General features: G+C 41.3%; 2 protein-coding genes across 2 annotated transcripts; one reads left to right on the top strand and one right to left on the bottom strand.

Moving 5' to 3' along the window:
- Nucleotides 1–3,838: 3,838 nt before the first annotated feature.
- On the top strand, nt 3,839–5,529 carry LOC135709479 (fatty acyl-CoA reductase wat-like). Its single transcript, XM_065231843.1, has 3 exons — nt 3,839–3,974; nt 4,031–4,629; nt 4,688–5,529. The coding sequence occupies exons 1-3, from the start codon at nt 3,850–3,852 to the stop codon at nt 5,497–5,499; spliced, it is 1,536 nt and encodes a 511-aa protein (XP_065087915.1). The 5' UTR covers nt 3,839–3,849; the 3' UTR covers nt 5,500–5,529.
- Nucleotides 5,530–27,319: 21,790 nt separating this feature from the next.
- ana (anachronism) lies at nt 27,320–64,494 on the bottom strand. Its single transcript, XM_065231858.1, has 6 exons — nt 63,915–64,494; nt 39,943–40,170; nt 39,742–39,869; nt 39,459–39,683; nt 29,737–29,815; nt 27,320–29,672 (listed from the first exon to the last, which is right to left on the bottom strand). Exons 1-6 carry the CDS (start codon nt 64,229–64,231, stop codon nt 29,273–29,275), a joined length of 1,377 nt encoding a protein of 458 aa, XP_065087930.1. The 5' UTR covers nt 64,232–64,494; the 3' UTR covers nt 27,320–29,272.
- Between the last annotated feature and the right edge of the window lie 60,104 nt (nt 64,495–124,598).

Below are 124,598 nucleotides of genomic sequence, written 5' to 3'. Positions count from 1 at the left end.
GATCAGATTCAAATTCGACGCTGACGCTGACGCTGACGCAATATTGTGGGTACCGCTTAATTGTGCTGGAAACCGACACGTAACAGATGTTTCGTGATCAAATCATGAGCAAATTTTCAATACGTCGAATGTAACAAAGGTAAACAAAGTCGAGCTATCAGTGTCTATCGATGCTCCTGCTATTACACTATATACTGTCCGAATATAGGATCACATCCCATTTTTAAATTTATTTACCAGTCGAATTGCTTTTTGACGTAATCACCTTCCGATCAAAATAGTTTTCGATGTTACTTAAGTCATCCGATTTCTATGGAGATGCCGTTTGCCTTAAGTAACAGCACTGAGAAACCCGTAAAAAGTGTACTTTCGTCGTTTCGCTTTCTCATTATTAAAGTGAATAAATCGAACTGTTTGTTGCTAAGATGATTTCGGTGGTCCTAAAATGATGAATGGGCTGCACGTAAGGAGACGTAATTGATAATTCTCCCGAATATCCTGGTAAATACACTTTGACTTAAGTAACAATAGGGGCCACCAAACGACGTATAATAACTTTTGACTCAAAAACCAGTATTTCTTAGCATGAAAGCTAGCGATTTGCCTTTGTATGATTAAAACCCGGCTGAATATCTTAAACATTGCTATCACTATGAGATTATATGTGTTTAATTGGAAATAGGAATAACTTTTCGGTCATCAAAACAAAACTTTATTTTTCTCGGATCGCTGCGAATGTTACTTACGACATAATGAAAATTTGCTCTTGAAATGAGAGAATACAAGAATAGAAAAAGTTTCGTCGAGAGACTGCCTAGTATATCAGTCCAAGGTGACTACACACTTAGAAAAAGTTATGTAAATTTAGGCTGTGTTCCATTTGGTGAATTTTCACTTATATTTGACACTTCGAAAATAAATTAAGATGTTCGAAAATCCCTCTGTTGTTGATCTTCCTATTTTCGAGAAGGTGTTTGACAAAATTGATTCCTGGTCTGTCAGAAATAAATCTGGTATAATAGCAGGTTTATTTGAAAGTTTTCCATCTGTCAAATTTAAGTGAAAATTCACTTAGGCTGTGAACCATTTGCCGAGTTAAATTTAACTCGTGGTTAAAAGTGACATTTCGAAAGTTATTTCTTATGTTCGAAAATCCCCGTGCTATCGATCGACCGGGTTTCGAGTCACGGTCGTCCAAATTTAACTTCTTGTCTGTCAGAAGTAACCACGCTCGGATAGCAGGGTTAATCGATAACTTTTCATCTGTCAAATTTTAACCAAAAGTTAAAATAATCCACCAAATGGTTCAGAGCCTTAATGGAATGGAACACAGCCTTAGGTGCTCTGAGACTGACATATACGAGCGTAAATTTTGACATAAATTTGATTCATAACAGACGCGAAACATAGCTTAATAAAACGTACTTTTCGTTGAGCAACGAACTTTTCAGTCTCGGAGCACTTAATATTACATGAAATGTTTGTTTACGTCTCATCTTTTATGTCAAAGATGGATTCCGTCACGTGTAAAATTAGTTATTTCAAAGTGTGTAGGGTTCGGAGGTAGATCTTATAGAGTTTTTGATCTAATTTCCGTCCTACTAAGCTCAACCCGCGCTTTTTCTCTCTTTTCTGAACGAGTTTAAACAAAAAATTGAACATTTCTGTCAAAGATGACTTGCAAATTTATTCAACTTGCCATACGTACCGTTGGATTTGATAAAGAGTCACAAATTGTTGAGATATTGTCTAAAATCTAACACTGCTTCTTGATTCTAAATTCGTTCTACGAGTTTCAATTCCGTCCTAACGCATTGAAACATCATTAGATTTTCTTCGTCCTACGGATAAACGTAGAAAAAGGGGATTCGCTAGGAGCGCCTTTTTTTTGTTTTGAGAACAATGAGCGTAAATATTCATACAATGCGCTCTAACAGGATTTATGTTGTAGCTAATGAACTAACGCATCGGAACAAACCTATTATTGATTTGTGCACGGTGAAATCATTGATATTATTGATCTTTTCTGATCGATAGAACGGAAATGGGCGATTACGACGAAGTAGCGCTCTACCCTACCAGTACCGCATCAGGAAAAGGTGATCTACCAGCGTTACTGATTATGGGCACTTTTTTGAGAAACTACAAAATGAAAAGAATAGATAAAGGGGAAATTACTCTAATGTTGGCCTATGGATCTAAGATTGGGTATGGGCCCATCATTATCATTATCAATTTTATCTAGATGAACGCGTCATTGAGACGGTACTAATGGATACCTTTGGTGGCTATTAAAAATTTAGTCGATTGCTGAATTTATGTATTAGGGGCATTTAGGCCGACATCACATCCATGTCCCCTATATCTTACAAAGAATAAAATCTGAACTTCACTGGTGATGTAAACATAAAACTGAGTAAACTGAACTCGAATTTCAGTCAAATTCTGTGGCCGTGCACCATTTCGCCAGTATACTTTGTAACTAGTATAGTATACTTAAAGGAGGATACACGTTTAACACCACGGTGACACAAATGCTCACGCAACACCGAGCACAACACGTGTATCATGTAAAATCACGCTTGTAAAATTCTACAGCCAGAACGAGTAGAGTTCAAATGCTATGGTTAATTTTCACTTAAATTTGACAAATGGAAATTTTTCAAATAAACCTCCTATTCCAGCAGAATTATTTTTGACAGACAAGGAATCAATTTTGACAGAGGGATTTACGAACATCTTAATTCATTTTATAAGTGTCAAATCTAATTGAAAATTTTCCAAGTGGACCACAGCCTAACTCATGCAAATTTTTGTCGGTCCTATTTGCGGAATTGAATGAGGCAGTTTAAAAGTTATTATCTATGTTCGAAAATCCCAGTGCTGTCGATTGACCGATTTTCAAAGATCCGGTTGTCAAACCTAACTTTGTGTCTGTCAAAAATAACTACGTTCTGATAGCCGGTAGCCACCAATCGGTTCCTATGCATTAAATTTAATCCGGAAATTGGTTAACAGCCTTAGTCAAAAGCAATGCAAAACTGTTCGACGTATTTTACCAACGTGCAACATGGTTATGTAGTGCGACATGGAATGGAACTATGTATTTCCAAGTGCTATTTTCCATTGCACACCAGGCCAGCCGTAAATTTTAAATTATATTATATATTCTAGGTTTGGCTTTTGCATCTACACCCTACAGCTTAGTAACTCTATTTTAAGATCCTCAACAATTGTCTTATGCAGCTTGCTATAGCACCCTATATAGGAATATCTATAAAATAAGTAATTTTTATTCATTGCAATTAGCTTTCCCCAGCGGCGCCGGTGGTGTAGTGGTAAGCGTGATTATCTCTCACCCCAGCAGGCCTGGGTTCAATCCCAGTCGGCGCCGCCGGGATGTTCTGAGGCATAACATTTGTGATCAGCCGTTGGTCCCCGGTTCATGAGTTTATGGGTCGATAGGTACGGTCCAGGTGTGGGTAGCATTGGTGCTCTGCACGGAAAACGAGATCGACGAAAAACAAATCAAGGGAAAAAATAGCTTTCCTACAGATTTTCTAAGTAAATTTAAACCCAACAACAACAACAGCTCGCTTCCGAAAATCGACATACCAATGGCGAACAAAATTGACCAACCACTGTGTGCAGTCGCGGAAGCCGATTTGAAATGCAGTGCCCTAGCCGAAAAGTGAATTAATGTGCCGAAAATGCAAATCGGTCGCTCGAGTTGCACCGCGATGCGATTCGGTAGACTTTGTCTTGCCGTGTGACCGAGAGGCCTCAGCAGTCTTCCTGCAGTCCGTCTCAGTACAACGTCAGCGGTTGGTCTGTTGCATTCAGCAAAATATGATGGATTTGAAAGAGTTCGAAGCGTACCGGTCTCCACTGAAGGACTTTTATCGAGACAAGATTGTCTTCCTGACGGGTGGTACCGGGTTTTTGGGGAAGCTCTACATCGAGAAGCTCATACGGTAGGATGGAATGGTTTGAGATTTAGGTGAGCAATATAAGAGGTGTTGCATTTTAGGTGTGGCGTGTCGGAGATCTTACTGCTTTCGAGGGCAAAGCAGGGCAAGACTCCACTGGAGAGGCTGGCGACCATTCTTGGCTCCGAACCGGTCTTCACAAGGTATCAGGATGAACCGGAACTGTACCATCAGAAGCTCAAGATCATCGACGGGGATGTGAGCAAGCACCAGTTGGCGATCAGTAACGATGACATGTCCTACATCATCAACAGGGCGAATATCTTTCTGCATGCAGCAGCGGACGTAAGGTTCGATGAATCACTGAAGGAATCGGTTGAGACGAACGTTCGTGGAACTAGTGAGGTTTTGAAGATTGCGGAGCAAGCAAAGGCCCTGAATTTGTTCATCTACGTATCGACGGCTTTCTCCCACTGCTATCGGGAGAAGATTGAGGAAAAGTTCTACCCTGCGATGTACGATCCCTATAAGATGATTGAGTTGGTAGAGCAGGAGATGGACGGCGAGGGTTTCGAGGTGATTGCTCGGAAAATCATTGGAGAGTGGCCTAATACGTATGCGTTTACAAAGTCCCTGGCGGAGGAAATTGTTCGGCGATATGTCGATATGATGCCGATTGCGGTGATTCGACCTTCGATTGGTAAGTGTTTGATGATTGTTAATTGTTCCAACAGATTTAAAAGTTGGTAATTTTCCAGTGACTACAACAAACAGCGATCCAATCCCTGGCTGGACGGACAACCTCTACGGATTCAATGGGGTTGTCGTCGGCGCTGCCACGGGAGCTCTTCGGATCTTTCACATCAATAACGACTACCGAGCGGACATCATTCCAGCGGACATCGTCATCAACGGAACTTTGGCGGCTGGTTGGTACGCAACCAACCACCGCTCTGAAACCAACATCGTTAACTGCACCGTTGCGGACAATCCGCTTTCGTGGGGAATAATTCGACGCGAGCAGTTGAAGTGGGCGGACAAGATTCCCTTCAAGGGTGGCTTGTGGATTCCGACGTACAACACTACCAAGTACTATCTGGTTTCCGAGTTTCTGAAAATCTTCTACCACATCATTCCGGCAATCTTTTTCGATTTGGCGCTCAAGCTGAACAGCCAGAAGCCACGGGTTCTAAAGCTGTACAAGAAAGTACACAAGTTCTCGGAAGTGTTGCGCTTCTTCACCAACAACGAGTGGGACTTTCGGAACGAGCAGTTTCACAAGGTGATCAGCCACATGACCGATGACGATAGGAAGTTTTTCCCTTGCGAAGTTGACCAGATCGACTGGAAGGAGTTTCTGGCACAGAACGTCAAGGGACTGCGGATGTACGTCATGAAGGAGAAGTGGGACAACCTGGAGCAGGCCAAGAAGCTGTACCAGAGACGACGGCTGGCCCATATGGTGATTCTGGTTGGCTACTATCTGACGGTGGGCTATGTGGTGTACAAACTGTTGCAATTCACTGGTTTGATGGACGTCATTGAAGGATGGTTGACTGGACACCAATGACGGGCTGGAGGTACCGAGTGTTTCCTTTACTGAAATGTTTTTAATAAATTTTAAATAATTTTTCTTGATTATGGCGTTCACTAGAAAAAAAAGTATAGCCTAATGTCGTATAGTGTCCCATGTTATTTAAAATCGAACTCGTATTTCGTCTACTACTTGCAAACTTCATCAGTGCCAAGTACTCTACACCACTGAAGAATCCATCTTTTATCTACGAGTTATATACTAATCAATAGGTACTAAAAATCAGCAGGTATCCACTACCATGTTGCAATTTACCTATTTAGGCATGTTACACTGTGTTACACTCAAAGCTCTTCATAAAGGGATTCCGTTAAGTGGTTCGACAAATTTAAAGGATTGTTAAATTAATCAAAATTTTATTTTGAATTAGAATAAGCCATGGCTTTACACTACTACCGTGGGATTCTCCCCAGAAGAAATTAATTCTCTTCAGAATTCTTGTGAAAATATTCCTAAAATTGAAAGCCCAATATCTTGAAAATTCCTCCAAGTTGATAAGTTAAGCTATTGAAACCTCTGAAACTTCCCAGAACTTCCACGACCATTTCCAAACTCGTTCGGACAATACTGAATTCCTCCGAAGCTCCTTCAAAATGAATCATGAACAGTTCGGAAGATCGTTAATCGTCTCTAAAGCACACTCAGGATCATTAAACTTCGCTGAACCTCTCTGTAGTTCACCAAACCTACTAACAGTTCTCGGAGCTTCACTGTTTCTTCTATTCAGCACCTTTTTGGTGATCGTTGGGGTACTTCAAAGAAGTTTAGTAAACGTCATAGAAGTTTCCAGAATTTTTAAGAGGATCATCGAATCCTTGAGAGATTCAGAACAATTCAGTGAAGTTCAGCGAACTTCATTGTAGTCTAGGATAAGATGGGAAGCTCAGAAAGTCTATGGAACTTCAGTAGAACTTAAGAAAAACTTTAGAGCAACACAGAAAACTTCAATACAGACAGACAGACAGACAGACAGACAGACAGACAGACAGACAGACAGACAGACAGGGCTACAAATGGTGAATTGACAACCTGGGAAGAGCGTTTTTCCTATCTCTGGTCCTCACAAGTTCCTACCTCACACCTCCCCGTGGTGTAGCCTGGGCAATGTTGTCCTTCTGACAATAGCAAAGTGAGGGGGTGCGACGCGAACACTGGCGCGGTAACCATAACACGGCGATCGAGGAAATGCTTCGTCAACCCGCAGGAGTGCCAACCGGCACATTAGGATCGACGCCAGTAAGATCCTTATTATGGCATACTGGATACGGCATGGAACTATGGACACGACACGGTACAATGGATTGGATACCACGCTACAGGGCTGACAGTCGTGCTATTCTGCTCCCTAAGTAAAGAAGGGTGACACCTTCTTGAAATGGCGAGTGGGCTAATAGTGCGGCTGCCCCCGTCCCGGTAAAACCTTGGCAGGCCTCCGGATACGTTCAAAACTCGTCACCAATTGGTGATTGGTGAGTAGTAGGCTCAGATGTAACATTCCTGACTTACGCCGATCTGGCTCTGAACACGGCCCCCATGAAGGACCGTGTCAACCCTAGCATGGCCTCCCTGCTTGCATAGATAACCATGGGATCACGATAGGTGACTACATACAACGAGTGGAGATAGCGGCCCGGAGGGGGGACCCAACAGAATGGAGAAAAACGGAGAAAAAAACAAAAAAGAAGAAAATGAGAAAACCCAAAAAAATATGAAGGACGACGGCAAGACGCCAGAAATTGAAAACGGAGGAGCGAACGTGTTCGCAAGGAGCGGGATATTGCAGAGATCACCAGTGTTGAACCTGGAGGCAACAGCGAGTTCCAACAGCAGCAGTAAGCCCCAAGGTGAGCAGCAAGGACACCAAGGAGAGCTAGGTCTTATGCTAAGCCAGGTGTTCACACCGAAATCCAGCAGTAGCACACCCCAAGAAGGATTGCAGCTTGGGAAGACCAAATTGATGGAGGTCAGGAGGAGGATCAATGAACTCCATGACTTCATCAAGGATAAGAGCAACGTCCACAAGGCAATAAAGGAAATGGTGACGGGCATCAAATCCGCCATTATTGCTGCTGAACGTGAACAGGATGCGCTGAGGACGAGGTCCGTAACTGCCGAAAGGGCACTGATCGAGGCCAAGGAGAAAGCAGCAGCTGAAATACAGGAGACGCCAAAGGGACCTCGAAATCCACGCTCGGAGAAGAGGAAAAGGGAAACTCCAGGAGAGGAAGAGGAGTTGAAAAAAGTCAAGAACGACAAAGAAGACAACAAGGAGGAAGGCTGGCGTACCGTCGAGAAGCCAAAGGAGAAGTGGAAAAAACGGAAGGAAAAAGACATGAAGAAGAAAGCTGAACAGAAGAAGGTGATACCCAGGACTCGTCGGGAGCGAAGTAAGGGCGATGCTCTGATCGTCGAAGCTAAGGACAAAACGTCGTATGCAGCACTCCTCCGGAAGGTACGAGACGATCCGGAGTTGAAGCAACTAGGAGAGAACGTGGTGAAAACCAGGCGAACCCAGAAAGGCGAGATCCTCTTTGAGCTGAAGAAGGATCCTGCTATCAAGAGCTCAGCCTTCAAGGAGCTCGTCGAAAAGTCTCTTGGCGAAGGGGCGAGCGTAAGAGCTCTATCCCAGGAGACAGTGGTCGAGTGCAGGGACCTGGACGAGATCACCACAGAAGAGGAGCTAAGAAGTGCGTTGAGAGTGCACTGCGATCTGGGAGATGTCCCGATGTCAATCCGCATGAGGAAGGCGTACGGCGGCATGCAAACGGCGGTTATACGGCTTTCGACAGCTGCAGCGAATAAGCTGTTGGAGACGGGCAAGGTCAAGGTTGGCTGGTCATTGTGCTCGCTGAAAGCCACTCCTCGGGTTACCAAGCAATTGGAGCGATGCTTCAAGTGCATGGGATTCGGTCACCAGGCGAGGAACTGCAATGGCCCTGACAGATCTGATCTGTGCAGGAAATGCGGAGAGAAAGGCCATATTGCAAGAGGCTGCACGAAGCATCCGAGGTGTATGCTCTGCAAAAAAGAGGACGGTAACGATCATACGACGGGAGGCTTCAAATGCCTAGCATACAAAAAGGCGATGGCAGGCCAACAGTAATGGAGGTAACCCAAATAAACCTCAATCATTGCGACATTGCTCAGCAACTGTTGTGGCAGTCGACAACAGAAACAAAGTGCGACGTTGCAATCATTGCGGAACCGTATCGAGTCCCTCCCGATAACGGTAACTGGGTTGCGGATAGAGCTGGGATGGCAGCTATACAAGTTATGGGCAGATACCCCATTCAAGAAGTGGTTGCGAGCTCATACGAAGGCTTCGTCATCGCCAAAATCAACGGAATCTTCATGTGTAGTTGTTACGCACCCCCCAGATGGACGATTGAGAAGTTCTACGAGATGCTTGATGGACTTACCGAAGAGCTGGTCGGACGACGACCGGTAGTCATCGGAGGGGACTTCAATGCTTGGGCAGTGGAGTGGGGAAGCAGGTGTTCCAATGCAAGAGGGCACAGTCTGCTGGAAGCTCTGGCAAAACTGGAAGTTATGCTGGCCAATAAAGGCACCAGCAGCACTTTTCGCAGAGATGGCCGAGAATCCATTATCGACGTTACTTTCTGCAGTCCGTCGCTGATGGCAAACATGGATTGGAGAGTGTGCGAAGGATATACCCATAGCGACCATCAGGCGATACGATATGGCATCGGTCAACGGAATACTGTGGCAGTACGGAGGACGAGAACTTGTGACCGAAAGTGGAAGACGAAAGCTTTCGACAAGGATTTGTTCGTTGAGGCACTTCGTGTGGACGGGAGTCCCGTAGATCTAAATGCGGACGAGCTGACAGAAACGTTAGTGAGAGCATGTGACACGACCATGCCGAGGAAACTGGAGCCAAATAACAGACGGCGTCCAGTCTACTGGTGGAACGAGGCACTTAGTACTCTCCGCGCTAGATGTCTCAGAGCCAGAAGACGTGTTCAGAGAGCAAGAACGGAAGCAGACAGAGAGGAACGAAGAGAAGTGTTTCGAGCGGCCAGGGCCGCTTTTAAACGAGTGATTAAGCAGAGCAAGTCGAACTGTTTTAAGGAGCTGTGTCAAGACGCTGATGCCAACCCCTGGGGCGACGCATACCGAGTCGTGATGGCGAAGATCAGAGGTCCAACGATGCCCGCTGAAATGTGCCCAGAGAAGCTGAAAGTCATCGTGGAAGGACTTTTCCCGAAGCACGACCCAACAACCTGGCCACCTACACCGTACGGAGAAAGAGAGGGAGATAACGTCGAAATCACCAACGAGGAGCTCGTAGTAGTGGCGAAAGGATTGAAGGTGAAGAAAGCTCCCGGTCCGGATGGAATCCCCAACGTAGCGTTGAAAGCGGCGATCCAGTCATCCCCGGACATGTTCAGGATGGTGCTGCAGAAATGCCTGAACGAGGGTCACTTCCCTGACAGGTGGAAGATACAGAAGCTAGTGTTGCTGCCGAAACCAGGAAAACCACCGGGGGATCCAGCATCATACAGGCCTATATGCCTGCTGGATACACTCGGAAAACTCTTGGAGAGGATCATCCTAAACAGGCTGACGAAATACACGGAGACTGAGCACGGATTGTCGGAGAGGCAGTTCGGATTCCGGAAAGGGAGATCGACGGTGGATGCAATTCGGACAGTGGTCGAGAGAGCTGAAAAGGCGTCCAAACAGAAGCGGAGAGGAGATCGATATTGCGCCGTCATAACGATCGACGTCAAGAATGCGTTCAACAGCGCCAGCTGGGAGGCCATCGCCGAAGCACTGCATAGAATGAGGGTCCCTGACTACCTGTGCAGGGTCCTGAGAAGTTATTTCCAGAACCGGGTTCTGGTCTACGAGACAGACATGGGACAGAGATCGATTAGGATCACAGCGGGAGTTCCACAAGGCTCCATCCTTGGTCCAACGCTCTGGAACGGGATGTACAACGGCGTGCTAACGCTGAAACTGCCCAAAGGAGTTGAGATCGTTGGCTTTGCGGACGACGTCGTCTTGACGGTAACAGGCGAGACGCTGGAAGAGGTGGAAGTGTTGTCAACCGAGGCAATCGACATGATTGGTAACTGGATGAAAGGAGCGAAGCTGCAAATAGCCCACCACAAAACGGAAGTGTTATTGGTCAGTAACTGTAAAGCGGTACAGCGGGCGGAAATCACCGTCGGGGAGCACACCATAGCCTCGAAGCGTGTGTTAAAATACCTGGGAGTGATGATCGATGACCGGCTAAACTTCAACAGCCACGTCGAATATGCCTGTGAGAAGGCTTCGAAGGCCATCAACGCGATAGCTAGAATCATGCCGAACAACGCTGGTCCCAGCAGTAGCAAGAGGCGTCTTCTGGCCAGCGTGTCATCATCGATACTGAGATATGGAGGTCCAGCCTGGGTTCCAGCGCTGGAAACGAAGCAGAACCAAAGGAAACTGAGCAGTACGTTCCGGCTCATGGCCATGCGAGTCGTGAGTGCGTACAGAACCATCTCGTCGGAAGCAGTATGCGTTATCGCCGGTATGATCCCTATCGGCATCACCCTGGCGGAGGACAGTGAGTGCTACAGGCAGAGAGAAGCCGGAAGAGTACGGAAAGTTGTGAGAGTGGAGTCATTGGCTAAGTGGCAACAGGAGTGGAACACGACGGAGAACGGTAGATGGACACATAGACTAATACCGATTCTTTCGACCTGGGTGAACAGAAAACACGGAGAAGTCAATTTCCACCTAACGCAGTTCCTGTCGGGCCACGGCTGCTTCAGGAAATACCTGCATCGGTTCGGACACGCAGCGTCACCCCTCTGTCCGGAGTGTGGCAACGTCGATGAAACGCCGGAGCATGTGGTCTTTGACTGTCCAAGGTTCGAGGCAGTGCGAACGGAGATGCCCGTCCTTAACGTGGAGAATGTCGTCGATGAAATGTGTCGAGAGGAGGACTCTTGGAATGCCGTCAGCAGGGCAGTCACACAGATTATGTCAGAGCTGCAGCGTAAATGGAGAGAAGAGCAGCGATCTAGCAACGCCAGCTAGCGCTGAGAGTACGACAAGTACATGAGCACAGCCACCCCCCGAAGTAGTCGCTTCACAGTGGTCCCGGGGGGATCCAGGCAGAGGAGAGAGTAAGGAATGGGTTTTAGTGGAGCTGCACTAGGCAACTAGTGGATACCACACCGTGCCACCTTCACTACAGGCCAGGCTTCTTGAAGCTTTCCTAAACCTTACTATAAAAAAAAAAAAAAAAAAAAAACAGACAGACAGACAGACAGACAGACAGACAGACAGACAGACAGACAGACAGACAGACAGACAGACAGACAGACAGACAGACAGACAGACAGACAGACAGACAGACAGACAGGGCTACAAATGGTGAATTGACAACCTGGGAAGAGCGTTTTTCCTATCTCTGGTCCTCACAAGTTCCTACCTCACACCTCCCCGTGGTGTAGCCTGGGCAATGTTGTCCTTCTGACAATAGCAAAGTGAGGGGGTGCGACGCGAACACTGGCGCGGTAACCATAACACGGCGATAGAGGAAATGCTTCGTCAACCCGCAGGAGTGCCAACCGGCACATTAGGATCGACGCCAGTAAGATCCTTATTACGGCATACTGGACACGGCATGGAACTATGGACACGACACGGTACAATGGATTGGATACCACGCTACAGGGCTGACAGTCGTGCTATTCTGCTCCCTAAGTAAAGAAGGGTGACACCTTCTTGAAATGGCGAGTGGGCTAATAGTGCGGCTGCCCCCGTCCCGGTAAAACCTTGGCAGGCCTCCGGATACGTTCAAAACTCGTCACCAATTGGTGATTGGTGAGTAGTAGACTCAGATGTAACATTCCTGACTTACGCCGATCTGGCTCTGAACACGGCCCCCATGAAGGACCGTGTCAACCCTAGCATGGCCTCCCTGCTTGCATAGATAACCATGGGATCACGATAGGCGACTACATACAACGAGTGGAGATAGCGGCCCGGAGGGGGGACCCAACAGAATGGAGAAAAACGGAGAAAAAAACAAAAAAGAAGAAAATGAGAAAACCCAAAAAAATATGAAGGACGACGGCAAGACGCCAGAAATTGAAACCGGAGGAGCGAACGTGTTCGCAAGGAGCGGGATATTGCAGAGATCACCAGTGTTGAACCTGGAGGCAACAGCGAGTTCCAACAGCAGCAGTAAGCCCCAAGGTGAGCAGCAAGGACACCAAGGAGAGCTAGGTCTTATGCTAAGCCAGGTGTTCACACCGAAATCCAGCAGTAGCACACCCCAAGAAGGATTGCAGCTTGGGAAGACCAAATTGATGGAGGTCAGGAGGAGGATCAATGAACTCCATGACTTCATCAAGGATAAGAGCAACGTCCACAAGGCAATAAAGGAAATGGTGACGGGCATCAAATCCGCCATTATTGCTGCCGAACGTGAACAGGATGCGCTGAGGACGAGGTCCGTAACTGCCGAAAGGGCACTGATCGAGGCCAAGGAGAAAGCAGCAGCTGAAATACAGGAGACGCCAAAGGGACCTCGAAATCCACGCTCGGAGAAGAGGAAAAGGGAAACTCCAGGAGAGGAAGAGGAGTTGAAAAAAGTCAAGAACGACAAAGAAGACAACAAGGAGGAAGGCTGGCGTACCGTCGAGAAGCCAAAGGAGAAGTGGAAAAAACGGAAGGAAAAAGACATGAAGAAGAAAGCTGAACAGAAGAAGGTGATACCCAGGACTCGTCGGGAGCGAAGTAAGGGCGATGCTCTGATCGTCGAAGCTAAGGACAAAACGTCGTATGCAGCACTCCTCCGGAAGGTACGAGAGGATCCGGAGTTGAAGCAACTAGGAGAGAATGTGGTGAAAACCAGGCGAACCCAGAAAGGCGAGATCCTCTTTGAGCTGAAGAAGGATCCTGCTATCAAGAGCTCAGCCTACAAGGAGCTCGTCGAAAAGTCTCTTGGCGAAGGAGCGAGCGTAAGAGCTCTATCCCAGGAGACAGTGGTCGAGTGCAGGGACCTGGACGAGATCACCACAGAAGAGGAGCTAAGAAGTGCGTTGAGAGTGCACTGCGATCTGGGAGATGTCCCGATGTCAATCCGCATGAGGAAGGCGTACGGCGGCATGCAAACGGCGGTTATACGGCTTTCGACAGCTGCAGCGAATAAGCTGTTGGAGACGGGCAAGGTCAAGGTTGGCTGGTCATTGTGCTCGCTGAAAGCCACTCCTCGGGTTACCAAGCAATTGGAGCGATGCTTCAAGTGCATGGGATTCGGTCACCAGGCGAGGAACTGCAATGGCCCTGACAGATCTGATCTGTGCAGGAAATGCGGAGAGAAAGGCCATATTGCAAGAGGCTGCACGAAGCATCCGAGGTGTATGCTCTGCAAAAAAGAGGACGGTAACGATCATACGACGGGAGGCTTCAAATGCCTAGCATACAAAAAGGCGATGGCAGGCCAACAGTAATGGAGGTAACCCAAATAAACCTCAATCATTGCGACATTGCTCAGCAACTGTTGTGGCAGTCGACAACAGAAACAAAGTGCGACGTTGCAATCATTGCGGAACCGTATCGAGTCCCTCCCGATAACGGTAACTGGGTTGCGGATAGAGCTGGGATGGCAGCTATACAAGTTATGGGCAGATACCCCATTCAAGAAGTGGTTGCGAGCTCATACGAAGGCTTCGTCATCGCCAAAATCAACGGAATCTTCATGTGTAGTTGTTACGCACCCCCCAGATGGACGATGGAGAAGTTCCACGAGATGCTTGATGGACTTACCGAAGAGCTGGTCGGACGACGACCGGTAGTCATCGGAGGAGACTTCAATGCTTGGGCAGTGGAGTGGGGAAGCAGGTGTTCCAATGCAAGAGGGCACAGTCTGCTGGAAGCTCTGGCAAAACTGGAAGTTATGCTGGCCAATAAAGGCACCAGCAGCACTTTTCGCAGAGATGGCCGAGAATCCATTATCGACGTTACTTTCTGCAGTCCGTCGCTGATGGCAAACATGGATTGGAGAGTGTGCGAAGGATATACCCATAGCGACCATCAGGCGATACGATATGGCATCGGTCAACGGAATACTGTGGCAGTACGGAGGACGAGAACTTGTGACCGAAAGTGGAAGACGAAAGCTTTCGACAAGGATTTGTTCGTTGAGGCACTTCGTGTGGACGGGAGTCCCGTAGATCTAAATGCGGACGAGCTGACAGAAACGTTAGTGAGAGCATGTGACACGACCATGCCGAGGAAACTGGAGCCAAATAACAGACGGCGTCCAGTCTACTGGTGGAACGAGGCACTTAGTACTCTCCGCGCTAGTTGTCTCAGAGCCAGAAGACGTGTTCAGAGAGCAAGGACGGAAGCAGACAGAGAGGAACGAAGAGAAGTGTTTCGAGCGGCCAGGGCCGCTTTTAAACGAGTGATTAAGCAGAGCAAGTCGAACTGTTTTAAGGAGCTGTGTCAAGACGCTGATGCCAACCCCTGGGGCGACGCATACCGAGTCGTGATGGCGAAGATCAGAGGTCCAACGATGCCCGCTGAAATGTGCCCAGAGAAGCTGAAAGTCATCGTGGAAGGACTTTTCCCGAAGCACGACCCAACAACCTGGCCACCTACACCGTACGGAGAAAGAGAGGGAGATAACGTCGAAATCACCAACGAGGAGCTCGTAGTAGTGGCGAAAGGATTGAAGGTGAAGAAAGCTCCCGGTCCGGATGGAATCCCCAACGTAGCGTTGAAAGCGGCGATCCAGTCATCCCCGGACATGTTCAGGATGGTGCTGCAGAAATGCCTGAACGAGGGTCACTTCCCTGACAGGTGGAAGATACAGAAGCTAGTGTTGCTGCCGAAACCAGGAAAACCGCCGGGGGATCCAGCATCATACAGGCCTATATGCCTGCTGGATACACTCGGAAAACTCTTGGAGAGGATCATCCTAAACAGGCTGACGAAATACACGGAGAGTGAGCACGGATTGTCGGAGAGGCAGTTCGGATTCCGGAAAGGGAGATCGACGGTGGATGCAATTCGGACAGTGGTCGAGAGAGCTGAAAAGGCGTCCAAACAGAAGCGGAGAGGAGATCGATATTGCGCCGTCATAACGATCGACGTCAAGAATGCGTTCAACAGCGCCAGCTGGGAGGCCATCGCCGAAGCACTGCATAGAATGAGGGTCCCTGACTACCTGTGCAGGATCCTGAGGAGTTATTTCCAGAACCGGGTTCTGGTCTACGAGACAGACATGGGACAGAGATCGATTAGGATCACAGCGGGAGTTCCACAAGGCTCCATCCTTGGTCCAACGCTCTGGAACGGGATGTACAACGGCGTGCTAACGCTGAAACTGCCCAAAGGAGTTGAGATCGTTGGCTTTGCGGACGACGTCGTCTTGACGGTAACAGGCGAGACGCTGGAAGAGGTGGAAGTGTTGTCAACCGAGGCAATCGACATGATTGGTAACTGGATGAAAGGAGCGAAGCTGCAAATAGCCCACCACAAAACGGAAGTGTTATTGGTCAGTAACTGTAAAGCGGTACAGCGGGCGGAAATCACCGTCGGGGAGCACACCATAGCCTCGAAGCGTGTGTTAAAATACCTGGGAGTGATGATCGATGACCGGCTAAACTTCAACAGCCACGTCGAATATGCCTGTGAGAAGGCTTCGAAGGCCATCAACGCGATAGCTAGAATCATGCCGAACAACGCTGGTCCCAGCAGTAGCAAGAGGCGTCTTCTGGCCAGCGTGTCATCATCGATACTGAGATATGGAGGTCCAGCCTGGGTTCCAGCGCTGGAAACGAAGCAGAACCAAAGGAAACTGAGCAGTACGTTCCGGCTCATGGCCATGCGAGTCGTGAGTGCGTACAGAACCATCTCGTCGGAAGCAGTATGCGTTATCGCCGGTATGATCCCTATCGGCATCACCCTGGCGGAGGACAGTGAGTGCTACAGGCAGAGAGAAGCCGGAAGAGTACGGAAAGTTGTGAGAGTGGAGTCATTGGCTAAGTGGCAACAGGAGTGGAACACGACGGAGAACGGTAGATGGACACATAGACTAATACCGATTCTTTCGACCTGGGTGAACAGAAAACACGGAGAAGTCAATTTCCACCTAACGCAGTTCCTGTCTGGCCACGGCTGCTTCAGGAAATACCTGCATCGGTTCGGACACGCAGCGTCACCCCTCTGTCCGGAGTGTGGCAACGTCGATGAAACGCCGGAGCATGTGGTCTTTGACTGTCCAAGGTTCGAGGCAGTGCGAACGGAGATGCCCGTCCTTAACGTGGAGAATGTCGTTGATGAAATGTGTCGAGAGGAGGACTCTTGGAATGTCGTCAGCAGGGCAGTCACACAGATTATGTCAGAGCTTCAGCGTAAATGGAGAGAAGAGCAGCGATCTAGCAACGCCAGCTAGCGCTGAGAGTACGACAAGTGCATGAGCACAGCCACCCCCCGAAGTAGTCGCTTCACAGTGGTCCCGGGGGGATCCAGGCAGAGGAGAGAGTAAGGAATGGGTTTTAGTGGAGCTGCACTAGGCAACTAGTGGATACCACACCGTGCCACCTTCACTACAGGCCAGGCTTCTTGAAGCTTTCCTAAACCTTACTATAAAAAAAAAAAAAAAAAAAAAAAAAAAAAACAGACAGACAGACAGACAGACAGACAGACAGACAGACAGACAGACAGACAGACAGACAGACAGACAGACAGACAGACAGACAGACAGACAGACAGACAGACAGACAGACAGACAGACAGACAGACAGACAGACAGACAGACAGACAGACAGACAGACAGACAGACAGACAGACAGACAGACAGACAGACAGACAGACAGACAGACAGACAGACAGACAGACAGACAGACAGACAGACAGACAGACAGACAGACAGACAGACAGACAGACAGACAGACAGACAGACAGACAGACAGACAGACAGACAGACAGACAGACAGACAGACAGACAGACAGACAGACAGACAGACAGACAGACAGACAGACAGACAGACAGACAGACAGACAGACAGACAGACAGACAGACAGACAGACAGACAGACAGACAGACAGACAGACAGACAGACAGACAGACAGACAGACAGACAGACAGACAGACAGACAGACAGACAGACAGACAGACAGACAGACAGACAGACAGACAGACAGACAGACAGACAGACAGACAGACAGACAGACAGACAGACAGACAGACAGACAGACAGACAGACAGACAGACAGACAGACAGACAGACAGACAGACAGACAGACAGACAGACAGACAGACAGACAGACAGACAGACAGACAGACAGACAGACAGACAGACAGACAGACAGACAGACAGACAGACAGACAGACAGACAGACAGACAGACAGACAGACAGACAGACAGACAGACAGACAGACAGACAGACAGACAGACAGACAGACAGACAGACAGACAGACAGACAGACAGACAGACAGACAGACAGACAGACAGACAGACAGACAGACAGACAGACAGACAGACAGACAGACAGACAGACAGACAGACAGACAGACAGACAGACAGACAGACAGACAGACAGACAGACAGACAGACAGACAGACAGACAGACAGACAGACAGACAGACAGACAGACAGACAGACAGACAGACAGACAGACAGACAGACAGACAGACAGACAGACAGACAGACAGACAGACAGACAGACAGACAGACAGACAGACAGACAGACAGACAGACAGACAGACAGACAGACAGACAGACAGACAGACAGACAGACAGACAGACAGACAGACAGACAGACAGACAGACAGACAGACAGACAGACAGACAGACAGACAGACAGACAGACAGACAGACAGACAGACAGACAGACAGACAGACAGACAGACAGACAGACAGACAGACAGACAGACAGACAGACAGACAGACAGACAGACAGACAGACAGACAGACAGACAGACAGACAGACAGACAGACAGACAGACAGACAGACAGACAGACAGACAGACAGACAGACAGACAGACAGACAGACAGACAGACAGACAGACAGACAGACAGACAGACAGACAGACAGACAGACAGACAGACAGACAGACAGACAGACAGACAGACAGACAGACAGACAGACAGACAGACAGACAGACAGACAGACAGACAGACAGACAGACAGACAGACAGACAGACAGACAGACAGACAGACAGACAGACAGACAGACAGACAGACAGACAGACAGACAGACAGACAGACAGACAGACAGACAGACAGACAGACAGACAGACAGACAGACAGACAGACAGACAGACAGACAGACAGACAGACAGACAGACAGACAGACAGACAGACAGACAGACAGACAGACAGACAGACAGACAGACAGACAGACAGACAGACAGACAGACAGACAGACAGACAGACAGACAGACAGACAGACAGACAGACAGACAGACAGACAGACAGACAGACAGACAGACAGACAGACAGACAGACAGACAGACAGACAGACAGACAGACAGACAGACAGACAGACAGACAGACAGACAGACAGACAGACAGACAGACAGACAGACAGACAGACAGACAGACAGACAGACAGACAGACAGACAGACAGACAGACAGACAGACAGACAGACAGACAGACAGACAGACAGACAGACAGACAGACAGACAGACAGACAGACAGACAGACAGACAGACAGACAGACAGACAGACAGACAGACAGACAGACAGACAGACAGACAGACAGACAGACAGACAGACAGACAGACAGACAGACAGACAGACAGACAGACAGACAGACAGACAGACAGACAGACAGACAGACAGACAGACAGACAGACAGACAGACAGACAGACAGACAGACAGACAGACAGACAGACAGACAGACAGACAGACAGACAGACAGACAGACAGACAGACAGACAGACAGACAGACAGACAGACAGACAGACAGACAGACAGACAGACAGACAGACAGACAGACAGACAGACAGACAGACAGACAGACAGACAGACAGACAGACAGACAGACAGACAGACAGACAGACAGACAGACAGACAGACAGACAGACAGACAGACAGACAGACAGACAGACAGACAGACAGACAGACAGACAGACAGACAGACAGACAGACAGACAGACAGACAGACAGACAGACAGACAGACAGACAGACAGACAGACAGACAGACAGACAGACAGACAGACAGACAGACAGACAGACAGACAGACAGACAGACAGACAGACAGACAGACAGACAGACAGACAGACAGACAGACAGACAGACAGACAGACAGACAGACAGACAGACAGACAGACAGACAGACAGACAGACAGACAGACAGACAGACAGACAGACAGACAGACAGACAGACAGACAGACAGACAGACAGACAGACAGACAGACAGACAGACAGACAGACAGACAGACAGACAGTTTGCATAGCAGTGGTTATGAAAAGAGAAAGTCGATGAAGAGAATCGATCAAAGCAGATAGGACCATTTGAAATGTTCACCAAATGTGCAGCATTTTCTTTTTCGTTTCTAGTTTAATTCTAGCCATAGACTTCTCTGCCGTTTGTGAAATGCACAAGTATTAGTGAAGAACTCGGGGTAAATTATAAGTATTAGTGCAAGAGAAGTCTGTAGCGCGATCATTTAAAACAAAAGGAAATGATTGCACTACCACTTTTGACATGTAAACAAACATTTTCCAGCATGCACACTAAAAAATAATATATGAATAAACCTGCCTTTGAAGTTGCTAATAACTTTTAGATACAATTCTTACTGCGGTTTGATGCTTCTTATCGCCAGCATAATCCAACGGATCGCGAATGTGATATGTCAGTATTTTGGGCTGATCGATAAATCGCTGGGTCTCGTTAAAGAGTAGGCAGCAAAGGCGCCACTTGACAATGCAACACTGTTTCATTATTAGGGTGCTGTCCATAAACTACGTAGACATGTTATAAGGGGGAGGGGGGTAATTATCCAAGGCCCATACAAATTAAAAAAAAAATGTACAATTGTTTACGCAGGGGGGGGGGGGTCAAGAATCAAAAAAAAACTGTCTACGTAGTTAATGGCCGGACCATGATAATCCTGACATTTACCATCATTTTCAGAGAATCTCTATCTTATTAATCGAACAGGCTTGCATTATCGGGTGGCGCATCTCTTGCGTACTCTTCAACGAATACAAGCGATTTGCCAACCATTCCACACTCACCCTTCAGTCACTAACAAGTCCTCACCCTTAGTCAATCAGTAACAATCCGACGAGAAGTTCGAGAACTTTGACAAAAAGTTCAAAGAACTTCCGTGAAGTTCCGATGAGAAGTTTAGAGAAATGCTGAAAAGAAGTTCAGAGACAACTAGTTCAGAGAACTTTTGATGAGAAGTTCATAGATCTTCCAGCGAGAAGTTCAGGGAATTTACGACGAGAAGCTCAGAGAACTTTCTCGAATTTCCTATGAAAAGTTGGAAGAACTTTCGACGAGAGGTTCAGAGAACTTCCGATTAGAAGTTCACAGAACTTTTGGGAAAAAATTCCCAGAACTTCATAGAACTTTAGACGAAAATCCGACGAGAAATTCAGAGTATTTCCGTCGAGAAGTTTTAGGAAAATCAAGAGTTCAGTGAATTTCTAGCGAGTTGTTCATTGAACTTCTGACGAAAAGTTTACAGCACTTTTGACGTGAAGTTCAGAGAACTTCATATTCACGGTGCCGGTGTTGTAGTGGTAAGCGTGATTGCCTTTCACTCCAAAGGGACTGGGTTCAATCCAAGTCGGTGCCGTCGGGATTTACTGAGGCATAAAATCTCTGATCTCTGGGAAGTAAAGCCGTTGGTCCCCAGTCCATGAGTTGATGGGTTGATAGGTAGGGTCCAGGTGTGGGAGCTGCCTCCCTGGCGTCGGTAGCATTGGTACTCACTACGAAAAACAAGGTTGACGGAAAACAAAAAAAAAGAGAACTACCTACAAAAATTTCACAGAACTTCCGACAAAAAGTTCACAGAACTTAATTAAATTCCCCTAAAGTTCACAGAACAGCATTAAAGTTCTCTGAAGTTAGAACTAGAAGTACAGCGAATTTTATCGATCAATTTAGAGAACTTCCAACAAGAGGTTCACAGAACTTCCAACGAGAAGTTCAAAGTACTTCTGGCAAAAAGTTCAGAGTACTTTCGACAAGAAGTTCGCAGAACTTCCTGGAAGTTCCATCGAAAAGTTTAGAGAACTTCCCAAGAGAGGTTCAGAGATCTTTTAAAGAGAAGCTCCCAGAAGTTCACAGAACTTCTGATAAGAAGTACCGTAACACGGGGTAACATTGATAGTTTTTTTAAAAGTATATTCGAAATAATTTGTACAGCAATGAATGTTTTTCAAATTTTATATTATTTAAACATGTACTGAGGATCCAAGAGTCAATTCGTTAGTAATATGTTTAACGAAAATTAAAGCATTTGCACTATTTTTTTTAGTTTTGTGATAATACTCGATGAATGTAAAAAAACTCAAACAATTTAGTCCTTTAAATATGAAACTTTGAATGAATATATAATCAGAAAACATCATAAGCAATAAGAATACAATATTGATTTTATGATGGCTATCTCGGAATCGCATTTCAAAAGTGATGGTTGAAGTGCTTTTTCAAACAGACGAAAAACACGAAAATTGTTTTTAAATATGTTCGTAAAATATGTACACATATTATATAAAAACTATATACGATTTCAACGGAAATACCCTAAACTACAATATGGAACCAATGTTTCTAATTTGGAAAAAGAACAGCGAGTAAATTTAATCTTTTGACTTTATACTGTCAAAGTTACCCGCATTATCAAAGATACCCCGTTTTACGGTACACAGAACTCTTGACGAAAATTTCTTAGAAAATCCGACGAAAAATTTTGAGATCTTCCGATTAGAACTTCACAAAATTTCCTACGAGAAGTTCAAAGATCTTCCGAGAATTTCCGATAAATCCGTGAACTACTGACGATAAATTCCGAGAACTTCCGAAGAGAAGTTCATCCAAAAGAGCAGCATAATCAGAAACATAATCCATCCCGAAAAGGCAATACGTTTCCTGGAACATGCAATAGGGGTAATATGATGTTGCAGAAAAATCCATTGTGGGATTTCATATTCTTGTAGATACACACTTAGAAATAACTACTTTTACACGAGACGTAATCCATATTGGACGTAAATCATAGAACGTAAACAAACATTTCATGTAAAATTAAGTGTTCCTTAACCGAAACATCAGCTAGTCGACGAAGAGAACGTTTGATTGAATTGATTTTCACGTTTCTTTCAACTGATTCTTATGTCAAAACGCCCGCTTACATGTGTCGGTCTCAGGGAACCGAAATTTACATGACTTTTTAGTAGTGTGTAGTTTTAATCACTTGCTGCTTCCTCCCGAATATGATGCGTATAACTTTTCCGAGCTTATTTGCTGCAGCCAGAGCTGGCAAATGTCAATTTCAATGAAAGATCTCACGCGATATTTACAGAGATACTTCTGTCACTATCATCGGATAAGAAAACGATGATAGAGATTTTCTACAAAATCTCATCGAATTTTTGTCATGACAGAACGTGACAGTGTTGTAATCATCGTAATTACTAGTTCAGTTTTTGCTATTAAAGTTACTTGTACCGAGAAAATCTTAATAATATATTCACTCTACCGATTACATATGGTTGCTAGCTTAAATTCATTTGAATTAGTTATAAATGTTGATGTCAAAACCGCATAAGAATTATTCTCATCAGAGCTTGATCATTGGACAATGACAAGAAAGCTAATGATAGGTAGTTTTGTCTCATGATAGTGAGAGGACCTGTTTTCTTATTGTCACATGACGGCCGTGATATTTACCACCTCTGGCTGCAGCCGATTGGATTGTTCAGGAAGATGATGAAGATGATGAAAAATAATGCGACCCGCGGAAGAACGTTCCGATTATGACCAAGCCGTATCAAACTTACGTAAGGTAGCTGTGGTCGGAACAGCTACAGTGATCAGCGAATCGGATTCTGCAAACATAAACAGAAACACGATATTCGATGCTCGTGCATATGTTTGTGGGGAGCGGTGAGAGCAGATTTTGTTTTGGCTTAATTTTTTTAAAAACTTGAGATTTTCTCTAATTAGCCTTTTTAATGTACCACGAACGTAGAGGGCACCACGCAAGTTCGAGAGGAAACGTCAACCAAACAGTTTGTTTACACCAGAAGAAGGATTTTTCACAACACAAATTAAAGCATTTTTCATTGAACATCTTGCTAATTTCCATCAGTAATTGTCTTATTTTACGATTTTCCACACATCTGAACTGATTTGCACCTAAATTATTCACACACAAGAAATCCGGAAGATCATAACCACTAAGGCACTATTGGAATTTTGCATTTTTCTCAACAAAAATATTCCTGAACACTAGCAGAATCCTTGCAAATATGATACAGAATTAATTTTTTTTAACTATGGATCAAGTTTTCGAGCATCTCAGATGAATCAATTTATTAGGAAAAGTGAAAAAGTTTTCCGCTTCCAATGTATCACGGCAGAAATTTCTGCTCACAACACTCTTTTTGACGTTCTCATATTCACCACCAGAGGTTGAATCGATCGCTTAGTTTCTATTAAAAAAGCGTATACGCTGAACTCGGCATGGTGCTTAGCAAAATCCTCGATTGAGCTCAAGAGAGATAATTAATCATGTTTTTTTGTTTTTGACATCATCCACATCCAGAGGGCCAGTCATTTTCGGATGTATGGGAATGGTAGGAAACCATTTGGAAATGCATGAAAATTTTATGGGCAGTTTTAGATGCACAAAAATTGCACGAGTACTTTACTATGGTGATAAGGTAAACACTCGTTTATTTTTTTCCTTCTATGAAAGCATGTTTAGTCACAAATCGTGGATTTTCTGATATTCTCCATACTGCCAAAATGATTTTCCTACCACTGAAGGGGCGACATCTCTCGGATCTTCAGTATAGCTACTACTCAAATCATATGATTAATTCCCGGATACAATACACCGATACGCGCGCTTTTCTTCTCATTTCTACGCCATCTTCCAGCAAACTTCAGAAGCATGATCGTTAATTGAAGCTTTCGATCTGAACTCATCTACCTTTTTTTTCTTTATTTTTTTTCCGTCGATCTTGTTTTCCGTGCTGAGCACCAATGCTACCGACACCAGGAAGGCAGCTCCCACACCTGGACCCTACCTATCGATCCAACAACTCATGAACCGGGGACCAACGGCTTTACTTCCCTCGTCATCAGAGATGTTATGCCTCAGAACATCCCGGCGGCGCCGACTGGGATTGAACCCAGGCCTTCTGGGGTAAGAGGTAATCATGCTTTCCACTACACCTCCGGCGCCACTAACTCATCTACCGTTGAATTGCGGCACATTTGTCAACAATGGTGCATACTAGAAAATGTGACGCATCACCTTTCTTCGGTAGCTCTGCGCGCAGTGGCAAAATGAATTGTGCGAGATGCCAGAAATCATTCCATCTTAAATGCGCTGGATTGACCACCAACCAATTCAAATTCGTTCGGGATTGTCCTGGTGCTGTTTGGATGTACCTGATTTGCCGTATTACTACCGATTCCTGCTGTTGGGCCGCATCCGCCTATTTCAACTAATGATGTTCGTAGAGCAAGCCTTCGTTTGAAAAATTCTTTCAGCACTGGCCCTGACGGAATCCCTTCCGCGGTTATTAAGAACTGTATTGGAATGCTGGCCGCATCTTTAGCATCCATCTTCAACCTCTCTTTGGATTCTGGGATCTTCCCCGACTGCTGGAAGGATTCTTTTGTTTTCTCTTCAAAAAAGGCAAAAAAACAGTCGGTGTCCAACTACCGTGGTATCGCTGCTTTATGTGCAGTCTCAAAAGTTTTTGAACTATTGGTGCTAGATTATTTAAAACACACATGCTCTAGTTACATCGCGACTGAACAACACGGATTTATACCGAAGAGGTCGACCACTACAAATCTCGTTCAATACACATCATCAATCATACGCGACATTGAAAGAGGTCATCAAGTGGATGCTATCTACACCGATCTTTCTGATGCTTTTGAATCAATCACGAGATTGCAGTGGCCAAACTAGAGCGACTTGGTTTTCACGGTTCCCTTCTTGATTGGCTTCGCTCATACCTCACCGGTCGACATATGTCAGTGAAGATAGGAGATCAATTTTCTCAACCGTTCGCTGTTTCTTCTGGTGTACCTCAAGGCAGTCATCTGGGACCGTTCATACTTTTATTGTACCTGAATGACGTTCACTTTTCGATCCGTTGCCTGAAGCTGTCTTATGCTGACAATTTCAAACTATACTTTGTCATCAAAGATCGAAGTGATGCATTGTTTCTACAGCAGCAGCTGGACGTTTTTACTGTTTGGTGTGACAAGAACAGGATGGTATTAAATGCTTCTAAATGTGCCATTTTAACGTTTTCCAGGAAATAATCACCTATCTGTTATGCTTACAGCCTGCAGGAGCAAATATTAAGCCGTGAATCTACTATTCAAGACTTAGGCGTCCTACTTGATTCACAACTCACCTTCAAGGACCATGTGGCTTATGTTTCCGCTAAGGCGTCTTCTCAAACTTGGTTTCATTTTTCATTTCGCCAAAGACTTCAGGGACATTTTCTATTTAAAAACACTCTATTGTTCGCTAGTCCGCTCCACGTTAGAGTACTGTTCCGTAGTATGGGCTCCTTTTTACAGCAACAGGGTGAATCGTATTGAGGCCACTTAGCGAAGATTTGTACGTTTCTCTCTTCGTTGGCTACCCTGGAGTGATCCTTTCAATCTTCCTAGTTATGAAAGTCGCTGTAATTTGATGTCCCTACAATTACACACTTAGAAATACTTAAATTTACACGTGACGGAATCCATCTTTGACATAAAGGATGAGACGTAAACAAACATGTCATGTAAAATTATGTGCTCCGAGACTGAAAAGTTCGAAAGTACGTTTGATTGAGCTGAATTTTGCGTCTATTATGACTCAATTTTATGTCAAAATTGACGTCGTATATGTCAGTCTCAGAGCACCTAAATTTAGATTAATTTTTCTGAGTGTGTACTTAGTGTTTGCAGAGTTGTCTCTAAGGCTACCTTCATCGCTGATGTCCTACGATCGGACATTAATTGCGGTTCACTTCTGCAGGAGTTGAATGTCAATATCAGACGAGTAAATTAACGTTCTTATTATTTTTTCAATATCCCGGCTTCTCGCACAAACTACGGCGCTAATGAGCCTTTTAACTAGAATGCGCAAGATTTTCAACAAGTGTTATAACTGCTTTGATTTTAATATCTCCCGTGTTAGGCTTAAGAATCTGTTTTATAATGTACTTTTAACTTCCTGGCGGTTTCTGTTTTTTGTATTTAAATTAAGTTAAATAAAAATTAATAGATACGGTTAGATCCACACACTAAGATATACCTAATTTTACACGTGACGGAATCCATCTTTGACATAAAGGATGAGTGGTAAACAAACATGTCATGTAAAATAAAGTGCTCCGAGACTGAAAAGTTCGAAAGTACGTTTGATTGAGCTGAATCTCGCGTCTATTATGACTCAATTTTATGTCAAAATTGACGCTCGTATATGTCAGTCTCAGAGCACCTTTATTCACATGAATTTTTTTTAAGTGTGCAATTAGGAGAGTACTTAATTAAAAAAAGGGATTTTCGGATGTCAATTTTAAAGCAAAACTTATTTTCAATAAAAGTTTTATTTTCGACATGCTTACAACCCAAACAGACAGACACAACGTCGCGGTGTACGCTGGCAGAATAGTTCACATCTTACTTTTGTAATTGCCACACCTTAACATGGTGTTCCTACGTTTATCTTAAGCATTTCCCAACTGCTAGAATTCAGCTCAGGATTGAACATTAGAAGAACCTCTTAAACATCGAATATTTACAAATCATTGTCCTCACTAGGAAATAAATAAGTTACGGTACTTAGACTACAGACCTAGGCATATGTATATGTGTGCGTGCGTACATTTCCATATATTTTTTTCCTCTATATACAAATCGAAACAGTATGTGCTCTTTTTCTGTCCGTATGGAACTTAACCACTAAGAATCATTTAAAGCTCGTACTGTGCGCATCATATTTATAATCTTACCACATCGCTAAAGCTTAATCAAGTATTTCATAAATAAATGCTACCGCCTAAACAAGTGCAGGACTGGTCGAAATTTGCACAGTAATTCAACACTTACACTTATTCTTCCTACAGCTGAGAGCGAACATCTAAGCGTGTTTGTTTTCGACTCCTCTTTTCCCGTTTTCGTCTGCGACAATCATCGCCGAAAGATTTTCACTTAAGTACATAATACACATTATTTAGATTTCTACGCAGCTATCTCAGGAACTCTTAACCTATTTTTTTCCGTTACCCGAAACACACGGACACACGAACACACACACACAACCACTCACAGTTCGGAAGCATTACTTCTGAAACGATTTCACTGGTTTGTCGTTCTCTCTGGGGGGGATCAATACTTTTAATGTTATAGAAAACTCACAACTTATACTCGTTTATGCACCGTCATGGAAGAAGCTCACCTAAAGTTAGTAAGGAAAACGAAAACGCATACATTCAATTGAAGATTTGTTGGGTTTTCTGATTTTTACTGAAATTTACTCACGATGACTTTTTGTATTAAACTTTAAAATAGATTCGTGGAAAAAAGTGATTTTCGGCACCGTCGAGCTCGCATTATGAGCAGATTATTAAAAAAATGAAAAAGGATCGAGAATTCAAAACTGTATTTTATTAGCAGCGCCATCTCTGTAGAAAATGACCTGACGATATGATTCATTTACGCAAAGTTTTATACAAATCGGAGAAGGTCGATTTAAAAATTCGTTTTTTTTTCTCGATTTTGCCTGGAACTGCTCAATTTCTTTCAAATGATCCGGAATATTAATTTGATTTAATTCTACACGGCTAATGAGAACGACCCGATTTTTAGTTTAGTTCACTCATAAATCACATAAAGTGTAGAAACAGCGATGAGCATTTTTCCAGGCAAAATTTTCCGAATATGAGAAAAGTAAAGATTGGATTGACTCAGTCTTTTGAAACTACTCCTAGACTGAGTAAAATTTCCGTAAATTTTCTTCATTTTCCGGTAGCTTTTTGAGGTTTTGCACAGGAAACCATGAGGCAAATTTACTCATCGCTGAGTTCCTGTACTTTTGGCGATTATGAGTGAACTAAACTCAAATTTGGGTCGTTCTCATTCGCCGTGCAGATACTGCTTCATAATTTGCCTTGTTTTCCACTGAAAAAGTTTGCAATTATGTTTTCATAAATTTTCATAAACATTGAAATCATTGAAATCCTTAAATCATCACAATGATTTTACTCAAATCATTATATTATTCAATTTTCCAATGAATCACATCCATAAGTCACTTTTAATACACAAATCTCCTAAATATACTCAGTACGCTTTCACTCATTTCACTCCCACAAGCATTCATTTATCTTCCAATAAAATAAAAATCAACAAAAAATGTAATACTACAAACGTGTACCGCGTCGCCCATGGCATTGATCGTAAATTGAAACACACATACACACACTCACTCAACTCACGTGCTCCTCCGGATTTAAACCGCCCAAACCATCGCCATCCGGAATCAGAGTTTCCGCTCCTCGAGCGACGCCGAAGAGGACGACGCCGCCGAAAAATCCTCCTCGCTTTCCGCCGAATTGACGAGCCTCGAGTGATGCTGATGCTGGTGCTGCTGGTTCAGATGGCGCTTCTTGTGCGGCTTGGCCTGCGAGTGGTGCGCGTGGACCGACGGCTGATGCTGCTTGATTTCGACCGTTTCGTCCATTTCGTACGAGTTGCCGAATGCGGACGAAGCGGAACCGGCCGCGGACGACGAGGAGGCATTCTCCAACCGGTACCGGACGCTGCCTCCGTAGTGGTGCTTCTGCTGCTGGCGGAACATGCGATGATGGTGGTGCTGGGCGGTGAAGTAGTGCGGATGCTGCGGGATCGTCTTGTGCATCATGATGTCTATGCGGGGGACGCTGCAAGTGGGCAATCGGTTAGTGACCATTGTGTTAGTGACCTTGACCGTCTGGGGGAACTTACTGTGGCACATCGTCCATTTCATCAGAGGACCATGAGAGTGAGTTTCGGAAAAAGTTCCATGGAAGTACGGTTGCTGTTGCTGGAAATGAGACGCAAAGATGCAAGGTTAGTGAGGATCGCAATTCGGATGCCGACGGGATTACACATTAATGGGCACAACAAACGAGCAGTAAAACAATCATTTTAGCAGCGGCGGCGGTGGTGGTGACTCTCACCGGTAAGCAATTTGTTGCGGGAAGCATATTTGCGCAGATGTGCATATTGCAACAGCAGTAAGTGGAAAATAAATGGTCAATAAAATAAATTGCGAAAAACAAAAACAAAAATCAATCCGAAAGCAAACGCAAAATCTTCGTGCAGCCGAGAGTTGGTTCAAATTAATGGTGAATGGTAAATAAATCAACAACACAGCAATCAGTTTGGTTGAGTTAGTGGCATTGGTTGGTATGCAGCAAATAAATACATCGAAATTGCAACTGAAAATGGAAATTTGATTCGCTGTTTGGCGGTTCGATTTACCTCCGATCCTTGGGGACGCGCTTGGGGTGGAGATGGATATTTGGTTTTTACGGTTCGATCGATCTAGGTTGGGAAATTCCCAGTGGGGTTACGTCAAAGATGTAGAAAGAGCATTCCACGTGGCTCCACTTCTACCATTGCGTGGAGCATCCAAGTAAATTTTTAAAAATGTGCTTTATTTGCCATATCCTCCCCCCCCTCTAAACAGTCCATGTGGTATATGGACAGCCCCTAAGTCTATTGGTCCTATGATTGAACCAATTTATGCATGCATTTTCCGGGTCAATGGCGTTGAACATTATCTTGTTTGATTCTAAGTTCAACGGTAGGCTCAGCATACTTTGTAGCACTTGCTTAACAGATCTCTTAAACAGGGGTTTCTCGACCGGCCCATGAATCAATTCAGCTCTACAAAGCCGAATTGACGCCAATTTAGCAGATTTTTCCGTTTGAGGTTGAAGTGGATGTTGTTAAATACGGTTGAAGATCATACAAGAAGTCTCAGAAGACCAACCCTGGGGCAACTTGACAGCTCCCATATATTTTCTGTGTAACCCGAAAATTTGGTGCTGGTGGTTCTGTGAAACTCACAAATTTCATAAGTGTTATCTGAATAAGGCGAATGCGGAAATGATGTACAGAAATACAATTTTGGTTTAGGATTTGGTTTTGGATTTCCGGACAAACTGACGCGATTGGTCAAGGCGACGATGGATCGAGTGATGTGCGTTGTTCGAGTATCGGGGACACTCTCGAGTCCCTTTGAATCTCGAAGGGGGTTACGGTAAGGTGATGGACTTTCCTGTCTGCTGTTCAACATCGCGTTAGAAGGTGTGATCAGAAGAGCTGGGATAGACACGAGTGGCACGATATTCAGGAAGTCCATCCAGCTCCTTGGCTTCGCCGATGACATTAGCATTATGGCACAGAACTTTGAGATGATGGCGGAAACGTACATCAGACTGAAGGCTGAAGCTAGACGGATTGGACTTGCCATCAACGCATCAAAGACAAAATACATGAAAGGAAGGGATTCTAGGGAAGACAATGTTAGCCTCCCACCCCGAGTTCAGATTGACGGTGACGAAATCGAGATGGTCGATGAGTTCGTGTATTTGGGCTCACTGGTGACCGCCGAAAATGATACCACACACTTAGAAAAAATCATGAAAATTTCGGTGCTCTGAGAGTGACATATACGAGTGTCAATTTTTTCATAAATTTGAGCCATAACAGACGCGAAATATAGCTCAATCAAACGTACTTTTCGTCTAGCAACGAACTTTTCAGTCTCCGAGCACTTAATATTACATGACGTGTTTGTTTACGTCTCATCTTTTATGTCAAAGACGGATTCCGTCAGGTGTAAAATTAGTTATTAGTGCACCAGAGAAATTCAAAGCACATTATGGCAGGGAATCGTGCCTACTTTGGACTCCGGAGGACGCTCCGGTCGAATAAAATTCGCCACCGCACGAAGTTAACTGTTTACAAGACGCTGATTAGACCGGTGGTCCTCTACGGTTACGAGACCTGGACTTTGCTCGTGGAGGACCAACGCGCCCTTGGTGTTTTCGAACGGAAGGTGTTGCGTACCATCTACGGTGGAGTGCAGATGGAACGTGGAGGAGGCGAATGAACCACGAATTGCACCAGCTGCTGGGAGAACCATCCATCGTCCACATTGCAAAAATTGGGCGACTACGGTGGGCTGGGTACGTCGTAAGAATGCCGCACGACGACCCAGTGAAAATGGTTCTAGAAAGCAACCCAACAGTAACAAAAAGAAGAGGCGCGCAGCGGGCAAGGTGGATCGACCAAGTAGAAGGTGACCTGCGGACCCTTCGCAGACTACGAGGCTGGCGAACTGTGGCCATGGATCGAGTAGAGTGGACACGACTTCTTCGGCCAGCAAAGGACAACAAGGCCTTAGCCTGATTGGCAAGGTAAGTACCGTAGATCCGTAGTAAATCTAAAAATCCTTAGATCTACGGATAAACCCGTAAAACTAACCACACTGCTGATGGTGGAAACGATTTGGCAGACCCTGTTGTGGACGAACATTTTGGCTCTATTCTTGCCTAATCAGTTTTTATCGACCTGCCATCAGATCGACCGTTTTGCCAGAAAGCGCTGTGGAAGGCAAATTTTCGCACGAACTGGATAGTGATGTCCGTGCAAGAGAATACCCAAGTAACATTGGAAGTTTTATTGGGCTGTAAACCAGAACGCATTGCCTGTTGCATTAGGGGAGACCTCGAACCACTCGATCCAGTCGCGCTAGCTGTTTCCCGCCATCAAGGTCGTTCTATTTGCTGCCATCAGCGTCGTTCTGGACCTGCGGTCGAGTTCGATGGTGAGGTCTCCCAACCATCGTCTTCAGGCAAGTATGCATACATTAGTTGCAGTAATTTTCCTGATCAGCTTCCGTGTTCCAGTGCAACGCCCCAAGCATCTGCCGGCTGTTTCCAGTTGAGAAGCACTTCTGATACTGCTCATTCACAACATCCGCTTTACTGTTCGAACAATCCTAATTCATCTCCGGGACGCACAATAGACCGCTCTTTGGAAGCTCCTGGTTCCTCCAGCCCAGTCGTGCCGATTCCTGCCAGCGTTCAGCATAGTCGTCCTGGCCCTGTGGCTGGATATGAAGCAGGAGTCTTCCACCTTGCCTCTACAGGCAAGTACAATGAATATATTGATTGCCTGATGCCGATCAATTTTTCAGCAATTTGGACTATGTTGGTCATTGTGATGATGCCTTTGTAACTCCCAATCCTGGGAACCCGGAACGCGCCGTAGAAAGCTCCCAATCCCTTCGTCTCAGTCCTGCCATCAGCAGCCTTCGTTCATCATAGTCGTTCCGGACCAGCTGTCGGATGTGGAGAGGGGCTTGGAAAAAAATCCGTTCCCGAAAATGGGAACGGACCGTGAACTAAAAATCACGGCCAGCTATCCAGAACAAAATTTTCTCAAATATACACCGTGAACTATGGTTCACGGCTGTGGTTCACGAATATGGGAACTCTTTTTTTCCCGTGGGGGCTTCCAACCCACTCACTATGGCGAGTATCCACTCAGGCTTGATGATGGTCAGTTATTGCCTGATGTATCTGTGATTTCCAGGGAGAGCAGTCGTTCGATTCCTTGCCGCAAGCAGGACGTCGTAATCTTCTATGAATGAATTCTGATGTTGAAGAGTACCGTCTAGCTGTATCGGATTGTTGCTACGATGTAATTGTCCTGTGCGAAACGTGGCTCGATAATCGAACGCTTTCCAGTCAAGTCTTCGGTCCTGACTACGAGGTATTTCGTTGCGATCGGAATCCTAACAACAGCCGTAAATCTACTGGTAGAGGTGTCCTTGTAGCTGTCCGTGGCGGGTTGGACGCAAAGGCCATCGAGAACGATTCATGGTACTATGTGGAGCAGGTATGGATAGACATCAATCTGGGTGATCGCACACTTTTTCTATGCGCTCTGTACATTCTACCTGATCGATTCCGGGACAATGAACTCATCGATACTCACTGTCGGTCAGTTTTCACAGTTATCGAAAGTGCCACTCCAGTTGATGAGATATTCATTTTTGGTGACTTCAATCTGTCAGGCGTTACGTGGAGTCCACCTCATAGCAGATTCCTGTATCCAGATCCCGATAGCCCTTTATTTCACGCAGGAGCTATTAGCCTTCTCGACAACTACAGTGCAGCAACGTTTTCTCAAATTAACCATGTAGTTAACGAAAATGATCGTAGTTTGGACCTCTGCTTCGTGAGAACACAGGACAGGGTTCCATTTCCTCGGTTCCTATTGCACTAACTACGCTAGTTCGTGATTTCGACAATTATCCTGCTACGGTTTCTTATGACTTCCGTGAAGCTGACCACCGTAGCATCATAGATGCATTGTCTAGCATGGTATGGGAGAACATCCTTGATCCAGATGACGTTGAGGCTGCAGCGCAAACGTTTTCACATGTCTTGGCATATGCCATTGACAGACACGTCCCGAAAAGAACTCATCACAAAGTGTCTCACCCTCCCTGGCAGACGAGAGAGTTCCGTAGGTTGAAGTCAATCAAGAGAGCAGTATTGAGAAGATTTACGAAGTATCGCACGCTTCCTCTGAAACTACATTATGTGCTTTTCAAGTTTCCAACGAGGAATCCAGCGCAAACTTAAGTTACACCCGAAATCCTTTTGGAACTACGCGAACGAGCAACGCAGGGTATCTGGCCTCCCATCGTCTATGGAATTCAACGGAGAAGTTGCTGCCACCGTTCAGGATATATGCCGCCTCTTTTTCGACAACTTTGCTGGTGTATTCTCTAATGAGATACTAACTGACGACCATAATAACCTGGCAGCCAGGAACGCTCCAGTAAATAATCAAACGCTGGGTGCAATTGATGTTAATACTGAGATGATTTCTAAGGCCGCGACTCTGCTCAAGTCATCCTTCAATCCTGGACCTGATGGAGTTCCATCTGTATTTTTGAAAAGACATATTTCTAACTTGTTGATTCCACTTCATCACCTGTTCCGAATGGCTCTCTCCAGTGGCATATTTCCATCTTCCATAACTATAGAGGAATTACATCGTTAAGTGCCGTTTCTAAGCTATCCGAGCCAGTGGGAACCGTTGCTGTCCCATTGCAAGCAGTATTTGAGTGCTGATCAACATGGGTTTACTGTCGGCTGCTCTACAACCACCAATTTACTATGTCTCACATCGTATATAACCGAAAGCATGTCGGATCGGGTTCAAACGGACGTTATTTATTCAGACCTATCCGCAGCATTCGACAAGTTGAACCATGCTATTGCGATTGCTAAACTTGGCAGGCTCGGTGTATGCGGTAATCTTCTGAGTTGGTTTCGATCATATCTTACAGGTTGCCAACTAAAGGTTGCCATAGGAGCTTGCAGATCAGCTAGCTTTTTCGCCACATCAGGTATACCTCAGGGAAGCCACATGGGACCGTTGATTTTTATACTGTACTTCAACAACGTGCATCTGGTCATCGAAGCTCCTCGGTTATCATATGCAGATGAACTCAAAATCTTCCTAGGAATCTGCTCCATTGCTGACTGTCACTTTCTTCAACGTCAGCTGAATGTATTCGCTAGTTTGTGCAGTTTAAACAGAATGGTAGTGAACCCAGCCAAATGCTCCGCTGTTAAGTTCTCACGAAAACAACAACCGATAATATTAAGCTATGACCTGCTTGGTTCGACAATCGAACGCGTGAATCAGGTGAAAGACTTGAGTGTGATCTTGGATTCGCAGCTTTCATTCAAGCAACACATTGCATATGTTGTCGATAAGGCGTCAAGAACTTTAGGGTTCATTTTTAGGATAGCTAAAAACTTCACTGATATCTACTGTCTAAGTAGAGTCTTGAGTATTGTTCAGCGGTTTGAAACCCAAACTACAACAACGGTGCCGAGAGAATTGAATCTGTTCAACCAACGTCGCTTTCTTCGTTTTGCGTTGCGTAGATTGCCTTGGAATGATCCGTTTCGATTATCCAGTTACGAAAGCCGTTGTCAACTTATAGACCTAGAACTTCTCCGGACTAGAAGGGACACAAGCAGAGCCCTAACCGTGGCCGATATCCTTCAAGGAAGGACAGATTGTGAGGCTATCCTGAGGGTAAGACTGCCTATACGTCGCACAAATTATGGAGCATACTGTGCGATTTCCGGACTGCAGAGAATATTCAACAGAGTTATAGTTATAGATAGATATAGATAGATTCGTTCGTGAAATATTCCTATTTTGTTGGTTGAATTTGTTACTTGTTTAATTATTTTCCCAATTTTTACTAAACACCAAAAAAATTGCTGAATAAATTCTCCGTCGAATGACATATTTTACGACATATTTCCCTTTATTGGTTTTGATAAATATGTGTTTGAAAACTGCCCTCATTTTTGTTACATGCCTCATTTTCGATTTCATAATGTGCCCCAGTATAGTAAAGAAATACGTCAAAAGCGGCCGGGATTTGAGTAGGATCTATTCATATCGGTAAAAAGTGAAACTACTCATCTAAAAATAGTAAACTAAGTTGGGATTGAGAAATTAGGTTTACAAATGTTGTCTTTTTTTCAATTTATCACTCCTAACTTAGTTTAATCTATTGCGGATAAACTCCACGATAGTGGGCTTTCACCAATTATGAACAACTATTTGAGCAACTTGTTGTCTGAGAAATATATGAGCTTTACTCGCGGGTGTTCTCCCACTGCCAGATCGTTTCGCTGAGCTGTCTTTCCGGTTTCTCATCCGTTGTGAAGTAATGAATCCTTTGGTAATAGAACACTTTGAGAAGCTGCTCGACCGAAATCCTCAAACAAGATTCATGAGTTTGTACTATGAGTACATGACGCTGGAGGTTGGTACTTCTCCATTAATCTCCAATCGTGATTGTTTTCAAGCCTTCTATAGTTCCTCTGTAAATTTTGATCTGACCATGATGCAAGAAATCCATGGAATACCAGATCACCATCGGTCGATCAACCATAAATGCTTCCACTGGATTTGGTGTATTTAATAAATTTTAAAGCGCCTCCTATAAACTGCAGAAACCATGCTCCGTATACGTTGCGGAACTCGCAGCCATATTTTACGCGGTAGAGCGAATTGCCTCACTATCTTCTGACCATTATTTCATTTTTACGGATAGTCTTAGCTCATTGGAGGCTATTCGTTCAATGAGGCCGATGAAGCACTCCTCGCATTTCCTGCCTGAAATAAGATCTAAACTGAGTGCTTTATCTAACTGCTCCTATACTATCACCTTAGCTTGGGTCCCATCTCATTGCTCAATTCCGGGTAATGAGAAAGCGGACTCATTGGCTAAGCTGGGCGCTATGAAAAGCGATATTTTTGAGCGACAAATCGCCTTCAACTAATTTTTCTCCATTGCTCGTCAGCAAGTCCTCTTCAGTTGGCAACAAAAATGGAATGATGGTGAATTGGGAAGATGGTTACATTCTATTCTCCCACAGGTGTCGAACAAACCATGGTTCAAAGGGTTGGACATGAGCCGCGACTTTATACGCGTTATATCAAGTCTTATGTCCAATCACTGCTCGTTAGACTCGCACTTCTATCGAATTGGGCTCTCAGGCAGCAATTTATGTCCGTGTGGCAGTGGTTATCACGATATCGAGCATGTTGTTTGGTCATGTGCCTTACACCGTGTTGCCAGATCTGAGTTATCTACATCCCTCAGGGCCCGAGGAAAACAACCTGCGATACCCGTTAGAGATGTCTTGGCGAGCCGAGACCTCGACTATTTGAATTTAATTTATGTGTTTTTAAAACGGATAGATTTGAGGATTTAGTAGTTAGTGACCTCTTGTGTTTTCCCAAGTTGTTAGCTGCCCATCGATGTACCCCTATGTTTGTCTTTTTCATCAGAGTGTCGCCTAGTTCCAGATCAAGAGCACATTGCTCTCCAAACCTTGTGTTCACAATTCCTACCCTGCCATGCATTTGTTACAATTTGTTACCCCTAACCTCGAGATAGCCGCGAGTAGTCGGCCCCCGCTTTACTAACGCTAGTTTTAAGTAATTTTGTTATCTAAACAATGAATATCGGCTCCGTAAAGCTACAGCAAATGAGCCTGGAAAAATAAACGAATTAAAAAAAAAACTTAGTTTATTCTTTTTTGAGCAGCTGCACTTTGGCCGATATGACTGGATTCTACTTAAATTTGGGTAGTTTAGAAATAGGCGCTGCCCGATTAATTCTGGTTTTGACACGTTGGTTTGGCTCATAAACAACCAGTCCGCATAACTCTCTTATTCTATGCCTTCAATAGGCTAAACGTAATCAGCTAGGAAGAGGTTAAGAAAGCGCAAATTGAACAAGCAATTTATAAATGTTGACATCATGTCTAAATTCAGTTTCCCATTGTTACCTTCTCATTCTTCAATAAGCGCACCGAGGAGCTAGTCATAACTATTATTTTTTAAGCTGCTCGGACTATGAGTAACAACAGCAGTAACTAAGAACTTACTGCTTAACTTAATAGATAATTTAATGCTGAAACACTAATAATGTCTTATGTTGAGCATGAAAGTGCTATCGTTTCAAAATGATCTCAAAATCTACTTGAAAATTTTGTTGAATTAACCTCCTTTGTCGCTGCCAAAATATTCCGGTCCGGAATGTCCGGTTCTACCCGGTGTTCAATGATCGCATATCGAACCAAATCTCCTTACCCAAACTCACAGAAGAGAGAAGGAGAGAGAGAGAGATAGAAAAAAAATCATTCACCTGTCTTCCGTTCGGCTGGGGTCAGCAGTTTTCAGCTGCAGTCAAAACCAAGGGCCTGCTCAATTTCTAACAGCCCCAAGTGAATGAAAATTCCACATCGGTAGCGTAAACAAAGCCGAAAATATCGTTTCCCGCATGGGTGTGCATAAAGTTGGTCGCAACCGCGGCGGAGGAAGAAGACACTCAAGATTTGGAGAAAAAGTCGCTCGAAACTGCACCGCACAGCACTCAGTCACGTCAGTGCACCCTGTGGTGATTTTTCGGCAACAACGGGGAAAAAAATAAACCAAGCGGTTGTTGATTGTTGCCGTTGGGGAGACGTTTGGTCTACGGTTCGACCGGGTCGGAAAAGTGATACAAACATTTCCACTGTTTGATCATCATCGTGACGATCGTTTAGAAAAACTGTCGGTGCTAAAGGTACAATACCTATCGGTAGCAACCGAGTGGAAATTTTCACCGAAATGTACAAATTGTTAAAATTAGCTGTCACATCGGATATTCAATATCCCCCTCTCGCTGCGCTGCCGGTTGGATGTTCCAGGTATGGAACGCCAGCTCCGTTGCGCGATAAACAAACGTGGGAACGACGACGCTCAGGAATGTGTTTTTGCGTGGTCACCCCGTAGTCGTCGGTGTCCGTTAGCAGCCGAGGATGCACTGAAGGCCGACTTCGCGCTACCTGAACCCCTCAGTCTCTCTCTCTCTACCCGCTACGATTTCCGTGACACCTGAACGTTATCGTTTTGCGGAAGCATCTCCCCTAGCACAATCCGATCCACCCGGACGTCCCAGTCTGGTCACGTGGATTCTCGTTGCTTGGATCCCAAAGTCCCGTACCCGTATGTATCTTTGCCGTATTCGGAGTTAGAGTTAATAATAAAAAGCACAGAACGCACACACTTACCGTTTGCTTTACTTGCCTCGGAGCAATCGGTCGGCTGGAAGAACCGAGCCGCCGGCAATGCATTGTCATCCTGATCCTGAACGTCGATGGCAATGCCGAAGTTGCGGTTCGGTTTGTCCCACAGTTTAACGGCCAGCAGCGTGTCCAACGTGATCCAACCGCGAAAGTTGCGGGTGATGGTGATGCTGCTACAGATGCGCTTCTTACGCTCCGTCGAGAGGTTATCTACATACACACGAAAGGATGAAAATTCAATTCCCTACGATCGTCATTCCACACTTACCCTTGCTCTTCTTGCGCCAGTACACGGAAACGGTAACGCGAATCATCTGCTCGGCCGGGTTCTTGCAGTTATCGGAGTCGCGGCGATTCCACGAATCGGTCGAATTATCGGCGCCGTTCATGTACAACCTTAATGCGGGCGATACAAGTGCCACTCGCGTTAAATAACATTCTACGCCGTCTCAATTGGTTTGGAACTTACCTCAACATCGCTGTGCTAACCGAAGTGTAAGGCTTACTATGGGGAAGACGAAAGTATAGATTCCAGGTGTAATCGTCATCCCAGAAGCTCTGGTTGGTGTGCTTCGGCAGGTCGCACACCGCGGAAAAGGCCATCTCGTGGGTGGCGCCAACGTTGCCCAGACTATCGTTCCGCATCAGGTTCGATTCGATGTTGTGCTTGATGTTGCCGATGATGTGCTTCTCGATGCTGCAAAGGAGAAAGGAAGGGAATAGGTAACTGAGGTGTACTGATTTACGAACATTTGTCAATATGCTGGCTTGACATCATACAATCATATGGAATTTGGAGAAGCGTTTCCACCTCCAAGGGAAACCACACACCCACCACCGGCTATTTTGGGATATAGAAATTCCTCGCAGTCTCCGACAACGGAATTCACATTCATTGATTGAGTTATGACCCGCTTCGTGACGTCAACATTCCTCCTACAACACTTCCACACCTGGCGCAAGAACGTGAGAGCAGCTGACTAATGCTCGTTCTCTTGGTAACAGTACCGATCATCCCTCGTTCGATTTCCGATCCGAGTATATGGATCTGGATTAATCTTTCAAAAGGGCAACGGATTAACTCCAAGCTGATTAATAACGGTGTATGATTCACAATTTTTCAAATAATGCGCCACGATACAACTCATCGATCGGCATGTCGTCGGGAAAAGAAGGGACGGTATTAGATATGACAAACTGTTGACAAAACACGACTTTCGGCAGCTAATTTATGATCGTACCGCGTGCACTGCCGACAGTCGCGTTCCGCACGCTTACTCACAGCTGATACCGACGAGAGATGACGATGCTGAGCTGGTTCTGCTCATCATAGCAACGTGGCACCGTAGTCCCACCCACCCACTATTTTCTGGTTTATGTATGCGTCGTGTCCAAACTTTGGTCAACATTTGCCGAGTAGGTGAGCGTCCAAGTGTCTGGGGGAGAGGTAATTTAGAAAGCTGCTTGCTTGCCGGTTTAAGCGCTCGTGTTGCTACTAATTTGGCGAACCGGATTGGGGTGGATTTTTCCATGACTGTATTTCGTAATTTTCATCGCATGTCTCCCATTTGTGCGCTCCCCCTTGATGCCGCAAAACTGAAGAAGCCATGTAGCATATAAGAGGGAATTGAGTTGACTGGTGCGGATGAGAATCTCAGTTTGCAACAATGTGATCACAAGGTTTTATTGAGCTATCGTCAATCGGTAGACACGTATTTGTTTGATAGCCGGAAGTTGAAAGGAGAAAAATGTTGCAGTTCCAAAATGTAGCTGAGAAATGGACCCTGCAGCTGAATTACGGCACGCAATTTTTTTCGAAGAGAAGAAAATCATCACGTTGAACCCCAATGAACCAAATCTGTTCTCTTCGAAGAAACGGTGTGCCGGGATTCAGCTACTGAGGACATAAGCGGTAAATTAAATTTGAGCAATACTGGGTCTTTTGTCCAGAGCACCAATTCCAAGGTGTCTGCATCGATCTTCATATGGTGATAGGATTAATGCATCTTGCTATGGGAGGTGACTGCCGTACCCAAGTAACATTGCAAGCTTTATAGAGGTTCTATAGCATTATACACTTCCTATTATCGCATATCAGTCCCATATGGATTTTCATCAATTTTGAAATAGTTGATAGCAACTATCAATCTTTTAATTTTGTCGGAATCCCTTTTTTGAAGAGCGTAACACACTCAAAAAGCTCTTCAGCAACTATCTACTATCATATTATGTGATAAACTACGGACTTTGAAAACAACATGAAGTCAGTTTGTCCCATCAAGCAAAGTAATCGCATATCAGTCCCATCCTTGAATTCAATCGCCCAGAGGGGAAATTACAGTTCTGCTTTTCGAAATGCCATATTTTTCACTGATATAACATAACATGCAAGTTAATGCAACTGATTTTAACTTGAAAAATATCAATAAATTTACTACGATTTTTCAAATATTTACATGGGAATCGCATTTTGTAACTTCGACTGCCATTTTCTCAATCAGGTTGCCTTCCATTCATTTGGACATAATACCAGCAAATTTTGCTACATGAGAGTCGCAATAAGCAATTTGGTCATTTATCTCACCCACTCTTCGCTTTTCACTCTTCGCGAAGAGGCGATCAGAAAATCGCTTATTGTGACTCTGTCAAACACAAACTTTACAATCTTTTCTTGTTAATTAGACATACAAAATATCATTATAATATCTTATTATTCCATAATTTCATAAAACATTTTTTTAGTCAAAATGAATGGAAGGCACCCTGTTCTCAATGCCTACTTTTGACGTAGACTACTGGTACTGGGGGTAAAGCGAAAATCTAAAATTGCGACCGTCACGAAAAGGTGTAAGGTTTTGAACGCTTATAACTTTGTCATTTATAGATGAAATTAAAATCCAAATACACCAAACGATAGGAAATAATTATCAAAATCTGCTACAATAAATATTTTTCCAATTTTCTATAAAAAAAATGTGGAAAATGTACAAATAAAAAATGATAATTTTATCACTGTTTTCATGAAATCAACGTTCTCCCCAAACCCAGTACCATTTGGTTTCACATCGTGCTGCTTGAATCTGAAAAGTTATAAAAATGCGTTGCTTTTGTGCCTCAACTCATTTTCGCTTCGGACGCAGGTAGGACTTCTTCAGAATGCTATAAAAAAAAATGCAAAATGTTGGTATTTATCGTGCATATCTCGCGATCAGAACATTTAGCTTGAAATTTCGTGCGTTTTGTGAACGTACATCCATTATTTTGCATAAGAAAACGGGGTGTTTCTGTGGTGGGAAAAAGGATTTCCCTGCACAGATTACGGATTTGTGTACCAAGCACTGAAGTTATCAGATGGGACCTCAATTTATACTTTTAGAGTACCTGTGTAAGTCCATCCTACTTGGAAAATTATACTACAGAACGGTTTATAAAAAAAGGGCCTTCTTGCAATGATCGGTTCTCTTCATCGATTTTCTCATTACATTGCTACAGCTTAGTAAACAATTCAAGCTGAACATAGCATTAGCTCCTGAGTAACATTGACAGATTCTCTTCGTCAACTTTCTCCTTGTATCCCCTCGGCCATGTAAAGACATTCACACGTATTTTCAGCACGCAGATCGATACTTTTACCTAGCATCTAATACGACAAATACAACAAGAAACGGCTATGTACCCAAGTTATTATCGAAAGAGAAAGGTGGCGGCCAGGGTAGACGCGACACGCAACGCAACGCGATGTGACTCACGCAAGAAATAATAATAAATGTCGACGAAGTGAATCAATGTTAAACTTAGGACCTAATGCAATGTTCAGCTTAAAAAATTATCTGAAATTTGTTCAATTTAGTGCTGTGACCTGTAACAAGTTGTATTGGCTATCAAAAGCAACAGCAAACGCAACGAGATATGTTAATCCAAGTGAGTTATTAAAAAAAGAGGGAATCGATCATTGCGGTTAAGGCCTAGACGCAATGTAGGCGGAAGCGGAACGGAAACGGCAGGTTTGACAGTTGTCACAAATGATAACAAGATGCCTAATCGAAGTCGATTTGGTTTTAATGGGCTTACAAGTGGGCTTACTCAGATCGGGCTTTTCCACTGCCGCTGCCGACTAACTACGAAATTTGCATAACATTGGTGCAAAACACAAGGAGTTTCAATTTCATGAATGATGTCACAACCATCCATGATTTGTGCCCTAGAAATCTTGAAGTGATAGGTAATATCAGCCATCATGACAATCATCGTTGGACGCTTCAATGAATCACCTGAAGTAAGCCTTACTCATATCTGATTGTAATTTAGGAACCAAATGTAATAGAATATGTATTCGCATTTTTATGAGGTCCTGAATTTAAACAAATTTAATTAAATAGGAAATCCAAAATATGTACATAGGACCGAAAGCATAGGTTACTTCCACTGTATTTTAAATCAATATCTACAAAATTCACGAGAATTTCACTTTACAGCTAAACGTAGTCTACGTAGTCTGAGTTTGATGAGATGGTCGAAGGGAAGGACAGCTCCTTCGACGCATGCTGCTAAACCTGCTGTGATTCGGATTGCTCTTTGATATACAGGAGTGAGTTTCTCGATGAGGGTTGTTCTGGACATACAGGTTAGTTCAATCCCGTGGGTGAGTCGTGTGTCGATGACGGCTTTGGAAATCCGGATCCGGAGGTGACGATTGCTGTCTGGGTGGCGTCTGGCGATCGAGCGAATGAGGTTTAACCTCGACCCGGTTGAGTCGACCGACATTTAGATCTCACTTCATCGAAATGAGCCACTTTTACTCATTCGTATTTAGGACTGTCTAAAAGCGTAGTTCATTCATGCGCTGAGAGTGACCTACGCTTTCAGGAATTTATGCATACGAATGAGTAAAAGTGACTCACAACTGTGTAAAAGTTACTCTCTCTCTGAGTTGGATTCATTTTCCTTGTACAAGGCGACGAAAGGCCAAACGAAATGTGGGCGTTACCACAAATTACATCAAGATGCCTAACCGAATTCGATTTGGTTCTAACTAGTTTTCAATCTAAAAAGTAGGCTTACTCAGATCGGGCTTTTCCGCTACCGCATTGCGCTTGGGCCTGAACACTCCTTCATAGCACTCGGCAGTCAAACGATGACTGCAGTCACATTTTCTACGTTTCCCTTACTTAAGCATTTAGATTAGCATACTAAGCCCCACCTTTTTTTTGTATTTTGCTGATGTACGTCAATGAATAGAAAAAAGCAAAAGAATTGAAATTGAGTATTGAGTGGCACCGATTAGTCTCTCCGTTCTTTCGAGCGAGCACGTGATCGGTTTTCAATAGTTAACCGTTGATAAGCAGCCATCATATTTAAACCAAACAAATCTTACATTCAATCTGAATAAAATGGTGTAATTAAAATTGAATTTCATTCAGAAATGACCATGTTATATGCGTTCAAAACTTGACACTATTTCGTCACACTGTTTTTTTATTTGCTCCCAGTATAGTCCACAAAGACGTAGTCCTACGTCAAAAACTGTTTTTAGAGGCACCCTAAGTCAATTAAGGAAAATTGATCTAAATCTGCCAAATCAAAAGATACTTGTTTGTTTACGTATAATTGGGTAAAATTTACAGTTAATTTGTTTTACAAAACATGCGCTTCACAAGTTTCTGCAAATCGACTTGCATTTTTTAAATAAAATAGTAGATTTCAAAGGGCCACCCTAAAGACAAATATAAATAGAATGTGCTAGTAGTTTTGTTTTAGTATTTATATGTTTGGTGCCTTGAGTGAAGTTTTTGTATTTGAAAAGTAACGTCTTTTCTTAACGTTTTTTGTATGTTCCGATAGCTTCAGAACAGGCCGACAGTTTGCCTAAAAATTTCAAGAACTTCAGTTTACTTAAATAGTTTCAGGGCACTTCCATCAACTTCACGAAAATTGCAGGACTTTACTGAAGTTGTCAAAACTTTAGTTGAGTATAAACATCATAAGGGAAGTTATGTAGCTTCGGGAAGTTCTGAGAACTCAAAGCAGTTTCATGGTAATCAGGAAAATTGCGAGATCCCTCATGCAGATTCCTGAATTAATAATAGTCTAGAGATCATCAGGGAAATTTAAAAAAAACTTTAGGAAAATGTCGGAAGCATCACAAATGTTCCGAGAAATTCTCGGAACTGTAGAAACAGTCGGGAAGATTAGAGATCTTTACGACAGTTTTATAAATTCAGGGCAATTCTTGGAACATCATTAGAAAACTAGCAAGAACTTCAGGAAGGATTATAGAACTTCAGAGCGATCCTCAAATATTGTAAGAACTTCAAAAATGTAAGAACTTCTATAAAGTTTCCAAAATTTTGTACTAATTCTCTACACTTGAAATTTATAAAAGATCCTGAAATTTCCCTGAATCTGGTGGAATCACCTTGAAGTTTCTTAAAAACAGTCTGTAGAGCACTTCAGGGAAGCTTTAAGAACTTCACGGTGGTTTCACCAGCTTCAGAGACACTTTTATAAATTTCTAACCCAGAGAACTTGTGGAAAATTTTGGAAACTTTTTAGAAGTTCTAAGTACTTCAGGAAGGCTAGGTCTACCGATATTCAAAGAAGCTCAGACATCTTAAAGCAGTCCTAATAACTTGAGGAACGTCTAGGCTTTCGGGAAACTTTAAGGATCTGTGAGGGTTGGTTTACATAAATTTAGGACAGCACTATGAACGTCATCAACATTTTGAGAAGCCTAGACCAACAATTGAAATAGGCGGAACATCTAAACGCAAACAATTGCTTTCAGTGTACATTTCTCGAGAATCAAAACACATTCAAGCAATCTAACACCAGCATCTTTTAGAGCAAACTTCCTTTATCGAATGGCATTGTTAGTTTGTGTGGGTATGATTTGATTTTCAAGAAATTTGCATTTAATGCCATTGTTTACGTTTGGTATGTTGGCGTATTTCAATTGTCGGTCTAGTAACTTAACGAAGTTCTAGGAATTTCAGAGAAGTTCAGAAAACTTATGAACAGAAAAAAACAAAAAAAAAACATACATCTGATATTAAAGGACATTTCAATTAATTTCAGGGCAGTACCAAGAACTTCATTAGAATTACGAGAACTTCAGAGAGCATCGAGAACATCAGGAAAGGTCAGTTTAATTGACTTTAAGGAAATCGCATGATCTTTACAGAAGTTACAAGAAACTCAGGGAGTTTCCGAAAGCTTTTGCAAAGTTTCGAAATCTTCAGGGAAGTCCAGTTTACCCGTTTTAATAAGAGGGAACTCAAATGTGTATATATTCCGAAATTAAAATTATGGGCACTCCTTTGAAGGAGTATGCGCCCCCTTCAAGGAGTGCCCATAATTTTAATTATTATGATTTATGAACAATCTTTAATTATGAAAAATCAGTGATTAACTAGCTCTACTGGGCCTGGGCCCAGCCTGTACCATTTATGTATTAGTATAATTCTGTGGCAAGTATAATCACACTCTAAATCCATTGAAGTTGAGACGTTGTTCAAACTGAAACTGAAGGTAAATTAGTTGTATGATCACTGAATGATCAGGATCCCACGCAAATTTTGAGAACCAATCCGAGCGTTCTGATTCTGCAGAATTTGAGAAAGATTTCATCAATTCAATTCCTTCCCCACAGCTCCCGTTTGCTCCAGTTTCCCATTATAGTCCTCAATCATCAGCAATAATTTTCTGCAGCTCTCCAAGAGCTTACTGTGCATACTGCACATAGTATCCAGTCTGCGAATTTAAATCGCTCAATCTGTGTCTGAACACTTGTCGCAGCCGCACCCGTTGCACCACTCGACTGAATTCCTGTTCGGTTCGAGAATCCACTTGAGATACCGCAACCCAGCAGCGTTGCATAACATCATCGTCTGATCCTTCCTTGATTCTCCGCATTCCCCGCTAACCCCATGCTGAGATGTTATTGCTGCTGCTGTCTGTTATCGCCTGGGGCTGCCTACCGGCCTGACTGCCTGCGAGGAAGTGTGATTTATTTTCAATTTGACGCTGCTCCTCTGCAGTCCTGAACGGTTTCGCCAACCGCGTCCGTCAAAACGTGTACAATGCAGCGAAACCTGCCGCGCAGTATGTGAGTCAATATGCAACAATCGGCCCCGCTACTGGCAGAGAATGCAAGAACGAGAGAGAGAGAGAGAGACTGCTAGAGACGCACGCGGGATGAGGAGCATACGTGTAGGTACGAAAACCCCCCTGAGCCAGACGGCGGCTAGACAGCGTGATTCTGATTAACATACTTAGTGGTCTTCCCCGCATTGCCCCACCCCCTGTTTACACATGCCACTTCTTCGTCGTTGTTGTTTCGGAAGTTTGGGGTGCATGCAAATATGTTTCGTTTGCTCTGTTTGCCTGAGCCTTTCAGCAGATCCGTCGTCGTCGTCGTCGTCGTCGTATTCGGGAACAGCATCCTCGTCTGCGTTTTTGCACGAACGAGGACCAAGCGGTTTCGGCGGCTCGTTGAAATGCAGTTCCAATGTCAAGGTCGCTCAAGTGGTGTTTAGAGAAGAAGTGGGAAACGAAAACAGGAAGACCCGTTCTGGGATGTATCCTTTGTCCGACGGCTACCGCACGGCTTGTTCGGGATCAAAGAGTTGCATAATCCTTTGAAAACTATCGTAGTGGCACTAATTTAATCAAAGTTCCAGACACGGCATTCTCCTCCACAGCAGAGACCAGACCAGCCCACGACAGACGAGACGATCCTCATGGTTCCACTACTTGTGTATGCAGTATTCACACTTCTTTTGCTCCCGTGAGCATAAATGCAATCCTAATAAGTGCCCGGTTTCACGTTAGAGACACACGTCCACATTTGCTGGTGTAACATTGTTGTTCATTGTGGCAGTTGCTTGCTGAGCATTTTTCCAACGTCCAATTACCATGTTCCGTCGAATGTGGGCTACAGCCCTGGGATAACCGCTTCGTCTGAGCCTGATGGTAAACTAACAGCAGATTAGACGTACCACACTTCCAGACGATGATAGTTTGCAACACTTAAGCATGCAGAACTAGCAGCTCCAGTGCAGCAGCCGACGACGGACGGAAGGTTGTTCATAGGCCGCCCGCCGCTGCCTCCGCCGCCGCCACCATCGTTCAGAATGGGTAACTATTTATAGCCACCGCGATGTTGTTTTCTTTTTTGTCTTCAATCTTGCCTGCCTGGTGGGAGGCTGAGGCCGGCCGAGGGGCCGTCGTTGGTTTACCGCGTAGTCGTCTAGCCACTGTCTGGGAGCAACATGAATGGAATTGACGTGTGTAAGAGCTGCCGCTGCTATTTAAATGTGACGAATTCGAATCCGTCTAGCGGAGGCAAGGTGAGGTGAGGCTTCCGGAGGAGGACAAGTGTCTCTGTCGGCGGGGTAGGCAAGGAATGTAGATATGTGAGAAAATCGGCTCAAACGAACGGATGGCTGTCGGCGGCTGGCTGCATTCCTGATGTTGTTTTCAGGGAGTATATTACCGATTGTGTGGTTCATAAAAGTATCCTTTCGGAACGTTCAGGGCAGCGTTGATCAATGCAAAACAGGGGACGTTTATCTTGGACCAGCTTTTATTACTACAAAAATAATAAAATTGATCCATTCGGCGGGTAGGTAACTAGGCCTAATGATCTGGCTAATGGAAATGTCTGTAAATGGGTTTTGAGCACTTTGAACATTTTCAACTCTCGAATATTTATTTTATTATCATGGTCAAGTCCCCGGGTGAAGCCGGGAAGAACCTGACTTGAGCCAAATCTCGTCATGGGGCATATCGAATAAACTGAGCATACACTCAATGCTGTTCTACCGAGATTCTGATTTTTCTATTTGGCCCATCTGTAGGATGGGAACAAAATTTTAAATATCACCATATTCTACTTATTTTTTTTTATTTTTTGATACAAGGTGCATTGAATTTAGTTGCATTTTGAGATTACATGGTCAAAAATAGAGGTGAAAAAATAGCGGAATAACAGAATTGAGTGGACACAAATTGGAACGAGTTGCTAGAAGCACATTTCAGTGGAGAATTTCAAGGTGATTTTGGAAAGAATTCTAAGGGCTATGCGAGGAGAACTTCAGGAAAATTCGTTGGAGTGTTCCAAGGGTTACAATCAGTGAAAGTACGTGGTAAATATGAGGACAATTCAATTGGGTAGTAAGGAGAAGCCCAGGAGCATTCCACAGGAAATTCTGGTAATTTTTTTTTTGAAAAAAAACTCTGTGGACAATTTAAATAATAATTCCAAAGGATTTCTGAACACAATTTAAAGAAAGTTCTGACAGGAGCTCCTGAGAACTCCTCACATGGATTTCAATAAAATTCCAAGGAAATCTGTATCTGAAAATAATTGCAAAGGAACTCATTATTTGTGGACAACATACCAAAAGGAGATTAATTATGGAATGCTGAGGAGAAATCTTAAGGAATATTCCTGAAATTCTTCGAATATTTCATGATTCTTGAAACTTCTTGAAACTTCTTGGAATTAACTAATGGATGCCTTCAAGATCTCTGATATACTCGGAATATCCCTGTCAATTATTAAACTGCTTAAAAATCTTTAAACTTCTTTGAAGTTCTGTGGACTTCCGTGGAAATCTCAGAACTATTCTGAAGCTCTGAAAATTCCCTAAGTTTCTTCGAACTTCTGTAAGCTTCCTGCAATCTCCTTGAAGTTAAATGAACTGCCATAAGGTTGTATGATCTTTTCTGATGTTCTTAAAGCTGCCCTAACGTTCTCTCAATCCTCCAAAAGTTCTTGGTACTACTCTCAAATTAATGGAACTATTTTTAAATTTGTAAACTTCCTCTGGAAATCTATAAAGTTCCCTAAAGATATCTATAAATAAAAAAAAAATCGGTGGATCTACGGACTTGCATAAAATTTCTGGAACTTCTTAAAGAAGATAAGAAGATTGAAGTTTAAAAAAAAATCATATTGTTCTTTGAACTTCTCTAAAGATTTATTGACTTTCCTAAAGTTCTTTGTTATGCTCCCTTATGTTCCTAGAACCGTTGCTCTGAAATTAATAAAACTTCATGTAAGGGAACATGCATAAATGACCTACCATTTCAGAGGAGAGGGGGCGGTGTTTCAGAAGTTTTGACCGACCCTGTATTAGGCATGACAAGACACGCTACGAGGGGGGAAGAGGGGTCTTAAATTGGTCAAAAATATGCTACGTCATTTAGGGATGGTCTCTAAGATGTCTAACCTTCCTACGTTGTCTGCAGTTTATTAAATTTCTCGGAACTCCTGTGATGTTTCGGAAATTTTTCTTAAGTTTTCTAAACTTCCCTGATGTTCTCAAGACAATTTCTAAATTTTAGAACGTCTTGAAGGTTCTCGCTATTGTTCTGAATTTAATGGAACTGCACTCGAAATTTAACTGATGTACTCGGAAATTCCCTTAAGATCTCTCACATTTCCTAATCATAGACCTGCACTGAGTTCACAGAACTGCAATAATTTACGTAGCTTCCCTTAAGATCTTTACACTCAACTAAAGTTTTGGCATCTTCAGTAAAGTTCTGGATGTTCTTAAAGGTTTTGGAACTACCCTGAAGTTTTTGGAAAAACCTTTCAATTCTTGGAATTTCCATGAAATTATCAATTTTAATTTTTTTTTATATGTTTTGACGCTCATGACTTCGTTTGTGTTTTTCGGGCTGTCTTCTTGGAACATCTGTAGGGGAACCACTCCTATAGTTGCGGTACGTTAGAAGCGTTAGGTTCCTATAACTTTGCATGGAGACTCAATAAACAGAAGTTTTCGGAATTTCCCTAAAGAGTGCAGAATTTTCCGGAAATTCACTTGTCGTAATTATCCTTCTCGGCAAATTTCGACTTGTACTGGATAAAGCTTCTTTTTGCAATTTGGTACATAAATTGCTATTCTATTAAATTTTATGATTGAAAATCAAACAAAATTTTTAAATTAAACAACCCTACAAATCGAACCTACCAAAACATGAGCCCGGACCAAAGGCTTTACCTTCCGTAGAAAGTACTCATCCACCGGCAACGTCAAATCCAGGCCCTTTATTGAGAGCGTAGTTTAAAGGCTTAGGCTTAAGTCGTGACTTCCTTCGCGTGATTAGTAGACTTTATGTCCAACCACTACCCGCTAGATGCGCATCTCCATTAAGATGGGTCAGCATGATCATTTTTTCAGAATAATTTTTATTTGGTTCCATTTAGGGTCAAAAATAACTGTTCAAAATTTGGTGATGGTTGGTTATAACCCTGCATTTTGCATTGTCTTTGAAATTTGTACGGAGATTAGTATGGGAAAACCTACTTTTTTGCATTTTCATTCCAATACCACAGTATAGTTCAGGAGGTGCCTAATAGCTTTGCTCAAAGATGTACGGTGCTAGAATAATTTTTTTAGAGACATTTTAGCACCGTAATTCCTTCGGCAAAGTTGCTAGGCATTTCTTGCATTACACTTATATATGGCTAGTTATATGATGCAAGCAAAATTGTGGTCTCTACACAGCAAAAAATTAATTTTAACATCACATCAAAGTGGCTGCACTTCAATCGTGTCGAAAATATGGTGTAATATTACCTCCCAAAAAGGACAAAATTATCATTGATACAGTGCATGAATTGACATTACGCTGCTTTTACTGCATTTTTTTATTGTTGTGGCCATAAAAATTACATGAGGTTTTCGACATGATTGAAGTGCATCCTCTTGGATGTAAAATTAAAGTTTATTTTTTGCTGTCTAGGGATGCAAATGCACAAAAGTAGATTTTCCCATGCTGATTTCTATACAAATTTCAAATGGAATGCCGGGTTACAACCAATCGTCGCCAAATTTTGCATAGGTGTTTAGTACGATTTACGGTATAGGGACTTTGCAGTCAATTTAATTGTTTATGAGAAAGTTTGAACATACTGAGAAGTAAGCACATATCATCGATAAGAGACGCGTGTGTGAGAAAATTTGCCAAAACATCTAAGAACCTGCGGGATTCAAACTTACAATTCCCATTCAGTACACGGGTGGATTGCCAATTATAAAACGGTGGACCTATATGGTCTACGGATGTATTTGGTTAGTGACATTTGACTTTCGAATCCGTTTTCCACCATAGTTTTTTAGTACACTAAGTGGAACCAAAAAAGGGTTGTTCTAGTTTGATTGGGTCAAGATTGCGATTTTCCATATAACGGTAACCAACCCTAATCTCCATAGAATAAATCTCGTGGACAGCAACATCTATCGGTGCGGAAACGATTACGATGACATCTATCACGCTGTTTGGCAATGTACGGATAATGAGCGACTATTGGATACCCTCGAGGCCCAAGGAAGACAACCCTATATCCCTATCAGGAACGTGTTTGGAACCTTTGATATCTATATGCTGTCGATTTATGTATTTCTGCAAATGTCTAGTGTAAGAATTTAATTCCTTTGACTTTTGTCTCTCTTCTATAGTATTTGTTTGTCTTGTCCCCCCGTCTCGGTGAGTCTCATCGTCAACCACTGGATACCATAGCCGGTCAAACTGCAGACGAATCCGTTCATACTGGCGACAACGCTCTGATGAGAAAACGAAACCCCACCCTCAAGCTTCTCCCCTGATCCTACCCTTCGACAATGTACCCCTCTAACCTCGGGTGAGCCGCGAGTATTCAGCCCAACTCCTACTAGACATAGAATTAAGTGAATTTTGTTTCAAACAAAGAACAATGAATTATCGACTCCGTAATGATACCGCGATTGAGATTTCCTAATAAACGAACTAGATAAAATAAAACTTCACTGTAGCTTGAAAGTATTCCTAACCAGTCTGCTTACTAATCAATAGGAATAACTTTGCTTGGGTCGCAATAAATGAACGTCTTGTCGTTTGATATAGGCGAAATACCTTTACCTATTATAGTGGAACTAGAGGTATTATAAACACCCAGGTAGCTTGGACACCCCCTATATTTTCCAAAATATCAACAGTTTTTTTTTTCAATTTAGATGCAACGGTCATTTCCTTCCTCTTCTGAAAGAGTAATTGAAAGAGTGAATTAATTTCAATATGTTTCTAATCCCCGTGAATTCTTGAAAATACACACGTATCGCCAAATAAGGTGTAGTGAGCAGAACATTCAATTGTTTTTGTTGTTCCCACTAAAGAGGCTGAATTTATAAAGAGACGAAATGTCAAAATTGGAACAATCGATTGTCTGTCAAAGTCATAGGAAAAGTCATTCCAATCGAGCAGAAGACCTGTCAAATGAAAAAGATGTCGCCTCTTTATAAATCCATGCTCTTTAGTTCCCACATATATCGTTTATTAATTTTCGGTAGGTACCAGTGTCTGTTTTTATCATTTACCATCACACGTAAAGAGTATCGCTTCAACCCAGTGTAGATTAATTGCATTTATTTTGAAAATCTTCGCTGTTACACCTCACCATCCCTCTCCAACGAGGGAGTTTGGTAAAGAGAGATAATCAACACGATTTGTACCTTCTTCAAAGATGTCCTTGCTCGCTTCCCGAGCAAAGTCGGTTAACAAAATGAAAGCAAATCGATATTAAAGATTGCAGTTCCTATCATAATGAATACTCATTTTGATTTCAATTGTCACGACATTAGTCTGATATCATATTGTGCTTTCATTATGCAGTCAAGACATTTTAAATGAAAGCAACTTAACTTGAAGTTCTGCTGTTAACGTCTTGTTTAAGATTTAAGTTAAGCTTACCTGTCGTTGAACTAACGATTATTGTTTAATTGTTTCGTTTAACACATTTTAGGTCATTCGCAACCAACCCGAGGTGACATTTGAGCTCAAGTCTTTCAGCGTGAGAAGCTTGGATGCTAACCATTTACACCAGGCCCGTATTCAGTCAAACATTATGAATGCAAAATCAGTAATCAAATTGATTTCATTGAAAGCAGGATTAGTTTTCCGTTTGCTTCAACAGTGTAAAATTTTGCTCTCATTTTTGATGTGTTAACCGTTAAGTCAACCAAAATGAGATCAAATGGAGTATTCAAAGTAAGTTACATCATAACAGCAAATTCTGGTTTCAATTTGATCTCTAACTTTGCTCGGGTTTCTACTCTCTATACACAATTTTCACACTGCCTTACTCTAACGGAACTATCAACTCTATACTTTCATCTCCTCATCTATCGTAACGTTCACGCAGAAGTAAGACAAACAAATAGTTAAAATGATTATTATTATTGATTTTTCACTGTTTTTTAACTTTTACCGAATGGTTATTTAGTTTGTATGTTGTTATATTTAAATTTTCATGGGTTGAACGTAATTTTTGAGTTATGATCGGGATGGACGATGAAAATAAAATTTAGCGAATCATTGTATAGCATTCAAATCCGTTTTACCGTAATGGCATTTGTGGGTTAAAATTCCACCGGTTGCCATAGATATTTTTCGCAAATTTTCACCCACGGACGTTTCTTGACGATCATGTGTGCTTTGCCCTTCAGTATCTTTTAATTTTTCCAATAAAACAGTTAATTTGAATTGGCTCATTGAAGTTTATATGGGAATTACTATAGGAAAAGTGAAAGTTATGTTATCGTCGTCGGCGAGAACGCCCTTTGTCGTAATGATCTACGGAAAAGGTTGCTATTTATGGAATGCGATCTCCAAAAGGAATTTTTCAAGGGATTCATACACAGCAAAAAAATAATTTTGATATCACGTCAAAGTGGATGCACTACAATCATGTCGAAAATATGGTGTAATATTACTTGCTAAAAAGGACAAAATTATCATTAATACAATGCATGAACTGACATTACGCTGCTTTTACTGCATTTGTTTATTTATGTGGTCATAAAAATTACATGAAATTTTCGACATGATTGTAGTGCATCCACTTTGATGTGATATCAAAATTATTTTTTTGCTGTGTAGGAATAATATCAATGTATTTTTAATAGAGCATTCCAATGGATTTTTGAAAGTAATACTTGGTAAATGCTGAAGAAAATTCCCAAGATTTTGACGTAGGACTACGTCTTTGTTTGCTATATGGGGGTACACTTTGAGAGTACGAAAAATGAGCATGTGACTAAAGGGTCAGGTTTTGAACGCATATATCTCCAAAGCATTAGTGTGAAATATGTCATGCAATATGCCATTCGACGGGGGCCTACTCCAGCAATTTTGTGGCATATAGTACAAATAGTGCACATAGTTAAACAACTAAGAAATTTAACTAAAATTTGTAGTATCAAAATTTCCCATACATTTGCTTATACCATAAGGTGTATTTCCTAACAAAGACATCACATAGTTGGTCCTAAACGAATCAGACGTGTTCAAAAGTAGCTTGCTGCTAAGGCTGCCTGCAAGAGCACTCTAGATCCCACGATATTGTGCTCAGTATGACCTTCATATCACTTTAATTCATTACAACCACTACACACATCTTGATCGCGTTCTTATCTGGAATCGACGACGACGACTATTACGCAAAATTAACACCAGCCAATTAGGACAAGTAATAAATCGGCAGCAATGTAGGCATTCACATAGAGTGAACTTCCTCGCAAATATTGAACCATGGTTTCCAATTCCTTTGCATCACAAATATCGCTTATTTTTTAAGCCCTCACCAAACTCAATTCCATTTCAAAGATGTTTTTTCCACAAGTCTTCGAGCTGCTGCGACGATGCTTCAATGATGAAATGAGACAGTTCACTATATATAGGGGAAATGGTTCTTATGTTGGCCTATGGATCTAAGATTGGGCCCATAGCTTAAAATCTGATATTTATACATTATATCTAGATGAACGCGACGGAACATGGGACGGTACTAATGGATATTTTTGGTCGCTATTGAAAATTTAGTCGATTGCTGAATTTATGTATGGGCCCAAATTAGAGGCCTTTAGGCCGACATTATATCCATTTCCCCTATCACAACCCATTGCACAAGTTGGGCAACATATCGCCACCAACCAAAATTATCAAAAACCGTTCTTCCGCGAAAAAGACAAGCGCACGCCCAAAATGAGCCCTATGGGTGAAGCTCTCAAGAAGGCCAATCCAAAGGAAGAATATCTCCCCGTACTGCGCTCTAATAATCTAAAACCCCACCATCCTATCCTTTGGATTTGGAATAGATTTTTTTTTAATTTTCAACGAAATCCATGCCCTTTTTCAGCGGTCTTATTGCACCAAAGTATACCTTTATCATTCTTCTTGAAGATGAATGAGGCAGACTTGGAACTATGATAATGTGAAATTATTGAAAGATTAAAGTCTGATGGGTGGATGGGGCTGAAAAAATTGGGTAATTACTGAATAGGTTTACAATAGAGAGGGTCTAGTATAAGAGAGGAGCGGACTGGCTGGTTTTGAGCCAAACGAACTGTCAAAGTCAGAGCCAATTGATCAGCGCCTATCTTGATTGCATTGGAAGTGTTGCTAGTAATCACCTAGGCATAGGTTGCCAAGACCATGCTTGGCATACACAGTTTTGGTCCCGAACTGCTCGTTTGTTAATAACTTTGCACACAGTAGACGAAACATAGTTCTTTTTGAAGCAGTAGATAGAATAGATTTTATGCTTGTTATTGATACATAAAAAAGGAGATTTTAATTCTAGTAATAAACTGTATTTATTTTTGCGTTGTAAAAATTAAGTGAGAAATGCTCGCTGCACATCTCGGACTTAAGTATAAAAATTCATTGGTGTTGATTCAAGTGTTAAGATTTACCTAATCTTTGCATATCTATAGTAAACTATGATCCTAATCTATCAATTACTTTAAAGATGAACAAATTTTAACAACTGAGTGAAAAGTTATTAACAAATGAGCAATTGGCGTGTACAACTGTGCATGCCAAGCATAGCCAAGGCAGTTTGTTTTAAATCCGCTCCTCTCTTATACTCGACCCTCTCTAGATTAGGAGAATTTTTGAGGTCATGCTTTCTTAACAATATTTCAAGGTTTTAAATTCTTTTTCCCAAATTACGTTGTTGTTGATTCTTTATTAAGGAAACGGCCCAAATTACTTTTCATTAATTTGATTTATAGGATATATCTTCAGGGATCACAACGATTGGCCGCCTTCTTTAGAAGAAATTAATTCATTGCGTTTTTCCATTGATAACGCACACACTTAGAAATACCTAATCTTACACGTGACGGAATCCATCTTTGACATAAAGGATGAGACGTAAATGAACATTACATGTAAAATTTAGTGCTCCGAGACTGAAAAGTTCGAAAGTACGCTTGATTTAGTTGAATGTTGCGTCTATTATGACTCAATTTTATGTCAAAATTGATGCTCGTATATGTCAGTCTCAAAGCACCTCAATTTACATTAATTTTGTGCAGGGCTACAAATAAAAAAAAAATAACCTTTAAACTTATCTGTTGTAGGTTTTTAGTCTAGTCGAGTACACCACAATTTTGGGAATTTTCGAACAATTTCAAATGAGATTTCATACATTTGAAATTGTTCGAAAACTCCCAAAATTTAAAGTTATTGTTAAAATACCAATTTGGGTTAAGTGATCGCATACTATCATGAGTAACTCAAACATCTTTCGATCAATTTTTGAAATATACACATACTTATGGTGATTTTACTGTAATTCGTTGAAATATATTTAATTAAATTTGATTTTTACAATATATAAAATCGCATTTTTCAAACTTCAAATGCCGTAAGGTGAATTTACATCTTAATGCTTTTATAAAAAGTCATTACTTCAATTAAATGCTCTTAAAGGGTGATACGGTCAAAATTTGGTCAATATCAACTTGACGTATTTCTTTCAATTTTGCATTTAAAAAACCTGAACACCCCTCATTTTGAAGGTGTGTGTGTGTAGAATGTTGCTCCTATTTTGATTTTGGAATTAACTCTTCAGTTGTCAAAATGCCGTCCAAGCAAGAAGAGCAGCGTATCAAAATTTTGCTCGCGCATCGCGAAAATCCGAGGTACTCGCACGCAAAGTTGGCAAAATCGCTAAAAGTTGCCAAATCAACCGTTACAAATGTAATTAAAGTGTTTGGGGAACGTTTGTCGACAGCCAGGAAGTCTGGATCGGGGGGAAATCGAAAACCGGAAGCCGCTGAGACGACAAAGAGAGTTGCCGGTAGTTTCAAGCGAAACCCTAACCTCTCTCTCCGAGATGCCGCAAATAAGCTGGGTGTATCGTCTACAACCGTGCACCGAGCCAAAAAACGAGCCGGACTATCGACTTCACTTCACCAGGTAGTGACTCCAAATCGCGATGATAAACAAAATACGACGGCCAAAGCGCGATCCCGGAGGCTGTACACGACGATGCTGACGAAGTTTGACTGCGTGGTAATGGACGACGAAACCTACGTCAAAACCGACTACAAGCAGCTTCCGGGACAGGGGAAAGGTAGCAGATGTTTTCAAGCACATGAAACTGTCAAAGTTCGCAAAGAAATATCTGGTTTGGCAAGCCATCTGTACCTGTGGCTTGAAAAGCAGCATTTTCATAGCTTCCGGGACTGTCAACCAAGAAATTTACGTGAAAGTGTGTATGAATAAACGTCTGCTGCCTTTTCTGAAGAAACACGGTTGTTCCGTACTGTTTTGGCCGGATTTGGCATCTTGCCATTACGGTAAAAAGGCCATGGAGTGGTACGCCGCCAACAACGTGCAGGTGGTTCCCAAGGACAAGAACCCTCCCAACACGCCAGAGCTCCGCCCAATTGAGAAATACTGGGCTATTGTCAAGCGGAACCTAAAGAAGACCAAAAAAACTGCTAAGGGCGAGCAGCAGTTCAAGGCAAACTGGCTTTCTGCGGCGAAGAAGGTGGACAAGGTGGCTGTACAAAATCTGATGGCAGGGGTCAAGCGTAAGGCCCGGCAATTCGGATTTGGAAAAGCGGAAGCCTAACTGAATATTTTTCCTGAATTTTATACTAATTGAACTTGAAAAAGAAATTTAATTTGATTTTTTAAATAAACGATTTCACCGATTTACACGCGTTTTCCCTTGACCAAATTTTGACCGTATCACCCTTTAACTTTTCAGGATTATGACGGATCGTCTTCCAGTCTTGGAACAAGTTGTTGAGCATATAATTGTTCATAAAGTTATTGAGATTGGTGATGTTTGGGACGTTTTCAATGCCTCCTAGCGACAATACTATGAACATGATGTTTTTTAAGATGTCTCCCTTAGCTCAGTCGGTAAAGGCGTAGCTACAAAGCAAGACCATGCTGGAGGTGGCTGGATTCGATTCCCGGTCCGGTCTAGGAATTTTTCGGTTTGAACAACGTCTCAACTTCCATGGCTTTATAGTATGATTGTACGTGCCACAGAATTATACTAATGCGAAAATGGTACAGGCGTCGAAAGCTCTCAATTAATAACTGTGGAAGTGCATCTAGAATACTAAGTTGAGAGCACGCAATAAGCTAACATGAAGCGATAAGCTTGAAATGCGACGAAGAAAAAGAAGATGAATGGTGATTTTTCATAAATTTTAATCTTCAACTCGAAATAGCTTCAGATTGGTAAATGTTGACCGCTTTGGCTCAAATTTTGAGCAAATCCACAAAATTGAAAAAAAAAACCAAGAGGAGTTAAGGATAGAGGGTCATGTAGTTATAGCAAGTTTATTTCAAAAGGTTTCCATCTGTCAAATTTAAGTAAAAATTCACCAAATGGAACAAAGCCGTTAGAAAAATCCGTTTTGTATGTATAAAAATCATATTCAATTAGAGACATCTCAACGAATTTCATTAAAATCGCCAATGTAAATATTTTGAAAGCTCTTATTTTTCACTTCCCAAAACAGTTTAAGAATCAAAAAAATGGTTGAGAAATGATTGAGCTACTCAGGATAGCATGCGGTCACTTACCCAGAATTGGTTTATAAACAATAACTTTAAATTTTGGGGGTGTTGGAACAATTTCAAATGTAATTTCATTGTGCACTCGATTAGACTGACAACCTACTATAGGTCACTTGAATAGTATTTTTCGTCGTGTAACACCGTGTGTTGCATCACAGATTTTTTTTAAATTATGTTTTAGTAAAAAATATATCTGCATTCATCATTGTTCATGATCATTTTTCAACTGTTCATTCAACATGGTACATTTAGGATACTTTTCAGTTCTCAAACTTAGACAAGATAACAACAGCCACCAGATTTTATTTAAGTACATTTTGCGCCTGAAAAACAATTCTGATTTCTAAAAAATTCAAGCAAATCTTCAAATCTCCGGTAAAATGTGTAGCAGTATACTTGCAATTGCTCAGCCGTTTTGTTTTAACTAGTTCGTTTATTTGGAAGACTCAATCACGTTAGCTTTACGGAGCCAATAATTCACTGTTCTTTGTTTGTAGCAAAATTCACTTAATTCTATGTCTAGTAGGAGTTGGGCCGAATACTCGCGGTTTACCTGAGGTTATAGGGGTACATTGTCGAAAGATAGGATCAGGGGAGGAGCTTGGGGGTGAGGTTTCGTTGTCTCATCAGAGCGTTGTCGTCAGTATGAACGGATTCGTCTGGAATTCGACCGGTTATGGTGACCAGTGGGCAACGATGAGACTCATCGAGACTAAGCTCAGCCAATTATTGACGAATTTCAAATCTTTTGGCGTCATTTGAAACTACGTGTTTTAAAGATCTGTTCAGTATCGATAGATTTAAAATCATTAAACATTGCCAATTTTCCGTTACACATTTTACCGGAGACATCGTATTCGGAGTGCTAGGAAGCTTTATTTTTATGTGATCCTGAAGATGGAGATGCTAAATGTCAAATATCAGACTTAAAGTGGTCATTTTATGCGATTATGAAAGTATAGAGTTGATAGTTTGGCACAAGATTGCGTAACAGAGACCGACGTTAAATAAATGAAATAAGAAGAAGAAGAAGAAGAAGAAGAAAAAGAAGAAGAAGAAGAAGAAGAAGAATAGTTGATAGTTACTTTAGAGTACGACAATATGAAAATTGTATATCGAGAGTAAAAAGCGAGCAAAGGTCAATTTTGAGGAAGATACGAATCGGGTTAAGATTTTATGATCCGTGACTTTTCAAGAACTCTAATATCATAGTTTTTTACATCCCAGGCATGAATAAGTTTAACTGATCTCATGCATAAAATAATTAGATATTTAAGATGCAGAGCTGCTGAGGTTAAATATTTTAATCTTGGTCTTGTTAGCCATTCGACATGTAGACTGTAACTGTTTCTATTGAAGTTTTGTTTCATGCCATTTTTCGAATGGATAGGGGTCCAACAACTTTCCTATGCTTAGAAAGATTTCCTAGCAACATCAATACCAATTGATACCGAATATGATTGCAAGTTAACGGCGCCGGTGGTGTAGTGGTAAGCGTGATTACCTCTCACCCCAGCAGGCCTGGGTTCAATCCCAGTCGGCGCCGCCGGGATGTTCTGAGGCATAACATCTCTGATCACGCCTTCCTTCGGATGGAAAGTAAAGCCGTTGGTCCCCGGTTCATGAGTTGATGGGTCGATAGGTAGGGTCCAGGTGTGGGAGCTGCCTTCCTGGCACGTCGGTAGCATTGGTGCTCAGCACGGAAAACAAGGTCGATGGAAAAAAACAAACCAAAGGATGATTGCAAGTTGTGGTTTCGGGCTCAAAAGACTATCACTGTGAATTTGAGTTATATGAGGGGCTCGGTGACCTAGAAGTGTTCATTTATGCTTACTGAGCAGAAGACCGTGGGGTCTATACTTAGCTCTTTTTTATATTATCTAATCTACTTTTGTTACTCCGTGCTTGAATTTGACGATTGCAAAATTTATGGAAATGCTTCACTAGTATTAAAAATAGACAGAGCATGAAATGGATCCAATTCTGTCCTCTTCATCATGCTTGGCATACACAGTTGTACACACCAACTGCTCATTTGTTGAAATCTTTTCACTCAGTTGTTGAAATTTGTTTTTCTTTAAAGTAATTGATAGATTAGGAAAATAGTTTACTATAGATATGCAAATAGTAGGTAAATCTTAACATTTGAATCAACACCAATGATTTTTTACACTTAAAGTCCGAGATGTGCAGCGAGCATTTCTCACTTCATTTTTACAACGCAAAAACAAATAAAGTTTATTACTAGAGTTAAAATGTACTTTTTTTTACATATATATAACAAGCTTAGACTCTATTCTATCTACTGCTTCAAAAAGAACTATGTTACGTCAACTGTGTGCAAAGTTATTAGCAAATGAGCAGTTCGTGACCAAAACTGTGTTTATGCCAAGCATAACCATCTTTTCCGGGATAAGAAGCACTGCCTGGAAGAGCATGCTCTTCATAACTTTCTTTAGGTGAGAAATTTCGCACTAACCTTCATGATGAAATAGGTTAAGCATTTTTCTCTAACATCATAACTGAATTGATAGCGTCACACCACGCTTTAAAAAATCGTAACGATTTCCAAAATGAATCCAGATCTAATTTACCTTTCCACCTAACGCAAACGTCCTTCTCGTGACAGCCGTGGATATGCAAAGGTGAATTCGGTATCTACTAAAAATGAACTTCGAACAAACAATCCTTCTCTTTCCCGTGACCGGAAGCATGTGGCCAGTGTCGTTTGCTACCATATACATTAATGAATGTATCCGTTACTATCCGCTGCGAAATAACCATTCAATGCAACTGTTTACTCCTAGCTTCGTAAAAATTATCGCCAACATGCGTTTGTCTTAATTATTTGCAAAAGATTAAAACATCTTAAGATCATTTATCAAAGATTCTTCCCCGGAGTTAAAAAAAACTAGTTGAGGCTGGAAAATCACCGTTGGCCGCAGGTCTGTGAAGGTGTGTTCTACCGACGGCACGACACGTTTCATAGTTTCAGAAGCACTGCCCTGAGATCATACAAAAACGCAGCTGTTAATAAACAAAATAACGTTTTCAAACAACCATCAGATTGCAGACAAGTATACAAAAAAACCCCAACCGTTCGGATTTCTCTCAACTGCAGCGAAAATCGGAAAACTCGACTGCCCCCGAAGAACGCGTGCGACCCGGTTTTGCCGCCGGGTGCACTTACCTTGAAAGTAGCGCATCGGATTTTACTCGCTTCCCGTTTGTAATTCGAATATTTCATCTTTTTCTTGCGGGGAAAATTCCTCCACACAGACACTATGAGGCAAATATACTTCTTCGGTTTCCACAAAAGTGCCTCGGCAGTAGCCGGCACATTTATACAGTGTCACCACAGCAATTTATACCCTCCAATTTATCACACTTTTTTTTCTTTATTTCCCTCGCATTGCATTTTTATATCACGTAGGTACGATCGCAGCTGTTCTAAAAATACCGGAACAACTCGTACCTAGAGAATGAAATTTTCCATCCCAATGAACCACGAAAATTCTGCTGGAAAATCGCGTGTAATATATTTTTTATAATACTCACTTCTTCCGGTTCTGCACGTGGCTCGAGATGTTCGGCTCGCTGGCGCTTTGCTTGATGGCCATCGGTGCCCCACCGCGTTGCATGTTCTTCTGGGCGGCCGCCGCCCTCAGTCGCTCCTGCTGAACCTTGACCGCCGTTATGTTGATCTTATTGCGGAGCAGGTCGACCCGCTCACTTTCGGTCAGGTTATCGAAATCAAGCACCTTCGATTCGGGAACTACCATTTCTTCCATCGTCGCATCGTACGCGTATGGGGCACCTTGGACCACCATTCCGTTCCATGAACACGATATCACAAACAGTAGCAGAAACATCATTTTCACGTATTTTTGCGTATGATCAATTGTCACTTAGTCCACAATTTATTAATTTGATTCACAAATATTCACTTCCAATCAAAAGCATTCACTTCACTCCGAGATTCAACAAACTGTAACAACTCGATGCTGCGATCCCCTCAGAGAGATCCTTAAAATCTTTGCACAAATCTTGGAAAACAGTTTTCCCTTCTTCAGTGGAAGAAATGGTCTGAGAGAAAGAGAGTTCTCGCTGTTGACTACTGGACACTTGCGTTGTCAAGAGCCGTGTACGAAATGATTTCTGGTAAAGGAGATATTATATTTATACGGGACCCGGAGCAGAGCCGACCAACACATACTCCCATCGCATTTGGTGCTGCTGCCGCCACCGCCACCGCCACCACTGCCAGGCCACGTCGTCCGTCGGTCGGTTGGCAGCGCAAATATAGCCGCCTTATGAATATCGTAAGACGTGAGATACAAAGGTGTGTTTCGGAATTGAAAAAAAAAATGTATGAAAAACAGTGTGTACACCGAGCTTTTCGCGCCACCAAACCGGAGCAGGAGAGAAAATGCTAAGCGGGAGAGGTGTTGAGAATTTCCAACTACCGTCAGCGGTTCCGATTCAGGCAGGTTGTGGTTTGCATATGAACGATTGTACATTTTAAAGGTCACGAAGTCTGATGGATACCAAATCAGACTATAAATGACCTTAGGAGTACAAAAATGATCTGAACAAACTAAAACGCTAAGCCGGTGAAATTGTATTAAAACACAAACAAAAAAAGAAGTTAAGGGTTGTGCCCCAAGCAGGACCGCATTATTGATGTAGGACTATGAGATTGATTTGATGTAGGACTACGTCTGTGATTTCTATATGGGGGTACACTTTGTGAAAACCTAGAATGGAACATGTGACGAAATTATGAAAGATTTTAAACGTTAATAACTCAGCTGCCCCTGGACCAATTTCAATAATTTTTTTCATCAATTGTTCAGAAATATTTGCTTCTTACCGTTGATTTTTTAACAAGAAACTATTGAAAAAATCCAATTATCCACCAATTACGTACCATCAGTGCTGTGGTTGTGGGTAGTCGCGGGTAGTCGACGACTTCTTAGCTGCAAACCGAAAAAAATGTTTACAAAATAGGTAAAATACAGCAATCCAATTAGAGCTAAATCTGATCGCAAATGTAAAATATTAAAAATACACTACACAGTCGAACACTTGCGCCCCCAATTAACAAGTTCGACGAAAACTTAAAAAAATATTAAATAACAAAAAATCTAGCGTCTGATATACATGTTAAGGTAAGTTTAAAAACCAGTAAATTTGAAATGGCAAGCGTGCCTAGTAGACAAGTTCAGAGAAAAATTATTTAAATCGTAAAATTTGAAATGCGTTGCGGCCCTGATAAACACGTTCTGAAAAACATGTAAAAAGAAAATATTTGAAATGACTTGCGCCCCTGGTAAGCATGTTTAAAATCATTAAAACCGTTCAATTTAAAGAGGATAGCGCCCCTAATATACATGTTGATGGAAAAATTTAAAGAAAATGTTAAATCTGGAAAATCTTAACAAAAAATATAAAATTTGAAATAGCTAGCGCCCCTGGTAGATAAGTTGCAGTAAAAGTTTAAAAAAAATGTTAAATTTTAAATGGCTCGCGCCCCTTGGAAATATGATCAAGAAAAAATGAAAGAAAAATGTATCATGTTAGCGCCCCTGGTAGACATGTGCAGGGGAAAAAATATTCTTAAAAAGTGATAAGAAACTGTAAATTTGTAGTTGGCGGGTTCAGGGGAAAATTAACAAAATATTAAATTTGAAATGGCTTGCGCCCCTGTTACGGAAACAATCAATCAAAAATAATGATCGGGGATTTTTTTTATAAATAATACCGGTGCTAACGGTGCAAATAATGATTGGCGGACAAAAGTTGGCGTTACTTAGTGGCGTAAGATAGAAATTTTGACATGATGGTACTTTCAAAATTCTTGCACGGTGAGGTATGGGAGAGTAGTTTGGAATCATATAAAAATATCGACATCTCTTCGGAATGTATTGAATTATTTCAGAAAGCTCTGAAGCACTGCGGAAAGTGTTGAGCCACTTTAAAGTCGGAATCTCTTCGCATAATTTGAATAACTACAGAAAATTTCGGATTCACATTGGAAAGTACTGAATCATTCCAGAAAGTTTGTAATCATTTCCGCAAGAACAGAATCACTTCGAAAATAATTTAAATAGTTAGGAATGCACATAATCACTTCAGGAACGTTCGGAACCACTTCGGAAATACTGAATCGCCCCAGAACGTCCATAATCACTTCGGAAAGCACTGAATCATTCAAATAAGTACTGAATCACTTCAGAAATGTTTGGAATCACTCCGTAAAGTACTGAATGATTCCAGATAGTTTGTTATCACTTCAAAAAGTACTGAATCACTTCAGAAAGAATTGAATCACTTTTGAATAGTTTGAAATCAATTCTGAAAGTAATGAATCACTTCAGAAAAGCTTTGAAATTATTCGGATAGCATTGAATAACTCCCTTTGGAAAATACTTAATCTTTCCAGAAAGTTTGTAATCGCTTTCGTAAAAACTAAAAAAAAACCCGGAAAGAACCGAACAACTTCACAAAACTTCGGAAAGTACTGCATCAATTCTCTCAAGCTTATCCAAATCGAAATCACTTTAGGGAGCACATAAAGACTGGACTCGGAAAAAAATGCAACACTTTGTTTTGGGTGTAACTTTTTATCGCGTGGGTAAAAATTAATGAAAAAAGAGTGTTATGTATATGTGTGCAAAATTTTATCGCGATCTGTCAAGTAGTTTTCAAGATGCATTCGAAAAAAGAAGAGCTACGCCAGCAAATCTTGGGCGCGTTGATCGATAATCCTGGTCAGTCGCACAGATGGATCGGCAAAAGGCTTGGAATCCATCATTCCACCTTGTCCCGCGTTGTGAAGATGTTCCAGGAAACGAAGACCATCCAGAAGAATACCCAGAGAAGGCGCGAAAGATAAGGCAGTACTTTAAGAATAACCCGAACTTTTCCACCCGAGACGTTGCCAAAAAGGTCAATTCGTCGAAGTGGTTCGTCCAGCAGACCATGAAGCGGGCTGGGCTACGTGTTTTTAAGGTCAGGAAGGCGCCAAACTGGATTGACAAGCAAAACACGGTTGCCAAATTGCGTGCGCGGAAGCTGTACCGTAAGTGGCTGGTCAAGCCAGGCTGTCTCGTCATGGACGACGAGACATACATCAAGGCTCGAGTTTTTTGTCGGTACGTCCCGCATGGAGGTTCCGGAAAAATTCCGGAAGAGAAAGATGGACAAATTTGCCGAGAAGTACCTGTTGTGGCAGGCGATCTGCAAGTGCGGACGGTACAGCAAGCCGTTCGTTACAACCGGCACCATAAATGGGCAGATTTATCGAGAGGAATGCTCACAGAAGCGCTTGCTGCCCTTCCTCCGCTCTCACCGTGGTCCCACGCTGTTCTGGCCGGATCTCGCTTCGTGCCATTACTTAAGTCTGTAATGGATTGGTACGAAGCGAAGGGCGTTAATGTGGTCCCGAAGGAGGCGAACCCGCCAAATACACCAGAACTTCGTCCGATCGAAAAGTTTTGGGCGATAATGTAGAAGAAGTTGAAGAAAAGCGGAAAAATATTCAAAACCGATGAAGCTTTGAAGAAAAACTGGGAGAAATTGTGTAAGGAAGATGGGCAAAGCTTCGCCCAAGATCTCATGAGCAGTCTTAAGAGAAATGTACGAGTATTCAGCTAGGGTCCTGCAATAAATAAATTATGCCAAAACATAGCTAATATATAGTTATTTAATCCCTGAAAATTTGAGAAGTATCCGATTTAAAATGAATTTTTGATGATCATTTTTGTGTGTCTCATTTTTTCCGAGTCCAGTCTTTAATCATTTAAAAAAGTCCAAATCTCTTCTGAAAGTTCTGAAACACTTTAGAAAATCTCGGAATCAGTTTGAAAAGTACTGAATTACTGCAGAAAAACTGCATCACTTCAGATAGTACAGACATAATTGAGCATGAGAATGATTAACCGCTCGCGGTTGCTACTCCGTTATTACTAGCTCACCTGGCAGAGAAGCAACAAACAATACGTTGGACTAGCATGCATCTGCAATGTGTAAAACTGGTGATCTCATACTTTACGATAGGCAATAACAGCGCTGGCCGCTTCCAAATGTAGGTCAATTAAACCGTCAAAAACCGAGAGATCCTCCTCGCTTCCACGAATTTTTCAATAGTTTTTCAACAGGATTCACATAAAGGAGTATTGATTATTATCGCTGAGCCACTCAATTGTGACATATCGAAAAAGATCTCGATTTTGGCAACATAGATGAAGTACAGTCAACTGTCCACAACTCGATGAAACACAGAAAACCAAATCGATCACGTTCTAATCGATGGGAAATTCTTCTCCGACATTATCAACGTCCGCACGTACCGCAGTACGAACATAGATTCGGACCACTACCTAGTTGCAGTATGCATGCGCTCAAAACTCTCGACGGTTCATAACACCCGTCGAAGTCGAACGCCGCGACCCAACATTGAGCAACTACGGGACGTCGGAGTTGCCCAGGACTACGCGCAGCAGCTGAAAGTTACACTACCCACGGAAGAGCAGCTTGGCGTAGCTTCTTTTGAACATGGCTCGAGGGAAATCCGTTCCGCAATAGGTAGTACTGCTGCAGCGGCACTAGGTACTGAAATCCCGGACCGAAGAAATGACTGGTTTGACGGCGAATGCAAACTGTTAGAAGAGGAGAAGAATGCAGCACGGGCGAGAATGCTGCAACACCGCACGAGATTGAATGTGAAGCAGCAGAAAATGAAGGGGGCTCGGCAACATACCTTGGAGCACGCGCAGAAGACGACAGGCTACCGACCCCTGATTTTCAAGAAGTTGAGTAGGAGATCGGTCTGCTGAAGAACAACAAAGCAACTGGTGTAGATCAACTACCAAGTGAGCTATTAAAATACGGTGGTGAAGCACTGGCTACACCGCTGCACTGGGTAATTGCCAGGATTTGGGAGGAGGAGATATTACCGGAGGAGTGGATGGAAGGTGTCGTATGCCCAATCTACAAAAAGGGCGACAACTTGGATTGCTACAACTATCACGCGATCACACTGCTAAGCGCGGCCTACAAGGTACTCATTCAAATTCTATACCGCCGCCTGTCACCATTTGCAAGAGAGTTTGTGAGGCAATACCAGGCGGGATTCATGGGTGCCCGCGCTACCACAGACCAAATTTTCGCGATTTGGCAGGTTCTGCGGAAATGCCGCGAATACAACGTGCCCACACATCATTTGTTCACCGATTTCAAATCCGCATACGACACAATCGATCGAGATCAGCTATGGCAGATTATGTAGTTCCTTTGAATGGGGTTACGGCAAGGTGATGGTGATTTCGTGTCTGCTATTCAACATCGCGTTAGAAGATGTGATCAGAAGAGGTGGGATAGACATGAGTGGCACGATCTTCAGGAAGTCCATCGAGTTGACGGTGAAGAAATCGAGGTGGTCGATGAGTTCGTGTGTTTGAGCTCATTGGTGACCGCCGAAAATGATACAAGCAGAGAAATTCAAAGACGCATTATGGCAGGGAATCGTGCCTACTTTGGACTTCAGAGGACGCTCCGGTCGAATAAAATTCGCCGTCGCAAGAACTTGACTATCTACAAGACGCTGATTAGACCGGTTATCCTCTACGGCCACGAGACCTATACTATGCTCGTGGAGGACCAAAGCGTAATTGGTGTTTTTGAACGAAAGGTGTTGTGTACCATCTACGGTGGAGTGCACACTTAAAAATAACTATTTTTACACGAGACGTAATCCATCTTTGACGTAAATTATGGAACGTAAACAAACATGTCATGTAAAATTAAGTGTTCCCAAACCGAAACATACGCAACTCGACGAAAAGTACGATTAATTGAATTTATTTTCTCGTTTCTTTCAACTGATTCTTGTGTCACTTGGGCCGCTTGCATGTGTCGGTCTCAGGGCACCGAAATTTACATGACTTTTTGGAAGTGTGTGCATATGGATGACGGAACGTGGAGGAAGCGAATGAACCACGAATTTCACCAGCTGCTGGGAGAATCATCCATCGTCCACATTGCAAAAATTGGGCGACTGCGGCATTCTAGCGACGGTGGGCTGGGCACGTCGTAAGAATGCCGCACGACGACCCAGTGAAAATGGTTCTCGAAAGCGACCCAACAGGAGCAAGAAGAAGAGGCATGCAGCGGGCAAGTAGAAGACGACCTGTGGCCTCTTCGCAGACTACGAGGCTGGCGAAGTGTGGCCACGGATCGAATAGAGTGGAGACGACTTCTTCGGACAGCAGAGGACAACAAGGCCTTAGCCTGATTGAACTCTACGTTGGCTGACGAAATAAATAAAAAATAAATAAATAAATAAGGTAAGTTTCAACGATCTTGAAGTGTGCGCGTTTGTTCGTGGTCATTTTTCCTAGTTCCTAGTCCAATCGTCTACAAGGGAAGGGCTATCGGAGCTCTTACTGCCAAACGTCAGAGAAGCTTGGATGTCCTGTCTGAGTATTTCAACAACTGGAAGATTCGTACCAACACGGTGAAGACTCAGGTCATCATACACAGCAAAAAAAATAATTTTGATATCACATCAAAGTGGATGCACTACAATCATGTCGAAAATTTCATGTAATTTTTATGACCACATAAATAAACAAATGCAGTAAAAGCAGCGTAATGTCAGTTCATGCATTGTATTAATGATAATTTTGTCCTTTTTAGCAAGTAATATTACACCATATTTTCGACATGATTGTAGTGTATCCACTTTGACGTGATATCAAAATTATTTTTTTGCTGTGTACTTAGTTCCACATTCCCAATCACCAATACTTGTTCTGTCTGAGAATAACAAGATCTGCTTACACGGCTCAGTGGTGGAATGGTCCAAAGAGGTTAAGTACCTCGGCCTAACACGAGACAGCAAGCTTCTTTTCAGGGAGCTCATTGACAAAACTAACACAAAGTGCAACATCTTGATAAGATCATCCGCTTTTCAACCCTAGTAGCACGCTTGTCACAAATCAATTGTAGAAACTTATAAACGACTTATTTTAGTAATAAACAAGTTGCTGTAACTTATTGTGATGAAAGTGTGCTACTTGGGAATAGGAAGTCTACCTTATCACTGAAAAATAAGCTTGCTGTCTATAGACAACTAATCCTACAGCATGGTATGCCAATTCGGGAGAGTTGTTCCAAATGCCATCACCTTGCAGTGTTCTCTCTTTTCACCACTGCACACTGGGCCAGAAATGCAATCTAGCGGAGCAAAATTAATAACTCTGAAACGAAGCATTTCCGCGACTTGGTGTCTTCGGTAAAGTTTCTCATCATAATAAGGACAAATAGTTCAATACTCTTCCGCAAAGATGGCGCCACATTCCAACTTCTTTTGTTGGCGTTTTGGAGACTTGATGTCTTGGGCAAAGTTGTTTGCGTTAACAAAAGAAACAACTCTTTTATAGAGGTAAAATTTCCACAGCCTACTGGTTTCGAGTTAAATGGAGTTAAAGAAAAATGTCGAAAATATGGTTTTTTCTTTCTGTTTCAGGTTTTTTGCTGACAACCATGTAATGATATATTTTTCTCTTATGCAAATGCTTTAAATAAATAACTTTTGAGAAGAAACATATTGGTTCAAGCTTCAAATTTTAAAGATATTGTTGAAAAAACGAAAAAACTTCAATTTTTGAACTTTAATATCTCCTAAAGCGCAAAATAATCGTAACCTGACATTTTCAGCAAAAAATAAGCAATATTCGATAAACAAAATATCAAAATTTGAGAGAGGTATATTTTGGTGTTTTTGAGATTTCATCATTTTAGTGGAGCATATAACTTTTTTAATGCATTGAAATGGTGTTTTGAAGACTTGTCTTCTTCAGCAAAGTTGTTTATCTTGATCAAATAAACAACTCTTCTGAAGAAGTCAAAACTCCACAGTCTACTATTTTCGTTTCCTGTTTACTGTTTCCACCTCCAAACTCCAATAATTTGATAGTAGGTACTCTGTACATTTTTTTCCGCAATATATGTCCCATAAAAATTGGCCTCCCTCCCGCACTCGCAACGGTACGGCCGATGACGATTGTACGATCCAACATTGCGAGAGCGGAGAATACATTCGCCTCTAACGATTCGTACGAATCGCCCAATCACTGCTGGCGGCTTTTTCGCATTCGTATGTGGCCGTGCCGTGTCTCTCTAGGCTATGTAGATCGGGATGAGCATATGCCGGGTTTTCCTCGCGCCTTCGCTTACATGCACATGTGAGATTTTCCTGCGGCAATAGAAACACGTGACAGCATAATCTCCATCCGTCGTCGTCATCGTCGTCGTCGTCGTGGCCGCACAACTCAAGGTGCTGCTGTTGGTTCCGATGCGTTGGTGATCTCGCACGGTGTTGAGTGGTCCAACGATGCGTCGGTCAATAGTGAATACATTGTCTTCCAGTTCACATGCAGCTGGCTTTCGGACTAGCAGACTCACGCGCAGATCCAACTCTCCGGCCATACAACCGATTAGCATAATTGAAGTCCAGGCAACAAAATAGCCAAATTGTTGTACGCTTTAGTCTAGCAGTCTAGACCGGGAGCATTAAGTAATCTACTATGGCTAGACTGTCATCAGTCTAGCAATAACAGGAAGCAGCAAATATTTCATCGTTAGACCGGGCAATTGGAGCAATTCTTGGGTGCAAAAATAAAATGTCCTCCCCCAGCGATCGGGAGCTGTTCTGTTTGCTTATCTTTCCAGAAATATTGCGACACTCGACTCATTCCTAGAAGTTAGCTAGACATTTCTCACACCATTTGCCTAGCTATATTGTAGTGGATCAAAAAGTCCATTAAAAATCGCCGCCGCCATTGTGTCTAAGCAGGAAGCGCTAGTTAACGCACAAATTTGGTTCAATTTTTGGCACGCACTTATCGTGTCTTGACCTCGTCCGACATGCGTGGACACAACATTTGATTCTTCCAATTGAGTCAACTGGTGATTGTCGTCGAATTCCCGTTTCTGTATTGAAGTTCATCAAGCAAAGTTGCTCTATTGAATCAAATGATAATCAATTTAACCTATCCAAATGAATTTGTTTTCGACAAGCGCCAATTCCTGACTGGTTAGAGAATTTCTTTGATAGCTTTGTTATCGCCAATTCTCTAGCGTTCGTTCGTCTAGTCGCTCAATTATGCTGCTCAATTCGGTGAATCCCAGTCAAAATAAAACTCTGACTCAGCGTGCGTAGAAAACTATCTAGGTACCTACTCCAAACAGTATGTATTATAATTTTTCGTCTAGCACATATCAAACGACTCACTCTTCCTAGACAAACGCCTACCGATTTGCGACCGACGACCGACGACCGACCGTTGCGCTAATGGCCCTGCGCGGTCAATCTAATCATCTCCAGCTCGCCGCCGCCGGCACGATGATGATCCGCTTGACCAGCACTTTCATAACAACACAAATTTGCCTAGACTCGCGCGCAGACATTCGACTTCCGTTCAAGGTCCCCGGCGTGAGTGTCTAGCTTAGCCGCGACTACAGCCATTTCACATTCTAGGGTTTCTTGTTATACATATCTATTTTTTTTGGTTTTTGGATATGCAGCTAAATTGCCGTCGTCGCCTGTTTGGTTCATTGGATCAAGTGTGAAAAAGTGGTCTGGCATATTTTCCTATTAAGCCTCCGGGTCGGTCGGAGAGTGTTCTAGGGTTCAAGAGCAAGGGTGACTTTTGTTTTTTTGGGCAAAAACTCAATGTTATACCAGGGCTCAATCAATTGCTGTTCGGGTCATGATTGTTCTTCGGAAAATCTGGTTATAATTTGAAGCTTTTTTTATGTGTGAGTATGTTTAATATATCCATAACTCGTTAATGAAGGGACCATCGAGTTATAGAACTATCTACTTAAAGTATTAAATTTATTTTTGGCTTAAATTGTAAGACTAATACCGGATTAATCTATCTACTGTAATACTTGGCCTTATTAATCTATATAAATTCAAAATAGTTCATAAATCCTTTAAAGGCAGTTCTGAGTAGTAAATTACAAATACCTTATTACGATGATTTTACTTTTTATTCTGATATTAAAGGGTTAGTTAAATTGCATCACTTTAAAAAGTATCAGGGTCTGTGCCTGAGGGCCCGAACGGAAGCTTGGCGTAGGGCAGTTAGTGGACGGAACAAATATGTTGAGCCTTTAGTTCTTTTAATTGATCGATAATCTATTATCTTAACTCTTTCCATTTTTGAATTGGTGGCCCTGAAAAGGGCTGGTTGATTTTCGAATGGTGGCTTTTTTTCTGGTATCCTTTTGATCGTTTGGGACGGCTACAGTGTAGATGATGAAATCGAAAAACAAAGGTATCTTAAATCGCCTTGACGCAGTGTGTGACACCACTGATAATCTCTAGACATAAGTAGATTAGATGTGCTCTTTAGCGCATTAATCACAGCCTGCTTAAACCCGCTACCTCAGTATTGGTAATACCGTGTCTTAGATGACTAGACTATGTGAGGCCCCATATCACTATCAACAAGGTGTAAAACATATTGTAGGATATTATAAGATATTGTCTTGCCCTGTAGCGCCTGGTAGATTACATTTTCGTGGTGCGTTACTGGCTTTAAGATCTACCACCGAAGTCTAGTCCGAACTACTTCAAACTAGAGGAACAGAATTGTTTTATAATCAAAGAAACACATCTTAGTCTGTTTCACTTTTTATGCCTTGTTGATAGTGACAAGACTCGGCTTTGTCCACCGAAGATGATCTTGAAATAAGAAAAAAAAAAAAAAAAGGTAGTTATTTTTCATCAACGTGATTCCTATTCATATTCGCTGTTCTTTAGTTTGAAGTTTTTTTTTATCTTTTTTAGAAAGATTTTTAGACTTTGGGCTATTTTGAAGTGGTTAAGACTACGATTCTAATGCATGGTCATTATCTGTATTACTGCTTGAGTTAGTTGCGAAGGAATCCGTTTTTGACTGACAAAGAGGCTCATCTTTGGAGGGTTTTCCAGCACTCCGAAGGGTATAAAGAAAGTTTGACAGATAAAATTAGGGGTTCGTGGATTTTCCTATGTTTCGAGGGGTGCATCGATTAGCTTGGGACCGAAGAGAGAGCTGAGCCAAAAAGTTGAGCACGTTTCTTCGGGACCTTCTGATCTTAGAGTTATCTCTATGGTAACACGACATGCTCGAAACTAACAAATAGCTGGTCGCAGATGATTTGTGTCCTGAACTGAGGAGAAAAAAACTGATATTGTCATTTTCTTCGGAAACAAATCTAATATAAAATTCTATAAATATTCTTTCGCAAAATTTTAATTATTTTTGACGTCGTTAATTATTTTTGTCTACGTCTTTGATTTCTATATGGGGGTACACTTTGTGAAAACCAAAAATGGAACATGTAACAAATTAAGAAAGATTATGAGCGTTAATAACTCACCTGCCCCTGGTCCAATTTCAATAATTTAACACCAATCGATCAGAAATATGGCTACGCATCGATAGCAATGCTTCCGAATGTTGATTTTCAACAAGAAACTATTGAAAAACTGGTAAATGTCCAGCACTGTCAAAAGCGTCGAATTAACTAACAAATCCACCAATTACCTACATGCATATGCTGCTTCCCCAGCACAGTCGTCAGAGAGTAGTAAGTAGACGAAACAAGTCGAAGTGGCATTCACCTCCGATCCTCGGGCGCGGGCGATTAGGGGGGATGGAATTGCGTAATATTTTGCACACTCATCGCCATATTCAGAACCAAACGCAAATTCTTCGATATAACCACCATCCGTCGTCTGGCTCGCCGTGGCGGTGTCTGACGTATCTCCGGTCTGATTTACGAGGTGTGCTGAAGGTGTTCCTGAAAAATGAGATCCGTGATGCTGTCACCTACACTAAACACGCCAAGCGTAAGCGGCCATGGATGTCATCTACGTTTTGAAGTGACAGAGACGCACTCTGTTTGGTCTCGGAGGTTAAATCATCACCAACTTTGGCAGCAAAACGGCTCTGAGTTCAGATTTCGTCTTTGTTGCATATAGACGTGCGCGTGTTTCACTCCCGGTTGAAAATTGGGTTTCCTTCGAATGTTCAGACGCGTGTGTGATTTTGGTGCTTTGAATGCATGCAAAATTATTGGCCTTGCATCATTACAAGCATGCTTGGCTATTTTGCAAAGATTATAATTATGTTTCAATAAATTGCATGGCATGGTGATCAAACACAGCAAGCTAGTGAAAATAGCGAGTGAAAGAGTGCTGATTGTGTTAGTGAGGGTTTACGTATAGCAAGCTTGCAACATGCAGTTGGAAATATCTCGAGTTTTAGATTGTTGTGTGTGTGCCTTATTCTGCTGCGTAGAAAGAGCTAGGCCTAGACCCGGTTACTACGCTGTGCACAATATTCTTATTGGAAGCGGGATGAGAAAAGATTTGAGTAATTTTTGATGAGGTGATAATATTTTTTTTTTTTTTTTTGCCAATGTGGATGGCAAAACGCGATGAGTGCGTAGTGCTTTAGCCAACGACGGTTGCTTCTCGGTAGCGTTCTATGCATCAGTGACATTCGCAAATAGTGAAATAACAGTGAAAATGTTGAGAAACAGAATGGAAAAAAGAGAAGGAAAAGAAACCGAAGCGCGGTGCTATGTGTGTGCGTCGTATTATTAAAGCTGAGATGTCTTCGTGTGTATGTGAGGTTGATAGTCTGCTTGGTTTGGATTAGCTAGACACGCAGCAGCTCAGGGTACACGGCAGAAAATTTGGTGAGATTGTTCCTTTACCTTTTTATCAAATTTATAACTTTTGCATGCACTTTCGTTATATTTAATTGGTTTTGTGGCGTCAGAAGTCTTTTTTTTTCTCAGCTTAATATATTTCTATTTGAATGGCATTTATTGTTTGTACATTTCAATCGCGTATTTATTACTGATTAGGTTGTGAAATTTTCTTTAGGTGCACAGCAGTTGGAGGCGTTGAAGCGGACTGACTTATTTTTTTTTAGGGTTGTTTCTGGAAACGTTGTGCTACAGAATGGGTTTGTTCGAATCTTCGAAACTACAGCAATATTTTGATGGGTGGTTGTTGGAATCTTTTCTTTTTGCCTCTCGGTGTTTTGATTCCTCTTTCCAAACATATCGACAGTGAGCATGCATAGGGGCGTAGGCGCGATGATCGATTCGCTGCGTCGGCATCAAAATGATTCCTTATTCTCCACAGTTATTCATACATTATTCAAGTTTATTTAAATTCGTCCATTAAACGTTCGTTGATTCCGATTCGGGTTTGAGTTCCATTTGCTCGGATTCGCTAAGGACCTATTGACTGAGTTTTCTTAGGTTTTCCTCAGGGGTCTGCTCAGGTATGAGGAGAGTCGGGGGATTTTAAAAACAGTCCTTGAATATACTGAGTGGGATTCTTTTTTCGTCGTGCGGATGTTTGAATGGCATGGGTTTTTTGCAAGGTTGAGTGAGCGCGGTTCGGATTTGAGTCGAATGCAACGGCTGTGTGCATTTGAAAGATTTTTTCCAGCGTTTGATTTATATGAAAATATATAACCACAAGATGAGAAAATTATTATATGGAATGTTTTATATTTTACAACATTTTTATTTATTCTTAGCTATACAATTTTATTCTTCTTTTATTTAACTGTACCTTTAATCCCGTTCGTGCATATTAAAGCGGTTAAATTTTAATTAGTATTCTAGTAACCCTACGACCTTTAGAAAGCGATATGCTGGTAACCTTATTTGCTGTTTTGTTTTGATTCTGTGTTCCATTTTGCATCGTTTCATTTTGCTTTTCTCCGTTCCACGTGCTAAAACTTTTTTATGTAATTTTTCACAGTTACTTCCCTTGAGTACCCAATGGATGCAGGGAATGCTTTTCCAAAGATGAATTTTGTTTTGTAATGCATCCTATAATATGATTTTATATTAATTGATATTACCTACTTATTTTATATTATTAATGTTGATTAGTTCGCAATTATATTATTATATTATTTTATATCCACCGAGATCTTGGATGTAAATTATACAGTCTTCATGTAATGTATTGTCTAGGAATGATATTTTACCACAGACAAACAGACATAACACTCGCAAGTTGTTCGTCGAACAAGCATTTTACGGATAATTTAAAAGTATCGTAGTTGGTAGTACCGCTACCTGTGGCGCGCATCAAGGTTGCAAATACTCATTTCAGCTAAAATAATGTTTTTCGGAATAATAAAACCAAAAGATGGTATGGTGACATGTTTTACTTGGGACTTACAGGAGGAGGTTGCGGGGTGTGCGTTTGAGGCATGTAACCTGTAAATTTTGCTTTCTGTGAGTCACAATCAGTGATTTGCTGATCGCTGAGTGAGTGAGGGAGTGAGTGTGAGAAAAATCGCTGATTGTGACTCTCATGAAGTGGAGTAGACAGGTTTGATGTGTCGGGCACATTCTTTGCAACCTCCTCTTGTATCTTACCAATTCAGAATATGATCATAGCATCTAATTATTTCATAATTAAACAAAACATTGTTTTGGCTGAGATGAGTTTTTGCAACCTTGGCGCGCATAGTCAATTCCCTTGCGTTTGACGTACAAACTACTGTGTAGTGCCCACCACAGTGGACTCAATGTAAATGGTAATGTTTAAAATTGCAGATTTATTTATTTATTTATTTGTCTGCATCAACAGGCTGTGTAAAGCCCCAATGATGATTTAAGTAACTTATATAGGTAAAAATCAAATCAAAAAATAAAAACTAAGAATAAAATACATAAATAAAACACACAATCATTCACGGTTAACTGTGCCAGAAAAGAACGATGAGAAGTATCTTCGTAGCAGCTGTCGAGGCATATGGAAATCGAAGATGCCCGAGACTCGATTGAACACTCGTTGCAGCCCACCTATTGCACCGTTCATGCCATAGTTTGTGCGCTGAAGTGGCAATCTCAGCATAACGTTGTTACGTAGCGCACGGGGTTGGACGTTAATGTTGACTTGCCCCAAGATTGCACTGCAATCAATTCTACCTTGTAAAGTGTCCGCAATGAACAGGGCCCTAGAGGTGTCTCTTCTAGTTCGGAGAGGCTCCAGATCAATCAGCTGGCAACGACTTTCATAGCTGGGCAGATGAAATGGGTCTCTCCAAGGCAGCTTCCGCAGAGCGAATCGAAGAAAACGGCGTTGAACGGACTCAACTCTCTCAGCACCATTGTTGTAGTTTGGACTCCAGACCACAGAACAATATTCCAGAATGGATCGCACTAAGGAACAGTACAGTGACTTCAAACAGTAGATATCGGAGAAATTCTTTGCTATCCTGAAGATAAATCCCAACGTCCTAGACGCCTTGTCGACAACGTACGAGATGTGCTGCTTGTACGTAAGTTGAGAATCTAGAATAACACCCAGATCTTTCACATGGTTCACACGGTCGATTACAGTGCCGATAAGTTTGTATTCAAATGTGATTGGTTCTTTCTTCCGAGTAAAAGTGATCACTGAACACTTAGTGGGGTTAACCACCATTCGGTTCAAATTACACCAGCTGGCAAAGGCTTCGAACTGACGTTGAAGGAAGTGACAGTCATCAATCGAGTGGATTCGTAGGTAGATTTTAAGATCGTCTGCATACGATAGTCGTGGACCTTCGATGACCAAGTTCACGTCATTGAAGTAGAGTAAGAAAATCAAAGGTCCCAGGTGACTTCCTTGAGGTATTCCTGACGTAGCTAGATATATATTGGACCGGTTGTCACCAATGGCAACCATCAGTTGCCGAACAGTGAGATATGAACGAAACCATCGCAAGAGGTTGCCGCTGACCCCAAGTCTATGCAACTTGGCAATCGCGATGGCATGGTTTAGCTTATCGAAGGCAGCTGACAAGTCGGTGTATATGACGTCTGTTTGAGTCCTCTCTGCCATGCTTTCCGTAAGATACGATGTCAAACACAGCAGATTTGTGGAAGTAGAACGACCGGAAGTGAAGCCGTGTTGATCACCACTTAGATACTGCTTACAATGAGAGAGTAGAGGCTCCATGATGACTAACTCGAATAACTTCGAAACTGCGCTCAACGACGTGATTCCACGATAATTGTCCACATCCCGTTTGCTGCCCTTTTTGTGGATAGGAAACATATGTGCGAATTTCCAACAAGATGGAAATGTACCACTCGATATGGACAATCGAAATAGGTGAAGCATGGGCATCAGCAAGCTGGCGATATGCTTTTTCAGGAATACGGATGGAACGCCATCGGGTCCTGGATTGAAGGACGACTTGAGTTGTGATGCGGCAGTGGAAATCATCTCGACGTTGACATCCATCGCACCCAGTGTTTGACCGTACAGTGGAACATTACTAGCTGCTAGGGTAACGTGTTCGTCAGTTAATCCCTCATTCGTGAAAACACTGGCGAACTTCTCAAAAAACAAGCGACAGATCTGCTGAGAAGTGGATGCAACTGCTCCATTCAACACCATTGAAGAAGGTAGGCCGGATTCCTTGCGCTGCTCATTTACGTAATTCCAGAATGACTTTGGGTGCGACTTGAGTTTCCTCTGAATCCCTCGTTGATATCGCGAATAGCATCGACGGCTAACTCGCTTGAACTCATAATTGAGCCTAACGTAGTGACGTTTCAGCGAAAGCGTACGATACTTAGTGAATTTTCTTAATGCGGCTCTCTTGGTCGACTTCAACCTACGCAGTTCACTCGTCTGCCAGGGAGGATGAGAAATTTTACGGTGAACTCTTTTCGGAACGTGCCTGTCAATGACATAAGCCAAGACATGTGAAAATGTTTGCGCAGCGGTTTCAACATTATCAGGATCGAGGATGCTTTCCCAATCTAAACTAGATAGCACGTTGACGATACTACGGTGATCGGCTTTCCGGAAATCGTATGACACGGTCGTGGAAATGTCGTCAAAGACCCGATCGTGATTGTCAGCAATAAGCAACGATGTTCTACAGTGGGAAATATTCAATGTGTTATGTCTGTTTGTCTGTGATTTTACTGTACATAATATTTTATCGATTAATTTTGTTCTTCCTATAAGTATGTTTTCTAATAGAATCAAAACGGTTTTTGTTCAGATCATCAATATTTAAAAGTTCAAATTGTAATCTAATATTACCAGACATCAATCGAGGAATATTCGTGCAATGTTTACATATAAGCAGTATAACAATCTTATTAAATTATGTATGTATCTGTATGAATGTCAAATTAATTCAAGTATCCATATTATTTTAATTTAATACCTTACATTACATGAATTTATATTACTACAGATTTTACTTATTAAATAGTTGCTTGCATATTTAAAAATAGGATCCACAAACAGCTGGAAAAAAAAAAAAAAAAAAAAAAAAGACCGCGTTACATCATTGGAAACAGGTTCAATTACTCTTTAATTTAACCATTACATTACAGATTAACTAACCATATAATTTTACTTTAACAGAGTGTTCAATATTTGCAATCATTGATGATGTATTATCATTGAAAAATATTGGTTAACGCCCAAATAACCTAGATTTTTCGGTTTTTCGATTAATTAATTAAAATATTTATAACATCTAATGGGACACAGTTTCATTCTAGGTCACATAAATAATGTTTTTGCATAAGTGCCATTAACATAATATGGGTTAAAGGATTTAAAAATAAAATCTAGGTTGTTTGTAATTTTTCATACGTATTTATTATCATATATTGCATTTCACTATATATTTCATAAACATTAAATTTTTAACTTTTATATTCAAATGTATTCTTTAAATTAATGCTGTTTTTAACACCGGTTGAAAGATGTAGCGGCAGCATATCTATTGGAGCTCTTCGAAATCATCGTGATGTCATGGATTCCTTTGCAACATATCGGATGAGATCTTTCCTATATTTTTCTCGTAATCCCATTTTTTTTTGTTAGTCATGTTAATTATACATCAAACTTTACACTTTACATTTACATCCTTACATTATTAGTAATTAGAGATAAAAATATATATTTGCTTAATATAACCATAACATTTCAGTGTTACATCAACTTGATATTGTGAGCTGAGGAAACATAGAGCTGCATCTTATTTTATGTAAAATAATTATTATTTTCATTGCAGAATATCAACTATTTAACCTATATAAATTTATATTAATTTTATTTCATATTCAATGGTTTGATATATTTCATTTCTCCACAACATATATTTTCATTATATAAATAAATACTGGGTTGGGAGGGAGCATCAGGGTATCATTTGACCTGGGACTGGACGATGGAGTGGTATGACAACCGGAGTCTAGGAGGGAATAAACACTATCATTTTCCTTATCCTACCGATTCGATTGTGGTGGTGTGAATTCTACTTCAACAGTTTCAGTGAGATTGACGCGCCCTTCTTTACAAACCATCCTGTAGGAAGCTTAATAAGTATTGCGAATTGTGTTATTCGATTTGTTGGATCGTATCGTTGGAAGGAGATTCTTAAATTCCCGTGGATTTCGTGTAAGTGTCTCTGCTTACGGGTCCACCCCTCCGTTTTTGGCCCTTCATACAGCGATATTGTGAATTCAGATCGGTAGCCCAAATTGATCTTGCTATTAAGTGGAGCTGCATACAAGACAAGATCTTTGAAGGGATGGTGGCTACCTTACATACATACATACACCAACTTTGGCAGCAAAACGGCTCTTGTCAGGGCCACCAAGCTTATTACAGTAAAGAGTAGGAATAGAATTCATCTGCCTGTTTGTCCATATTCAGTACCAACGACCACACAAAATGCTCATGTAATCAAACTGGAAGCAGGGATACAAATTATTTTAATCAACCTTGATCAACTTTGAATCGCCACGGCCGGATATTTTCTATGGAAGAAGCAACAATCTAGCATCTAATTCGACGAAGACGGCAGGAAACATTTGTGAAGCCGAGTTATTTACGAAAGAGAGTGTCAATGAAGAGAATCGATCAATGTAGATAGGACCTATTGAAAAGTGACGCGAGATTTGTTTTCCGTACTGGGCTCCAATGCTACCGACGCCAGGGAGACAGCTCCCACACCTGGACCCGACATATCGACCCATCAACTCATGAACAGGGGATCAACGGCTTTACTTCCCGAAGGAAGGTGGGATTAGATATGTTATGCCTCAGAACATGCCGGTGTGACTTAGATTGAACCCAGGCCTGCTGGGATGAAAGGTAATCACGATAACCACCGGTGCCGATATCTTTCAAGGTGATATTACGGCGAATGAGATCGACCCAAATTTGAGTTTAGTTATCTCAGAAATAAGAAATAAAGTGCGGGAACAAAGCGATGAGTAAATTTGCCTCATGTTTTCCCAGGTTTTTCCAGGATTTTCCAGGGAAAAATTCCCGAATTTTCTGGGGAAAAATTCTCGAATTTGAGTAAAGTAAAGATTGGATTCACTCAGTCTATTGGTACTACCCCGAGACTGAATAAATTTTTTGTCGATTTCCTCATTTTCTGGCAGATTTTTTAGGTTTTCCACAAGAAACTATGAGACAAATTAGCTCATCGCTGAGTTCCTGCACTTTTGGCGATTATGAGTCAAATTTTGGTTGTTTTCATTCGCCGTGTACGCAAAAGGAAAAGAGCCAGTGTCGCTACTTGATAGCAAACTACTCATAATGGGAGGAGTATTTGTAGTTTGGTTGCAAATCATTCTTCTTTAATCTGAAAAGATATAAAAGAGCGCTGTTGTATTGCATTACCTCATTTTCGCTTCGGACGGCGTGGTGAACAGCAATAGCAGCAGTAGGAAGGTGGTGGCTAGTCCACTCCTTCACACCTAACAAGCAACAATTGACTGGTCGTGGCAAAGGAGGAAAAGGTCTTGTAAAGGAGGTGCCAAGCGTCATCGCAAAGTTCTTCGAGATAACCGCCATCGGTCGTCTGGCTCGCCGTGGTGGTGTCAAACGTATCTCCGGTCCAATCTACGAGGTGTGCTGAAGGTGATCCTGGAAAATGAGGTCCGTGATGCTGTCACCTACACTAAACACGCCAAGCGTAAGTGGCCATGGATGTCCTCTTCAATAAAACGGTCCTTTTCAGGGCCATCAAGCTTACATTAGTAAAGAGTTGGAATAGAATTTATCTGTGCTTGTTTGTCCATATTCAGATCCACAAGCCCCCAACGACCACATAAAATGCTCTCCAGAGTTGTAATCTTGTAACCAAACTTGGAAGCAGGGGTATAAGTGATTTTGATTGATTCTCTTAATCAACTTTCTCTTTGAAAAAAATTACTACAAATTTGGTACGCCTACAATTCAAAAACAGAAAGAGCTGAGATAATAGATAATTGATAAATTAAAAGAACTAAATGCTCTTCACGTTTACTCCGTCCACTAGCGGTCCTACGTCAAGCTTCCGTTCGTGGCCCTAGGCACAGACCCTTCTACTTTTTTTACTATTTACATATTATCAAATTAAGAAATTAGATTAAGGCACCTTTCCTGCAGGCAATAGTAAACCGTCAAAATAAAAAACGGTAACAATGAACTCTGAGATTCGTCTCAACAAGTTCACTGACACCGGTGACTAGAACGCTATAGATAGAGCCATACTCCAGTAAAGAGCACAATTTAATAGAAAGAAGTCGTCTGATTTGCATAGTTATCATCACTCACAACGGGCGCGTCAACGTTCTAGTCAACATTGTGTCTGCCATTTCTAGCCCCCTTGCCCAAATCAGTGACAGTGTAGTGATAGAATCCGTTGAGGCGGTTATTGGACCAGACCAGACGAATCTATATGTAGTCACTTTAATTTAGCTCGCATACCGCGCACAGCTTGAGGGCAATTTTCTTGCAAAACTAGCAGAAAATTACTCGTAGAGATTCATACTCTGATTGAGCTTAATTTTGGTTCCGATAATTTTAGGCAAATGAACCCTAATAGACCGAACCGATTATCCTGTTGAGAGAGAATGCTCTAGCAGACACACGTTGTTGGGACCGACGACGACGACGCCGATGACAACCGGCCAATTATCGCGCGTTCAGAGTAGGTGAAGTACTATGCGTCTCCACTTCCATTCATGTGCTGCGTGTCGCCTGGCTGCTTTGAAAAAGTCAAATCACTTACAATTAATAGCTTTGACATGCATGTCTTGATGAATATAAACATTCCGACCCATTGAACACGATTACACTGATTGAGTTAAAACACTATTATCAATTTACAGGCAGTTTACCGCTAGACTGGCTCGTGGGAGAGGAGAGGTGGGTAGAAATAAGATGAAGCTGGTAAAAGTCCTGGCGAGCAAATGTCGACCGATACATGGGTAGGGGGGTCACGTCTTCGATGCACTTTGCTAGATGGAACAATTGATCTACATGAAAGTAGAACACAACCAGGTAGGTGCGGTCGGTGGTTCCTTTCACGTGCGGTTACGTAAATTTCATGTTCAGTGGGATGTTTGTACTGAGTACTTGATTTCGCAGAATTGAAGCGGGTTGGTATGTCCAGGTAAGTAAGGTTATAATACATATGATGCAGAATTTAGTCGTTAAAAGTGTGAGGTTCAATCCAATAAATCAGATCTCTAATAGGGGTTGTGGTGGATTATGTACTGTAATGGACAAAGTTGTTGAACTAGGTTAGACCAAAAAAGTTGTGCCATTGGGAATAGGTTCAATTGGGAACTACGCCACTAGATGCGCTTCACTTTCATATAACTTATGGTGGGCGCTATAATATATGAAATTTGGGTCCAACAATGAATATCTCGTGATCATGGTCATATAGAAAGTTGCCGTCTTGAGCAAAGTTGTTCAGGTGACCAAGACCTTTCGAATGGTGGCCATACTAGTTCAGAAATCTCTCACTAAACAGCGGTAGTGTGCACATGAACTTCCTCTATAGGCTGTATCTCGAAATCCTCCCAACTAACATTTTCAACCTTTATAAGCCATCTTTTCCAGTAAAGTAGCTAAAACAAAGCTGCAGATACATCTACAAATAGAAGCCAGCAAAATAGTTTTGGAGAGCGTTTACTCAACTTTTTTACAACCAATATTCAGTTTGTCAGTCGCACTGAATAACATCACCCAATAAACGCTAATGTCACTTCTATGTAAATATTAATCAACTTTCAACTTTTAGCTTCATAACAAAGCTAATATAGCGAATATATTACTTATTTGACGGCTGCTACACAGCCAACCACTTTTGCTGAATAACATTAACATCAAAAGTACTGTTTCAACAACTAAACAACCTGTGCTCAACTAATAAACTGTGTAAGCGCTACTTTGGAAGCCATTTTACAGTCAACTAGATTTATTTTTAGACTTGTACAGTTGTTCAGCTTTTACTCTGCTTTTTTACAAAGCTGAATTAACTAGACGAGAAAAGTGATTCATGTGCACTATTATAAAGCCTCTTGTTAGCGATCTTGTTGTAGAAGGGCACGTAAGTCTCTTTACCTCAGTTAAAATTGTTGGTTTAGCAAAGTTGGTAGTATCAAGGTTCGCCAAATGCGGTCGTCTCGAGTTCGATTCCAGGTTCCGGTACAGTGTAAATAATTTGGTGATGTTGCTTATAACTAATTTCAATTAATTTGATTCGCAGTCAAATAAACATGATATATTTAACCTGGCGTCAAGAGAAAGCTGTGTAGTGATTATTGTATAATCGGGTAAAGGTTGAGTAAGCGCCTTTCTAGTTCACACACAACTTAACAGCAGGATAACAACAGCTGTGTAGAAGCATAAATAGATATGCAATAAGAGCTTGTCCCAACCGTCACAACAGCCATAAGTAGCTGACTAAGTTCGCCAGATTTGCTTGTATACAGGTTGAGTAAAGGTTTTCTCATATCTGATAACATTTGAATACAGCTTGAGGCTGTATAATTGAAATGAGTAAAGCGTTTACATAACGAAAATTTTTAATTGGGCTGGCCATATAGAAGGCTACTGTCTTGAGCTAAGTTGTTCAGATGACCATAATCTTCTGGATGGTGGTCATATTAGCTCAGAACTCTCTCACTACGTGGCGCTAGCGTGCATGCAAACTTCCTGAATATGCTATGTCTCGAAGCTCATCCCGTATAGTATGTTGCTGTGCAATGTGAGTATTTTAAGAACAGGAGTGACGTGTAGAGGCCAAAAATGGATGTTGGACGCCATTTTGGAAACAGATATCCTCCATATCTGTTTTAGAAAAACTTAAAAAAAAAAAAAAACACTTCAATATGGGTATTTCTGGAACGGGGACGAATATTATGGATATTTCCGGAACGAGAACGACATGTACATGTCAAAATTCGATGTTCACAAGTGGGCATAACGGTCTCTCGATCCGTTCTTCTCATTTCCCCCGTACTAGTTCCAAGGATTGATCTCATCAGTAGCTTGAGGTTCAATATGCAGAAGAAGTAGACTGTAGTGCTACCGGACGAATGGATTCAGATTCATCAACGGCCTAATGCACTGCGAGTATACTGATGATCCAACGTGAAGGCGGAGATCTAAATTATTCCATTAACATTTTTTTGCAAAGTATTTTGATCACTTTTTTCACACATTAAGGTACCGGAAACAGATATTTATTTATGTAACTGATATTGACTTATGCAGCTACTGATTGTTATAACTCCCAGCAAGATGTTGATCTCCTACTTATTAAATTGGCTCATTAAGTGGAATGATAAAAAAAAAAAAAAGACGGCCGAAATGAACATTTTAAAGGACATGAGTCCAAACGCATTCAATTTCTGGTTCGCCTTGCATTCGCCATGACCATCAATAAATCACAAGGCCAATCTTGGAAATGTGCGGAATCAACCTCGAATACCCTTTCTTTTCACATGGTATGTTCACGTGTTGGAAAGCCTTCATCTTTGTTTATTTATGCGCCGGATGACAAAACGAAGAATGTAGTCTACCATAAAGCATTGAATTGACCTGATAAATGATTCCATAAGCCGCTTAACATTCCGTGTAAATAAATGTTATTGAATTCAATCTGTTAATGGCTAGCCAGATGGGCTAGTTAAAAGGGATTCCCCTAACCTCTGGTCTAGCCACGGAGATCGTCTGGGGTGGGCTACACTCGCCTCTTTTGTTGGCTAGCTCGAGCTTGAAACCCTGGAGCTTCAAGGTCGGCTCCTGGCTTGTCGGCACTGATCAAAAGAACAAAACACCTTTTTATCACTTTTACTCTTTTATTACTTACGATTTAGGTGTCTGTAGTGTGTATGTGTGTGTAGTGCTGGCCAGCGATGACGGGATTCTGCAGCGGGTGGGGTTTTTCGGCGGCGGATGAACGGACTGCTCACGGTGGATGCCAGTACTCGACGGTTATCACCGTGTGGCACGACGGATGTTGTACTGGAACTCGATCGGGTGATCGACGGTGGTCTCCCAGTGGTCGTCGGTATATAACCGATGGACGCTTGCTACACGGGTGTTGGCGTATTAACGAACGCCCTCGTGGTTTTAGCCCGTAATTAATGGGTCCTGGCTCTGTATTCGGTAGTTTCACCGGTATTTGTTGGCGACTCTATATTTTTCACTTCTCTCAAAACTTTTACGAAACTTAACTTGGCAGATCGATCTATTTCGCGCAATGGCTAAAGTGAAAGAGCACCTTCTCTTCAGTTTGACCCAGTAGCTTCCCCCTTGACCTAAGCCCATTTCCACCTCCCTCCCACTTTTCCACCACCCCTTGTCCATATCTTCTCCTGTTTCCAACGCCCACCTTCATCCTTACTCCTTCCCGTTATGTGTTATGTGTTGTTGGTGTGACTGGGTTACAATTTTTAATTGGACCGTTGGTTTGGGAGTACATATTTACTTACATTCAAAACAAGACAATATTGCATACAAGAAACTGACATACATATTGAATTCACAATGAACACACATATACCCTATTCCTCGCTCTCGCTATCTCCTGATTTTTCTCGCTCGAAGTGAACCAATAGGGTACAGGAACCAAAACGGTAACAAATCCAATTCGTAAAGTGTTCCATTCAATTATTAATTGAACTAAGAGTAGAATCATCTAAATCAATCGAATATTCCATTCAAAGGGTGGAATCGTGAATGCTTGAAATTGTTTAAAACAAAAATCAAATTTTGGGCGGGACGAAGTTCAACGGGTCAGCTAGTAATTTATAGATTTTGCAAACATGTCAATGGAAAAAGCAGCGATATACACTGAATGAATTTTTTGCCACTATCCGGACTTAGTATACTCCGACCAACCATTTCGTTAGTTTTTTGTAAGTTTCTATACATCGATCTTCAAAGCTATTCATAAGAAAAATCGATAGCGATCATCACCATTTCATGAATAATTGTAAAGATGCTAAAAGTCTAATCGTGAATCGTTTATAAAGATCTTTCTCGAAATATTGCTACCAATCGTTACCAATGTTAAAATATCGATTGTGTTGCCAGATCAAAATATCGATTTCTGTTGTAAAATCAAAATATCGATACACAACTGCTGATTTTATTTGTGATTTTTTATCTGCATAATTTCTAGTTTCGATCCCATGCCATCTGAGGTGTACTGATTTCTTTGTTGGTTGCTAATCCTCGGGTCCACGGCTGCTGTTGATGAGCTTATCAACGACAGGCAAACACACTCTAGTATGTGGTGTATTGAAATTTCTGTAAATCTTTTCATACATGAATTCAATATTTATTTGTCAAAACCATCAACCAGTCAGCCATGTAGGTGTAATAGAGGTCAAAAAGGTATCAATTTTCCTCATTGGGTTCCAAATGCCGAGAATCCCACCACGCATGCTATCACGGGTTATTAAATATAAACGTGAAGAACTACAATGGTAAACATTTGCTGCGTCGCGGCCATCGGTCTTCTCGTTCATTTACCGGCAGATTGCTTCTTCCGATGAAATGCCGAATATGTCGATAAATAATATAAACATTGCCATCTGTCACCTGGTGTGTCTCGAACTCTCTTTAACCAGCGATACAAATCGATAACAAGGAGATTATAAATGTGCATCGATGGCAATCTTTGTTGTTCTTTGTCAAAGTTCAAAGTTACGATGATATCAGTATTTAAATATTTATTGATGAATATTTGTAAAGAACACTAAAGTCCAATTTAGTATGGCACCTTTATAGATTACTATCATATGACCGATGAAGAAATAATCTTAAATGTAAGTATCGATCAATAAAGATTTTTAAATGTGTACATCGAAATCATAGAAAATTTAAAGTAAAGATTTGCCGACATGAATCTTTATTTCTGTATAAAGAACTTTAAAGAAGTTTCACGAACGGTTGGTCGGGACATTTGAAATAAATTTTAATCAAATCAATATATAAAGATTGCATAAACATATATATCCATATATAAAGATTGCATAAGGATTACATTTTAGTCATTCTTCATTTAGTAATATTTTTGAGTGAACAACTTCTGTGCAGCAGTGCTCGCATTTTATTTAATGAACAATCCAATGCCTACGAGATTGTGCTGAAGGTGTGCCGATGAATGTGCCCAAGCTGTGCCGAATCTACTTTCGGCACACTGTGCTGAGTGACTTCCAGTTTCATGTCTCAGTTTTGATAGGTGTACTCCCGGTATACTTATACGCTCGCTTTCCGTTTGCAACATTGCAGCAAGCAAAACAAAACATTTGAACTGTGAAAATACCGGGTTACTAAACATATAATTACAGCTATCCCCGAAGAACGCGTTACCCACTGAGTTGCACCCACCGCTTTTTCTCGGTGGGGTTTCAACCAGTCGGTCTGATTTTTTGCATGTGAGTAGTGCCACTCACAGAAAATCAGAGCACTTGGTTGAAAACCCACCGAGACAAAGCGGTGGGTAGAACTCAGTGGGTAACGCGTTCTTCGGGGGAAAGCTGTATTCATAAACAAAGTCAATCCGCGGCACACAAATAAGTGTGTAGAGTGACCATCCCTTGTCTGAAGTTAATGAAACCAGCTGGGTCAATCCCGATGTCAACGTCTGGAACAACAGACAGCATGCTGGTGCTAGAAGCAAAAATGTTGAAAACATTGCTGCTGAGCAAACGAATAACGATGTCACTGCAGCACAATATTCCATACGGATGGCTGACGCGTCGTCAAAGAAAACAGCAGTTTCGTGTAAAAGATAAATATTTCTATGAAATACGAGCACCACTATACATTTCACCATTTCACTAATACCAATAAGCCGGTTGGGTCAGACCTTATATAATTGTCATCTGGTCAATCCATCTCAAGAGTCTATAAAGTTGTGGTCAACCAAACGTTCCAAAATGCTCATTTTGATGGGTGGCATGGGTTTTTGGCGCAATTGTACCAACGAACGATAGAAGCTAAAACGAGGTCGACCGATTGTTTACCCACCGATATATATGAACCATGCATATAGAGTACCGAGCTAACCCAGTGCTTGGTCAATAGCTATGTGGCACAGCATTACTACCAGCGAGTGAAAGAGGTTAAAGTGGGGTCAGCTGCCTGTATAACCAGGTATATGAACTATGCATAGAGAGTAGCGAGCTTAACCAGCGCTAGACTAACGATGGACCTCTAGGTCTGCCTGACGGATATAAAAATATCCTCCTTCTGAGATTTAGTTGAATTATAAATATATATATTAAAAGAGAGAGCAGGGGAGTTTTGATGATTTATAGACCAACAATGGAAAAAGGCGGAACAACCAAACGTAAACAATGGCTTTAAACACAATTTTCTAGAGAATCAAAACACTCCCACGCAAACTAACAATACCATTCGATAAAGGAAGATTGCTCTATCAGATGACGGTGTTAGATTGTTTGGATGCGCTTTGATTCTTAATGAATTTGCGTTTAAAGCCATTGTTTACGTTTGGTTGTTCCACCTATTTCAATTGTTGGTCTAGATTTGTCCAGAGTTTAACCGTACAAAATTAAGTTGCCATACCAACCGCGGTAAACGCATGGTAAAGTCTGGAAGGCGCAAAAATTGGTCATTTCCAAATTGGTGTATTTCTGTTAAAAAAGCATTAAAAAAAACCTGATATGCTTTATTTGGAAGTTGAGTGTATATACAATGGTTGTTATGATGAGTTTTCACCGTTTGCTCTCAAGTTTTCAAAATGACGTCCAAGCAAGAGGAGCACGTGTCAAAATCTTGCTCCCGCAGCAAGATAATCCGACGTTCTCACACGCCAAGTTGGAAAAATTACTGGTCAAATCGACCGTGACAAATGTTTTACAAATGTTCGGGGAGCGTTTTTCGACCACCAGGAAGCCTAGAAGCAGCGGCAATCGTAGTTCGGACGTGACAGCGACGACGAGGAAAGTGGCAGTGAAATATAAGCGGAATCCTAACCTCTTCATCCGGGACGTCGCTGGCAAGCTCAATGTCTCCCATACTACTGTGCAGCGGGCCAAGAAACGAGTCGGGTTGTCGACGTTTAAGGGGAGGTTTACTTGGATTTTTTCAAAAAAATTGATTTATTTTTGCATAAAATGAAAGCTACAAGTGTGTAGAATATGTGGCCAAAAGGATTTTACGATCCGAAACATATTTAGCGAGTTATGGCGCTTTGAGTGAACCTTTGTCATGCGCGCTGAGGGACGCTACAAAAACTTTAAACGCGTTTTTCTCGAAACCATATTTTTTATAACAACTTAGAGCATAGGGCTTGAACAACCCAAGTAACATTGCAAGTTTTATCGAGGTTTTAAAGCATGCTGCAAGTCTAAATTGTGGTCTACAGAACCCTCATAAAACCAACATTGCTACTTGGGAAATGATCCGATTTACAATCGGAAAATTGCGCTTTGAAGGATACTATTTTTTGTATGGCTTATACCTAAAATGAAAAAAAAAATTGTTAGTTACTATTTTTTAAGCAAGGTCAAAGTGAGAAAAAAAGGGGTAAAAAAAGCACTAAATTTTAAAATGTCCATAATTTGGTCAAATTTCGTTCTAGTAATAATAGGTATAAGCCATAGGGAATATTATCAACTTTACGCACAATAAAAATTTTTCATTTTAGTTCACCACCAGAGGGTGTGCACTCGAAGTTCTGCAGCAAAACCTGACTGACACTCCTCCACGTGAGCCGCCATTTTGTTTCTTACCTTCAAAAAATTTCAAAGTATTCAGGAATAGTGGACAAATATAATTATCGAAACCGGAAGTTCGTATGTCTTTTCATTCTCCTGAAAAAAAATTCCAAAGTTCAACTGTTTTTCAGCAAAATCCAAGTAAACCTCCCCTTAAGAAGGTGAAGGTGGCGAACCGAAATTATAAACAAAACACGTCGGCAAAGCAGCGTTCCCAAAAGCTGTATACGAATCTGCTCACAAAGTTCGACTGTGTCGTCATGGGCGACGAAACTTATGTGAAGGCGGATTTCAAGCAGCTTCCGAGACACGAGTTTTATACCGCATCAGGAAAAGGGAAGGTGACTGAAATTTTCAAAACCTTCAAACTATCGTAGTTCCCGAAAAAGTATCTCATCTCGCAGGCCATACGTACGTGTGGTCAAAAAGCTGCGTTTTCATTGCTACGGGAACCATCAATCAAGAGTCCAAGAGTGCCTGGAAAACCGGCTGCTACCATTCATAAAGCAACATAATAGACCTGTGCTGTTCTGACCGGACTTGGCGAGCTGCCACTATGGGAAAAAGGCAATCGAGCGGTACGATGCGAACAACGTGGTTATGGTAGCCAAAGACCACAACCCTCCCAACAGTTCAGAACTCCACCCTATCGAACGGTATTGGGCCTTGGTCAAACGGAATCTCAAAAAATCTAACAAATCCATGGAAAACAAGCAGCAATTTAAATCTAACTGGCGTTCGGTCGATCTAACGGCGAATAAGGTCGATGAGACGACTGTGCAAAATTTAATGGAAGGGGTTAAGCAGAAGGCACGGCAGTTCGGGTTTCGCAAACCAAAAGAATGAACGAACATTTTTTCCTTTAAATATATGAATTGAACTACCAAAAGAAAAATAAGAAGATTTTTGTGATATGAATTTTGACTGAACGAAACGATTTTTTGTCGACCAATGTTTGCGCGTTTTAGTCTTAAGAGGGTAGAGTGAGAGTTGACCGAATGTATAACCAACAATCAATACGAAACTAACGATTTTAAATTGCCTCATTGCTTGACTTTCTCATTGGTCCCAAGTACATCTATAAGCTACTTCATTATCGTACTAGATCCGGTTTGTTTTGATTCGCCTTATAAATTTGACAGAGTTTATGAGAGGTTCGTGGATTTCCTTGCGTTTCGAGGGGTGTTTCAATTAGCTTGGGACCGAAAGTCTGGTACTTCCTGAACCAAAAGATTGATCATGTTTTTTCGGGACTCCCTGGTCTTAGTATTAGTCTACACGGATAAAAAATACCACCCCAAATTTGAACTCTTTTTACTTAATTTACTCTCACTTGCACCCGTTATTGTTGTCACAAAAGGAACGAGATATCGACCCAATGATATAGTTCAGCCCAATAAGTTACTTCTGATTAAATTGCATATTCCCAAATTTATGTAAATTAAATTTAATTTTGGGTAGGAGTGGTGAAACCAGAATTGACACGGAAGATCGGCGCAGCGCGGTACATACCAGGAGACACCTCCACGTAAAGGAAAGCATTGGTAGTGGTGAAATTCATTAACTGCTAGAAAAGAAGTAGTTTCTAGTGAAAGAAATGATCTCCATCACATCACTAAACATAACCACGAGCAATGACGAGGAACTGCATGCCAAACCCCATGATAAACAAGGAGCGGATGCATCCAACGAAACTTTTAAGCGCAAAAGAATCATTACCAACATAGGAGAAATTTCGGTAAGATCCTTCCATTGCATTATTTTATGATTGATTCTTCAATATTGTACAGATATTTATACATTACACACAAGTACTCAAAGTAACTCGGAGCGTTTGGTACGGTATGTCCTCGCATCCTTCCACCCCTGTAGATTCAAGAAATGTTCCCATTCATTTCCTAGAATCATCTTTGCGGCAAATACAACGCAGTAGGCCTGGCCGTATTGATGTTTATATCATATCTCAAGAACAACATGTGAAAAGGGCATTTAAGCTTTTTTAAACAAACCTTCTAATACTCTTTTCTCGCCACTCATATGACATCAACGCAAATCAGCAACAACACCGCGTAGGGGAAACTTTCCCAAAAGTTTGTTTACACAAAGCTTGTATGCCCTTTACACATGTGGCTCTTGATCTCAGATATGCTGTAAACATCAATTAGACAAGAAAAATGATAGACCTCATGTAACCTAATCATTATCCAGGATCTCGTACTGGCTGCGTTTGTATTAGATTAGATGAGATTAGATTAGATTAAATTTAATTTTGGGTAGAATATACTTAAGAGTAAGTTTTTTTTGCTGGTGTTAAATAGAAACTACTACTCAAATTTGGGTTATTGGGCTGAACCCGGGAATTGAGGGAAAAGTACTTAATTTTGGGTAGTTTTTCATCTCCGTGTATGGTATAACCATCGAGATATAGATGTATGGACCATGCATAGAGAGCAGCAAGCATGCCCACGGCTCACTACTCTGTTAAGCTCCCGGGATTGAACCTATCAACCACGTCAAAAACCAACGATCAAACGATGTTGATTGAATTTTTCAGATAACCGACGCCGGTGGTGTAGTGGTAAGCGTGACTGCTTTCTAACCCCAATGGGTCTGGGTTCAATTACAGCCGAGGTCGGTGGGATTTTTCTGAGGCATAAAAATCTCTGGTTACGTCTTCCTTCGGAAGGGAAGTAATGCCCTTGGTCCCGATTGAATGGTGCGATATCCTACGCAGGTGTGGAAGCTGCACATTCGATTGCCGTCAATGGATGGCAATCGATGCCCGTCGGTGATTGGCACTAGATTGTGCAACAGATACCGACGTTAAATAAAGGAAAATAATTTTTGAGACAGGGGAAATGGCTCTAATGTTGGCCTATGGATCTAAGATTGGGCCCATCGCTAAAAATCTGCTATTTATCAATTTTATCTAAATGAACGCGTCATTGGTACGATACTAATGGATATTTTTGATCGCTATTAAAAATTTAGTCGATTGCTAAATTTATGTATGGGCCCAAATTATGGGCATGCAGGCCGACATTACATCCATTTTCCCTATGTCAATAATAAATGTCAAATTTCCACGCTTTCATACTCAGTGCCGATGAGCCAAGAACTCTTCATTGAATCGCAGAAAAGGCATTGATAATGCTACGGAAAAAAAGTATATGGCAAAATGTCCCCCCCATTCACCAATAAACGTATATGCAACAGTTTGCACCACAGCATAATGCTGGACCTATCATCCATACGTAGGAAGCACCTCCAAATGTTCTACACCTCCGTTCCAGACGACGTAGATGGTCATAAAACAAAGCAAAAGAACACAAAATTTGGTGGAAAAAAAACATACTCACACAAAACTGAATCCTGTCTAGCCAAAACATCGGTGCCAAAAACAAGTCAGACATATGTGGCCATAAAAGACCTCCACAATAATTAGCACAAACGAGAAAAGTGTGCTTATTAAAAGTGAAAAATAAACATAACCATAATCAGCACATATAAATAAGGTTTTCTGTTTCACTCATTCATGATTTTCAGCATTTGGTTTGGTTTTCCCTTCGAATGGGGATTCTGGCCGTTCTGAACGGAGGAGGACGGAACCAAAATTACATTCAAAACCAAGCTCTGCAGACGATTCATCGAACGTCCAATGGGTGTCTGTGCGTCGTCCAGCAGGAGCAGAGTGCAAACAAATCCGGCTGGGACATGAAGAAGGAACTTGTTAAATTAGGTGAGGACCAGTTTCAATTCAATTTTACGATGTCCTTTTTTGCGCTATGCTTATGATGTTCTTATGATGCTGTCTTCTGCATTTGGCTCGCAGATTGCTCCTAACGTTGTCGTCGGCCGTCTCACCGGGTGTGAGACGACATGTAGGGAATTGCGTGGACGCAATTCAAGTGCAAAAATTCATTAGCTAAATCACGTTTCTTCGCGAGACGGGACAGCAACAAATGTATGTAATATACATGAAATTACGGAACACTTTCGCTCCCGCATCCCACCTCTCCCGCGAACTGGACCTGCGATTCTCGCACCGCAGAACCAGTGTAGATATTACGGAGATGCTAACAACAAACGACATCAGACGGCCAGACATCACCAGCACTCACATAAATGCTTTAATTAACTTGGATGAGATAAGTGACACTGACATTGGAAATGCAAGATGGAATCACCTTTCCCTGACCGTGAAGAGATATGGACAGCAATTTATCAAACTTGTCCTGGCTCTAATTGAGGCAACATTATTTAGGACCGAAACGACGACGGCGTGCTCCGTACTTTGACCATATCGAGACGGACGAATCGAATTGAAAAGTTGAAAATTTTCCATTCTCGAAGGACCCGAAAACAACAACTTAGAAATCATTAGCTTAGACATGCAAACATGGTTAATTCATCGCTTCAATTACCAGCGACGTCTGTGTGATGTTTTCGTCAAGCCTCAGGTGATTGGAGCTTTGCAATTGAGATCAGTACACACGAGGTCAAAACACTTTTATCTAGGCGTCTGCTGAATACGCTCAACGATTCTCCACCAGACAGTGTACGATTTAAAATTCTAATCCCGATACGAGACGTCGAAGTTTCACCCCAAATTCCCCGAATTTCTCCAAAGACGTTCAGGTCACTCGTCTGTCTGCATAATGCCATGTCGAAGATGCCACCAAGTGCGCCGTGATCTCGAAACTATCCCTCAACATTGTCAGTCGACGGGTGATATGCTAATCGATGTCTGGATCGGTGGCCAACGATTTGGCATGTGGAATTAATGTTTTCACGCCTTGGAAGTCTGTCAGGGCATTAACTATGCATGCGCCAATCAAAACAACCAACAGTACTATTACTATCTCGTATGTAGTTTATGTGCATGAATTTGACAAAACCGGCTAGCTGGGAGATGGACGTGAGTTCAATTAATTTTTAAATATAATTTTGAAATATTAAACTTGGCCGAATAATGTTTAAACATGTTGGATGAAATGTTCATCTATGCCATATCATTTTTTCAGGATACACATCACATCAAACATCTAACTATGACCTATTAGACTGATGCAAAATTTAAAATTATCGCTCCACAGTGCTCAAACGATTCCAAATTGGGTCCTGATTAGTCTCCCAATATTTGAACTCATTTAGTAAGAAACTGACTTCGCACAAACCATTTTAAGTTTATGTGGAAATTACTATGGGGAAACCATAATTTCGCTTCATATATATCGCATAATTCACCAGTTCACTCTGCTTTAGAAAATGATAGTTGCGCTTGTTGAAAAGTTTCTCAGCTACAACTTTGTTAAAGACCACTTTTCGATCAAATGTAAGAAACAGAAGTTATTATTAATTCAAGTCACTGATGCCTTATCATCATTGGTGTTTCTGGCGCGAAGCATAGAGTACAAAAATCATGGCTACTATGTCACACTGCAAAATACAGTGTAGCCAACAATATAGTTACTTAATCATGTCATAAGATTGTCAATCTCTTAAATAAATAATAACTATTTAGTTTGACGCTTGGCTGAAAAACGATCTTCTGCATAGATTTTCATCTGCCGTTTGATTACAAAAATCGACATTGCTGTTTCCAGAAATGTATGTAGTCGGTCATGTACATTGGGGGGTTATTCCGACAGTCACGACGGTATAAGTGAGATTTCTCATTTGGGTGTCACATGACAATTCTCACGCGATTCCGAGTTGTAATTCCGAGTTGTAATTCCGAGAATAAATAAGTTTAGGTAACCTCAGTTGGGTTTGTAGCTACTCTATTACCTGCATGGAACAAAGTACATTAGCGATTCGTACTTCAAACCTATTCTGCTTATTTACTCTTTATATACCTAACGCACTAGCTCTGCTGCGAGCTGCTGTTGCTGATCGTTTTGGATCGTTTTACTGTCAAGAACTACTGTCTGTTATAGCTATATGCCCTATGGAAAATTGCAACACCAACATACAGTACACACATTTTGAATAATAAACATTTTGGTACTTGCATAGACCCTTTTGTTTCAGTAATCCACTTGTTTACGTCTAAATTCGCCTTCTAATTAAATTTAGGTTTTTCAATGAGATTTAACACATTAAAAATTCAGTTATAGTGATGGGAACTTTTAAGTTTGTTAGCGAGACACTTCTGGAAGTCACACAGAAAGAACGAGTGAGTCCGGAAACTTGGTAATATGATTGAAACCTTCTGTATTAGGCACGAAAATTATCAGCTATCTTTTACAGAATTTTGCTGCCGCTGCGGTAAGAACACACACCGGACCAAAAAACCATAGAGGTAACTCTAAGACTAGAAGATCCCGAAATAACGTGCTCAACTTTTTGGCTCAGCTCTGGTACTCTCTTCGGTCCCAAGCTAATCGATTCACCCCTCGAAACATAGGAAAAACGAATAACCCCTCATTTCATCTGTCAAACTTTCATAGCGAATCAAAACAAACATAGTGTAGTAATAGAATTTCAACTAGAATAGGATACGTTAATCGTTTTGCTTGGGACCAATAGGCTAGTCAAGTAGTGAGCCAATTTAAAATCGTTAGTTTCGTATTGATTGTTGAAAAAACCGCGTCTTATTTAACTGTAGAACCTGCTTCGAAAATGAGCATCGAATTGTGGTTCGATTCGGACAGTGAAGAGGACTGTCTGGAATATACTTCAGTTCAGCGGCGGATTATGAGAGATTCGTCCAATCCATTAGACCTTCCGAATGATATGTAAGTATTATCATAGAGGTAAATCTAAGACCAGAAGGTCCCGAAGAAACGAGCTCAAATTTTTGGCTCAGCTCTGGTACTATCTTCGGTTCCAAGCTAATCGATGCACCACTTGAAAGATAGTAAAATCCATGAACCCCTCATTTTATCTGTCATACTTTCATAGCGAATCAAAACAAACATAGTGTAGTACTAGAATTTTGACTAGAATGGGGTCCGTAATCGATTTGCTTGGGACCAATAGGCTAGTCAAGTAGTGAGCCAATTTAAAATCGTTAGTTTCGTATTGATTGTTGGTATTATCGTTATGATTGGATGTATTTTAACAAATAAATTTAACCATTACAGGTTCATCAAATACTTCAGAGTAACAGAATGCCTCTTCGTGGACCTGTTGGAAATATTAAATAGTAATATGGGCACTTGTGTGGGATCTGCATCGATTCTTCCAATCATCAAACTTGATGCAGCACTCCGGTATTTTGCTGAAGGATCCTATCAAAAAGGTGTTGGGAATGACTTTTTCATTGGAATGGCCCAGTCCACGTTTTCAAAGGCATGAAGTGAGGTTTTAATGATTTTGGAAAACAATCTTTGCCCTGCTGCGATTAATTTTCCCATCGATGATGCTGAAAAAGATGCCACAAAACGAGGGTTCTATGATAAAACGGGCTTTACCGGAATTATAGGTTGCGTGGACGGAACTCATGTGAGGATTATTTCTCCGGCAAGCGACCAGCACCTCTACTACAATCGGAAGGGATTGGATATTTTGGAATATTAAAAGAGATATTTGTTTCAAATACTTGGGTACTTCAAGTTACTTTTCTGCCATTTTAAGCACGGAATCTTTCCAAGAAACAGGTCACGGAATGAAACAGAACACGGGAATATAACGACAGCGTAGGACGTAGACGTATTTCACGTTGAAAAAGTAAACAGAACGGCGTCAAGAGGAAAAGCGATGCCGACTCAAGCTGTCACATTTTTGCGACAATTCTCACCTAAAAGCGACTTTCGGAACACACCGACAAATGAACTGAGTTCATCCCGAGTGACGATTGTCACTTATCCCGACTCCCAGAATACCAAAACATGAGTGACTCGTTTGTCACATCGTGACGTGACTGTCGGAATAACCCCGTGGGTCTCACGTTTGAAATGCTTCTCCTTCTTATTTCTGTATTGAATCCCGCTCGCTGTACAGCAGCTCGACGCGAAATAGGAAAATGATAAGAAAGATAGCCTTTCCGATTTCATTGAAACTTCGTCGATGTTCTCAAAACGGGTTGAATATGGATTTTCCATAGCTATTTAATGCATTTTAGCTCAAGCGTCATATTTTAAAAGGGCGTATGTATTTTCATGGGCACTATATTTAAGAAAAATGAATATCAAAAACTATTGATTGCATCTCAATTCTAGATGCTCAAAAAATCTCAAACGAATCAATCTTCGAAAAATCTTCCTCCAATTCTCGCATCTACTTGCATCGAGCATCATCTTTTTGCATGAAATCTTCAGAATCGTCATCAATCTTCTTTCTATCTACTCAGCGTGCGCGTAGCTTACCACAGTATCGTAGATAGCGGCATCCCCTGCACCGAATTGGTATTTAAGCACCGACGAACCGACATGCCACTGCACTGAAACAAAACAACATCCTGGCATCGAATGATTATTGCCTCACTCAAGCCCTATACCTATTATCAGATGGTTTTGAAATGATCGTCATTCGTCAAATCACAATCGTCCATATGATGAATGATTTTAGTTCGATTTTCAAAAACCAAAGTAATCATAGGGTAGGTTTTCCAGTAATAGTGGTGTACCTATAGTTGCGGTATGGAGGTTGTGCCGGAATAATGAGGAGGAACTGGATAAGTTTATTTTTCATCGGTAGCTCTCCTAAAATAATTAATTTTCCTTAAGATTTTCACTCCTTTGTATCTATAGTTGCGGTAGTGTTCCTATAATAGTGGAACCCATTAGAAACCAACGCATTCCACTATTATAGGAACCAAAGTTAGCAACTACCACAACTACTGGAACAGTGTTTATATTAACGGAGGACGATCTTTCTAAAATTCTATGCAATTTTTTTTTTATATAATGCGTTTATTTTTCCAAGCTCATTTGCCGTAGCTTTGCGGAGCCGATATTCATTGTTTAGATTACAAAACTTCTTAAAACTAACGATAGTAAAACGGGAGCCGATTACTCGCGGCTACCTCGAGGTTAGGGGTACCAAATTGTAACAAATGGATGGCAGGGTAGGGATTGAGAACACAAGGTTTGGAGAGCAATGTGCTTTTTATCTCGAACTAAGCGACCAACTGATGAAAAAGACAAACATGGGGGTACACCGATGGGCAGCTAACAACTTGGGGGAACACAAGATGACACTAACTACTAAATCCTCAGATCGATCCGTTTTAAAAACACATAAATTAAATTAAAATATTCGAGATCTCGGCTCGCCAAGATGTCTCTAACGGGCCGCATAGGTTGTTTTCCTCGGGCCCTGAGGGATGCAAATAACTCGGATCTAGCAACACAATGTAAAGTGCATGACCAAAGCACGTGGTCGATATCGTGATAGCCACTACCACAAGCGCACAAATTGCTGCCTGCGAGCCCGATTCGGAAGAAATGCGAGTCTAACGAGTAGTGATTGGACATGAGCCTTGATATGACACGTATAAAGTCACGGCTCATGTCCAATCCTTTGAACCATGACTTGTTCGATAACTGTGGGAGAATAGAATGTAACCATCTTCCCAGATCACTCTCATTCCATTTTTGTTGCCAGTTGGTGAGGACGTGCTGACGGGTAATTGAGAAAAATTCCGCAAAGGCGATTTGTCGATCAAAAATATCGCCTTCCATAGCGCCCACCTTAGCTAGCGAGTCCGCTTTCTCATTACCCGGAATTGAGCAATGAGATGGGACCAAAACTAAGGTGATAGTATAGGAGCAGTTAGATAAAGTACTCAATTTGGCTCGGATTTCGGTCAGGAAATACGAGGAGTGCTTCATCGGCCTCGTTGATCGAATAGCTTCCAACGAGCTAAGGTTATCTGTAAAAATAAAATAGTGATCAGATGGTAGTGAGACAATTTGCTCTACTGCGTAGAATATGGCAGCCAGTTCCGCAATGTATACGGAACAGGGTTTATGCAGTTGATATGAGGCGCTATGAAATTCGTTGACTACTCCAAATCCAGTGGAAGCGTTTATAGTTGACCCATCTGTGAAAAAACTCTTATTGTTACTAACATGGTGGTACTTGTATGCAAAAATTAAGGGAACAACCATCGACCGATTGTGATCTGGTATTCCACGGATTTCTTGCAACATGGTCAGATCAAAATTTACAGAGGAACTATAAAAGTCTTGGAGGCAAACACGAGAGGAATTGAATGAAGAAGGGCCAATCTCCAGCGTCATGTACTCGTAATAGAGACTCATGAGTCTTGTTTGAGGATTTCTGTCCAGCAGCTTCTCAAAGTTTTCTAGTACCAATGGGTTCATTACTTCACAACGGATAAGAAACCGGAAGGACATGCAGTTTTATTACAATGTAATATTTTTCTATCAAAATAGAGGTTGAAAGCTATAGATTGACGTATAACAATTGTGTGTACATCGTATATTTATTTTTTTATTTGATAAATCGGCTTAGAACCTCCACTACTGGCTCACTCACCCTATATCGAACATAAAACCATAGGAAAATCGTATTATTTTATTCTTATTATAAAATGAAATTATATGATGAAATTTCGGATGGAAATCTGGTGCAAAACATCAAGTCATATTTTACAATTTATTTATGATTATATTATTGACAAGTTGTGATTTAAACTGAGCTGGGTCCTTGAGAGACAAATGATGACGGCGAGGTAGAGCCAACCGAGGGGCAAAAATGTTGTTATGCAGCAGATTGATGTTGGCTTCGTAGACCTCTCAGGAGTTGTCAACGATGTCATTACCGGAGCGATTGCTCTGGCTCTCGGGATAAGCAGCAATGCTTTCGGCGCGTAGCGTAGAACATTGTACCCAAAGAAAGGGTACCCGCAAGCAGCGAGCTGGAGTCCACATGAGCGTCCATTCACCGAAGAAGAAGGAAGAAGCCTCACCGCTACTGACCGGGATCCATCTTCGTGAGTCGCTGTGGACTATCTATGCCAAGCGCGTAGCCCTCGTTCCAAACAACATACAGCTCGCCAGCCTCATCCGTGTTGAACACCCTAATAGCTCAGCATTACTCAACCATCACGGCAAAACAGTCCTTTTCAGGACCACCATAAATTTGTTACAGAGTATTTTTTGGACATTTGTTAAGGTCATAAATCGGATGTCAGTTCCCATATGTTTAAATCTAACATACCATATATTTTTAAAGCAACAGTGGCAGTGCAATTTCAGAATCCAAATTCGGTCACGCCATGAAAGTGGTCTGATTTTGATCCTGAGATGATGGATTTTAATTCTGAATACGCAAATCGGTAGGAAATTTTTCTACGTATCTGTTAAAATTAAGGATTCATCATTTTTCAAAATGTCACTATTGACAATTTCACGAATGTGCAACTGTTGCTATGATACTAAAAATGATAACGGTATGCCACATAAATTATATAATTAGAAACACTTTGCTCTTACCGAATTCTCTTAATAGCAGGGGTTTAAAATTTGCATCAAAAAACATAAACGTATGTACCGTCCGGTAGGCTCAAATTCTGTGATTCATGTGTTTTCCCTAATACATATTTCATTTCCGTACCGCTATCAACTCCAAGAACATCGAGGAAATAATTCCACAGCATTGTTCTGAACTGTCTTCCAAGCTTCCAATCCATCGGTCCTTTTCAGGGCCATAAATGACTGAGGAAAGAGTTAGAGCTTGTATCCAAGACATATCGCCCAGAGGATATCGACAGAGCACCTCACAAACAGAACTCTCAAATTGCATCCGAATTTCAACCTATCAAACTTTTTCGCTGATAACGAGTTAAGAAATCAATTTAATATTTACTATACTTTTGCTGTGACATCAAAACTACCTTTCTTAATCCTACGTCAAATCTACGGTCGTGTCTTGGATACAACCTTTTACTTTTTTATTTTTGTAGATCTTTCCTAAAGCTCAATGAACTTCTCTGAAGGTTGTTGGGCCTCTCTGTTTCTCTGAAGTTTGTAAGAGTTTCAATTTGCAATTTGCCACATGTTTTCCTGTAAAATCCTAAACAATCTGCTGGAAAATGAGGAAAATTGACGAGGAGTAGTACCAACAGACTGAGAGAATCTAATCTTTACTTTTCTCATATTCGGGAATTTTTTCCTGGACAAACCTGGAATAACTTGAAGCAAATTTACTCATTGCTGAGTTCCTGCACTTTTTGCGATTTATGAATAAACTGATCTCAAATTTACGTTGATGTCATTGACCATGCCTCTACCACTGTATGTGCTCCTGTCGCCGAACTCAACGATCTCAAGGAGACACCTGGGACGGGACTTGACAATCGGGAAGCGATTTCGAGCCAATTTGCTGTCAAATCTGAGTCAGTTTCTGATTGATCAATTTGACAGTAGCAATCGTGGAATAAAAAGGACAGAGGGATCGCATCAATATGGCTGGCAGTGATGCCGGAATCAATGTTGACGTCAATGGCGTTGTTAATTGTTTATATTTGCGAAAGGAACGTTGAAAAATTGAGTGCACTACGTGTTTTAAGCGATGGATATTGTTGTTTGCTAATGGTTGTTTTTATTGTGTTGAGCAAAAATGTCGTACAAGCTGCTAAACTGCGGTAGAAGCTCCGAATAAAATCCAAATTAAAATATTAAAAATATTTTCCATTCCTGGCATAATTGGTCAACTCCGTCAAACACCACGAACAACTTTCCGAAGGGCATTCTTCAAAAACATTAAGAAGAGTGAGATGCTCGATTGTCAAGTCCCGTCCCGGGGATACCCGGTAGGGGAGGTGCTGCCAGTGGAAACTAACGATTTAAAATTGGCTCACTACTTGACTAGCCTATTGGTCCCAAGCAAATCGATTAACGCACCCCATTCTTGTCGAAATTGTAGTACTACCCTATGTTTTTTTTTATTCGCTATGTAAATTTGACATTTAAAATGAGGGGTTCGTGGTTTTTTCTGTGTTTCGAGGGGTGCATCGATTAGCTTGAGACCGAAGATAGTACCAGAGCTGAGCCAGAAAGTTGAGCACGTTTCTTCGAGACATACTAGCCTTAGAGTTACCTCTATGCTGTTACTGTGCCTTTCGACCAATGACAGTAGAGCAATTCCAGCCCAAAACGCTAAAAAAACTGTAAAAAAATTTTCGACCCCTTCCGATTTGAATGAAACATTGCTCACATGATTTATTTTCTTCACAGTAACTTTTGAAAAGGGCGTATTAGAAAATGGATAATATTTTTTTAGATTATATTAAAAAACGTAAAACGTTGATTATCTCAAAATATCCCCCCGCCCCTTCAATCTTTTTAATGTCACATTTCCTTACGGTATCACAATCCACAACGGGATCTTTTCTTTTTTCGTATCCAAAACCCAGTTAAAATTTGAACCTCCCTACTGACAGCATTCCCACAGCATAAGCTCAGCATCGATCAATGTTGAAGGGCAAGCAACTTTGTATACATATATCTACGAAGTACTTAACGATCAATTTGCAGCTTCCCAGTGGCAACCAGACGACGATTTTTCCAGAAGTATTTTTCAGCTCAGCGTCAGATCGGTGCAGACCTCATCAGTCATTCGCTGTTTACCATTTCAATAAATTCAACCGTTTTAAATTTAAATTTAAATTCATCATCATTATACCCAAATTTTCGGCTGTCTGCAAACCGTCTGCTGGGCTTCTCGTGTCGTGTATCATTTAGTCCCAGCTACTGTGCTGCACTGCAATCGGATTGTCCCCGCACATTGTCCAGTAGTAAATTACCAAAACAAGTTTGAAGTCTCGCCAACTATAGTCATAGCAGCGTTAAGAGAGAACCCCCTCACCCTCTCTGCGGACAGCGGTTAGAAGTGGTATCATAATTCCCGTTTATTACCTTTTATTTCTGATATAAAAGTGAATTAAACTGCCGTGCAGTAACGCCCAGCTTAACTGCAATTGCAATTCTCTCGATATTCGCGCGCTAGACATTGTCAATCATCGTCAATCAGACGGCCGAAAATTTGCCCGTTGGCGTTTTCATGATCCTTTTCCGTATGGCGAGGAGATATGCATATTATGAACACCATCGCACATTGTTGAGACCCGAAGGCGTGGGGACAAGTTCTGGTGTGGAGAATTGTCGTCTGATTGGGCGGCAGCATACCAAGAGGCATGCGCAGCCAAGAACAAGAAGTCCCTGGGTGCATTAGAAAATCTTAGCTTAGCCCAAGAACTTGTCACAGACCCGGCCTCAGGAGGGTTGGCTTACTGCATGGATAGCTAGGTATTGCATGGTCTGGATCGTGCGGCCAGACTGGGTCCTCTGTCTGGGTGATTAATCAACAGCTCAGTCTGGCTGTCTGGCCGGTTTATTGAGAACGGTTACTACCGTGTGCCAGACAGTCAGACAGACAGACAGACAGACAGCGAGCCGGTTAGGCTGTTCTCCAGACACCGGTCCACTGGGAGGCGGAAAATCGTCGGTAAGACGGGGAAGAACTGTGACGTGGGTACCCAGACTTGAGAAGGTACCAAAATATGTATCTGGTGGCAGGGACGGGCCGGGCCAGAGGAATGAAAAGCAAAAACTACTTTACTAATCAATGAACGTACTTGCTTAGGCTGCGGAAAGCCGAACGGCAGAAATGTTGTTGATTTGTTCCTGTTCGCGCCTGAGAACTAGATTCTTTGATGGGAAATGAACGGTACGTCAAGTTGAGGACCGTTGCGGTAAATTTAGCGAATCTAGCAATATTGTGCCAGATAAATTTAGAGGAGCTCAAAAAAAAAATCTCTAAGATGTTTGGGTAAATTCCAGAGGAATTTAGTAAATTCCGTCTGGCAACTCTATGAAAATGTTCCTGAATGTTAACCTCTCTTTAATGCGTCGAAAAAAACTGCACTTGAATTTTTCGAAAATGCATCAGAGTAAATTGAACCTTAAGTCCCAGATTTGAAAGCATATTTTAAGGAAATTCTTACGCTTTTTGATAGAATACGGCCATTTAATTACAAATTCTTTAACATAGCCGGGATGTTATAGAATGTCCACAATAAGGAGTTCAGATCAAATAATCTACCAGATCAACCATGACTTATACGAGGCCCTTAGTAATGAATAATCTTCAAACAGGTTACATTTACGTTTCAATTCAATGTGTATAAGATGTTCTAGGTTCTCCAAAATTTCCAGTAGTTCAGGTTATTTGACACCTGACCAAACATGTTCGTTGAGTTTTTGCGCATCACTTTTAATCTATTTTGAGGTACATAAACTGCTCAAGGTTCTCAAAATTATCCTTAAATTCAGATAAAATGATCTAAGTATAAGATCAACAATGATTGATACGAGGTCATTTGTAACGAAAATCGTCACATAGTTTCGCAGAGATTAGGAACAACATTATCGTTTCAAATTCATGTTCTTGGTACTCAAAATTGTCCTCGAGTTCAGACTTTTTGATATACTTCATCAACAAAGTTTGGTGAACCAGCTCCTGGTTGGCCGATTTCATAGAAATAAAAGAGGAAGAAGCAAATTGTCACCTCTTCCTCTTAGAATAAGACAACCTATACGTTGTATTCGGGGTACTCGTATACAACGTATATTCGTTATAAGTCAGGCAACACAGTTGTCCCAAGTGTTTTTTTCACGGCATCATACGATATTTTCTGCACAATGTATTGGTTGACCATTATACAGTTCCACACGATTTGTGCCATCGTTTATGCTATGCTATCGCTGATAATATATTTTGATGTTTATCCTGGAGTTTTGATCAAATGATCAACCAAATCAACCATGACTGATACATAGCTCTTAGTCACAAAACAACTCCAAAACAGGTTCATAGAGATTATGCACATCATTTACGTTTCAATTCCATGTGTATAAGATGATCTAGATTCTCCAAATGTCCTAGAGTTCAGATTACTTAATCTCCCAACCAAAGCATGTACGATGTACTCAGCGTTAACACATATACATGATCCAGTAGAAAGTCTGAACTCGAGGACAATTTGACGAACCTAGAACACGTTACACACATTTAATTGAAACGCAAATGATGTGCATAATCTCAATGAACCTGTTTGGAATTGTTTCGTAACGATGGGTCTTGTATCAGCCATGGTTGATCTGGTAGATCTTTTGATTTGAGCTCTAGGATAATTTAGAGAACCAAGAGCATCTTATAAACATCAAAATAGATTATAAGTGATACACAAAAACTCTATAAACCTGTTACAGAGGATATCGTGCAACCCTTGTTGATCCAGTATATCAAATAATCTGAACTCGAGGACAATTTGGAGAACCTAGATCATCGTATACACATGAAATTGAAAAGTAAATGATGTGCATAATTTACATGAACCTGTTTGGAGTTGTTTCGTTTCGTGCATTGTATCAGTCATTGTTGATCTGGTAGATCATTTAATCGGAACTCCAGGATAATTTGGAGAATCTGGAGCATCTTATATACATCAAAATAGATTATAAAAAAATTAACATGTTTGAGTAGGTGCCGTCATTTAGGACATCACACATGATGTACTCAGCGTTAACACATATATATGATACAGTAGATCAAATAGTCTGAACTCCTGGACAATTTTGAGTACTTGGAGCATGTTGCGACCAAGATAATTTATCTATAATTAATCATATCGTCTGCCCATTTTCCACAGAGATGGCGCTGATCCGCTGGTAGGAAGTGATAAAATCCTCATATAGAAATAGAGAGAAGTGGGAATAATTCACTTTCGGTGCATATTCAGGTCAAAAAAAGCAAACGACGACCTAAGGAAATCATTCATGGACTTTGTCGTTCACTTATTTCCTGTGAATTATTATTAAACAAGCTACAATTAAATACATAATGTTTTTTTTTCCATACATTTTTCAACCGTTTTCAGAGAGAGAGAGAGAGAGAAAAATTTCAAATTTGAGAAAGAAAATTCTCTCTCACGAGCTCAATCTCTCAACATGCCATGTATTTTGATGACACACGATTTGTGATTTCCCTTTCACGGATTACAAAGTAGAGTAGCTGACACTACAAAACATGTCTGGTACCTCTATATATGCATTTAGATTATCATTCGAAGTCCCTCCTTTTTTACATATTATGCACAAAAGATATTTTCTGCCCCGCTCCATTCATACAAATCGGCGGGAGATCCTGTGAGGGGTGAGCTATTTTTTGTGCCAGAATGTGAACAATTAACGGAAAACAAATTATGCGTAGTTTCCGATAGATGTCACTGCAAACAACAGCAGTGACATCTGAGGGAACATGAATGCAGAAGCTTGACAAAATGATTGATTGTCAACTTTGGATTTATTAACATGGCAGAGCAAGATCCGTTGCCAAATACTAGTAGCACGTTTATGATAAATCGGTTATAAAAACTTGTATACAACTTATTTCAGTCATTAACAAGTTGCTACAACTTTTTGTGACCGAAGTGTGCTACTCGGGAAGATATCATCACTGTCCAGATTAACATCTGTGTTCGTTGACATAATAAGCTTTTGACCCCCCAGTTTCATGAACATCTGAAATTATTTGGGAACTTAATGGAAGTTATGAAAATGTCTGGAAAATTTTGAGAACATCAGGGCCATTCCATTAACTTCAGTAAATATACTGGAGCTTTACAGATGATTCAAGAACAGTGTCCAGACCATTTCGAAGAATTTGGTATTCTTCTGAATATCAGAAAAATTGCGAGAAGTTGAAAAAAGTTTCGAGAACATCAGAATGTTTTTGAAAACATTATATTACTTCCATTAACATCAGAAAACAGCCAGCGCCGGTGGTGTAGTGGTAAGCGTGACTGCTTTCTAACACCCCGATGGGTCTGGGTTCAATCCCAGCCGAGGTCGGTGGGATTTTTCTGAGGCATAAAAATCTCTGGTCACGTCTTCCTACGGAAGGGAAGTAAAGCCGTTGGTCCCGGCCCATGTGTGTTGAATGGGTGCGATATCCTACGCAGGTGTGGAAGCTGCCTTCCTGCACATTCGATTGCCGTAAATGGATGGCAATCGATGTCCGTCGGTGATTGGCACTAGATTGCGGAACAGAGACCGACGTTAAATAAAGGAAAGAAAAAAAAACATCAGAAAACATGCAAGAATCATCAAAAACAGTGTTCATTTAATTGAAATTCGAGGTATTCTAAGAATGTCAATGAAGTACCGAAAACTTCAGGTAGAATTGGAAGTTTTAAAATATTGGTTGACTACGATAGCTTCTGGGTAGTTCCATAGATTTAAGAAAAACGAAGACCTTCAGGGAAGTTCCATTAACTTAAGGAAAATTTTAGGTTGAGTTCTGTTAAGTTTAAAAATCAAGAGATGCTACGTGAATTTAGTGCAGTTTCATGAATATCAGGAAACATGCTAGTACTTTAGTTAAGTTCCGAGAATTTCAGGTACATTTTGAGAACCTGAGATCAGGTCCATTAAATTCAGGAAAATAGTGACAAATTTCAAAAAGGTCCAAAAATTAAAGACAGTCAAGTTTAGCGAAAGAATAAATTCTAAACTTCATATAAGTTCCGAGAAAGTCAAGGAAGTGCAGAAAATGTCTTGAAGCTTAGAGATCTTTAAGGCTATTTCATTAATGTCAAGACAATTCCAGAAACATCATCAGGAGAAGTTCTGAGGAATGAAACTAAATACCATCGAAGATTCATGACCAGACTGAGAGATAATAGCTGAGGGATAACTTTTGTAAAATTTCTGGCACTTCAGGGATGCTTCGAGAATCTGCCGGACTTTTTAGTTGTTCTAAGACCAGAGAGCTTCAGGAATGTCAAGAAAACTTCAGAGAAACTAAAGGATTTCCAAGAACCTCGGAGAAGCTAGGTCTGGAGTTCTTCAGGGATGCCCCGAGTTTTTATGAATGTGAGAAGATCTGTAAAGGTTAGTTTCAATTAATTCAGGTCAGCTTCATGAGCTTCAGAAGCATTTCGAGGAACTTTAAGAAGTTCTGGGAATTTAAAGGAATTCCAGAGAGCTCCGACAATTAGGATATGTAGCATTCGACGTTTTTGCTCAATGACAGACACAATGAGTGATATATTGGACGTTTTGTTGTACATTATACTAGATTCTCTTTCACATACTTCAGAAAAGAGTTCCTAACAGCGGAAAAATGACTGGTACCCTGGGGGGGTTGTCTCAAATTTTGTGACAAGCAATGTATTAGGTATAGGAAAAACGTCACGTTAGGGGGGGGGGGGTTAATTTCTCCTCGATTTAGCGTGACATAATTAATGCATGGGTCCTAATGTTAGGTAGATGAAATGTTCGAAGTAACCATCAATAACCTATCATTGCAAATTGCACAATGGACAAGGTCATGTGGTCCATCTTGAGCAACCCAGGTATGTCCGATCGCTATTTGAGTAAAAAGTATGATGCCGCCCGTAGTACAGTGCAGCGAATTCGCTACCGCAAAGGCCTACAAGCAGAATACCGTAGCTAGAACCCGTGCACGAAAGCTGCATGACAGCCTGCTGACTAAGTCCGGTGGGTGCATACTTATGGATGATGAAACCTATGTAAAGGACGACTTCGGACAGCTTCCAGGACCAACATTTTACTAGGCGAAGGGTCGAGGAGGTATTCCAAATTCGCACGCAAATAGGGTAGATGGTGGCTTCGGCACTCATTGACTGTTTTCGGCAACCAAAATTTGAACGTCAATTTCGCTGTATTTTCTCATCAAAACCCTTCGCTGAATGTATTTGAACGACTCAATCTGATTACATTTTTACGGCTGAACAAACCTGTTATGTCAGGTTTTTCGTCAAATGAAACATATACACTACAAAATACGGCTGATTTCGAGTTGCCGATAATAGAACAGCTGATTAACACGCACTTCAAATGAAATTTTGCCGAAGAAAAAGAGGTTGCCGACAATAGTCACACTCACCTGAGAAGTTTGGAGCGTTTTAAAAACGTTTTCGATCTGCTTTGGACAATTCTGTCGATTGGAATGGATAGAATAGCAAGCAGCAGCAGATAAATGTTAACAAACAAACGCTGCATATGTGTGCGTTACACTGAGAAATTGCTAATAGAAGTGTGGACGCTGCATAGATTGACGAGAATACGTAAATTCCCCTATATATTATCTGGCAGGGAATTTGCAATTGCAGCCAGAAGACAAAGGTTTTCGTCACTGAAAAAAATATGAACTCGGAGGTTTTCAAACCGAATGACTCCAGAAGCAAATTCTGCCCTTCATCCAGTCACATGATGTTCCGGTGACATTTTGGCCGGATCTTGCGAGTTGTCACTACAGCCGGCAAGTACAACAATGGTACAATGACAACGGAGTCCATCATAATGAAGTAATGAAATTGGGTTGTTAGCGGAATGCTAAATAAAACAGCAAAAGGGTTTATCTTCCATTTAATTCCACTTAATTAATTTTGGTATCCATGACAGATACGTATTTCGACTACAATGTGCAGTCTTCATCAGTGTAGTTAGGTAGGTTCCGATTCAACACATTGTAGTTTCATTTTTATACCTATGATCTTGACTTTTTTACCTAGGGGATGAGTACTTAAGGGGGTTAGATTTTGATAAGTTCTTTAGTGGGAATGACACTGATGAAGACTGCACATTGTAGTCGAAATACGTATCTGTCATGGATACCAAAATTAATTAAGTGGAATTAAATGGAAGATAAACCCTTTTGCTGTTTTATAACGGAGTCCAGTTTGTTCCGAAAACCCTCACTCCGCCACTACTGGGCAATCATCAAGAGGAAATTGAAGGTAAAACGTATAGTATAGCGGTGCTGGGGGTGTAGTGGTAAGCATGATTACCTCTCACCCCAGCAGGCCTGGGTTCAATCCCATTTGGCGCCGCCGGGATGTTCTGAGGCATAACATCTCTGATCACGCCTTCCTTCGGGAAGTAAAGCCGTTGGTCCCCAAGTTAATGAGTTGATGGATCGATAGGTAGGGTTCAGGTGTGGGAGCTGCCTCTCTGGCATCGGTAGCATTGGTGCTCAGCACGGAAAACAAACCAAAGGAAAAAATAGAAGGTACAGTCATCAAAACGGCAGCTCAGACGAAAAATTGGTGGAATAAAATCGCCTAATCATTGGACGAGACCATGATGCCACTTGATGGTTGTTCCTTCAAAACCGCGGCGAATAATTCGTTTCGTTTTTTTCTTAAAATATAAGGAATAGTGTGCACTTGAGTGAAACCCGTTTTCAAATCCGAACCATAGTGGACCATACTTTAATGAATCCAACATAAACTTTTAAAACGTATAACGTCAGATTTTTAAAGGAACAATGTCGGAAATCCTGCGACGATTCTTAAGGCCCAAGCGCAATAACAGTGGAAGCGGAACGGCAGCGGCAGCGGAAAAGCCCGATCTGAGTAAGCCTACTTGTCGGATTGAAAACTAGTTAGAACAAAATCGACTTCCGTTTCCGTTCCGCTTCCACCCACATTGCGTTTGGGCCTTTAGAATAGATTGAGAAACGCTAGCTTAGACCGTTTCTTACCTTGGAACGTTGGACCACAGACAAAGAACAGGCACTTTGAATACATTTGTCTAAAAATAACATTCGATCACCGACAAACCGACATGAATGACCATACAAAGTACCATGAAATTTCTGATCAAGGCACAAAACTGACATCTGCCGCCGTGTTCGCGGAAAATGTTTATCCCAGCGACGAACACGAGTATAAAATGTATGAGTTGGTTCGTGTCCAATCTATTCCGGACAAATTAGTTTTTATCTAGATACAAAGTTTCTATGGTTCTGACAGATGGGATCGCTGCTCATTTTAATCGGTCGTTACGGATTCTCGATCAAGAGTTAAGTTTAAGTTGCATGTCGGTTTGTCGGGGATTTGATCTCAAAAAGTAGTTCCTCAGTAACGACATCTCTTGAACTTCTCACGCAAAACCAGCTAGCTGTGATAAACAATGTTGAATACAAGATAAGTCGAATATATATCTACATCAAACTGATCCAATGCCAGCACTGCGGTGAGTAATTCGCAGAAATGATAATATTCAAATAGGAGTTTTTTTTTTCCTTGGTTTGTTTTCCGTCGATCTTGTTTTCCGTGCTGAGCACCAATGCTGGACCCTACCTATCGACCCATCAACTCATGAACCGGGGATCAACGGCTTTACTTCAGTGATCAGAGATGTTATGCTTCAGAACATCCCGGCGGTGCGACTGGGATTGAACCCAGGCCTGCTGGGTGAGAGGTAATCACGCTTACCACTACACCACCGGCACCGCTTAAAATAAAGAGTTATGTCTATTACTCTGTGGTTGGATGTTACTCGAAATACTGATGACAAATTTTAAGATGTCCCAAATTATCAAACAACCCTACCTCCAAGCTTCTCCAAAACATCCTAGCACCGGCACACCGCGAGGTGCAAACATCAACCAGACTCGTTCAACACAAATCAACAACAACAACAGCACTCTCCCGATGCCTACATCGTACCTATCCATCGTTTGCAGAAAACGTACATCGGCGAAAGATGTTCCCGAGGGAGCAGAGCCAGCAATAAGAAGAAGGAGAAAATCGCATCGCGTGTTCCACAACATATCTCAGACGTGTGCGTCTGGTGTGCAACATTATAATAAATATGATTTTATGCGTCTGAATGTCTGGACGAAAATGAAACGCTCATCATCGCCATTCGCTCTCTTTCACCCCCGTTGAGGAGCGAACAACACGGAAAAGAGAAAGGAAAACCCATACGGAGAAGGAAGAGGAGGAGGAGGAGGAGACTGAGTTACGATTCGAACCAGATGCATTTGGGCAGAAAGGAAGGAAGGAACCTCGTCTGAATGCGAGAATAACAAAAAATGTGCAACAGATGAGAGTTTTGGATGACGATCGGGGGAAGAATGGGAGGCAAATTACGAAATTCAAGCCCAAAATGGAAGCCCGGAGGCGGACCAATTCGGTAGCTGGTTTCAAATGCGAAAATTATACATTGTTACCGGAAAGGTAGATTATATGTTGCTGATATAAATGAGTTATTATCGGTGCGAAAAAGCGCAGGAAGTGGGCTACCGCGCTGTGGGTAGATTTGACGGCAATAGTGACATCGGGGCATGAATTATTTAAATTAGTTTGGCTTGCGACGTGCTTTGAGTTGCAGTTTCAAAGAAGTTAATACTCAAATACGAAATTACCTTCTAGTGAATATTGAACCTTTCAAGTTATGTTTTTTTCTTCAATAGGATAATATCGGTCAGAGCTGAAAGTGTCTAGCTTAATACGACATTTATAGCTAATTGTTGTAGTTCATCGGTGAGGCTGATGAATTTAATTCAATATTTCAGCGCCATTTTACTGCAATGTGCCACGAGAAGCTTACTAACTTTCTAGAATAACATTAAATCAAAGAAGTTCCTAGGAGTTCTTGGGGACTCAGGATTATCTGCAAGAGGATGTTCTTTAGGACTTGAGAAACCAGGCCTAGGAGTTGAAACAGTTGACGATTTTTACTACACTCGCTTCGTTGTCGAGTGCGACAGTCTGTTTGTATTCGTACACTCATGCTCTACTACCGTCTCTCACACAACACAAACGGTAGAATAACATTCAAACAAAAAGAAAATTATCAAATAACTATCATATGATACGTGTGATTTCGTTCTAATTCCTCAATTTTGTGTAAAATAAACCACTTCTGATCAGAAATGTTATTAATTGGACATCATTTCTTGCTATTTTCAGAATTCACACAATCACAACATCAGCATGAGACGGTGTTCGGCGACAGTGTCGTATGGCAGAACATGTCATATGACATTTTAGTTTGGTACTGTACTATAATAGCTCGTTTTGCAAATGTCAGAGGCAAAAGCAGCCGATTATTACAGAAATTGTCTCGACTACCGTGACCGCTTACAAGACTGACCAGGCCTCATACGCTGAATAAGACGAGCACTAATCTCATCCCTGGGCAAGTCCCGAATTGTCTAAAATGTGTTGAAACGATTATAATATTGCACATTCCATACAATCCCTAACCTTTTTGGCTAAACACTGGTATCTAGGCGCTTAATACAAAGGTGACACACAAGGAAGAAGTGTTAGTTTGTTTACTAAAATGAACTATGCCCATTTTGTTTTGGCAAGTTTTGCTATAAGAAATGCTCTTCGTGTTCATTAGTGAAATTCACATCAAAGGTTGATTAATTGCGTAGGAAATCAGTTTGGCACGGCATTTGTGACCAGTATACACCTTCCGGTCGTATGAAGCAGGTCAAAAACTGTCCAAATCCACCCATACATTTTTTGTTTTGAATTTCTGTATGGCAAAATAGTGAACTTTTCGTGAACATTAACGGCAAAGAACACTGGGAGACCGTGAGCTCCTGCTCACCGTGATATTTCCCGCCTAGCACTGGTATAGCCGTTGTTCAGTTGTATACAGCCAAAATGGCGAAATAACGTTCCTATGGTTACATGGGATACACAGTTGGCCAGGAATGCAATTTAGAAGACTAAACTTATAACTCTGAAACGAAGCATTTCCGCGGGTTGGAAGAAGTTTCTTACCATGTATAGAAATAAGCAGTTAGTTCGAGGCTCATCCGCATAGATGGCGCCAAAATCAAACTTTTCACTCTGACATTTTAGAGAATGGACATCTTCAGCATAGATGATCATCTCTTTTGAAAAAGCTAAAATTCCAAAGCCTGCTGTTTTGGAGTTGTTGAAAAAATAATAAATAATGTTAAAAACACTTGAAAACTATGTAAAAAATGAACGGATTTGTTGCTTTAGGTCTACAAAATCAACTAAAACTCGACATTTAATTGCTCTGACGCGTTCGACGTCTTCATTATTCAACGTAATCCCAAGGCCAACTTTGTCGCAAAACCTACATTTCTAAAACGTTCATAAGATACAATACCGATTGCTTAAACATTAACTGAACTGAAATTTTTATGAGGAGTTATTAATCTTGTCCAGTGTGATTACATACCTAGCCCACGTTGTCATTTTTACGCTGGCTTCTAACTATTCTGCACATGCTGTTGGCAAAGATTTGCAGAAAGTATTGGTAATTATTTGTTGAATTGGTTTCAAGTCGAACACTTAGTTCAAATCATAAAGGAAACTAGGTTATTTGCTCGTTTCCCAATTTGTTTCTAGAAATCAATACATCAGTTACAGTCACTGGCGCGCACAGGGTGGGGCATATAAGATTTTTATTTCCACATTTACAAAGTTATGATAACAAATATCTAGATTTCTTGATAGCTTGATTTGAAGGTAAAATTGAAACCCACTTTTATTGCGTCAATTCCTCTGAGATGGTGCCTGAAAATTGCACCACAAAGGTGCATGAAGGGACAAACTTCAATGAAATTTTTTGGTAAAAATATTGCACCACATTGGTGAATACAAAAAATTTCTGGTGTAATTTTTTTCTTTCAAGGTGGATCATGAAGGGTTAAAAGAAAAGGGTAAATTTAATGTTAAAAAAATTTACCTTCGTGGTGGTAAATCGAAGAAAAAGTTTTGTATCGAATATTTCTGGTGTAAAAATATCATCAAGGTGGTGGATGGAGTGTCTAATCAAAATGAATAACTCTGGTGTAAAAATTGAGTCACGCTTAAAATTTGAAGGTGCAAATTTAACTGAAAATTTCTGGTGGAAAGTTTCCGACAGTGGTGAATGTAGAAGCAAGATTTATTAATTTTACTGGTGCATAATTTGCATAGTTCTGATGAATGCAAGCTTCATTGAAAATTTATGGTGGAAAATTTGCTCCATTTCGCATGAAGAGACAAAGCCTGAAAATTGCACCACAAAGGTGCATGGTGAAACAAACTTCACTGACAATTTTTGGTGCACCGTTCTGGTGAATGTAGGAGCATGTTCTATTGAAAATTTCTGGTGCAAAATTTGCTTCACTGTGATAAATTAAATGAATAGAAAATTTCTGGTGGAAAACTTGCAGTAGTCTGGTAAATGAAGGCACAAGCTTTATTAAAAATTACGCTAAATTTAAAATTTCTAGTGGAAAATCTGCACCATTCTGGTGAACGGATGGGCAAGCTTTTCGGAAAATTTGTGGTCTTAAATTTACTGAATACACACTAAAAAAATCTGAATTTTACTGGTGATGTAAACATCCATGCATGCAAACATTCATGCATGTAAACTTCCTTTTCACGTAAACTAGCAGCTTGCAAGAAATGTTGCAAACAAAGGTGGAAAGTTGCATACAATATATGGAATATTGCATGACATGTATCATAAATTTACACGATTTATAATGTAAATTTGTATGATTTATGACGCTCCATTTATGTGCATCATAGTAACGGAAGTTTACACTACTTTTTTTAAGCTGTGTAGAGAAACAAACATTAATAATAATTTCTGGTGTAAAATTTGCACCATTCTGATGATTGGAGGGAAGCTGCTTTACTGAAAATTTATGATGAAAAGTATGGAAATAGGAGCAAGCTTTATTTGAAAATGTCTGGTGGAAAATGGAAAAAGGAAATCGGCACCAATCAGAAGATTGGAGAAGCAATTTTAATTGAACATTAACGGTGGAAAATTTGCATCGTTCTGGTCAATTCAAATTTTCTGGTGTAAAATTTTCTGGGGGCAAGTTTATGTTGAAAATTTTTGGTGTATGATTTGCAACATTCTGCTGCATGGAGGGGCAAGCTGAGTTGAAAATTCCTGATGTAAAACTTGCACAGTTCTGGTGAATGGAGGAGCAAGCTTTATTGAACATTTCTGGTAGAAAAACTGGACGGACAAATTAAACTTGATTTCCGAGAAGAACCTAAAGGGTATTGAATTCTGAGGACAATTCCAAAAGAAAAAAAAATTCTGGGGATGATTTCATGAAAATTCTGCGAATAATTTCAAGTGAATCCTGCAGATAGTTCCAAGATAATTTCGAAAAGAATACCGAGAGAATCAAATTTGGAATGAAATTCCAAAGGGATGTTGAGGAAAATTTCAAGGGAATTTCGAGGATTCTTCTAAAACTTTAGCTGAACTTCTTTTCCAAAGTGTTCTGAGAAAAAAAAAAAGTTCTAAAATATTCCGAGAAGAACCTCAAATATATTGAATTCTTATGACAGTTCCAAAATATTTCTGGGGAGAATTCCAAGAAAATTCTACGGATAATTTTTTGTGCATCCTGCAGTTAGTTCCCAGATAATTTCGAAAAGAATACCGAGAAAAACAAATTTCGAGTGAAATTTCAAAGGGATTTTAAACAAAATTTCAAGCTAATTCCGAGGATAATTTCTAGCTCATTCCAGGAAAAAATTCTGAAACTTTAAAGGAATTTGAGGTCCAAGGTGTTCTGAGAAAAAATCATGAAGAGTTCTAAGCATAATTCCAGCGGACTTCTGAGAAGAATATCAAAAGAGTTCTTAGGAGAGTTCTAAAAAAATCCGCGAAGAACCTCAAGGATATTGAATTATGATGACAGTTCCAAAGGATGTCTGGGGAGTATTCCAAGAAAACTCTGCGAATAATTTTTAGTGAATCCTGAAGATAGTTCCTACATAATTCCGAAAAGAATACAGAGAAAATTAAATTTTGAGTGAAATTCCAAAGGGATTTTGAGGAAAATGTCAAGAGAGTACCGATAATTTCTAGCTTATTCCGAGAATAATCTCTGGATAATGCTCAGGAAATTTATCTGAAACTCATAGGGAATTTTAGTTCCAAGGTGTTCTGAGTAAAAGTCAAGAAGAGTTCTAAAAATAATTCCAGATGACTTCATAGAGTTCTAAAAATTTCGGAAAAGAATCTCAAGGAATTCTGAGGATGGACTTTTTCGCAACTGTACAAAGTCTAAAGACAGCTTTTGGATTCCCTAATTGAAAAGTGGGTATTAGTTTGCCATTGAACTTTGGTCTATTGTTTTGTTACTAAAAATTCGTCTAAGAATCTTCTCTGAAAATTTTAAGTCATTTGTTACCGTGGTTAAAAAGTTACAGCTGTTTATGTTGCGTTGCAATAAATTCGGGTTTGTCCTTTATATCATCTTTAAAACGTATGTTGAATGTTTGGCATTATTTTCTGTCACCCCGACTGGCAGTACTTTGGGACAGGGTTGACATGCTCAATCCTTCGCACAAGTTGTCATTCCATTAACAATCATGTACTCGCTTGTCAAAATAGTTCGCACGTTTGTTCCAGTCGTTACATATTTGTTAACCCTCTGTAATGATCGTATTAGCCTTGGTATTAAGGTTAAAATTAAAAAAAATTAGAACTACAATTTTCGCTGAAAATGACCAAGTTCAACATACTCACAACGGTAATAGTTAAGTGTAACTACAACAGCATATAAGGGCTTACAAAACCTTGAAATAGTCAAAAATAAACTGTAACGATACCTTCAAAATATACAACTGAATAAAAGATGATACCAGTACCTTGAAGAATATACTTTCTTTGGTTTACATTTTTAACCTGTAAAGAAGAGCATGCCGCAAAACATTATTACAACCATTCCTACAGGGTTCAGAAATTTGAAGAAAGCTACTGAGATGCTGGGCAAACACAATCGCAGTGACACCCATGTTGGTAGTATGGACGCATGGAAGAATTTCAAAATAAGGAAGGGTATCGCCGAAGAACTGGACCACCAAAAAGAGGTATGATTGCTGCTAGGTGAGGCAAAGCGGCTACAAAATCGCTATATAATGGAACGTTTCATCGATATTATGCGCATACTTTGCAAAGGTGGCCGACCACTTCGTGAACATTCGGAAGGAGCTGAAAGTGTGCCACCCAGTTGATGGCTAACTACGATCCTGTGCTGGAAAAACTCTTGGCGGAAGGTGCCAAAAATTGCCAGTACACAAGTAACTGTATTCAAAATGACATGATTACATGACAATGATTACACATTGCAGACCATTGCGAAATCCTTACGAGGAAAACCAATGGTAATCATTGCAGATGAGACGAGCGATTGTGGACACCACGAGCAGTTGGCGATTGTCATCAGGTATATTGATAATGATCGGCCGACGGAAACATTCGTGGGTGTGAGACGGGTGTTGAAAACAGACGCGACGACCATCTTCAATGCTATTGCTGAGATCCTGACAGCGATGCAGATTTCTTGGCAGCAGGTGTTGGCAGTATATTTTGACGGTGCGAACCCAATGGCTGGCAGCACTGCTGCAGTACAAGCCAAGTGCAAGGACGGAAACAGCAATATACTTTTATGAAGAGCTTTGAGTGTGTTGGTTTATTTTCTTTTGACAGATACGCGTATTTCGTCTACTACTTGCAGACTTCATCAGTGCCAAGTACTCAACACCACTGATCAAGATTGGATTGATCAAGAGCAATATACCTACTGTTTGTTCACTGCTATGCGCACTGTTTGAACCTTGTACTTGTCGACGCAGTGTGCATGCGAAAGGAGAATGCGATTCTTTTTGGTCACTCATATCGGTTTGTCGGTGCTATCACCACCATCTGAAGCGACTTCAGCTGAATCCAACCATCAAGGCAACAACATTGCAGCAAATTTATCATTTTGGTTAACGCCCTACTATTGCAACCATTTGACGAACTGATCATCATCGATATTGTCGATGGGATTAAATTGCCAATTCCATTGGCTGTCTGAAAGCAGTTTCCATTGAAGAAGATGAACCACCACCGGAGTAAAAAATAAATAAAATTAGCTAAATTGAACTGTAGGGTATCAGTGGTGGGTGGACATCACCATCTCCCACGCACTTTGGAGTACTCTCCATTCCCAGATTAAATGCACCATAGAAAAAAAACAATTGCCCCTCATTCACAAGATTCCTGTGCACGCTAGTGATTACAGTTGATTAATGATTATACCTGGGTGCAGTAAGCAGCTAATCAAATTCTTCCTTAACTGCTGATCTTGGGATCAGCAAAATCACGGCTGATTTTATCTTAGCTGATCTGATTTGAAATTCAAGATGGCGTACCAAAATCCAATATGGCGGCCCCGGGACAGTGTTTATTTATTTATTTATTTCGTCAACCAACGTAGACTAGTACATATTCGAATACAGTTTTGTTTTCTTGCATTTATTTATTCATTTATTTCGTCAACTTTGGGAAAGAGGTTAAAAGTATAATTTTGTCTATAATAAAAATTATGCAGTGTCAGCTTTCCTATTTTTTATGAGTTATAATGCCTTATGGAGTAAAGATATTGTTTTAGTTTATGCCGAGACATTGTAAAGTCAATGGTTTCGCAGTATTGATTGTAAGAAGCCATCATGCGGTTTAATGGCCCATATTTTGCATAATTTGTGCGATGATGTTTTATGGCAAATAAATTTCAATTTCGGAGTTCCCGAGTAGGTGCATGTACAATATGGGTATCTATGGAAAGGGCTCAATGAGTAGAAATGGAAATTCGACATCCATCGCCATTTTGGGATCCAAGATGGTGGACCAAAATCCAATGTCTGTGATTTTAGGTGATATTGATCTAGAAAGATAGCTGATTTCGATTTTCTGATCTTGATTTTAGCCAACACTGACTGTGACATAAAGCGGGAGTCATTCACCCCAGGGATTCTCGGTGCATTTAGAACAAAATCTTCAACGATATCGACGAGACATGTTGTCACCGACCTCTAAACCTTCATCAATCGTTACAATTTTTTCACAGGCTCATAGTTTGGGATCATCAATCGAACTGGAGGGTGGCCTATAAGAAATTCATCACTGTTTTTCAAATTGAAGCACCCTAGTACAATATATCAGATTTGTAAAACAGAGTCTTCCCTGAAGTTAAGGGTGCTTTTTAGAAGTCAAGAGTAATTCGCATAAGTTAGGAGAACATAATTTTATTTCTGAGAACTTTATAGAAGCTCGAAGAACTTCTTGAAAGTAAATGGAACGCTGTTGAATTTGAAGGAACTTCATAGATCTTCAAGAAACATCGTAGTATTTTCGAAAACTTCGTTGACATTAAATTTCGATTGAGAATGGATCTGCTTTATATATGTCTTAGTGATAAAAAACATGTACTGGTTACGGCTTCAGACAACCACCACAAATACAAAAACCGTTTTCATCACAAGTGGTGTGGGAAGTATTGTAATTTTACTTTCTTATTTTTAAATTTAATGTGTCAAATTGGGTC

Source organism: Ochlerotatus camptorhynchus, unplaced genomic scaffold (genome assembly GCF_037179485.1).
Source record: "Ochlerotatus camptorhynchus isolate MF236.1 unplaced genomic scaffold, CSIRO-AGI_Acam_v1.1 ptg000361l, whole genome shotgun sequence".
NCBI classification, from domain to species: Eukaryota; Metazoa; Arthropoda; class Insecta; order Diptera; family Culicidae; genus Ochlerotatus; species Ochlerotatus camptorhynchus.
Note: the sequence above shows the minus strand (reverse complement) of the source record. Positions and strands in the feature narration are given on the sequence as shown.

Coding starts and splice junctions, on each gene's coding strand:
- LOC135709479 (XM_065231843.1), top strand. CDS start 3,850: ATGATGGATTTGAAAGAGTTCGAAGCGTACCGGTCTCCACTGAAGGAC. Junction 3,975..4,030: donor TACATCGAGAAGCTCATACG/GTAGGATGGAAT, acceptor GTTGCATTTTAG/GTGTGGCGTGTCGGAGATCT. Junction 4,630..4,687: donor GGTGATTCGACCTTCGATTG/GTAAGTGTTTGA, acceptor GTAATTTTCCAG/TGACTACAACAAACAGCGAT.
- ana (XM_065231858.1), bottom strand. CDS start 64,231: ATGATGTTTCTGCTACTGTTTGTGATATCGTGTTCATGGAACGGAATG. Junction 29,816..39,458: donor CGAGGCAAGTAAAGCAAACG/GTAAGTGTGTGC, acceptor TCTCATTTCCAG/CAACAGCAACCGTACTTCCA. Junction 29,673..29,736: donor GAAATGGACGATGTGCCACA/GTAAGTTCCCCC, acceptor GCCCACTTGCAG/CGTCCCCCGCATAGACATCA.